General features: G+C 38.1%; 2 protein-coding genes across 3 annotated transcripts; both read right to left on the reverse strand.

The window, feature by feature from the left end:
* Nucleotides 1-26,366: 26,366 nt before the first annotated feature.
* DSC3 (desmocollin 3) lies at nucleotides 26,367-64,082 on the reverse strand (the record flags this gene model as incomplete). 2 transcript variants are annotated; one of them, XM_082667987.1, is made up of 16 exons in its annotated part: nucleotides 26,367-26,564; nucleotides 28,485-28,727; nucleotides 32,697-32,818; nucleotides 35,185-35,400; nucleotides 37,522-37,746; nucleotides 38,658-38,800; nucleotides 38,912-39,171; nucleotides 42,188-42,373; nucleotides 42,761-42,895; nucleotides 45,489-45,652; nucleotides 48,412-48,556; nucleotides 50,269-50,424; nucleotides 54,476-54,595; nucleotides 55,922-56,121; nucleotides 57,947-58,031; nucleotides 64,014-64,082. In XM_082667987.1, 16 exons carry the CDS (start codon nucleotides 64,080-64,082, stop codon nucleotides 26,367-26,369), a joined length of 2,667 nt encoding a protein of 888 aa, XP_082524113.1. The 2 variants fall into 2 exon arrangements, with proteins under 2 accessions (XP_082524113.1, XP_082524114.1); XM_082667988.1 differs by lacking the exon at nucleotides 26,367-26,564 and adding an exon at nucleotides 26,661-26,687.
* A 20,921-nt stretch (nucleotides 64,083-85,003) lies between these two features.
* On the reverse strand, nucleotides 85,004-121,617 carry DSC2 (desmocollin 2; the record flags this gene model as incomplete). Its single annotated transcript, XM_082668114.1, has 17 exons — nucleotides 85,004-85,154; nucleotides 91,621-91,842; nucleotides 92,530-92,817; nucleotides 94,063-94,187; nucleotides 94,566-94,799; nucleotides 97,124-97,351; nucleotides 102,037-102,179; nucleotides 102,308-102,558; nucleotides 103,994-104,179; nucleotides 104,431-104,565; nucleotides 108,701-108,867; nucleotides 109,857-110,001; nucleotides 111,253-111,408; nucleotides 112,694-112,813; nucleotides 113,926-114,125; nucleotides 115,016-115,100; nucleotides 121,549-121,617. The coding sequence occupies 16 exons, from the start codon at nucleotides 121,615-121,617 to the stop codon at nucleotides 91,645-91,647; spliced, it is 2,730 nt and encodes a 909-aa protein (XP_082524240.1). The 3' UTR covers nucleotides 85,004-85,154; nucleotides 91,621-91,644.
* Nucleotides 121,618-126,355: the final 4,738 nt, after the last annotated feature.

A 126,355-nucleotide genomic window follows, 5' to 3' on the forward strand; every position in this document is an offset into this window, starting at 1 on the left:
AAAAATCAAAAGTGTAGGCCCATAAGCAAAACAAACATGACGAAAAATCAAATTTCCATTATGATTAACAAAGTTATTTGAAACTTTTTTAAATGAGGAGACAAACTTCTATGGCTCAAGAAAAAACCATTCACCCAACCCACCTGCCCGCCAGCAGCTACTGTCAATACCTCTACTGAAACAGTTAAACTTTCCTTCATGTAAAGTCTGATTGTGATTTATCTGACCTGAATCCTTACAATATTAACACCATGACCACTCCTTAGAAAACATTTTCTCTTTCAGCAAATATTGATGATGCCACACACACACACAAAGAAGGTACAAAAAAAAAGGTTTCTTGGTGGCATAATGAGCCTTTCAGGAGGAACAGGCAGATCTCCCCAGCTAGTCTGAAATGGCCTGAGAGAAGAAGGAAAGTAAACTGACTTGTGGTTTTTATTGTGGTTAGGAGGTGGGGAAAGTGAGGGATCCCATATGCAGGCAGGAGCTCATGTGGTCTGAATTTTCCACCAGGCCCAAAAGGGGGAGAATCCAGGCTTTCTTAGCTTGCTCAGATGTAGAGAAGAAAAGGGAGGGGTGAATCTTAAAAGCTGTCAGCAGTCAAACATCAAAAACATGAAGTCAGGTTATTTACTGCAAAGGGATTTGTACAATTTGAGGAAGTTTACCAATGTGTGATGCAGGGAATCTGCGTAGAGATACTATGAAGATGCACATCTGAATTATTACATGCACCATATCCAGGTTTTCATTATCCACTCATCTCACACAGAAACACAAGTAATTGTGTATTTAATGTCCCTATTTATTAGCACTAGACTTTGAATAACCTGAGGACAAGAAATATATTTTATATGCCTTGGTATTTCCAGATTCTAGCATGGTGTCTGGCACATAGTGAATGTTCAATAAATGTTTATTGAATAAATGAATCCATCTACTATAAAATTTATTTTAAAATACTTGAGCATAAATGGTGTGATAGCTGGCATAATAGTTCACCCTAGGGGCAATTAGATAAAATGTGCAATACTTTCATCAGGATTACACCCTCCATAGACATTGGTTAGCATTTTAAAGACTCTTATCAGTTCTCATTCTAGAGGCAGCTTCGACAAAAGCTTTAATTGTCTTTATTTATCATAAGCACTTTTAAGGTATGAATTGGCGTAAAGGATTAAGAAGTGATATTTAATTGGTAGAAAGTGTTTTGTCCACTATATGTGGGTTGACTAAAAACACATCATAGGTCCCTCAGCCCTGGCAGGAGCGTGGTCTAAGAATCTATCATGCCCAGTAGCCCATGATGCTTATAACTTAGGGCTCTGTGAGGTCTCCTCCTCAGAAATGTACAGAGGAGTCTGAGCCTCAGGGCTCCTGGGTACAGCCCTAGGTAGCCAAAGCCCGTAGGCCGAGCATCTCTGGCTTTGATTAACCTCATCCTTTCCCCACAGTTGTATCAGAGTGTCATGATATAGAAAAGGTTGGAGGGAGCTGTTTTAGATTATTGTTGCATCTGCTTCAAGTGAACCTTTTAGAGAAGATGCTTATTGGAGGGCCTAAAAAGACAGAGGTGGGAACTCATGGGTCTTAACAAGCACAACATGAATGACTGTTTTGCGCCTGCTCTCTAGTATCTGCTTCAAAGTATGCAGAATTTGGTTTGCAACTTGCTTTATTTTAAAATACAACCATGTAGTGAGGTTGTGTGGGAAGCCTACAGCCATCACCCACCCTCAATAATTAAAAGCACTTGATATCACAAGAAGGAAATATAATAAATGGAAACCACCAAAGTGGCTTAGATAAGTTCACAACATCCCATCTCTAAAATAAACTAGTTTATTATAATATAAAGGAACATTCCTTAAGACCTTTAGATTTATAATTAAGAAATACTTCATGAGGAAGTTCTGTATTAGTTTCCTAGGGCTGTTGTAATAAAATACAACCAACTGGATGGCTTAAAACAACAGAACTTTACTGCCTCACAGGTCTGGGAGCTAGAATCCAAAATCAAGATGCTGACTCTCCTTCTGAAGCCTGTCAGGGATGCTTCCAGGCCTCTCCCTGCCTTCTAGTTAGTGGCTCACCGGCAATCTTTGGCTTTTAGATGCATCACTTGGGTCCTCTGTCATTCCATGGCTTCTCCCTATGTGTCTTTCTCTTCACACAGCTGTCTTTCTGTAAAGACACCAGTCATCTTGGTGTAGGAGTTCACCCTCCTCCAATATAACCTCATCTTAACTTAACCAATTACATCTGCAATGACATTATTTCTTTAAAAAAGGTCACATTCTGAGGTACTGGGACCCAGGACCTCATGCCTTTTTGGGGGCGGCGGAGGGGGACACAATTCAACCCATAACAGAGTCTATTTGTGAACTTGCCTATCTGAGAGTTCCAGATCCCAAAAGATAGCTGATTTTTAATTTATTAATCAAAGGATAGTTTTTTTTGAGTTTCTCTTATGTAACAGAACTAAAATCTCAATCCTTGTTCTCAGTGAGTTGTTAGTCTAATGATAAGGCAAACATATAAGCAAGTAAATGCCGTAAAGTCACTGTTCTAATGGAAGCATGTGCCTCATTATGGTGAAGCATAAAACTTAAGAGGTGAAAATAATTATAACAGATTGTGTTACCACTTTACTGAAAATTTTTTGAAAAACACACATTGCCCTGAATTCTAAAATGCTCTAAGCTCTCATTAAGTACTTTCATTTGTCCTGAAAAGAAAGCAAGACTTTTTAATATCTCAGAGAAAGTAAAGCTAATAACAGAATAAGATGATTCAGCAATTTTGAAAGCCGTTTTGGATGCAAAAAAAAACAGCATCCATTTTTCAGCTCCCACATGTCTTGTATTATAGGAAGTAATCAGTATTGTCAGCCTCAGAGAAGAAAATGTGACTATAGCATTCTTGTTTTCACTGACAGATCAAATCATGTTCCAAGCCCATCACCTAGAAAGCATTGTTCCTTTGAAATATAATTTCTCATACGTTTAATGCTTGTGTAACTCCTTTTTCCTATGTACTTAACATCAGAAAGTCAGGGCAGCACATTCATTTCCTATAAAGAAAAAGAAAGAGCAATAATAATAATAAAACCTCAATTTTGTACTTCAGTGGCACAGATGAGGAAGGTGCAGAAAGGTATTCAGAAAAGCTCTTAACTCCAGGCTGGAGCCGTGGGTTGCAACATACAGAGTCCTCCACAGACAGGGAATCTCTGTACCTCACTCACTTGCCCCTCAGCTGGTGAGCTGCCTGATTTTTATCCTTAGCGTATCCCCAGGCTCTCTCCAACACCATCCGTACTGGTCTCTGAGGCTCTTTTTTTTTTTTTACATCTTTATTGGAGTATAATTGCTTTACAATGGTGTGTTAGTTTCTGCTTCATAACAAAGGGAATCAGTTATACATAAACATATGTTCCCATATCTCTTCCCTCTTGCGTCTCCCTCCCTATCCCACCACTCCAGGTGGCCACAAAGCACGGAGCTGATCTCCCTGTGCTATGCAGCTGCTTCCCACTAGCTATCTATTTTATGTTTGGTAGTGTATACATGTCCATGCCACTCTCTCACTTTGTCACAGCTTACCCTTCCCCCTCCCCATATCCTCAAGTCCATTCTCTAGTAGGGCTGTGTCTTTATTCCTGTCTTACCCCTAGGTTCTTCATGACATTTTTTTTTCTTAAATTCCATATATATGTGTTAGCATATGGTATTTGTCTTTCTCTTTCTGACTTACTTCACTCTGTATGACAGACTCTAGGTCTATCCACCTCATTACAAATAGCTATACTACAAATCTACAGTAATCAAGACAGTATGGTACTGGCACAAAAACAGAAATATAGATCAATGGAACAGGATAGAAAGCCCAGAGATATACCCACGCACATATGGTCACCTTATTTCTGAGGCTCTTAAACCGATTATCTTTCTCCTTCCCAAGCCCCGCCCCAAGGTCCCTCCTCTTCTCCTCACTCTCTGTTCCAGAGGCCCCATGGTTTCTCTCCAGCATTCTTACTTTCTCTGATGCTGAAGACTTCAAAAACAATGCACCTAGAAGCATTTATTTTGTGCATTATGCTAAAAATGTCTGTCTCTTTCTTTGTGTTAAATTGCATTGGGGTGGGAAAGCAGTGGGCAGCGGAAGCCCCCTCATCCCTTAACCTGGGAAGTGACTGGTCACAGAATTGAAATGGCAAGGACATGCTCCAGCTACAGGGGGAGCGGAAGAAATAGTCGTCCCATATGTCATTTTGAGGAAAAATTTCATGTCATATAAAACTTGGGACAGAAGACATAAAGAGTTTCTAACCATGCCCTTTTATGGTGTAATCTTCTCTTATATTTGTCACAGGAAGAAGTACTGTGAAAGAAAGAAGGAAAGTGAGAGAAAGAGAGAGAGAAAGGAAGAAAGAAAGAGAGGGAAAGAGAGAGAGAGAGGGTAAAAGAGAGCAAGAAAGAAAGGAAGAAAGAAAGAGAAAGAGAAAAAAGGCAGGAGGGAGGGAGAAAAAGAGTAAACAGGAATTATTCTCTCAGAATGTAACAAAAAAGTGTTCCTTATATGTATTGATATTCTGAGGACTGAAATGAAGGACAGAAATCTCTACTATGACTTTAAGAATTGTAAGACTAATAATAATAATACAGATTATTTTTTCTCTTTGAGCCACTCATGGAAAAGTTAATATGTATCACTTTTAATACTAATATAGGATATATTAGAATTATTTTTAGGTAAAACAAACAAAAAAACCTTAAGTTAATGATTTTTTCAATCTCACAGTATCTTCTAATACCCTAAATGTCTCATAATATCCTAAATATTTTCTAATTATAAGAAATGTTTTTCAGGGACTTCCCTGGTGGTACAGTGGTTAAGACTTCACCTTCCAGTGCAGGGGGTGCAGGTTTGATCCCTGGTCGGGAAGCTAAGATCCCACATGCCTTGGGGCCAAAAAACCAAAAACATAAAAATAGAAGCAATATTGTAACAAATTCAATAAAGACTTTAAAAAATGTTTTTTAAAAGTAGATATTGTTTAAATTCTCTCTTACCCTCTTATTTAAATTTTTTTTTCTAAATTACTATAATTTAAGGTTGAAGTAAATGGTCTTTACACCAGGAGTATTTTATGTAGAAATTTTTAAATGGGGTGATGTAATTATCACATATGATTATAAAACAAATTCTCCAAGTCTGGTGAATATTAACTGATAAAGAGTTGCCCTAGGCAGATGGTGCTTGAATGAAAGAATTGATCTCCTAGGAGGAGTTTTGCGTAGTAACTTTTTAAAAAATTTTTATTGGAGTATAGTTGCTTTACAATGTTGTGTTAGTTTCTACTGTACAGCAAGTGAATCAGCCATACATATACATATATCCCCTCTTTTTTGGATTTCCTTCCCATTTAGGTCACCACAGAGCATTGAGTAGAGTTCCCTGTGCTATACAGTAGGTTCTCATTAGTTATCTATCTTATACACAGTATCAATAGTGTATATATGTCAATCGCTATCTCCCAATTCATCCCACCCCTGCCTTTCCCCCTTGGTACCCACACGTTTGTTCTCTACATCTGTGTTTCTATTTCTGCTTTGTAAATAAGATCGTCTATACCAATTTTTTCTGATTCCACATATATGTGTTAATATACGATATTTGTTTTTCTCTTTGTAACTTTTTACATTCCCACTGGTCAAAGCTTGCAACCTACAGACTCACAGTGAGTTTGGATGATCAAATTTATTGAATTGTATCACTCTATGAATAAGATGCTTTACGGCCATACATAGAGTTTGCAGCCATTTTCCAAGACATGTGCTAAAAAGTACTTTTTATGAATATGGCAGGTCTCCACCAAAGATGCCATATCCTAATCCTCAGAACCTGTGAATATGTTACTTTACATGGGAAAAAGGACTTTGCAGGTGTGATAACCTTAATGGTCCTGGGATGGAGAGATTTACTAGATTATCCGGGTGGGTCCAATATAATCCACAAGGATTATAAGAGGGAGGCAGAGGGTCAAATCAGAGAAGAAGAAGGGACACAGAAGCAGAGGAATGCAAGCAGCCTCTAGAAGCTGGAAAAGCCAAGGAATGAACTCTCTCCTCCAGTCTCCAGTAGGTACTCCGCTTTTGTTTTTAATCCTGTAGGACCCATTTCAGACTTCAGACTATAAAATAATGAACTCGTGCTGTTTTAATCCACTAAATTTGTAGTAGTTTGTTGCTGTAGCAATAGGAGACTAATACAATGGGTTATATCACTTGGTGTAAGAGAATCAATAAAGTATAATATTTGAGAGCTTAGGCTCTGAATTCAGACAGATCTAGTTAGAATATACTTCTCTGCCTCTTGTCATGTACTACCAAGCTAGGCAATTAACATCCTCCAGCCTAAAAATGTTTCTAATTTGTAAAATGGGTATTAAAGTAGGCTCTAAAGATTAAAGGAGATATTTGTAAAGCACTTTAAATCGGGTCTAAGTCTTTAGCAAGGCCTTGCTACGACTATTAGCCACTGTTATCACATATTATAAATATATTAAGACAAATTTTTTACCAGGCATTAAAGAGAGTTTTTTACTCTTATCAGGTGAACACTGGAACCGCCTTGTTTTAGGTAGCTATTATTATCCCTTCATTGCTGAGAAGGAAATGAAACCTCAAAAGTTGAATTGAACCAAGTTATACAGAGCCATTCTCACTATTTTATGGTTAAATATGAAGCAGAAGATAGAAGTGCCGATTCTGAGAAATATGATCCATCTGTAACATCGGAAAATGGAGGGAAAAACAGAAGATTAAATTGTAACGTGGATCACATATTTTTTCAATATTCTTTTTCAGAAACAAAAGCATAATCAAGCAATTTGTAGTCAGCTTTCTATTATAGATACCAAATCATACTCTTGGAAAACTTGAACGTAATTGACTTTTTATTCATTTTTAAATACCTGGAGCCATGGGCTTCCCTGGTGGCGCAGTGGTTGAGAGTCCGCCTGCCGATGCAGGGGACGCGGGTTCGTGCCCCGGTCCGGGAAGATCCCACATGCCGCAGAGCGGCTGGGCCCGTGAGCCATGGCCACTGAGCCTGTGCGTCCGGAGCCTGTGCTCTGCAACGGGAGATACCACAACAGTGAGAGGCCCGCGTACTGCAAATAAATAAATAAATAAATACCTGGAGCCATAATTTTTACCTACCTTATAAAACAAATGTGGCTTTTTATTTTCACATCAGGATATTTTTAAAAGATTAGTGTGAAGTGCCTATAAATATGCAAAGATTTCAACAGCTAAGACAAACATCTCAGTAAATAACTTAATTGAGCTGTGAATATTTAGTGATTGAAATCCGATTACTTTGTGGCTTAATTTGTATACTGCTTGACTGCTCTGCAGTTTCAAGCAATTTAACAATGTAGACAGTATATGAAGATAGAATGTTAAATAGTGAGTGAGGCATTCAAAGTAAAAATGTCTGAGTTGTGCTCATTTTTTAAAAGCATCTCACTGAGTGGGTTGCAGGCTCAATTTAAAGGCTCCATTTAGGCAGAACACATAAAAGTCATGGAAGGCACAGATTCTTTCCCCTCACATCTTTGGATAATTAGTTTTACCTTCTTGTTGAATTTTGGTGATCTTTAGGCTCATAAAGATTACTAGCATAGCACACAAAATCACCTTCACTACTGTAAAATACAGTTCTCTCTATGACTGCAAATGTGTCAGTAGGGTCAGTGAGTTTTTTGATGATCTAATGCTTTCAGAAGACATAGAGTACAGGCTCTTCTGAGAGATCCCTTGTTATCCTAAAATGCAGCTAAATGGGTTTCTGATATTTTACAGAGGTATATACCCAGATACGCTGAATTTTAAGTTAGGTCAATAAACAGGGCAAATTTGGAACTTGTATGCCAAACAAACTGGACTTTTCCCTCCATATGTCTTTGTCTAAGCACATTCCAGAATATTGCTTCTGTCATCAATTTATTTTATTCTACCCTCAAAATAAAGCCATCAGTCTGTCCCTCTCCCTACTCAGCACTCACACCTAAACTGCTTGGATTAGTGAAAGAATCCCAGTTTTTCTACATCAATCTCACTCCCCCACCCCAATTCCATTCTTCTCACAGAAGCCAAATTATCTATTCAAAAACCAGTCTTGGGCTTCCCTGGTGGCGCAGTGGTTGAGAGTCTGCCTGCCGACGCAGGGGACACGGGTTCGTGCCCCGGTCCGGGAAGATCGCACATGCCGCGGAGCGGCTGGGCTCGTGAGCCATGGCCGCTGAGCCTGCGCGTCCGGAGCCTGTGCTCCGCAACGGGAGAGTCCATAGCAGTGAGAGGCCCGCGTACCGCAAAAAATAAACCAAAAACAAAAAAACAGTCTTGTTACTCTCATCTCAAAACCTGTTGATGTCTTCTTAGGCAGTTAGGAAAAAATCTAAAATCCTTAGTATGAGCCTCAGGGTTCTATTGTTTTGACTGCTGCCCGCCTCTTTATTCATACTAACATATCCACATATGATTATTTCAACATGTAGCCAATATAACAATAGCAATAACATACTTTATACATATTTTGTCATACTAAATAGTCAAAATCTGAATCAGCCCTCCGCCATTCAGACTGACCACATCTCTAGACCTCAACAGCCACATGTAGTGTTTATGCTGGATGCATAGTTCTAGAAAACCAATTCGTTAATGTCGATGAGAGTATCAGATGAGGAGAAACACAGGTCACTAAATAAATTGTTTCCTTCACAAACTAGAAAATTTTTTTCTAGAGTCAAAAAGATGCCTAAGAAGTAAAATCTTTCCTCCTAATAAGTATTCATTGCTAAGCTAAATTATTTTATGTCAATATAAATTACAATTAGCAATCTAATAAATTCTAATATCTTAGATTTAATAGCTGTTCCCTTTATGAGTATTACCTTTTTGTTTTATAATGATTACATATTAATGTTGTAACAAGTTATGAAGTTTCAATACAAGTACCACATACTAAATGTGCTTTACCAGCAAAGAAGTATTTCATGAAAACCATTTTGGCATTTATAACCAAATTAACGCAACAGTAAACACAGTAGCAAGTTCATAATTACTGTGACAAATGTGGAATAATCGTAGGAGCTAATAACATCTATCCTTCAAATATTGTAACTTAGCTATTAAAGGAATTTAAAATGGATTTAAACATTTTCTAATTTTTATTTTCAATAATTTAAAAAGACAGAAAACTACTAAAATTGATTGCAGTGTGAGCAAAACTGCACTTAATTAGTTCTGCCCTAAATTAGCTTGTTGTCTGGTTGCTTATACTTTTTCGGCTTTTATATTACTGAGAACTAGGCAATTGTTCAGTCATGAAAGAAAGTTTAAATTTGGTGCTTTTAAATGGTCATTTGGACTTAACTGAATAAAATTCTCAGTGCCAAGGTCTAAATTGCAGTGATCATTTAGCAACTGACTGATGGGTCATCTATTCTCATAGCAGAAACATCTCTTCAAATTAATCAGTGGTCACAGGCACAGCCAGAAATGGGAATTTAAATATAACCCCATTTAAACCATATCTCAAATGCAGAATTAACAAGAATCATTATACTCTGAAATGAGGAGCTGTTGTTGGCCAATTACTAGGCAAGAGCCAGGTTATAAGAGTTTGCCAAACTCTTGCTTTGTTTTTCCTAACGTATTTTAGCTCCAGCCTGGAGAGGCTATTTCTTGAGTTCTTGATAAAGCAAGATTATCCTTGTCTGTAATTCAGATGCAACTTCATGTTTCAAGTAGAGACTGTTTTCCTAAAAGCCACCTGACACTCCAAGCTGCTAGTGTTCTTTCCCTCCATTGTAAACACAATCTCATGAAATCATCTGTCCCTTGTGGTCCTGTCCTAGGTACAATTTCATTGTCACTCTTCCAGCTACTTCTGGTTTGATTCTAATATCTTTCCAAGCTTCTGTTCAGCCTCATAGATTTTCAGATAATGTTTCTAGATCCTTCCCTCTCCTATCTGAATTCACACTTCTTTCCCAGGAATTATCTCAGCCCTAAACTTTCTGCCTAGGATCATTCTTTCTTCGTTCAGTAGGTTTTTGTGACATTATAAAAATAATATTCCCAAGATCAATATGTTCATCCGATATGCAGGAATTAACCTGTTAAAACAGGTATCTTGGTTTTCTTCACACTGTGCAGAAGAACTAAAAGTCCCAGTGTCTATAAAGCGATACTTCTCAACCCCAGCTGCACAGAAGAATCACATGCAGGGACCTGGGTCCTACCTCAGAGATTCTGATTTAAATGGTCTGGGGGGAGGCCCAAGCATCTGTATTCCTAAAAGTAATTCTAATATACATTCAAGGATAAAAACCCACCCTCAATTGTCAGAGAAGCCTTGAGTAAGGAAATTACTACCAGCTTAGACACCATGGAAAACAGGTGCTGAGAACAGATGTTGTGAAGTGGACTTGCCCGAGAGGAAGGACCTGAGAATAGCTGGTGAGTCTGGGAACCAGAGAATGGGGAAAGTTGTCTATGTTAGAGCTTAAAGACCCTTTGTGAGCAATTTATATTCAGAATTAAAAAGAGAATTAGAGGGCTTCCCTGGTGGCGCAGTGGTTGAGAGTCCGCCTGCCGATGCAGGGGACACGGGTTCATGTCCCGGTACGGGAGGATCCCACATGCCGCGGAGCGGCTGGGCCCGTGAGCCTTGGCCGCTGAGCCTGCGCGTCCGGAGCCTGTGCTCCGCAACGGGAGAGGCCACAGTAGTGAGAGGCCCGCGTACCGCAAAAAAAAAAAAAAAGAGAGAGAATTAGAAACAGAAAGACATTAAGGTGGTATTTAGTGACTTAAACTAGCAGCAAAGTGTAAATTAAAATACTGGATCAGGCCAAAATCAATTAAAAATGTATCTTTTTCATATGTTAAAGAGAGATAATAAACCAACTCTTTAAATGATAGATGGTCAAAATTAATGTGCAAACAAGTTAATTTTTAAAAGTCCCTTCTCTGGACCCTGTGACTGCCTCTACCTAGTTGCCTCTTCCTCTTCCCTCCACAGTCCAGCCGGCATCTCTAAGAAATATGGCACTACTTCTTTGCCTCCAATCCACTGTCCACTCACTGGCACTCTGAAGCCACCTCCACCCAGATCAACAGTGACTATTGGTAAATCCCATGGACTGCTTTCAGTTATCTTGCAGGGACTCAAGCAGGTTTTGACAGCGTTAACCACTCTCGTGAATCCCTCTCTCTTACCTTGGTTTTTGTGACACTATATTACAAGGACTAGCCTTCCATATCTTGGAAATTCTTACTATTTTTTCCGCAACTGTTAACTTGTCCCTTACAGTCCCATTCTTATAGCTCTTGGGACTCCGTCTTTGGCCACATCCACAAATCACACTTTACCCAGGCAGTTTTATCAACTCCTATGGTTTCTGCTACTCTCAAGAGGCTGATGACGTAAACATCTTTGTCTCCTGCCCAGATATTTAGTCCAAGCTCTAGAACCAGCATGTTCTCTCATAGTTTTCCCAGGCACATTACATGTTATATGCTCAAAACTGAATTCATGAACTTTCTCCCAACTTTTATTGCCAGATTTTCTTACTCATTCTAATCAGAACTAAGAAGCCAGGGACTTCCCTGGTGGCACAGTGGTTAAGAATCTGCCTGCCAGTGCCAGGGACACAGGTTCCAGCCGTGGTCCGCGAAAATCCCACATGCTGCAGAGCAACTAAGCCCGTGCGCCACAACTACTGAGCCTGCACTCTAGGGCCCACAAGCCACAACTACTGAGCCCGCGAGGCACAACTACTGAAGCCCACATGCCTAGAGCCCGTGCTCCACAACAAGAGAAGCCACCACAATGAGAAGCCTGCGCACCGCAACGAAGAGTAGACCACGTTTGGCGCAACTAGAGAAAGCCCACGTGCAGCAACGAAGACCCAGCGCAGCCAATAAATAAATAAATTTATTTTTTAAAAAAAGAAACAAGAAACCATTCATGACATATTTTCTCTCTCCCTCCACCCTATAAAGTACATCATTTTGCTCCACAAAAGATGGTCTAAAGACTAAAAGCTTTGACATCTTCTGAGAGCTTGTTAGAAATGCAGATCTCAGCCCCCTCCCTAGACCTATGGGAATCAGAATCTGAAGTTTTTGCAAGATCCTCTGTTTATTCTTATACACAGCCAAATTTTAGAAGCACTGCTCTACAATTCACACCTTAAAAACTCTCCAATTCAGCTCTCCATCTCCGCTCCTACTATCATAATCCAGGCCATGAGCTCCCCAAATTAGCTGCATATTACAACACATTGGGGATTTTTTTTAAAATACCCATGCCAGGTTCTACCCGTGGAGATGCTGATTTAATTCATCTAGAGTGGAATACAGGAATCGGTAATTTTGAAAAATTCCCCAGGTTGTTTTATTATGTAGCCGGCACTGAGAGCCACTCATTTAAACCATCATCACCCTTCAACCAGACTATTATAATAATCTCCTAACTGGTCTCTCAGTCTTCAGTCTTTCCAATTCTCCTTATTCATAATAGAGTGATCTTTCTTAAAATCTGTGTTTCAGTGGCTAATGTTGACCCCAGCACTAAGCCCATATACTGAAGCATGACAGACACAATCCTCCAGCATCCATTCCCAACTTATTTAGCCAAAGTCATTTCTCGCTATAACATCTCCTCCTCTTGCTCTCTTCTGCATCGCAAACTGAATTGTTTGCAGTTCACCAAATGGACCATGGTGTTTCGTAATTGTTTCTCCTCTTTTTACAGCTGTATTGAGTTATAGTTGATATACAAAGGACTATACATATTTAATCTGTACAATTTGGTGAATTTTGACATATGCAAACACTCATTATACTATCACCACAATGAAGGTAACAGTTATGTCCAACACCTCCCAGAGTTTCCTTGTGCCCCTGTTTTTGTGTGTACGTGTGGGTTTTTTTGGTTTCTCTGTGTGTGTGTTAAGAATACTTAACATCTACTCTCCTAACAATTTTGAAGTGTTGTTAATTATAGACACTAGACACTGTTGTATAGCAGATTTTGAGACCTTAACAACTAGCGTAACTTAAACTCTATACCCACTGAAAAACTCAATTTTTCCAGCCCCCAACTCCTAGCAACTACTTTTGTATTCTCTGCTTTTATGAATTTTACTATTTTAGATACTTCGTATATGTGGAATCATGAGTATTTGTTCCTCTGTGGCTGGCTTATGTCACTTAGTATAGTGTCCTCAAGGCTCATTCATGTTGTCACAAATGGGGATTTCCTTCTTTTTTTTAAGATTGACTAATATTCCATTATATATATATATATATATATATATATATATATATATATATGTATGTAGTTACACCTGTCTTGACCCTTCTCTTCCCTCCCTATGGTAGAATTGACCACCCCATCCTTTCAGCACTGCTAGATTTCACACATATCTACAATACTGCATTACAGTTATATTGAAATTGTATTTATTCCTGCCTCCTTCTTTCGGCCTGCAAGTTGGGGCAAGAGCCATACCTAATTCACTTCTGCATCTTCAGAGCTTCCTATGTAATAGGGACTCAATAAGTGCATATAAAATACATCTACAAAGGAATAAAATAAAATTCATACTTCTGTATCATTCTTAAACATTTTAAAAGGATATACTTCATAATGTACAATATGTGCCTTTGTCACAATAATATGGCAATACCTAAATATCAAAATTTCCAGGGTCAAAGGACTGACTGAATTTTTATCTTAAGGTAGCCTCCTGCTTGACTGTAAGATTAGAAGATTATTACACCGCCGATGGTCTGCATCACTCAGATGACATTTAACCAGCATCCCTTGATTGTGAAATTAGTAGAGGGCAGTGGTTAGAGTGGGGCCTTGGACGTTAGACAACACCTGGTTCAAATCCCACTTCTCCCCCCACCCCGACAATAGCTGGGCAAGTTTCAGCAATTTCTAAATCTCACTGTGCTTATCTGTAGTAGAAGGGCTTTTATTATAATAATAGAGAGCAAAATGATCTATTTCGACATGGTTTTAAATTTTGGTAGTAAGAAATTTCTACCTTTCTCAACTAACTTTTTTCTAAGAAATGTATCTGCTGGGAACTCCTTACCCAAACGAGACACCGCTAATCAGTTGATGGACAGTATCAGAGGTAGAGCTTGGAGGCTTTAAAAACCTAATCTACACTAAAAGGAGGCATTATATAACATAAGAAAATTTTGTTATAATATGTTTATTAAATAATTACTGAGTACTTCCTGTATGCTAGGCATACAGGATTTTAAGCCAGTTCCTGACATTAAAGACATTAATATGTGAAAAAAATAAAATATGCATGCAACAATGCTACCTAATATTTACTTAAAACTTGTGTGTGGTTACCAGTTGGGAGAAGGAAGAGGGGAGAAGCAATATAGGAGTAAGGGAGGGCTTCCCTGGTGGCGCAGTGGTTGAGAGTCCGCCTGCCGATGCAGGGGACACGGGTTCATGCCCTGGTCCGGGAGGATCCCACATGCCGCGGAGCGGCTGGGCCCGTGAGCCATGGCCGCTGAGCCTACGCGTCCGGAGCCTGTGCTCCGCAATGGGAGAGGCCACAACGGTGAGAGGCCCGCGTACCGCAAAAAAAAAAAAAAAAAAAGGAGTAAGGGATTAGGTATAAAATAAGCTATAAGGATATATTGTACAACACAAGACATATAGCCAATATTTTATAATAACTATAAGTATAACCTTTAAAATTGTGAAATCACTATATTGTATACCTGTAACATATAATACTGTACATCAACTATACTTCACTAATATAATACTGGACATCAACTATACTTCAGTAAAAAAGAGATATAGTTAAGTACTTATAGAAAAACTTCAAAATGAGCAATAAATTACTAAGTGAATACACACACACACACACACAAACTTGTGTTATGACAGTGTCTATAACCCTCATATCAACTCTAGAAGGTAGACATGATTAAAATCTTTGTACTGTAAATGAGAATAGCAAGGTTTTATGACCTGCTCGAAGGGTAGCCTGCTAACAAGAGGGAAAGGTGGGATTTGAATCTGGTACCGTCTAGCTCCCAAGGCCCCACTCTTAAGCACTGCACTCTACTAATTCTTTACAATCAAGGGATGCTGGCCAAAAGGCATCTGACTGATGCTGTCCATTAGTGGTGTTAATAATCTTCCAATCTTTCAGTCAGGCAAGAAAGCTAATTATCATAAGATTAAAAATTCACTCAGTCTTTTGATGCTGAAAATTTAGATACTTGGACACATCTGGTTAATTCACAGAACTTTTACTTTTCATCCAGATGGCTTGTCATTATAGATGTCATAACATAAATCCAGCAAAACTTGAACTACTGAAGCTTTTCTAAAAGGACCTCAAAGCACTCATTACTCTTTCAGAAGTGTAATGGTGACTTCGATACACTACCATCTTTTGTGTGAAGCTCTATAAGTAAATTAAAATGGTCTCATTGCAAAGATATAAAAGTAGAAAATAGAAAGTTGTATTGATGAGAAATCTTAAAGTTTCTTTCTTTCTGAAGAATCTAGAAAATAGAGAAGCACCTCTGGTGTTGGAGTCCCCTCTGTGGACTGAGGAACTGGTGGACAATACAAGCATCTTAATATTTTAGTGTTTCAGTGTCTTAGTGTTTCTGTTCAGACATTCCCCAAGGGTGTGGCCAGGCTTAATCCCAGCAGTAAGACCATAGGTCATGATGTCATTATATTAGGTAGTCCAATAACCAGTATTCTTTGTTTTCATATAGGCAACCATGAAATGTAAACAAGATGAGCTTTGTTGCTCTTTAGACACTTTTAATATTTATAGGCCACATCTCACATGAAAATGGAATGATAATACCTGCTTGTGTTCATATTCTTAGAGCTAACATTGGCAGAAACGTATCTGTTCTCTTACTTCTTTGGGGAAGGAACTGGCATTTTAGCTAATAGTCATTTATCTTACACTGATTAATTTTAAGCTGTTATTCACATTCATCATAATTAGAATCAGATCATGGAGTTCTGTGTGAGGCACCAGCATCCTCCTTTAGAAAATCAAACAGATTGTAATTAGGAATTGTTGTGATATTTGGCAGAGCCGTGGAGCCTTCTGGGTCACTCTCTGTTTGTTCTTTGTGCAGAGCCACCCACATGAAGCAGCTGGAGCTCCAAAAGGACATTTGACTGGTAAACTGACTTGATTGATTCAAATTTGATTACAGACTGGAAACACATTTTAGTTCAAGTTAAGCACATTAATATATATCAGTTAGAATAAAGACCCAGTTGCTCCTTTGTTATTCATTAATGAAACTTAATGACTTCAACAGAACATTAATGAAGAGAAAATATTGGCTTGCATAATTCATTTGGAAAAATTAATGAATTGTTGTATTAAGGGCAGCCTGTTCCACACAGTAATTACTGAGGCTTTGATGGAGAATTGCTTTTTGTTACTTATTTAGCAAGCTGTTGTTTACTTTTTTCATTTTATATTGATTTGTTATGCATATAGTTTTTTTCTCCTACAGAAGGAAATTAAGTATAATTTGAAATGATTATGTACTTACAATTGATAAGGTGGCTACATTTTAATATGATGTTTACTAAATTCGACATGCAGTACAAAGATAAAAGGATTATTTAGTGGTAATATCATATACAACTAGATTTTCAATATCCTTATTTAGTAGGTAACTAGAAAGCAGAATTGGGATAAAATAAACTTCAGCAAGTTAGCATCAAGGCTTTCCTTTTGACTAGGCAAAGTCATGATTTGTTACTATTTTAACAGAGGTGTCATATATAGATATTTCATAAGAAAATTCCAATTATTAATGTTTTCTAGAATGCAGTATCAAGGGCTATATGAATGAGTAATTAAACATAAAGCTGAATCAATAGTTTAGAATTCTCATTTTCTTTCAACTTCTGTGTTCTTCTATGACTTTGATGTACATACTAAACTTCATCACATCTATTTATGTAAAATAGAAACGTTAACAGAAAAATTCTTGATTAGAGTATACCGACTAATGACTAACTGGTTTGACAATACAGTGGTAAGATGATGATGATGATTATTAAGATTAATCCTTAATATAATGTTCATTAAATTATCTTTTCATAAGCTACAACTCTGAAAGAACAAGTAATTTGTTTTAAATTATAGACAAGTGATCAAGAGCTACCCTTCTTTTAGAAGATAATTCATTATCTGCAGTGAATAAATGAAAGTGTTTCTACATTGAATTGCCTCAAAGAGACATTCATTCCATTACAGGGTAGATTATTTGCCCTTAATGTCCAGATCACCTGCGTAACAGCACCATGCTTCATTAAGATAAAAAAAGATAAAACCTGAAGTATTCGCATTCCAAAGTAAATCAACCCAGCTCTCTGCTGGTGGGTTTTAGCTTTTTCATTACTATATGGATATGACGGATACTTTTCAAAACCTAGTTTAGACAAACTGTTCAGAAAGAAATGAGTTCTCCTGATCAAACGAAAATTAGGGTGAAAATTGATGTCCTTCTTTCCTCCCCCCATGGAAATATTTAAGAATAAGAGACAATTATTTCTCAGAACGGTTAAGTCCTCTCAGAATTTGTCTCCTTCACACATTATGCAGCGACTATTTTAAACTCAGCCTATCTCCGAGGGGTGAAAGATAGAGAAAATAAATGAAGGAATGCCACCCAATATCGTTATTTCTGCAGACAGGAGGCACATGCGTGCTTGAGTCCCTTATTTCTCTTATTTCACAGAAGCAGAGAGCTCAAATCATTTAGTTAAACATTAGATTTCTCCACTTTATTCATTTCTCAAGTAACCACTGGATGGCAGCATAGGATGATAAATCAAAATTGATTCCTTAATTCAAAATCATCCACCAGAGGTTATTAATCAACGTGAAACCTTTCATGCCTAACACATGGAACTGGTAACAAATTTATTCATGGAGAAAATGTGTGTGATATTTAGTCCCACTGTGTGTGGTTGCAGTGACACCTTACCAAGTAATTTCTCAATTTGGCCTGGTAGAAACCATAACAGAATCTGTCTTTCACGCTGCAGTATCTTGTAGGGTGTTACCAATGTGAACATGAATTTGTAGTGAGAAATAGTAGAGTTTTTACAAGAAAATGTAAAAGATCTGTCCATGACAACCTGAGAGTTTCCTTTTTAAAAATCAATCCCAGGTTTCCTGTCTCTGGCCCCATTTCCCTCTCTCATAAAGAAGTAAGTAAAATGTGCAAAAATCCATTCTGATTATATCAAGTGATTTGGGCTCATTAACACAAGATTTTTAATATTCCCAATATCTTCTGCGGAACAGGATGTAATTTATCTTCAGGCTGGATGATCAGCCGATGAATTTTAGGTACTTTTTTTTCCCCCCTGTGCCTTAGGATGCCTCAGAGGGCGTGTTCCTCACTCCTACACTAATTCTGCTTCTCTTTCTTTTGGGAACCATTATCTTTGCTCATCTCCTTTCTTCTACTCTCCATCTGGATGCCTTTGTTTATCAAAGAAGCTCTGGTCAGCTTTTGAGTACCACCTACCCAATTGGACCACTTGAGACTTTCTTGCCTGGCCATATTTTCTCTTGCTACCAAGTTGCTCTTTGAGAGATTACACCTTAATTTCTTATGAATTGAAATATAACTGACATATAACATTATAATAGCTTTAGATGTACAACAGAATGGTTCAAAATTTGTATCTATCATGAAATGATCGCCACATTTAACATTTTACACCACAGTAAGTCTAGTTAACATCCATCACCACACAGAATTACAAATTTTTTTTCTTGTGATGAGAACTTTTAAGGTACTTTTAGGTATTTCTTAAAAGTTTAAAAACTGCAATATTTTAAAACATTAGTTTAGATTTAGAACCCCCATATTCTATATTTCCTTACTTTACATGTATTTCCTATTTTCTCACATGCCTACAATTGCTTCACATGATATTATTTGTCATGCTTAGAAATCCTCAGAATGGCATTTTCATTGGGATATTGTGGAGTACTACTTCCTAAGGAAATGTTTCACAAAAGAACGTCCATTGGAGGAATTATACATAAGATTCCTTTTGAAAAGAAAGAATACACATTAACATATGAAGTCTGAAAAGTCTCACAAAAAAGAACTATTTTACCTTTTATAAATCCAGGTTTCTAAACTCTGCTATTAACTTGCATTAAGAAATGCAGATTTAGAACATATAACTCAAAGAACTAAGATTACAGTTCAAGATCCATAATATCTCTTACATACAAAACTGGCATTTTTGACACCACAAATACTGCGATTACAATTCACTTTGTTATCAACCCAGAATATTTGTTAACATTGAAAATACCATCAAATTCCAAAATTCCCTAGACAACAGTTTTAGACTATTTTTTAAAAATTTCTCATATATCTTAAAAGATGTAAATCATTCAGTTAATTTAAAATAAATCTTTCGTGTGAAAATTGTGCACCGTGCAACTCTGAGTTGACCTGTGAAAACTGGCTAATTTATCGATATATGTTGCCATCTAGTGGCCACTTCTTAAATCACAGTTTGAACTCTCAGAAAGGAGTGGCCCTTTGGTAGGAAGGTGTCATACAGTAATTACTTTCAGAAATAGAGTAGATTATCACTAAACTCAGATTAATTTATAATTCTATAAATTTAACTTGTGATGAGTATTTTCTTCATGAAATCTTCTATTTGATTTTCATTTCACTTATCCGCTTTTCTAAATTTACTGAGTACCTCTAAGTGTAAACAGTAGTTTACTATTTTAGGGGGTTGGACATCAGGGTGATTTTGACCTGCCCAAAATCAGGAGGCAGTGGAGAGAGAGAGAAAGAGAAAGTAGAGTTTTCACAGCTTGCTTACTTGGAAAGAAGTTCAAAATTACCGGGGAAATATAAGCATCAAATATCGCATGAGAGGGGAAAAAGTTAGATGTGTAATAAAATTAGGACAGGATACAATGTTAACACAACCTGACTAAAGTTTGAGATGACCGGCCTAAGAAAGCAGAGAAATTAGAGACAGAATGAAAGAGTGAGAAAGAGGCTGATTTTTTTCAAAGTGAATATTCTTAATGCCTAACCAATAGAGTTTCAACATTTCAAAGCTTGGCTAAAATAATAGAACTGTCTCCATCTTGTTTCAGATATTTTTAACCTTTGCAATTTTTTAAATTGTATTTTATTGTGGTAAGAACATTTAACATGAGATCTACCCTCTTAACAAATTTTTAAGTGTATAATACAGTGTTGTTGTTACAGTGTCGCACAGCAGATCTCCAGAACGTTCTCATTTTGCATAACTGAAACTCTATAACCATTGAACAGCATTTCCCCATTTTCCCTTCTCCCAGCCCCTTGCAACTACCTTTCTTACTCTTTGCTTCTATGAATTTGACTATTTTAGATTCTTCATATAAGTGAAATTATGCAATACTTGTCTTTCTGTGACTGGTTTATGTCATTTAATGTCCTCAAGGTTCATCCATGTCGTTGCATATTGAATAATTCCCTCCTTTTATAAGGGTGAATAACATTCCATTGAATGTGTATACTACATTTTCTTTATCCATCTGTCAGTGGAAACTTGGGTTGTTTCCACATCTTGACTATAGCGAATAGCAATACAATGAACGTGAGAGTGTTAAGATCTCTATAAGATCCTGACTTCAATTCTTTTGGATAAATACTCAGAAGTGGGATTGTTAGATCATATCATAGTTCTATTTTCAATTTTTGGAGGAAAAAATATACTATTTTCTATAGCAGCTGCACCATTTCCTATTCTTACTAACAGTGTAAAGGGTCCCAATTTCTCCACACCCTAGTTTGTTGTCCTTTGTTTTCTTGATAATAGCCATCCTGACTAGTGTGAGGTGATATTTCATGGTGGTTTTGACTTGCATTTCCCTGATGATTAATGATGTTGAACATTTCTTCATGTACCTATTGGCCATTTGTATGTGTGTCTTCTTTGGAGATATAGCTACTTAAGTCCTTAGCCTATTTTTTAATCAGGTTATTAGTTTTGGTTATTGAGTTGTAGGAGTTCTTCAAACATTTTGGAGATTAACCCCTTATTGGATATGTAGTCTGCAAACACTTTCTCCCATTTCGTACGTTGTCTTTTCACTCTGTTGATATTTTCCTTCGCTATGAATCTTTGGAATTTTAAACGAAGACTTTGGAAGCTATCAAACTCCTTTAATTTAAAAAATGTATAATCACATATCACACAGCTTGTATTTACGTTACGTAGTTTGAAAAAAACAATAAAATTAATTTAATAAATACGTGGGAACTTGGTAACAAATATTCAGGTTTCTTCTAGAATATTATATCTATTAGCTTGCCGCTAAGTAAAATACTAGCTTATAATATCCCCAGTGTGTATTTTCCCCGCTATTGTTGTGCTGTCCACAGGAGATAGAACAATGACAGAAGACATAGGTTGCAGGTGTTTCTGCCAATGTTTTAGCTTGTTTCAAATTGCCTTCTGAAGATACTTCTGCTTTTGAAGATACATGTGACAAAAACAGCGTGCTTCTCTGGCACTGCCCACATGTTTGTGCATCCCCAGGTGTCTTCACACTGTGCTCAAACACAGCAGATGTCTGAGTGGTACCAAGTGGCAAGTGGCACTGAGTAGGGAGACAGTCTGGTGGTTGGTCACACAAGTGGTCATTAAGGCAGCTCTTAGTCTGATCAGGGTTACCTGGATGGCTTAGACCTTGAATCTCTAGGTGTTAATTCTCTGGCACACGTACACAGAATCTAATAAAAACAGAAGGACTTAGTTGCTTAAATGGGATGTGGGTTGGGGAATAAAAACAACCTATCAGAAAGAAAAACATGCTATAGAATTGTTTTGTGTATTATGAGCACAAATTTTGGGGGGGAATAAGTGTCTCTTCCCCCCCTCCTCCTTTTCTCCTATATATCCGTAACCTTTTCTCCAAAAAGAGATCAGATATTGTTTTGTATTATATTCAACTACATAATTTTACTTCCTATATACATAACATTCATAAATCTTTTACTATGTACAGGCAATGTTCTACATGCTTTAAATATATGAATTCATTTAATCATCCCCACAACTCCGTAAAGTTGGTATTGCTTTTTTGATTTTAAAGATAAGAAAACTAAGACTTAGAAGATAAGTGGCCTTTCTTAAGTTACACACTTAGTAAGTGGCAGAGCCAGGATTCAGATTCAAACAATCTGACTCTAGATTCCATGCTTCTCAGCCACTATGACCCAAAATCTAACCAAACGAATTCTGCTGGACATGTGGAACCAAGAATGGAATATTGCTTGATTGTTTTTTTAACTCATAATGTTTTTCCTTGACTACATTGCTCCTCCAAGTAAGAATCCTGTATCACTGTATTAATTCTGGAACATTCTGCAATTACAACCTTACAATACTTCTTCACCAGTCAAAATCAGCTGATAGTTAGACAGATATATAGACAGACAGTTAGCAGACAGTTAATATTTGTAAAGCTGTGCCCCAAATGGTGACCTCCTCCCAAATAGTATAATGATGTTGACAATTTGGTAATGACCCCTTCTCTAAAGTATTTCCCTATAAATACAATGAAACTATTACTAAGGATCTGTTTCCATTCCAGTCTTAAGCACAATTTTGCAGCATGACCACCTTGGAATAATTTAATCTCTAAAAACAGCAAAGACAAGAAATCAAGTTAACATTGTTTTATTATATCCCAGATCTGTAAATATTGCGTTACACATTAAATTTTTGCTTATTTTAACCTGCCATGTTTCTCTAAAAGCAAAGTAACTTCTCTGAACAGCAAAATTAAAGCTCTGTTAAAAAACGTTGCAAAATCTCACTGCATTTTAGACAGACAGCTGCTTCCTTACAAAAATAAGAAAAAAATAATTTGTACATTTACATAAAAATTCAAGAACATTCACTGGAAGAAAAATTAAAGCTTCAAAAAGATATTTTCTTTCACACTAAAATAGCATAATTTTCACCTTACACATGTAAGGAAAGAAGAATACTATATGTTATAAACGTTTACATTAAAAATAAGAAGCCCTTAAAAGGAAAATTACTCTTTAAAATGTCTAAGTCTAAAAAGCTAGATTTCAGGAGCAAATTAGAAAACAGAAAATGGAGCATCAAAGAGAAAAATTCAGACACCTGTTTAATTGAAGACATCTATCTCAGTGACCAGAGGGCCTCATTAGGAATCCAGTATTCCCCATGAATGCCGTGTTTGTCCTGCACAACCAGTTCAGGCCCGTCCTGAAAACGCTTTCAGACTCAGCAAGGAGTCAGCTCTCTTCTTGATGCCACACTCCAAATAAGCTGAGGCAGAGAAAGGGTTGGTAACACTTCACCAAACTCAAATGGCAGCTGCCACTGGCCTGCGAAAAGAGGAAAAGGAAGGGCCTGGCCTAGGACAAATTAAGAAGCAAACAATGTTGCTTCAGTGTGTACCACTCATGTCCCTTTTGTGGCCTCTCTTTTTGCCCTTGAAGGCCTGGGCTTTCATGTTCCTCTCTGACTGTGCAAATACTCCACTTGGGCTTGCCCTCTCCTGGAGTTCTCGGTCCCCACCTGACCACGTGATCTTTTTCTTTCATGAATTCAAACTTCTTAGTTCCTCTATTATTTAAAAAATCCTCGTAAGAAAGCAAACCCAGAAAAAGTAATTTATACTGAAGGGTGATTGACAGCCCGGAGTATTTGCCAGCTAAGTGTCATTGACAAGGTTGGGAGAGAGATTAAAGAAAGGGGGCCTGATGGGAGGGCTGATTTCCTTGAATCACATCTATGCCTCTTTAAAACAGGGCAGTGATTAGGGAAATGACATTTTATAGTTTCCAGGCTTGGATTAGAACAGTGTAAAGGTGACAGATTTGAGGTCTTAGGACAGTCACGCCCCACTTTCGTAAGATTTACCCTACCCCAGCCCCCTTTAGCCTTTAAAATCTGACCCAGAGAACATGGTTGTTTGGCTCTAAATTTTTTTAAATGTCGATTGGTAGGAGAGACAATGAAAATGGTTGTAGAAGATTTATTTTTACCAGAATTAGGTTAAAGAAGTTTTTAGTGTTAGCTCCAAGAAAAACATTTCATCTCTGGAAACCCGTCACTGGAAGTCAAGGAGCCCTAGCTGTGATAGCCAGTCACCAGTTTGCTCCCAGTCTGTAGATGCAGAAGGAGACTGCAAAGCAAATCTACAGTCCCACGTGATCCCTTCTTTCCTTTCCACTGAAACCAGAAAAGTTTAATTAACTGTATACAATTTTAAACAAATTACATAAATGTACATGAACTATTTCCTGACATGCTTAGTTATCATGCAGCACCTAAGAACCAAACATAAGTTCTCTATTTTTTAAATCCCGGATATTTATTATAGAACACACCACACCCCTGCCTCATTTAAAATTAAATGTTTTTCACTTTGTTTAAAATGTTGTTTTTCACTTTGTTTTAAATGTTGCATTGATTAATGATTTAACCATTAATGACTAGTGGTTATATATTTAACCATTAATGATTAATGGTTATATATTTGACCATTAATCAATAAACATTAATATGTATGTATGTGTATATATATACATATATCCAGTTCAAACTGTATTCCTATCGAACATTGCTACTTCATGAGCTAGCTCAACAAATTCTGCCTCCAAAGTAAAATAAAGAATTTTTTTTTGCAGGGTCGGGTATGGGGAGCAGGTCCCAATTCTTCATAGCTGCAAAATCTTAAAATTAATTTAGTCTTAATTATTTTTCTTTCAAACTTTTCTTCAACTAGTGGTACCTATTATTTGTTGTCTATTTTTTAAGCTGTCATTTGAAGTGAGTATATAATAATGTGCTATTAGGTTTATCATAAGATTAGATGTTAATTATTTTAAGTTTAAACGTCATTGCTTTTGGGGAATTTTGCAAGGCCTTCCAGAGGCTGTAGCATGTGAACAAATTTGAGAAGCACAAAATTTAAGCAACACCTTGGAAGATATTAAATTGCACCTAAGGTTTAAGTTTCCCTATATTCATTTGATTCATTATAGCATTGTGTAATATTTACCTGCTTTAATAAGGAATAATGTATTTCATTTGAAAATGGTAGTGAATAGAAATGAATGTTAATGCTCATTGCTACCGTAACTACGATGGGAGTCTGTTTCTTCAGACTGATTCAATGGTGTAACTACAGTCCATCTAAGGATAAGATATTCTAATTGCAAATGACTACTGTCGAGAGAAAATAAAGAGCCATATGTGCTAAACTTGCAAATGAAAATATGAAAGGATAATTCTCAAGAGAAGAAAAGCAACTTTTTCTCAGCATAATTCTCATTACTGGCAAGTTATCAAAGGTAGTTCTGAATCTCAGGAAAAAGACTTGTGATTACAATCTCAACAGAAGATCTTTACATTAAAATACTGGCAATAACTCTGTATGGTGAATATAGTTTTCTTTCTCGAGATTAAGGAAATTTAGATATATTCCTCATAACAGGACTTTTGTAAAATATAAAACACACTTTCAAAAGTATAAAAGCAACAAATTTTTTTTTTTTTTGGTCTACACTTTCCTGGTGTAGTTTTCACATTGTGGCTCTGTGTTTTTGAGACCTTATTAGGGCAATCTAGTATCTAGAACTGCTCTTCATAATCTAATTGCTACCCAGAAGAAAAACAAAATTCTAGTAGCCTTCAGAGCAAATGACCAGGTGCTACTGATTTTTTAGAGCTAAAAAAATCCAACATAATTTACCATAACGATTAATATTCTACTTTTATCTAAAGCTGGAATAAGGATGGAATTTCTAGCCCAGAGAGCTGTTCTACTATAGTCAGTCAAATACAGCTTCTATTGTTGGACTAATATTTAGCCAATGTATTTATTGGAAAAATATATGCAAAGAAGAGGAGGTCCTTTATAGACCTTAATTCCAGTGCTATAGCATGAGATTTGCTGGTTGTCTATTTACTCAGCAGTAAAAGAGGCAAAATCTGTTTTAACATTTTAAACTTCCTGAAAAGATAAGTAACAAACTGTTTTAAAGTAGAAATTGGTATGTAGCATAATTCAAAAATTTTAGAAAAATTCATACATATTCATATTCATAGATATCTAGATATCTAGATATAAATTAAATCTTACAATATCCCTTTCCGAAACCTCCAGAATGTCTGACAAAGATATGTCTAATTGTAGCACTGTAACATTATTTCTTTGTGCATGTTTCTGCTAAGGCAGTAAATTTGGTTTCCAAATTATTTAAAAAGTCAAGGCCATCCTCTTCCTGTTTTTCACTGCAGCAACCTACAGAACCAGCTGGAGACCCTCTTCCTTCATAGTTATACGTAAGAACATAATCTTCAGATGGCATATGGTCTTCATCCTGATTACACAGATGCAGTTTCTGTAAAGTTTAAAAACAAGGGATTGTATTATTGTTTTAAACACACTGAAAGATAAACATAAAATTTATTTTTTATTTACCTTTTATGTTTAATTTTTAACCAGTGTGTCCTCTAATGGATTCCTACACACAAAAAATGCACATGGTTGGTCTATATCACAGCCATACTACAAAGTCAGTATATTTTACATTTCTGGTAATCCATACAAATCCAAAATTATGTATACACATTATATTTAAGTACATTTAAATTATTACTAAATTCTTACCCCTAAATTTTATATCTAGAGGTCAGGCTAGTCCACAAAACGGTGGCAATATGCATAGTGGTTAGGAATTTGAGCTTGGATAGTCAAGCAGTCCTGATTTGGAGTCATAGCTTGGCTTTACCAACTAGCTACATGACTTTGAGCAAGTTATAATACTGAACATCTTTAACTCTCAGTTTCCTCGTTTCTAAAATAGGAATACAGACAATGAGTATCTCACAGGATCATTATTAAGTGATGAAATAATAATGCATGAAAAATACCCTTATTATGTCCAGCACATAGTACATGTTCAATAAACTAAAATCACTATTATCTGCAGATATAATGTCAGTAATTACCACATTGTCTTCGGAATCAAGCTTCCGAGAGAGCCAAACCATGACAAAATAAAAAGATGCACCAAAAAGTTTCAGTGAAATTTAAAATGATCAAGATAACTCACACTGCAAAAACCTGGCCAGAAGAGAGGCCAAGCATTCGGCCACATTTACCCTCGCTCTTTGTCACTGGCCTGTGTGCCAACTTGTCAAACTCGTGCACCTCTCCCCTTTCTCACCTGTGTACACATCCCCTCTCAAACCCAGCGCTTATTACCTTGGCTTACGTTAGCAAGTGCCTCTCTTCGTGACCATTTTAGCCTCACGTCCCATTACCTGACATGCACATTGGAGAACACCCCTAAGAGTGTTTCTTAAGCTTCCCTCCTCCTCAGCCTGATCTTACATGGCTACTGACTGTCTAGAAACAGAAAAGGGATTAACATTTGAATTTGATGAAAAAAATAAATATGCTGTGGACCTATGATAACCTACAGCCATGTCACAGAATGTTGCCCATCTACAGTCCATCAAAGGCTTTAGGGTTTCTGGACCAGTGTTTGTATTACAACAGCACTGGTACTCTCTGATAGAAGAAGTGAAAACTTCGTACCAGAAAGAATACTTAATTCAGTGGTCCTCTACTCAGGCTGCACGTTTGAATCACCTGAGGAGCTTAAAAAAAAAAAAAAAAGCTAAACCAATTAGAATCGGAATCTTTCAAGGTGAAGCACAGGCATTAGTATTTTTTAAAAGCTTCCCAGGGAATTTTGATGTGCTGCCAGGAATGAAAATCCCTTATTGAACCCCCCTATCTTTCACATCCTTGCTTTCCTCTGAATTAGAAAACAGTTTATATATGCATGATGCTTTTTACATGAAAAAATAGTTCATATGAACCATATTATTTAATATTCACTCCAGAATTCTGTACAGACGCTTTCTTTTCACAGAGAGATGCAGATTTGATTTGGGGATTTTTGTGACTGTGGAGAATGAGATTTTTTCCCTATTCTTCTATATTAAAAGAGTTCATGAGATAAACACACACCTAAAAATGAAATGCAACTTTAGTGAGGGATAGTAGAATCCTCCAATTTTCATGAGATTTTAGAAATTAAGAGAAATGTGACACATGAAATAAAAACTTTTATATCAAATACTGTAACAAAATCAAAGAGCAGGGGCAAAAATAATCAGAGAGTGAGAGAGAAAGGATACATTGGAGAATCTAAAAAAGAAGTTTCTGAAAATATATATTAATCTCAATTTCCTAATGTCCTCCACTTGGACATTTAAATTTCAGGGTCAAAACACTCAAGAGAACTCACTTCATCAAGGCGGGGCTGAGTGAAATTGTACCACTCCGAGTGGTCCATCTCCACCGTGCCTCCTCTGCAGGAATCCAGGGTGTGATGATGCCCGGCCCCCTGGCACAATTCCAAGGTCTGGTTTCCTCCTTTTACCATTTCAATGGTTTCCTGCCTGCCATTTTGAACTTCTGATCCCATAGTGCCACAAAAGCCTTGGCTAGAGTTGTTGACTGTATGGGTCGTAAAGCCACTGGGAGAACACTGAAATAAGATAAAATAAGACAGTTCATATAGGGAGGAAATGGATTCCAAGTAAAGTCGCAAGAAGGCAAAGGAGACAGCTCGTTTACTCAACCTTTTATTCATTCATTCATTCAACAGACATTTATCACTTTCCAATTAGATGCAAAGATAGAGACAAGGTCCCTCAGTGGCTTCAAGAAGCTCTTACTCCAATGAGGCAGAAAAATAGACAGTTACTTTAAGAATGTGATTATGCTGATGTACAGGTGAACACAGAATGCTATAGGGACACAGAGGAAGAGCATGAAAATTCAAACTCGGAGAAAGTAAGTGGAGCAAACTGGGAAAACTCTGAGCTGAGGGATTCCTACTGAGAAATAGGAGGAAGAATGCATTATCTGTAAGAGGGTCTAGAGGCAAAGCCAAATGGGGTTCCTTGGGGGTTCCCAACTTCAGCCTGTCGAGAATGCCTACCACAGAAAGTTCAAAGAGAGAGAGGAAGCTAGAGAGGTTATAAAAGGCCAGAGGACATAAAGATCTATATGCCATGCTAAAATTTTTAGACTATCTTGAAGATTATGGGGACAAAAAGAATGGTTTTAATAACAGGCAAGGGACATATTTAAAAAAAATCATTTTAGGCAATAATGTGAAAGACAAATAAGAAGGAGACAAGTTTAGAGTCATGGATATCAGTCAGTGAAACATTATAGGTGAAAAATGATAAGGATCTAAGCCAAAGTCGAAGCAGCGATGATTAAAAGAAGAGGATGGACTCCATAGAGTGCTTACTGGTGGTTAGACGGATGAGGCAGCCAAGGGAAGGGTCAGGAGTTATTCCTATGTGTCCTGCTTGTGCAACTAGATAGATGGTATGATTCACTGAAACAGGGAGGAAGGATGCACTTGCGGGTGAGAGGAGGGTGAGCAATTCAGTTTTGGACGTGGTAAACGAGAAACCTGTGGATTTCCAAAATGAGTATATGAATATGTGGTCTGGAGCTCAGGTGGGAGATCTGAGCTGGAGTATAATTCTGGGAGTCACTTCCATGTAGGGGGGAGTTGAAGCCATGGGAATAAATTATATCACCCAGAGAAAACTGCAGACCAAAAGAAAAAAAGGCTAAGAATAGAACGACAAGAAACATCATGTTTTAAAGGGTGGATAAAGGAATTACAGCTGTGACAGAATTGATGTGGAATAGCCACTGAGATAATACGGAACCAAAAAGCCATGACTCTCTAGCCAAGAGAGGATTACGGTAAGGAGATCAATGGTGTAGAAAAAATCCAAGTAGGGTAAGAACTGGTTCAAATAAAGTAAGCACCCATGAGAGTCAAGTAAAAAAGTGGCCAGTGGTGATCTGTGTCAAAAGAATTTCCACGGAGTGCAGAATGAACAGGAAGTAATGTCATAGAGAAATCGAGTAAAAAATATTTCTCTCAAAAAATTCAGTTTCAAAGAAAAAGAAATATGGAGGGATCTAGGGGAGGACAAAGAGTCAAGGGAATATTTTGAAATGGAAAAGACTTGATTAAACATTAACTTAATGCTGGAACTGAACACCAACCCTCCAGGCCACAGGTGAGATGTTTAGTTACAGCAATAACCTCTGCATGTCAGTTTGAATTCTAAACCATCACTTTCATGACAAGACCTCCACTATAATCAGGTGTCATTGTGTCATCTTCTTACCAATTTACTTTTTCTATCTAATATGCAGAGTCTCTATCAAAACAAAGATTTTCAAGTTCAGATAATTTACTGAATCTGAAATATATCTATAAAAGTCAAACATATTATTTTACTGCCTTTGAAAAAAATACCAGAAAAGAGAACTGAAAAGTAGCCATTTGGTGGCACTGCTACCCTACATTTTTTGCTTAGGTCGCTGCTACAGTAAAATTCTATCACACACACACACACACAAATCCTGTTTGTCAAATCTCCTTGATGGGTATAATTTTGTCATTATAAATACATATTGAGATCATATTTCTAAGCTAATAAAGGGAGAATTGAAAATAAACTAAAATCAAAGCTGAATCCACAGTACTGTTTCACATTCTCTAATCTCTGTTCCTTCAAGTTTATTCTCATAGGGCATCAACAACTCCTTCTCCATGTCAGTGATTTTCAAATTTACTTTTCCAGTCCTGATTTTTCACACAACTCCTAACCCCATCTGAATGCCTTTGACTTAAACTCAGATTCAAAACTAAAGTTACCACCTTTACTCATTGTATTAAAATGAGTTTACACATTCACCGTGAAATTTTGTTGCATTTTGTAAAAATATGCCTAAAATTATATACTGGTATAAATTAACAATTTCAAGTCCTTTTGAGAAGTGTTCCTAATAGAGAACAGGTAAATAGGTATATGTTATGGTGAAGTGGCCAATCAATGCCACCGACTCCAGCACCAAATGGCAAAGAAAAAAAATTAAGTACAGCTCAATCATTCCATTCTCAGATATAAAATAAGAGCTTACTATGAGTCAAGGACGATCATGGGGCTAAATCTATTTCCTGAATGGAGAGATAATTACAGGGTTCCACACATAGGCATGTCAAGCATAGAGGAGTCATGATTTTGCCTGATGGTGGGAAGGAAGTGAAAGAAATAGTCGATAAGAAAGGCATCGTCACCTTGAGATACAGAAAAGGCCTGATATAAAGTCACTGTCCCGGGCTATAGCTTCTGTCACATTGACTCCACTTTTTATTTTATTACTTAAAAGAAAACAATTTTATTTATACATTTAAAATATTTCTTATCCATCCCTATTTTAATTTTCCAATAACCATTATCCTAGTAGAGTTATCTCATGCTTAAATTATCAAAAGATCCTAATCCTTTATCCTCCCCATTCCTAACGTCTTCCTGTTCTTGTTGGTCACCTACTGATTCAGTATCACACTGCTCACGTTATGCCACTTTCGTGCAGAAAGCCTTGACTGGCTCTCCCTTACCAAGAGAATAAATCCAAAATCCTTAGTGTGCCACAAAAAAGTTTCATCCCCCATCCCTCCCTTATTATATCTTCTCCCTCCAGAACCTAAGTGTCAAGCCTCTAGTCCAAAACATCATTTCTTCCATTTCAAATCAATTTATTTACTATTTGGTGAATAATCCCTAAACTTTGTCATCTCCTTTTTTATTCATTAGGCTGTTTTTCTCCATCTCTTCACTTTCAAACCCTTCGTGTTCTTTATGGTACAGAGTAATCTGTACCTCTTCCACCAGGCCTTTCTGGTTGATATCCAGACATCATGAATATACTTATGTATCATCAGTATCTTTGAACTCCACCAGTGTCCTATCATATTGGGGCTAATAGTTTACTGTCACATTCCTATTTATTTTTCAATTTCTCAAGAATGAATTGAAATCTTTTCGAGGGAAGAACATGCCTTGTAATAATTTTTTACATACTTCCCGCAGAACAAGAAGCATAGTGCCAAGCACCTCAGAGGTCCCAAGAAATATGTAAGAAAAGAAAGTGGCAGTATTGTTCCAATCTGCCCCCCCAAACACACACTTTTTTGTAAACATATATCTTTTTGATATTTTTAGTTTATCTTGAGAACTTTCAGCAAGTTCTTCCTATTATAAATGGTCAAAGAGTTAGATAAACGAACAATATCTGAAAATATACATTGTAGAGAGCAGTCAAAAAGATTCTTCTTATAATAAATTCACAACATCAAATAATAAGTTTTAAACCATAACACTAGAGAGTAGAAAAAAGATAACTAAAACAATACATCTGGTTTAATAAATGCCCTATAAAAATATTTGAATATTGACAGATAACATATTTATGTCTACAGAATCTGATCAAATGAAAAATAGAAATTAACTCCTAAATTCTGAAATAACTTCATGAGGATGAGTTAAAGAAATTGTGGGAACTACTCAGAGATAAATAGCCGTATAAAAAATTAATAAAATTCAAAAATTCAAAAGGAAAAATTACTTACCACTTTATCATCTCCAGGTGCTTCTGTGTTTGAGATGATTAAGTTTTGCTGTGCCACATCTTCAGGAAAACTTTTTTTATTTCTGGCACTAACAAATCCACATACTACAGTTAGCAATATAGCTGAGTTAAAAACAAAAACAAAAATGTTTAACATGCACACAATAAAATACTCATCTTTTATTTCTTATTACCTAAGGTGCACAGGAGGAAAACAAGTCACTGAGCATGGTGTCCCACAAATTACCCTGGCCCTTCTAAATGAACAGGCCATGATTTAGCTTAGATTTTAACATTTAAAGCGATTATATGTATATTTTGATACACATATCTTCAAGAGTTTGGATTCCACCCATCATTTAAGTATTTTGAATCATGAATTTTTAAAAAATCAATGACTTTTTTTTTTTTTTTTTTTTTTGCGGTACGCGGGCCTCTCACCGCTGCAGCCTCTCCTGTTGCAGAGCACAGGCTCCGTGGGCCATGGCTCACGGGCCCAGCCGCTCCACGGCACGTGGGATCCCCCCGGACTGGGGCACGAACCTGTGTCCCCTGCATCGGCAGGCGGACTCTCAACCACTGTGCCACCAGGGAAGCCCCAATGACATTTTTTAAGACAAAGACTTTAAAGAGATTTACTGATTCCCAAAAGAATGGTTTGCCAATATGAAAAGATAACAAAGCAGACTCTTCTTCCCAGAATAGATTTATCTCCAAGTATCTTAATTAAACTTACTTTGTATTTTGCCTATTCAGAATTTTCATTCTGCATCATAATTGTGGGAGGTTGAAATATATGATAATAAAGCTAAGAGCAACAACAACTCTTTACAATGTTCTACAAGCCCCTATACCAAGGATTGCCAACCTACGGCCCCAAATCCAGCCCACCATGTTTTGTATGACTCATGAGCTGTGGGTTTTATATGTTTAAATGACTGAAAAAAATCAAAAGAATAATAGTTTATTACACGGGAAAATTATATGAAATTCAAATTTTAGTGTCCATAAATAAAGTTCTAATGGAACACAGCCATGCCTGCGGTTTAAATGTTTTCTATGGCTGCTCTCTCGCTACAAGGGCAGATTTGATTGGTTACAAATGAAACCATATGGCCTGCAAAGTTTAAAATATATACTATCTTGCCCTTCACAGAAAAAGTGTACCAACCCTTGCCAACTGTGTGTGGCCCCTTGTTACCTTTCTGGTTCCACTTCCTACACTCCTCTTCCCTCATCCTCTCTCTACTCTCAGGCCACACTGGTCTCCCTGCCTTCCTTGATTTCTCAAGCATTCCCTCACCTTAGGGCCTTTGAACTGACTTTCTCCTCTGACTGAAAGCTCTTCCTTAAGTATTCTTGGCTGACTCTTTCACCTTTTCCAAAAACCATCAATGATAACCTTCTCAGTTAGGCTGGCCCAACCATCTATTGAGAATTACTATCACTAGCACCCATCCCCCGCACTCACCCACACACACTTTACAGCACCAGAGACCCTAATTATCTGGCTCTATTTTTTTCCTCCACAGCATTTAATTTATTTATTACTTTACTGTCACAAGGAAGACTTTGTTTTGGCTTGTTTGCTTTTGTCTGCTTTGTTCATTGATGAATCCCAAGCACCTAGACAGTTCTGGTATATAGTAGGTGTTCAATATATATATATTTTTTTGAGTTGATAAAAAATAATAAACACTTATTAGAAATGTACCATGCACTGTTTTAAGCTCTTCACATGCATTAACTCAATGAACCTCCGGTGCTACCCCATAAAATAACCTACTACAATTATCCCTTTTTACAGATGAGGAAACTGAAGCACAGTGAAGTAACTTGCCCCAGGTCACATGTCTTACAAATAATAGAGCTAGGGTCCAAACCCAGACAGTCTGGTTCCACAGTCTTACTCTTAACCACTAGTCCTATCACAGAATAAAGGAACAACAGCTAAAATAAGCTGAAGGATTGAATGGAAATGAAAAGAGAAGAAAAAATACGGCACCATTGGGAACTACATAACTGGTTAGGAGGAGGTTAATAGAATTTAATCAACCTGGTAGGATACACCCAAGAAGAGATATTGCTGTGATTTGAACACCTCCCATAAGTCTGTAGCTGAAATGAAAATGACATGACACGAAAGTGGCTTTTAATGGACTTGCATATGGCAGAAGTTTTAGATTGTTTGATTTAGCCTTAAAAGGGGTAGTATGAGGACCAAGAAATAAAAGCTATACATTGACAGGTTTGGCAAAATCTAAGGCATTTTCAACAGTTCTGTCTAAGAATGAAATCTTTGATCTCAAAAAGGATTTTGCTTCTTCTCACAGAAAATATTCACTCAGAACTCAGAAAATAATACAAAAAGAATTTGTAAAGGGGACTCACACCTGACAGATAGCTGGACAAGATTTCTTTTCAAAGACCTTTTCCTGCACTCAGATATTTATTTTATATTTCAAAGTCAGGTAAGTAAAAGGACTTACAGAAAAGCAATGCTATACCCAGAAGTATCGCAAGGATCGCCCATGTGCCAAGTATCGCTCCTGCAGCCATGCGACATTGATCTGGGTAAGTACAATCACAGAGGTTCACTCTCAAGGTTTTTGTTGCAGATTGACCTTCTACATCTTTTACGATAATGGAAATAGAATATTCTTGAAATTTGGCATTTTTCCGATATGAAAGACGGGCAGCTGTATCTGAAAGAAAAGAATGATATTTTTAATGAACATTGATTCCTCCTCTAACATCTGTTCCACCACACCTATTTTTAAAGACACTATTCTCAAGGAACCACCTTCCATGTGAAAATGGATAAAAAAAGATGACGATCTTCAACCTTTTCAGGCACTAATATCACCAGATGTATGTTGCCCACTGTAACTTTTTAGAAGAGAGGCTTAAAGAAATAATTTGGCATTGGAGTGACCCAGCAGCCTTTCAGCAATATTTAGTATTCCCTTATTTCCTCCCTTATCTACAAGCTAATGATTGGCTCTTGACATACACTCCAAGCATTTCTCTAAAGTACCAGTTTATGGTACTCATAAAAAATTAACACCAATAGTTACACACAAGAGATGTCTTAAGTTCATATTTTCTTATCCATTTATCTTCTGGTACCTGTCCACTGTCTTTATGTATAAGGTAATTTCTCAAAGGGCAACTGACCCTTGGTATTTAACACCTTCCCTGTGGAAGTAATCTCAATACCAGAAAACTAATTAACATCACCCAGGCTAGGTATAAGGCTTACATAAACACAGACATATCTATATCCTAACAATACAAGTTTTTACGAACAGCGATATTTCCCCAATGAACTTGCTACCTTATTTCAATGACTTTATTATCAACTGACCAAAAGCTCCACACACTTTCAATGGCAACTGCAATCTTTTGGGTTTTTCAATAAGTGAAATGACAAAATACCATAATGCACCTCCTGGAAGTGATCTGTAATTTCTAAGCCTTTCTTAAATGCACGGTTAGAGCTGTTGAGAACTTCAAAGATTTCTGGCTACACCTCAGACACAAAGCTCCCCAGAGGAATGTGAATTACCACTAAGGTTTATTTGGAACTTTTCAGGATTATATTGTGTTTAAAGTAAAATCCTTCAAATCTCTCTCGTCCCTCAAGACCACAGGCTTATTCATTACCTCAAGACCAAGAGCCATATTCATGTCCATTCACTCGTACTAGTGCAGCAGCCTCTGACTTTCCCTGCTACTCAACTCTGCACTCTTCAAACTGGCCTCCTAACCGTTATCAATGTCACTGTTTTTAAGACATAAACCTGGTACAGCATTGCCTTACTTGTACACTCTCAATGCGTACCTGCTGTCACCAACCATACAAAGGTCAGCCTCCTCAGCTAGTACATAAGGCCCTTCATCACCACTCCCGCCAAATCTCTCGGCATTCCTACTGAAACCTTCTAAACTCTAACAACCCTGATTTACTTATTGCCCTAGTATTTTCCTGATTTCATGCATATTTGTTTATCAATTATTGATTAAACAAACATTTATTAAGCAGTTAGTGTCTACCAAGCACTGGGCTAGGTGCTGGAAATACACAGATGGGTTACAAATGTTCTGAGAAAGTCATGTATTAGAGCAGAAAGGTAAACAAATAAGAATACAACACGTAGATTACATGTAGATACAACAGGTAGACAGTAGGTGCTCCATAAATATTATGAATTAATATCAAGCTAAGAAGTGGGAAGGAGGTAGTCTAGGCAGAAGGAACAGCATATGCAAAAGCTGAATTGCATGAAAGAGCACAGCATAGCAACAAAACAGCAGGGAACTATGGCTATAACATAGAAAACTGTACACCTCAGAAACCACTACTGTAGCAGTCTGCACTGCAGGCTTCAGTGCCAGGCCTCTGTCCACAGCCCACCATGTTTCCTTCCAGAATGTTATAGAGTGCTTATCCCACATACCCAGACCCCTCATTTCCAGAGTCTGCTTACACTAAAATTTAAGCCTCCCACCTTCTGTTCTTTCCTCATCGCACAGTAGTTACTTCAAAAACACAGCAAGAACAGTTTGTTTTAATGATAAGTTGCTCAATATTTTAACAAGGATTTTTTGTCTTTGTTGTAAATGTAAATTCTGCCTTCATAAAAATTATGATTTTGTTTCATTTTATGTACAATATAAAACACAGGTCCCACACAATGTGTGCAAAAGTTACTTCTAAAATATGTTCATGAGAATCCATTTTACATTATGCTTCACGTGAGTAAAGCAGTAAATCCATTCTCACTTATTTCAGAGCATATAAATCATTATTTTTGATGAAATACCATTAACTTTGGCAAGGGTCCATAGGCTGTTGATTTCTGGAGAAGCTTTTGCCAAGCTGAAGTAAAATGGAGCGCCGTGCATGGGCTCGTCAGGATCAACGGCTGAAATGTCAACATGTTCCATCTTTGGTTTGCAAATTACTAGATAATTTTGAAGTATTTCTGGCGGATTATCATTCTCATCTACAATTTTAACTTCAATGGTTCCAGTACATGATCTACTATCTAGGAAGAAAGGAAAAAAGTTTAGTGTAGTTCATAGACTTTTATAGTTTCTTAAGAAAAATAATCAACTAGATTCTACATAGGATGTATGGGTTTTTTTTTTTAAATAAACTCTGATCATTAGAGAAAATGGTAAATAAGAAGGTAGATGGATAAATGAAACCTGTAGATCACCTAAAATGAGTATGCTGTTGATAGTATCAGATATAACTGGCCATAAAACTTTTACCAGAATTATTACCAAAAAGTAAAACCAAATGTCTGAATTTCAAACTCTCTATTTCCTTGGGTTTCGTTTGGTCCAGATGTTAAGGAACAGTAAAGTGACTACAGAAAAGTTACTCTAATCCTGGTACACATTTAAACCACTTAGGGAGATTTTAAAAAATATACGATGCTCAGGCTCCCCAACCAGGGATTCTGATTCAGTTGGTCTGAGGTAGTGTCTACACCTTGATATTTTTTTAAATGTCCCAAATTATTTTAATACGTAGCCAGGGTTGAGAAACTCTGGGTTACTTTAAGGAACAGAATTCAAGGAAAGAATTATTTTGACTTAATAGTCAGCTGAGCTATTTAACAGCTCAATTTAAAATGATGTAAAGAGATCTAGAAGAGTCTGGTGAGACCATTTCCTCTAGTCCTAGACTTAAGTTTCATCTCTGTCCTCTGACATAGAGATCTATAGGCATTTAAGATGCTGCCATGCTAGGGATATAAAGATAAATAAGGCATGGTTTCATGTCACCAAGCAGTTTCACCTTGTTTGATGATTAAGATAAATAGAAACAATCTTTAAAGTAATTTCTAAGAATTCTATATACTTAGCACAAGGATAATTCTGCACAAGAATAAATGAAGTTTATTCTCTAATTCTTTTATAACATACCAGATGAAAGCTGGTGTCTTACCTTTATCTATTGCCAGGACTGTAACATTATACAAGGCACTTCTGGGAGTTACAGCCTCCCTGTCTAAGATTTTGGAAGTTTCGAGTGAGCCCGTAATTTCATTAATGGTGATCCACCCTTTCGGGTCATGCAATAATTTGTACCTGTTAATAAAAAGTAAAAATAGTTTTTAGCACTATAAAATGTATTAAAATATATTACTGTCTCATTATTACAAATACATAATTAGTATGTGGTTATAGATTTCTTTGTACCTTAAACCACTGCTACTTCTAGTGTCAGGGTCATATGCCTTATATCCATCGATCTTTGAACCCACTGGGGAGTTTTCTTTAATCTGTACACATTGGACTGCAGGTCTGCATTCAGGCCCTTCGTCCTGATCCTTCACATTAACTGTGACCATGGCTCTGTTCATGTTTGCCATTCTGAGTGTCACATCTCCAGTAAATGGAGCTTCATTGCTTACTCCAATTTCCAGGATCACTTGACGGATTTCTTCATAATTCAGTGGCTTTAAAAAAAGGACAAGTATATGAACATCAGTGTAAAATACATTAGCTATTTTAAATAGCAAGTGATCTTTTGTCGATATGAACAGTGCTACATAAATTCTGTGCTCTCACTTAGCCAATATTGACTTTTATCCTTTGCTAAAGAGAGAGGTGATTCTTCACTAAGCCTTTAGCAAGAGTGGTCAGAAAGTTTCTGCAGGTGGTTTTATGGAGTTGTGGGAAAGCAATTCCTAAAATATTTTTATAGCTCATTCTTACTAAGGAAAATTATTCTGAACCTGAAGATAATGCAAAAACATGACCGTGTTCTTCTGGCCTTATTTAGAAGACCGGCCTAAGGGTCATCTGACTCTCGGAGAAGGTTCAACTTACTATTTACCACCGATGAGGGCCCAGACATTTTACAGCTCTTATAAAACTAGATGTTGACTTAAAGCTGAAATGGTGCAGGGATTTTATTTTCTCTCTGATAGAAATGGTATTTCAAATGCATGTTTTAATTGTCCTCTAAGGCATATAACTAAGCAATCTTTATTTCAGCTTTTCCTTTTATCAAAATCCATACAGCTTCTCATTTCTTCTAGGAAGCTGCTTTGGCTTTTTGCTGAGTCCCTCACTGATAAGTTAAGTAAACTTTTTACCGATGCTAACTATTTTTATGAAAATTTTATTTTTGACAATTTGAGAATTATACTTTGGCATTGTTTGTAGTTTATCCAATGAAACTCTCACAGTGAAGAATGCAGAGGGGTAAGAAAAATATAATGTGCTATTGGCACTATTATTATCGTCATCCCCATTTTAGAGAGCAGGAAAGTGAAGAAAAGGAAATAAACTGGGTTTCTCAAAGCCAAAAGAAACTCATTCAAGCTGGAGTTTCAAGCCAAGTAGTCTGGTATGAGTCCATTTTCCTAACCACCACACTATAATCCTTCTGCTTAATTGACTCACCAGCCTCTAAAATCTTCTAAATCAATTCTTTGGTTACAATTGATTTTTATACAGCAAACAAGCCAAATCCATAAAACAGTATTTTACACTGTACTGAAAAGCTAACGCACTTTTTCTTTCATTCTCTTTCTGCTTATCAAAATAATCACTGGCTGAACATTGAACAAAATCAAAACTGATGAGTAAAATTTTGGGTTTAAGCCTTTCTCCACATCTCCACTTCTAGGCAGTATCAAGCTGAGATACTAATACTACAAGTCCAATAAGAAGTCAAGAAAAGTTCTGAATCTTAGAATCTACAAAATGTATGTGAAATTCTTTTTGATTCTTTTATTAATATCCCAGAAACTGGAGCGCCAAGAGAGAAAAGGATTAATATCTGTTTATTTGCCGCTAATGAACACTACCTCACAAATTGCTCGTATTGCTATGATCAGGCTGAGAGTCTGCTAGCAATGAGAAATGGATGGAAATTTAGAAAACAGCTGCTGCCCTAGAAGAGGTGCAGTTATTCAATCTAGAGTTACTTGCTAAAAGCCCTAGAGATTTTTAATGCCATCTTTTAAGGCTTAAACTGGATATTGCTGTAGTAGCTTAAAACTCTGCAGTAGCTTAGAAATCTGATGGGATGAAATCAATGATTAATGAAAAAATATGAATTCTCTTCAACCATAGGATACCTTCTTGTTTCATCAAGTGAAAAACAATTGTCCAAAAATATCCCATATCTGCACTAAGATGCTAACAATTCCCTAGAAAATGTATTGTTGTGAAGATGGATGTGAGGACTTTCTACGTTGAGAATGACCAAGAACTGTCTTCCTCACTCAAGCTCTGATGCACTGCTGCTGTTGCTGAAATGCAGAGAAAATACTAAGATGGAAAGATTACCCAGGACACCCAGCGAAAGACTGGATTAGCTCATACTCTACAGTTTCAAAAAAGTTATCTATTATGGAAAATTATAACACTATTCCCAAGAACATGATGTGACTTCTAAAAATATAATACTAATATCCTATAGTTTACCAAGTGCTCTCATTTTCATTGTCATATTTGAACAGCTACTAGGAAGGCAGAGAGAAATATTATTTATATTTTACAGATAATACAGAGGCTAATTTTCCAAGATCACAGAGCTATGCAAAGCAATTTAACACAGGGCTTACGAGCAGATAACCTGGAATCAAAGAAACATAGATTCAAATCCTCTCTCTACTACATCTGAGCTGTGTCACTTTGGGTAGGTTTCTTAATGTCTCTGAGACTAAGTTTTCTCTTCTGTACAATTGTTATAAGAATGACATTTAACATTAGCGCACACAGTAAGTGCTGCTTTACACTACAGGACCATTTTCTTTCTTTTTCTGGGTAAGGAATATAAAACCAAGAGTCCTTCCCAAAAGAGCCTTTTCTGCCCTTATAACCTGGACCCTAGAATGTAACAGTACTACCGAAAATACAACATATAAAACAAAGAATATGTTCATTCAGTGCTGTTTGATGTAATACTATATTTCATCCTCAGTATTACCTTTAAGAAGTTCAGATACAACCAGTCATATATTCAAGAGAGAGAGAGACACAGAGAGAAGAATATGAGCCTCTAAATTATATCATGTAAAGAATAGTTAGAGGAATTGGGAATATTTATCTTAGAGAAGGTAAATCTCAAATAGACATCACAGCCTTTTCAAAGGATTATACCTGTTTTGTATAACATTAGAGATAAAACCTGGTCCAAAGACACGCGTTACAAGGAGAATAATTTAGGCACAGTAAAAGTAAGGTCTTCTGAGAATTAGAGTTCTCCAGACATGGAATAAGCTGCCAATGGATATACAGAGATTCTTACGATCGAGACTGTTCAAGCATAAGCTAGATGCCTAATAGCTGGTAACAAATTATAGAAGAAAGGCAGCATTAAAGCAGAACAAGTGAACTAAATAGATTAAGTTCTCTTCCAACTTGTAAAGTCTATGATCTGAAACTACTTAGTTGATTAAACCATTAGTTGATTAAAACTTAACTTGCCAAATTGTCTATTACTCATTATTACTTTACCTTTACAACACAGAGAACACCTTCATTAGTTTCTTTGTCTGTACTGATTTTGAAATGTCCATTTTCATTGCCCTTTAAAATAGTAAAATTGGCTCTCCAACTGGCAGTGTTAATTAAATCCTTATCTTCTATAGGTATTCGTAAGATTTCCACATTGAACGTATTTTCCTCTACTGATGCTTCATACTGAAACAGAGAAAGTGCATTAAAAACTTACTTTATAAAGGAAACTTTTACAAAGAAAGTAAAATGTTTCTTCCGCTCCAAAAGTACTTGTTCTTACAGCTTTTGCCTAGATTATTTTAAAACATGAATCACAAAAGCATTGTTTTACTAAGGGTTATCTTTTAAATGAATGAAGAACTTTGTTACAAATAAAAGACTAATGCTATGGTCTTTAACAAAAGGGAGAGAATATAAATACTATTATGAATAAATAAAAGATATTTATACATCAAATATTTCATTTTATTGATAAAATAAACATGCATACTTCAAAGTATGATAAATATTTTATTAATTCAGATTAAATAAAGATAACAATAGAGATCAATTTTGATACTATCTACTTACAGCATTTTGTCTGAAAGTGGGTAAATTGTCATTTGAATCTTTTACTGTTATGATGCAAGTTGTTGTATTCATCAATCCAAAAAATTGACCATTCATGTCTTGCACTTTCATTATCATTGAGTACTTGTCTACAACCTGAAAACAAAGCAAATATTTAATTAGCTTTAAAAACCTTGTTTAGATTTATAAAGGAAACCTCAGTTGTTCACACTTCTATTGGTGTGTATCCATGCTTTTATTTGATTTCCCTATTTGTATATACCCAACGACATGGTAGACGGGAATAAAGCTGAAAAGGTAAGCAGAAATTCAATTACAAGATCCAGAGTAAGAATGTAGACTTATGCTTAAGCAGCAGGTAATGGGAAAGGTTTTATGCGAGTCATAGTGGGAGCACAAAATAGAAAGAGTTGAGTTTGAGAAAGAATATATTTAAAAGAAGGTCGAGCACAATTTGGAGTAAGCTGAGCTGAGGTTCAAAGAAACCAGTTAAAGGCTCCTGAAATAGTACAAAGCTGGGGCATTTGCAATGAGGACAAAAGGAAAGGGTGAGGAAAGTTATCTGTAAGTCAGAATGGAGTTGGACTTAAGAACAGATGGTATGCACAAGCTACGAGAGAAAGAGGGGGTGGAAGATGCTGCTCAGGTGTACTACCTGGATAACAGGCACACAGAAGTATCACCAACCAATACAGGAAGACAGCAGTTCTCTGAGGAAGTGAACACTGGCAAGGTTGGCAAGGAGAGGCGAAAAAAATGAGTTTTGTCTGGTGGATACTGACTTTTACGTTCCTATGGGAAATCTAAGGAGAAAGGTCCAGAAGACAGCTGGATAGATGGCCCTATAATTCAGGGGAGTTCAAGGCCAGAAACACCAATCTGGGAGTCAGCAGTATGTAGATAGTGGTTGAGATTATGGCAAGAATCTGATTTCCTGGGAGAGGTTAAAGGATGAGAAGAGCTGAGGATATAAGGAACAACAGCATTTCAAGCAGGAGGGAAGTAAGAAGACAAAGCAAAGGACAGACACTCAAAACAAAAGATCAGAGAAGCAGGAGGAGAACCAGAAATCCAAGAGAAGAGAGAGTTTTAATAATTGCCAGCACTAGAGAGAGTTTTAATGATTAACCTTTGGATTAGGCAATTAGGTGGTCACTGTTGACTTCTGTGAATGGAGTTTGCAAATGGTGTGTTGATGATGAAATGGAGTCCCTGGTCTGTGACACAATCACCTCTGTTGCCTTTCCTTCTATTTTACTCTTCTTTAGCCACTCTACTCCTTTTGTTCTTCTTCATTTTCTATTTCCCTCTCTCCCTTCCTTGGTCTTTATTTTACTCATCCTTCTTTCACGGCGGAAACCAACATTCCCACCCCGAAACGCTCCTTCCACAGGCTCCAGCACTCTCTGAGACCCTGCTTTTTCTTCCTTTAAATGCAGTTTCTCTAGCTCCCTTGTTCATTTCTTTACTTCCTGTATTGTCCCCTACAACACACCTCATGGTTGTTCCCCACAAAATCCCATTATATTTTTTTTGATCAAGCAAGCATATCTGGATTTGACCCCAAATCTGTATCTTACAAGCTGTGTAACCTTAACTTATTTAATTTCTCTAAGCCTCATTTGTCAATATTGAAAAATTAGGGAAAATCCTTGTTTTCACTTGATTACCGTATCATCTCTAAATATTCCACAGATTCAAAACACATTCATATTGTTCCCTTCAAACTTTCCCATTTATTATGGCCATTATGTATTTTATCACATAGCATGTCCTGACCCCACAAAAATAAAAATAATAATAAATAAAACCTTTGTACTCTTTTTTATTCTTTTTTATAGGTTCTCACCACCTCTCCCTTTTGCTCTGACATCAAATCCTGCTGATTTCTTCTTTATAATATGTCTCCCAGTCGTATCGATCCTTCCATTTATGTTACTCTAGTTTTAGTGGGAACCACTGAAGTGTTCTAATAAAGCTACTTTGTACATATGAAATTGATTGATCTGCCTCAGTCAATAATGCAAGACTCTGAGTTAAATATGGGCTGATGAAATGGACAAGAGCAAGATCAGAAGATTCAGTGCAGTAATCTGACCTGGGCAAGTCAATCAATCCTTCTGTCACCTTTCTCCCCTATAGATTGGATATAACCTCTATCTAATCAAACAAGGAAATTATAAAGATGAGATCAAATTATGCATAAAGAATTTGAACGTCAAGTGCTATACACGTAAAAATATGCTATTACTATCATCCAAATAGTGTTACAGATTTTTAATAATCAACTTTATCTCAACTAATCCTTTCCTGATTAAAAGTACATATCTATAATAACTGGATAGGGATCAGGGTATAATCTATACCCATGGAACAAGCAACACTAATTGTCCTACATGAGAATTGAGCTGGAACACTGAGCTGGAACCAACTAGCCATACACAAGGAATAAAGTATTATTCAATAATATCAACATTCATAACAATATCTTTTTTTCTCACCCCTTCTGAACACCAGTTGATCTTTATTTCTATTCCTCATGGTTTCTCTTACATAAGGAAATAGAAATAATATAAAAACAGGTAACATAGCCAGGAATTCTTATTGTCTTACGCCTAAATAAAATAAAATGAGAAACTCCTAATCCACAGGATAGCAAATTATAGTAAATTGGGGGTGGTGGGTTCAACCCCAAGTAAAATGATAATCTACAGATTGTTAAAGCTACCTCTCTGTCCAAATAATGAGATACTGTGATTACACCTGTGCTGGGATGCACAGAAAAGATCCCAGGTTTTCCTGGCGTCTGCTCCAAAATGCTATACATCAGGCGCGTATGCATCGTGTCTGGTTCATCTTTGTCTGTGGCACAAATCACTCCCACTGTAGTACCTACATGTTTAAAAAAAGAGTCTTTACTTTCCAGAATTGCAAAATATGTTTAGGCATATCTACACTTCTCAAATTCTAACAGTGATGGTGGAAACCTCATTTACGATGTATTTCTTACCAGAGATATTCCATCTTTACACAGTACTGATGAAGATGACTTCAAATTTACAATATGAAACACTTTGATGCTGAGAATCAAGGCATACTCTTACTTTGCTCACAGCTTAAACTATTTGATAGTAAATTTATTAAAAACTTATTTAAAAGGCATCCAAGAATAATTTCAACACATATTCCCACATACTGCAATAACTAACCTAGCTGGAGAGAGAAACCATGTCTCCTAAGCAATCAGATTTTTTTAAATCAAAGTTTTGATTAATAACTAAATCAAGGCTGACTTGGGTTATAACTGGATAGATGATGAAGTTGACCTTTCACATCTCAGTCTCTTTTCTATTCTATTTTTTGCTAGTTCTTGATTTGCTTCCTTCTCTTTCACCAGATTTGTATCCAAACCTCACTGCCCCCAGCCCCACTTAATCTTATTTCATACTATTTACCATTCAGGGAGAATTTAAGTTAACTGTTTCTGCAGTTAGAGCTATTAGTATTTTTCATCAGTATGGAAAGTAAGAATATTGCTCTGATAAAGGACTTCAGGTATCAAAGAGTACATACAGGTGGTATTTTTATAGTCTAAGGATAGTGTTCCAATGCCCATGAAATTATAATACATAGAACCACTTTGCCTATAGCCCTGTATGTGAGGTTGGCCTGAGGAACAATACATAGACACATAAAATCATATACATATATATATATGTATATATATATTCATTGAAATTTTATATTTGAGGGAAATAAAAGCCAAGTAAAACTATTAATGCAAGGAAGTATTAGTTTTAAATAATTTTGTCATTATATCCTTAAACTTTATATATGTGTGTATATGTGTGCTTAAGTATATATATATGTGTATACATATATATGTATACATAGATATAGATATAAATTTGTAGAGAATGTCCAAATACATACTTAAAAGTAACAAAAAGATTTCTGCAGTGGATCAATATGAAGACATGAAGTAATAATCTTATTATTATAAGAAAATAAATTATCTTTTCATAGAAAGTTGTTTATAATCTTTATAAGACATACATTTTCTTCCTGCAATTTCATTGACAGTCAGGAAGACATAAACACTATTTTAATTCTCTGGATACAGAACTCCTTTACTTATTACATAAAACCTTCCTAAAATCTTGACTTGAAAATTCTTTTCCATGAGTGCTATATTTCACTATTCATTGAGCACCCTTTGCCCAAACCCTCTGTGTGTGAGTTAAGGCAAACTCAGAGAACACCTTCAGAGTACCACAGCCTTAACAGGGCTGAACCTACTGGTGTGATATGCTTAAAGTATTCTGGGTTAATCTGGGCATCAAAGTGTTTGCCCTAGATCCTTCTCTGTTACTACCAAAGAGAACAGAATGTTCAACAAAGAGTCTAAAACCAATCATCCCTCTTTGAAAATAGAAAAATGTAACAGTCATAGACTTGTGAGGTTAAAAACATTATAAGTCATCAAACATAATTAACTCATTTTATAGATCAGAGAACTCAAAGGAACTTCCATTAGTTCCCACAGTGAAATAATAACAGACCCTGAATCAAAAACTAGGTTTCCTAAACTCCAAAGCAACAATAATTTTTTTAATTGCACCACATGAGTAATAAAGAGGTTAACATCTATGACATCAAATTATCAAACTAAAATATAAAAGGAACAAGCAGTTACAACAATCCACTGAAGATCTAAGTAACTCCTAGAAACTTTAATAAGCAGGTTAGCTAATCCTCTATGGTTGAGTTCACTTCCTTTCAACTTTATTGTGAGTGGTTTTTCTCCATATTGCAAGTCTCAGAAGACATTAAGAATGCCACATTTGGGCTTCCCTGGTGGCGCAGTGGTTGACCTGCCAATGCAGGGGACATGGGTTCGTGCCCCAGTCTGGGAAGATCCCTCATGCCGCGGAGCGGCTGAGCCCGTGAACCATGTCCGCTGAGCCTGTGCGTCCGGAGCCTGTGCTCCGCAACGGGAGAGGCCACAACAGTGAGAGGCCCGTGTACCACAAAAAAAAAAAAAAAAAAAAGAATGCCACATTTAAGGGCCTATTGAAGTGAAACACTTTGGTTTTCCACATGTGAGAGCAAGTGTTTAGGATGGAGAACACACAATGCAAGTTTCTCTAAAGTTATTCCTGTATTCACTCTAAATTGGAAGTAGTAAAGTAGTAGTTTAAAGAGAAGAGACAATATAGATAAGAGCTTAAAAAATTGTATCCTCAGTGGATATCATTCAATACCTTCCTAAATAAAACCTAATAAAACTATGTACATTGATTTTAGTTTTATCGTACATTCTACCCTGCATGTCCTCCGTTGGAGCTAGGAATAATGATAAACCCACATAATAATAAGATGAAATAAAGTATATAAGCCAAATATGGTACAAAGCTTGAATAACTGTTATCTGCCTTTATAATTCATTGGTATCATACCAACAACACTACAAACTCCTATAATACCTTGTAAATTACACATTGATTAGATTTGATAGGATTAAATGTATTCTGGTAAGTAGCTATTGGTCCAGTGTCATCTCAGGATGATCTGGCTTTGAGTAAAAACTCAACCTCTCAAAGTATATAAACATTTAACATAGCACATTTTACTCCTAAAAGTTGTCTTACCAATTCTACTGCTTTCTGGAACTTCAAAATTATAAATTGCTTCTGTGAAAATAGGGTAGTTGTCATTTTCATCCTCCACTCTGATGGGCAGTGGAAGAGGTAAGTCTGCTGTATACCCATCTGCAGTTGACGCATGGGCAATCAGCTGTAAAACAGTGAAAAGCTAGTTCAACAGTCCATTATAAAAGATTCCAGCATGAAAGAATACTATGCTTTATCTACTACCTTCTCTGCAAATCTTTTCAATAATAAATCACTTCAAAAATTCCTATTCAATGCTTCTTTAGTTATCAAAACATCAAACATAGAAAGACTTTAACTACAGTTAAAAGTATCCAATGTTTGGTAGAAGTGCCTACACTTCAAATAAAACCTAGGTCAGAGTACAGAGAATCAGAGACTACTCAGGTCATGAGACTAAGGAATTAAATGTGAATATGGAGACGTGGATTACAGTCCTTATTCTCCCCATAATCATAAAATTGTATTGGGAAGAACAGTTAACCTCCCTGCAATGGGGAAAATCCTGACTATATCATCTAAATGAGCCAATGAGTCCCAACTTTGTCACTACTGAGCCCCTTTATTGTTTAACCTCATAGATCACATATTTGTAAGAGGTTTTCTAACAAAATACATTTAACAGTTTCCACGTTACTAATTAATCAAAAGCAATGTAATGTCAAATAGAACTTATTTCTTTTTTTCATTTTTAAATGATTTTTTAATATAAACAATTTTTCCATAGTTAAAGGTGCACTATTTCAATTATAAAAGAAACATCCTTATCATGATAAATTTAAAAATTCTGTAAAGTACAAAAGAAGAAAAGAAAAATCCATGACCTACTACCCAGAGATAAGTACTGTTCACATTTGATGTATTCCTTCAGTCCCTTCTGTGTATATAGTTGTACACCAAAATTGAGATCATACTACTGTAAGCTTATATCCTTTTTTTCCAAAAAGCAAACAAACGACTTTATGCTGTAACCATTTCCCAAAGCCCTTAAACATGCTTTGAAAATGGGATTTATTGGCAGTCTAATAATCTACCACATAGACATACTGTAATTTATTTAACTAGACCCCTATCGGTGGACAAATAGAACGTATTTCTATTCAGCATGTGATTACAACACTGAGTTGAAATTTTTCCAGCCAAGAGCAAAGAAATGTCATGTGGTGAACATCAGTCAAGTTTACTTACCCAGCATCTCTTCCCTCTTCATTTAGGAAGAGAATCCCTCTTTCCTATGGGGAATCGGTCCCCCTGTACCACATGACCCCAGAGCATTGACCATATTACACTGAAAATTGTCTGAATGATTCCCCATTGATGTAAGTTCATCCGCATCAGAATGCTGGCTTATTATGCCTTGTTTGGACTTGGTCTCCCAGTTTTGCTTCCTTATATACTTCTCGGATATCATCAGATAATTAGACAGGTGGAACAAAGACCAAAAAAGGAAAAACAAAAAACACAGAGCAGAAGAGGGACACTGGAAGAGGACCCTTCCAATCAACTGTGGCCCTGTCTTGGAGAGAGGAGAAAGTACCACGACCAGAGAGAGAAAGAGAATCTCATAAGCAAAATCAACTCCTGCAAATTTGCTGGAATTTACATCCAAATACAATTAAATTTCTTGGCTTCATTTGAGGCTTACCTAATACAAGTTGAGATAAAGAGCAGACCAAGTATTCCAAAATATTACACAATCTATTTCCTTTGTCTTTCAGATCCCCTCTAAGAAGAAGTTCAGAAGACAGGAAAGAGTAGATGCGCTATCAGAAGTTTAGTTTAAACTATGATTATAGTTTAATCATTTAAAGTTATGTGTATCAATAAAAGTCCTACATCAAAAACATCATATTCTTCACGATCCACAGGCCGGGTACAATACAGATTTCCAGTGTCTCTTTCTATGAAAAACAGGTTTAGAGGTTCTTGGTCAACTCCACGCCCACTTATTGAGTAGAAGACGGTATAGTTCTGTGCCGCGTCAGATTGAACCTAAGAGGAAAAAGCATATGTAAAAAATTTTTCATGAAAATGCTATTTTTAAATACAACTTATATGTTTATATATTTTTTTATTTTAAAGAGATGACTTTAATAATATAATAATCACCTTTGTCACTTCATCAACATGCAAAATGGTAATGAACAATGGTAATTTGGCAAAAGATTTTTTTAAACTGCTCAAATTTAATGAAAACAATTTTCAACATAAATAGTAGCCAAAGACAACCTCATATTAAGGCACAGTTTCCCATCTAGTGATTTGGCAAAGGTAGAAAAAAGCAATAATACCCACTGTGGACAGGGGTGAGGTAAACAGGGATTCTCATATACTGTTGAAAGGAATGCCAGTTGTAATGTTCCTTAGGGAGGGGAATTAACAAAAATTAAAAGAATGAGAATAAATAGGGAAGACTCTTCCTGGCAGAGGAAACAGGAAGTGCAAAACAACCAGACCAGGGTCGTTGGCCACTGTAGTTGGAATAGACAGAACTATGGGAAAAGGAAGTCGGAGAGGAGGACGAATGCAGTAATAGGGCCACGGCATGTAAGAGATTCCAAGGATGCTGACTTCTGCTTGGAGTCAGATGGGGAGCCAATGGAGAATTTAGACAAGAGTAGTATCTGATTTATATTTTAGAAGGAGAATTCTTGGTGTTCTGTTAAGATTAGACTTGGGTGGGCAGGTAAAGGAAGAAGCAGGAAGGCCATTTAGAAAGTTACTGCAAGAATTCAGGGGAGAGAGAACTGTTTGTTAGACCAGCGTGGTAGCAATAGGGGTTGTGAGAAGTGGTTAGATTCTGGATATAATTTGAAGATACAGCCAACAGAATGTGCCAGTTGGTTGGCTGCATGGTGTGAAGACAGAAGTCAGGGATGACACTATGTCAGTGGGTGCAAGTATCCCCTGATGTCTATTCTGCCTATCTTCCTTAGTATTAGAATTTACAGTTGAGCACAAGGTTGCCTGGAAGAAAGACTTTTCTCAGTCTCCCTTGCAATTAGGTATGACCACACAAAAAAGTCAGGTCAATAGGGTGTGTGCAAAAATAATACATGCAGGGGCTTCCCTGGTGGCGCAGTGGTTGAGAGTCCGCCTGCCGATGCAGGGGACACGGGTTCGTGCCCTGGTGCGGGAAGATCCCACATGCCGCGGAGCGGTTAGGCCCGTGAGCCATGGCCGCTGAGCCTGCGCGTCCGGAGCCTGTGCTCCGCAACGGGAGAGGCCACAACAGTGAGAGGCCCGTGTACCGCAAAATAATAATAATAATAATAATACATGCAGGATCCAGACTGTACTCTAGAAAGTGGAGGAGTTGTGTTCCCTCAGTGGGACACAGTGATGAGCCATCTTCAACCTGGAAGGATGGCCAAGCTTAAAACGGAAAGAATCCTAGGCCCCTGGTGATTTCTCAAATTAGAATCTCTTTACCAGATCACACGTTGACATGAAAGGACTAAATCTCTGTCATGCTTTAGCCACTATGATTTGACATCTTGGTAAAATGTGGCTATATCCTTATCCTATTATAATACAGGAATTAAAATTTTAACTATAAAGAATGGATGGATATGGTAAATTGGGGCTCAACATCGATTTCACCTCCTTCTACTGTGTCCTCTCATAGTGTAGATATTAGAAAGATTCAGATAAAAACAAACCAAAAACTCTCCCTTTTCCAGGGTCTCTTGAAACAAGAGTTCTGAATTAAAATACAGACAGTCAGGTGTGCTTGCATGAAATTTGGAAGCCATAAGGGAGACAGATGCCTCCTTTTTGCTGCTTCTACTGTTTTTGCTGACTCTTTGTGGTGCAATTTTTTTTTCTTTTTTCCTGCAGCAGCAGAAGTTCTAATGGTTTTTCACAGACTTCGTGGATGCTGAGAGACAGGATATAGATCAATCATTTTGTGAACACTGATGGGAGCAGTTAAGATTGTTTTGGAGCTGCAGTTGGAGGAGCAGCTTCCTGCCTGTGGTCCTTGCCCAGTGCAGCTTCCTGACCATGGCAGTGGCACTCTGGTTCTAAAATGACTGGCTTCCCCATCATGAAGAAAGCAGTATGTCCCTTGGCTATAGATTCTGTGGGGTAGATAGGAGATTCGTTCCTGAAAATTCAACCTAAAGTTTGTTTCTTGAGCCTTCCCAACAATTCTGTAAACTGTTTAATACACTATCGTAAATCCCTCTGTTAATTCCTTAAAGAGAATTGTGCTCTCTGCAACTAAAACCTTACCGAATGGACTCCACTGCCTCAAGAACTGAAAGGATGCAGCTGCCATTAACTGAGAGGGGAGGATATTTTTTATAAGAAAACGCAAACATTTGATTTTTATACGTTAAGTTTGAAATGTCTACTGAAATTCCAAGTGGGAATATTAATTAGGCAACTTGGGCTGGAGATATGAAGTCTTAAGTTTCCAATGTATAAAAAGTACTTAGGGGCTTCCCTGATGGCGCAGTGGTTGAGAGTCTGCCTGCCGATGCAGGGGACACGGGTTCGTGCCCCGGTCCGGGAAGATCCCACATGCCGCGGAGCAGCTGGGCCCGTGAGCCATGGCCGCTGAGCCTGCACGTCCGGAGCCTGTGCTCCGCAACGGGAGACGCCACAACAGTGAGAGGCCCGCGTACCGCAAAAAAAAAAAAAAGTACTTAAAGCTATGAGGCTGGATGAGATCACCGAGAGAGTGAATATAAATAAACATTACACAAGGTTCATAGTCTGAGCCCTGGAGCTCTCCAAATTTAGAGACTGAGGGGTCAGGGTGGTGAGGGTTAGGAGGATGTGGGAATGAAGAAGAACCAGCGAAACATACTAAGAAGGAGTGGCCAGTGAGAAAAGTGGAAAACTAGGTGAATGTTGTCCTAGAAGCGACGTGAAGGAGGGACAGGTCGGCTAAATCAAATGGACACACGACAAGGAAATGAGGACTAGAAGTGGTGACTGGTTTAACAGCGCAAAGACCAAAATTACCTCTGACCAGTATAAGTTTGGTAAACAGAAGTCATTTCTTAATACGCTTTCACCAGTGCTTAAAGTACAATAATCTAAGAGAAGAAACCAGGGTCCAGAACTGGATAGAATTTTCTACAAGTGTGAAAGACACTGGAAGCATAGTTAAAAACATAAACAAGTAGGACACAGGTGGCACCACTGGTATTAAACATCAACCACAGTAATAGAAATGTAAGGGAAAAAGGCAAGCATAATGCCATAGCCTCAACTCAGTCGTTATTTCCATTGTGTATATTCCATTTGGATCTTTATGCAAAGTAAACCTGACCCTGCTTAAAAACGTCTTGTTTTTAGGAAAAAGTTAAACTATCTAGCAGAGCACACCTGGCCAGTTCTGGGTGGACCCTACCTGCCTCTTCTGCCCCATCTCCCTGCTCCACGCCCATCACACACAGGAAGACTAAGCTCTGTGAGCTCCCACGAGGAGCCATGCTTGCTTGCACCTCTGTCCCCCTCTCTTCTTCCACAGTGACTTACCTGCATGACACTCTCCCATCCTTCAGGCTTTAGCTCAGATGCCTCCCCCTCTAAGTCTTTTTTCTGTTTTTTACAGCATTTCAGCCCATGAATTCTCAAATCACCCCGACCCAGCCCCATCTCAGCACTCGTCATGCAGTATTGCAATCATTTGCCTACTTCTGTCTTCCTCACTAGACTCATAAAATACATGACAGCAAAGGCCATGACTAAATGTATTTCTAGCTTCAGTACTTAGAGCAGTGCCTTCCACAGGACAGGGTAGGTGCTCTATAGCCGGCTGCTAAGTGAATGAATAAACTAATAAAGATCATTTAGTGGCTGTAGAGTCTTTCTCATATTATTATTATTAGTTTTTTAGTGATTTTCTAGTTTTTCTCATTATTAGCTTTTTAGTGATTTTCCCATTTTATGTACTTTTATGACTCTCCATGAATATCTTCAATCAAATCTGTTGATTTTTAAATGTTTAAAGAGTTATTAAAACCTGGACAAAACAGACTCTTGGAACTAATTTAGCAATCCCAATCAGAAGGAATGGAAAACCTACCTGTTGAAGGAACAAAGGGAAAGGGCCCAAGGAATTCTCTTGCATTGAGCAGGGGATAGGCGCCCATCTCCTCTTGGAACGCCTGAGAACAGTCTCTTTAGTGTGTCTCTTCCTCAGTACCTGAATTTAGAGAAAGAAAATTAACAATAAACAAAAGCATCACAGCCTACTTCATTGTAAAACAGTGGATGGACCATAAATCTAACACCTCTCTGGAGGCTCAGTGTCAGGAATTTCCATGCTGAAACTAAAGACCAGATAATAAGGTCTTCTTTGTGTTCGAAGGATAAGAAAGAATGTATCCAGACTTTAAAGGTTTCATGAACCAAAGAATTTAATTTCACATACCTTTACAACACTGACCATACTTTCAGGTTAGGAAAATTATCACTGTACTCTCAGTTCTTCCTGTTCCATCCCAAAATGAGATGGAGAACACATCCTCTTTCAGACAATCTATAGACAGCATTTACTTGTTCTTTCTGCTAAAACCTCATGCTCTCAGGTGAACTATAGTGAGATAATGCATGTTCTTCATTGCCTGAACACTCTACCTGCACTGTCCAATATGGTAGCCACAAGCCACATGTGACTATTTAAACTAATTAGAATTAAATAAAATATAAATTCCACCCTTCAGTTGTACTAGCCACATACTAAGTAGCAGTAGCCATTAATATTGGGTGACCATATCACACAGTGCAGATTACAGAACCTTTCCATCACTGTAGAAAGTACTATTGGAGTTTTTAGTGATTTCCATCTAAGCAGTCATTTAAGCATTTAGATGACTTTTTCATTAATACACTTCACATCGATTAGTTGTAATCCAGTGAGTACTTTCACAACGGCATTCCTCATGACACGGAATTTAGAACTACAGTCAACAATCAATGAGTGGTGGCTAATACCATTCAGACGCATACATACTCCAGGATTTCCATCCTATTTTAACATCAGAATCACTGTGGCACTTGAAATCAACCTCTTATTCACTGGGAACTACTGCACTTAATATTAATTTAACATGTACCTATTGACTATGGGTCTGGTGTAAATGAGGCTATAAACACAAAAGGGATTGATTCGTGCCCTTCAGCAACGACAGGTAAATTGTTTGTGCTAATAAAAAATGCCCAATGCTACAACAGAGGGATAACCAAACTGACACTGGCACACAAAAGCAAGTAGACTTTAGAGGTGGAAGAAACCTTCACAGAGGAGGTGTCATTTAGATTTAACAAAGTAAGATCCAATGTCTAATCAGTGTTGAAAAGGGAAGGAGAAGGAGGGAAGGGAGGAGGAAGGAAGGGAAAGCAAACAGAAGGAAGAGAAAAGATAAAGAAAATAAAGCCTATTTTTTCTTTTGTCTTCTTTGCAACCTTTAATGAGAGTATTTAAATGAGAAGAAAAACATGCCTGAAAATATCAATGTACTTTGAATACCTTCTTCTGATGTTCCAGGAGCACAGGAATCTCTTTCTGTGTCTGTTTCTTTGAGTCAGAAAGCCATATGGTGAAAGATCTTTTCTCATCAGACAACACAACAGCATGGGCTGTGTATACTGACCCATCTTCTAGAACTCTGAAATCAGGATCACTGGATTGGATGTGGTCTGCAGATCCGAGGCACTCTTTCAAATTAACTGCAAGTAGGAATTTCCAAGTTGTAACGTAAGAAACACAAGCAAAAAGAAAAACAGTGTTAAAATAATTTATACAATCTTCTTCAAAATCCTGAAGTGAAATGAAATGAACTAATCACTCTGCATTTATCAAATATCTTAAGACTCTTTACATGTATTTTTTTAAGTGTTAATACTTTCTCTGTTAAAAAAATGACAATTCTGGATTGTATATTTGTATTAAATAAGGTTTTTTAAACCTTTATATGCTTCTAAGAGGCTTATGAAAATGATCTTCCTATTAAAGACGTCTGTGTGTTGCAATCATGACAAAGCTGAGCTACATGCCCGCCCACACAGCTGGATAAACAAACAGAAAAGTTTTCCTTAACAATATAGTCTGAGTCTTTTAAGATACACCTGTGTTAAGCCAGAAGTTTCACACAAAGAGTGACAGAGTGTATGAGTTTGGCAAACAGTCAAGTAAGAAAAATCTTTAAATTCTTCCCACTAGCGCTTTTCTGTCACATCTCCCCCACCCCCCACCCTGACCCTCACCAACGCCCCAGGGGCCCAGAGTTCTCTTTGTGTTCCTGTTCCTTGCTTTCCCGGGCTCCCCAGTGAAATGCTATGTGGAATCCTCTCCCCCTGGAAATTTTCCCAAGTGAAAAGTCATAAAATATAAGTATCATACAAGTGTTTTGATACTTATATCAAAAGTATCAAATCCATCCCATTCGTCCACTATCTGCTTTGACAGAGACCAAACTGATACATTAATACACACTTAAGTAATAACCTAATACTCACTTAAGTAATATCATCTCAAAAGATTCATGTTACCCATGTATAGTGTTTTCACTTTAATCCAAATCTGTCACAGATGGAAACGTTAAGTCAAAATGAAGTGAACATCTTTAGAAGTGATGACACATTTCTCTCGTGTTCACATTTTTAGCAGAGTGATAACCTCTGGTCTATTCCCCTGGAGGAACATCCCCGACTTCTCTTTACATCCTCTCCTTTCTTCCTTCCCAGAAATGGGACACTGTTGAAAATTAATGTGGCGTCTCTGGGACAAGCTATATCTCTGAAAAAAACATGATGCTTTTCCTCCAATATTCCCTGTACCACAGGGAAAGTCCACCTGGACAGAGCTTCCCAGCTGTTGGGAAAGGTTGAGGTTCCCTAACTTCTCAAGTGTGCAAATGGCTGATTAAGCGCAGTTTTGAATGGAATAGTTCACCTTGTTATATTTCTCACTGCAGCTATGGCATTGATAAAAATACCGCTCTGATTCTCTCAGGTCCTTACCTATATCTCTCCAGTGCTTAGAATCCTAGAGTAATGAAAGGGCTACATTCTACATGTAATTCTTTATGTAATTTTTACTGTTAAAACATAAGTGACTACAAAAGCACGGATTAGCACATGTTCATTAGAATCGATGACAGAATTCTATAGAGTTCTAAAGAACAGAACATATATTTTAAACTTGACTTGTATCTAATTATTGGTTCCGGCTAATTCCAAAAGGCAAAGATTGGATAACATGCTCTTTCCAGCATAAGTAAATTAAATTTCTGTTTTAAAAACACTGTTTTGGGCTTCCCTCGTGGCGCAGTGGTTGAGAGTCCGCCTGCTGATGCAGGGGACACGGGTTTGTGCCCTGGTCCAGGAAGATCCCACATGCCGCGGAGCGGCTGGGCCCGTGAGCCATGGCCGCTGAGCCTGCACCTCCGGAGCCTGTGCTCCGCAACGGGAGAGGACACAACAGTGAGGGGCCCGTGTACCGCAAAAAACAACAAAAACAAAAACAAAAAAACACTGTTTTGAAATTGCTCACCTCTGCCAACCACTTTGTCTGCCTCTAGTTTGGAAGGTATATGAAATATCACCTTTTTGCAAGCTTCACAAGCAAAACTGAAGACCTAGGAAAAAATGGTCACATTAATACAGTATAGAATAAAGAACTAAGTTTTAGATATGCAAGATATATTAAGTCCTAGAGATCTACAGCTAGCAATACTGTATTGTATACTTAAAATTTTTGCTGAGAGTAAATCTTATGCTAAGTGTTCTTACCAAAAGAAAATAATAATAATATATAAAGAAGGTGAGAGGAAACTTGGAGGTAATGGATATGTTTATGGGATAGATGGTGATGATGTTCTCATGGGTACATACTTATCTCCAAGCTCATCAATTGGTGTACATTGAATATGCACAGCTTTTTGTGTGTCCATTTCACCTCAATAACATAGTTTTTAGAAAAGAATAAAGAACAAAGCCATATGATCATCTCAATAGATGCAAGCAATTGACAAAATCCAACACCGACTTACAATTAAAAACTTTCAACAAACTAGGAATTCAAGAGATTTTGCTCAATGTGATAAAGGGCATCTATGAAAAACATCCTACTTAACAGAGAAAGACTGAATGCTTTCCTCTGACATAAAGAACAAGACAATGATGCCTACTCTCACCACCTCTATTCAACATTGTACTGGAGGTTCTAGCCAGGGTAATTACACACACACACAAATAAAATTAAAGGCATCCAGATTGGGAAAGAAGAAATAAAATAGTCTCTATTTTCAAATGATATGATCTTGTACATAGAAAATCCTAAGGAATCCACTAAAAACTATCAAAAAAATAATAAGTGGTTTCAGCAAGGTTGCAGGATACAAGATCAACATACAAAAACCGATTGTGTTCCTATATACTAGCAATAAAAAAATCTGAAAACAAAATTAAGCAAACAATTCTAGTCACAATAGATATCCCACCTTCACAGATTAAAAGACGTATTCCCAAAATTCATCTAACAAATTCAATGCACTCCCTATTGAAATCCCAAATAACTTTTTTTGCAGAAATTAAAAATCAATCCTTGAGGAAATGCAAGGGACCCAAAGACCCAAATAAACTTGAAAAAGAACAAAGTTGAAAGATTTCCCAATTTCAAAACTTACTATAAAAAACAATAATCAAGGCAGAGTAGTACTAGTGTCAGGACAAACATATAGATGAATGGAATGGAACTGAAATTCCATAAATAGGCCCTTACATATTTAAAAATATATTATTGGTTTTGTTTGCTGCCACTTATTTTAGTATTTCAAATATATGTTCGCAAGTAAGATCAGGCTACTACTTTTCAACTTCATACCATCCTCATAAAATGAGTTAGGGAGAGTTCCACTTCTTTCTGTTCTTTGAAACAATGTATATAAGGTAGAGATTATCTGTTCCATATAATTATGGAAAAATTCACCCATCTCAGGTCCGGGCTTGATGGATATGACAGTGTGTGTATGTGGAGACATTTGGCTTCCAATTCAGTGTCTTTATAAGTCTATTTACAGTTTGTATACCTCCTCGAGTCAACGTTGGTAATTTGTATCTTGTAGAAAATTGCCTATTTTGTCTCTTTTCAAATGAATTAGAATAATATATTAATATTATTATCTACTTTTTAAAACATCTGTCCTCTCCACAACTGTGCCTCTTTTTATTCCTAATATTGTCTTATCTGTGCCTTCTCTATTTTTCACTTGTTCAGTCATAGCAGGTTGGTCTATACTTTCAAATGATAGCATTGGTTTTGCTAATCCTCTATATTGCTTGTTTCTTTTTCCTTTTTTAACTGTTCTTCATAAGATATATTCTAAGTACACGTGTATTTTAAGAAATAATAAAAGAAACACTAGGGCACTTACCTTCAAAGTTAAGAAATAAAACATTACTATTATTTTCAAAGTCCCTATATAACTCTCCCTAACTGCATTTTCTTCTTGACTTCAACCTCTCCAAATATCAATAATGAATGATATTTTTTTGTAAATCATTTATTTCCCTATTTCTGCTTAATTTTATCCCATGAGTATGTATCCCTAAAGAAAATTGGTTTGTTTTGCCAACTTTAGGCTTTAAATATATGTAGTCATATGCCAATTATATGCAACTTGATTTCTTTCCTCAAATTATGTTTGTGAAATAGATCCATGCTGAATATATAGCAGCAGCCCATTCATCTTTGTCGCTGTATAGTACATCACTGGAAAGCAGGTACAATTAATTCATTAATATAAGGGATATTGGAAAGGATGATATTCATATATAGATTTCAGTTATGCCATGTTTCCTGAATTATAAAGAAATTTGATACTATGTTTGTGGGGACTGCATATATTACTGAAAATAAAGTAAAAACATAAAATAAAATAAAACCACCATTAATTAGCAATGATGAGCTAATGACTTTTAAAGGTATTTTAAAAGTAACTTTTGTACAAATTAGTGCCCAACAACAAAAAAATACAACATACAAAAAAAATTTTAAAGATTAATGAATTATGGATTGACTATTTGAGCTATAAAAGAATTTATTTTAATGAAGAACCCTCCAGGACAACTTTAAATATCTGACATAAAACTTAGAGTTGCGAGCAACTTTAAATTAAAATGTAACAAATTAAGTTTTAAAAAATGATAATATAAAGTATTATCTACTCTAGTCTGGGAAAAATGAATTGCTTTGTTTCACTTTACAGTACTGTCCAAATTGTATTAATTGTATCATAGAAAGCTTATCATACAAATCATTAAATCCTGATAGAACTATCTAATGCCAAAGGGAGAGTGAAAACACAGGCATACGTGTCAGTGTTTCATTTTTGTGCTGTTGTTCAATTTTAGAGTGAATAGGCAAGGTAGGCTTTCTAAAATAACACCTTTTTCAATAGAGGAAAAAGAAGCCAAAGAACAGAAATTTATAGAGTATCTGAAACATAAAGGAGATCTTGACTGAGCATATCGGTTACAGAATTTTCAATTCGTCGTTTCTCCTGTGGACACTTGCCATCTTAGAGACGGAAATCTTACTTTCAAGTTCTTACCACCCTGAATTGTAGGATTTACCTTTCTGTATTCTCAGTGCTTTGATGATTCTACTAAATTTCTTTCTAACCAAACTCTGTATGATGGGATTCTAGTTAAATGGAAAGTATGATTAGCTGCAGGTCACCAGAGATGCCATATATGGGATGGCAACTGCCACAAGGATTACAACAGGGCCCAAAAATGTGCACAGCTTACATGTATTTAGTGACTCAGAGAGTGCTGCACCATTTAGCTGTATCTCAATATGAGCACCAATAATCTCCATTAAAGAAGGTAGGTGATAATGAACTGATATAAATATATACTACAGCTCTGACTTCCTTAAGATGGTGGTTTTGAAATAAACTAGTTCGCATTTACTTATTTTATTTGTCCTAAGCTTTTTTCCCCACTAATGCAAAAGATAATAGAAAGTATTATACTCACTTTTATTTTAAAAATTGAATATGTCAAATGTTATCAAGAACAATAATAACAAAAAAGTCTGTTAAAGGAGTCACATTATTCTCAAATGCTATAAAGTCTGAAAAGACAGAATGCCCGTTTGTCAACATAGGTTGCAGGCAGAATTTCACATACTCCAAGGGGAAAAGCATGTTATGTTATAAAGAAAAATACTATTTTAATTCATTTTGAAGAGCCCTTTTAGCAAGTGATAGATTAACCATGTCCAAGTACATACCATTTATAATATATAATAGTAAATATAATTCCCAAAGTGGATTTGATATGGCAAACAATATTCAACACACATATAAAAGGATCTCATTATTTATAACAGGGCAGAAGACATCTGAGCAACTGAGCTAATGTGAATTAGTTTTCACCATTCCTAACAATTTTGCTACTTTAAAAGGAGAAACATTTTAAGAGATACTCAGTGCTTTCAACAATAATGGGATGATCTGACACGTTTCTTTTCTAGTTTCCCCCTCTCCTTTCTTCCTTTTCTTTGTATATGTGTATGGAAGGATGATTAGGAATTGTAGTTAATTGTAGCAGTTTGGAGTATACTGAGGATAGAAAGGTGGGAAAGGGATGCAGATTCAGGAGAAAAGTGCAGAAGGGAAGATTCCACAACCTATGGGGCAGCTCAGTGGGAAAGCTAACACCTTAAAAGTCTCAGTTTTCTGTTGAAGAGCTCACTTCAAACAAGGAATTGTCTTTGAGAAATCCATTAAGGGGTCCATAAAATGAAAACTGCGTTTCTAAAATGTTATGCCTTTAATATTATACCGAAGAGTCCTAGGAGTCAAAAGGAAATACAGATATAGGATGGTCAACAGAAGTCTTAGTTTATCCGTCTGGACAGAAATTGAAGTTGTCTGTAAACTGGGGATTGCAGGTGAAAGAAATTATTCTATATACACTCTCTAGTATACAAGTCTCCAGACAGACCATTTAATCTAAACTTTAGGAAATTCTTTTAAAAAATAATCCTAAAGGAAGTCATACACTAAAGCTGATGCTATCCCTGTTTAGATGTACAGGCACTTTCCTGCCTTGCCGCGCCCCAGTACTCCCACCACCACACCCCGCCACCCGGACAGATACTCGCATTCCACGCCCTCCCCTCCAGCGAATACACGAGAAATCTTGAGAACACAGCACCTCCGCTGTTTTCTTCTCCCCATTCCGGGATTCCTTTCGCAGGGAAAACACAAAACACTAAATTCATGCTTTTAAACATATTAGCTGGAAACACTTTCAAAGATATCACAAAAGAGCGCACTTTGAGAGCAGTTCCCACTTGTAAAGAGTCATTTCATCAGCTCATTTTGTTGGAACAGCTGCCTGACAGGTCGACGCCCTCATCTGTACAATTTCTTGTCCATAAATATATCTTAGGTCATAACTACTAAACCATTATTCATAACTCGATGATTCAAAGAGAGGTCAAAGCTGGCACCCACACGCCCTGCTTGGGGGCTGAGAGCAGCAAGAATCCAAGTAGCCAGAGTCGACCTGCTCCCGAGCCAGGCTGGTCCTCTCGCCACCGGACCAAGCGCGGGGCAGTCGGGAGTTCGCAGCTTCTTTCCAGAGCACGTCTTGAGCGCAGCCGTGGTCTCGCCCGCAGCTCCGCGTAATCGCACAGAATTCCCGATTTTTCGTTTTGTGTATCGCGAGTTCTCCGAGACTTGTCCGTACCTTCCTCTCGGGGTGTATCTCATCTTGGGTCTCAGGTTTCCTGGGCATAGAAGACCCCCAGGCTGGGCTCTGGGCTTGCGCAGTCCTTCCTGGAGCCGGACAAAGAACCACCCAATCCCACGCCTCTCCCAACACTCCTCTCAGCCTGATTCTATCCCCTCAGCCCCACCCAACTCCCCCATCACACCGCCGACCCAATCCCCATCCCTAATGGAGCCGCGCACGCCTCGCGCCCCAGGTATACTCCGGGTGGCCAGCGCTGGTGGACCGCTCAGGTGAGTTGCTTCAACGGAGGCAAAACCTGGAAGCCATTTTTCAGAGGTAACTCAACGCCGGCACCCAGGGGCACCGCTCCAACCCCTCCTCTCACCAGCGTCCCCATCCCAGGGGACCCTGGGGTAGGGGGTCAGCCCCTGTAACTCACTCAGGGCTCCTCCAAAACCTAACCCAACACTCTTCTTCGCTCTCGACCCAAACCCACCCCAACCATCATCACCAGCCCTAGGAGCCAGGAAAGGAGCGCGAACCCCAAGCCGGCCCACTCGCCACGGCGCACGAGAGAGCTCAGCGAAGCGGGAGCCCATCCCGTAATTCAAACAATCGAACAAGTCCGAAACAAAACCCTCAGTCCGGAACTGACTGAGGACTCGTTTCCCATCCTCATCCCTCAGACCCCGAATCTGGCTCGTCTGTGCCCCGCCCGCCCCCACCCCCATGGAGCTGAGCCGCGGATGTCACCTTTCGGTCGGCTTCCCCCCACCGCTCCCCCTGCAGGACCAGGGCCCATTCGACCCCCTGCCGCCTCCCGGCTCCGGGTAGGTGGTCGCGCCCCACCCCGCCCGGGCTCCACTCACCACAAGGGTCAGCAGTAGCTGCCTGCAGAGAGCTCCGCGCAGGGAGCTCTGGGGCCCGGCGGCAGCCATCGGGGTGCGGGGCCGGAGAGGAGGACGCAGGCACCGGGCGGGACGTAAGAGACCAGAGCCCGCCGAGGTGCGGCGGAGCGGAGGTGCACTTCTTTCAGCTGCTCGTTACGTCGCCCGGGACTTTTTCAGGTTTGCGTGCCGGAGGGCGTTTTCACTCCTGAGACAGGATTGGACTCGGGAGACGCGGAGACGCCCCTCCTCGTTTTTTCTCAAGTTTTATCACCGCGAGAAGCTCTGGGGAGCTGCCCAAGACTGCCCTTAGGCTTCTCGGAGGCCGCGCCGGGTGCTCGCTCGCGGGAAAGCTGTCCAGGCCACCCCCTCTCTGCCAGCTCTCCCACGCCCCTCCTCCGCCCCCGGCTGCCACGCCTTTCGCGCAAAGCTCAGTAGGGTCTTCCTCGCAGACAATGCTTGGCGCGTTCCTACTGCGGAAGCCAAAACCGCCTGCAGGGATCCCTGCCCCAACACGGGCGCTCCTGGGTGCCAGCAACACCCTTGTCACTGGACCAGCGGATCCTCCCTTCAACATCTGATCAAATGCTGGGCAAAGTCTCCTGGTTAATGCAAAATATATGTATTCTACCCAAATTTGCCTCACACGATAAGATAAAGGACGGGAGGGGAAATTATCCCAAGAGGCATGAATAAGCTGACACTTGTACCAGAAATTAAAAGCAAATAAAGGAAATTCTGATATCTTACCATTTTCACGCACCCAAAATATGAGGGATTACACTCAAAGCTTTCATTTCCTGCCAATCTCGTGGCCTTATCTGAGTCTTCTAAGAATTTGTTCTTCTTATATGAAATTATTGATTTGAGTAATTACCTGGTAATTATACTAAGATGCAATTTTTCGGTTTGTGGTAAAAGAAAAATCTACCACACAAAAGCTTCTAGTCTAAAATGAGGCTTACAGATTCAATATCATTCGACAAATGTTTATCACTGCCCAGAGTTGCACAGGCACTGGGGCTGGAGGAAAGAAAATGCACAAAACCCAGTTCCTGCCCAAAGCAATTCAAAGTCTATGAGGGAATAAAGGCATTCATCATAGCCCAGTATGCTAAACCTTTTAATAGAAAGGAAGCTTACAACACTAGGGCACATTCCTTTGTTTCTCTCTAGACTGAGTTTTGTGTCCTCTAAGGCCCCACCTAGTAGACTCAGGATGAACTCCCTCTTACATATGTGCTGTTGCTTCTTAAAGTCCGTGCACAAGTTCCAAGGTCAGGACCCTCAGACACTGCAGATTAATCAGAGAAGGCACTAAGGCCTTCATTCATCCCACCCTAGTCACCCCAATAGGCTGCTTGTCTAAGCCACGTGTTTCCCTAAAACTCACAGGCCTAAGCTCTCAGGTCTCAAACCCTAAGCTGAGCTTCCCAGTCCCACCTCTGAGGCATGCAAGGCTCCTATGCACCCATCAGAGACCCTGTTTCACCTCTGGAGGCCTCGTATGGAAGAGCTCTTCCAACCTCAGAGAACGCTCTCCATACTTCACTCCAACCATTTTCACCTCCCATCCTCCAGACCCTCACCTTGACCCATGACCTCAAGACCAAGCCTCTCAAAGTATCCTCTGGCCCCAGGCCAACTTTAGAAAGAAGCCAGGATGATAGCTCTCATCAGAAGGCAAATTGGCTAGCACTTGATTTTGGACCCTCAGCCTCCAGAACTAAATAATGTTTGAGATAAGAACCAAGGAGAAGGGTAGGAACATGTTTTGGGCAAAGACCATACTAATAGCCCTAGCAGAGCTCTCAGGAGTCTTGTAAGGGTTTCCCACATCAAGGAAGTAGGAAAGAGTTTCTTCAGAACCACTGGATGGAAGACCTGTGCTGAGAATCAGGTTAGAAAGGTAGTCTTCTAACAAACCAGGCTGAGGAGTTGAATTTCATCCTAGAGGAGATGGAGAATCATCCACTCAATCTGTAAGAAAGATGATCACTTTGGGTGAGTTAATGCGCTCATTAACTTCATTAATGAACCTGTTTCTGCCATGATATAGCTTTTCCTTAATATTTAGGAAATAAAAGATTTGAAATGTTTTTCTTTATGCTCAGTAGCCCTAGTTTTCAGTGATTTCAACTTTGTCTAATAGAGTCTGACCTGATTACTACTGTCTTGCATGTGACTAAAACCATAAGATAGCTATCATTTGCTGTATAATTAAGGCGATTGTTAAACCTACTGACTATATATGACAGTTACTCTGAGCTTCTATGTTTAGCTTCTACAAAATAAAAATTATAGGAATCTATTCCAGAAATAGTGTAAGAAAGCATATTGGTGATATTTTCTATTTGTATTGTAAAATTCTAGGTGCAATATGAATACTGAATAATAACATTATGGAGTATAACTATCTTGGAATTTCCTGTTTTGCTAAGACATGTATTTGTCCACCATGAGTATATTAAAGTCCTAATAAAAAGCAATGTGTTTTTATAATTTAGAAAAGAATCTTCATAGGCAGTTATAATTATAAATATGACTTGAAGACAAATTTAAGAATTGCTTTTATTTCTGCTGTGGAGATTATAATTTTAAATGAAATTGTTGAAAATTTATTTAAAACCTGAGCTTTAGTTTGAATATAGTTAGAACTGGATGCCTTCTATAATAAAATTAATTTTAAATCATCATGAGACATCATAAGGCATAAAGAGTTATTCTGAAATGTCTTTATTTTAATACCCTGTACCCCAAACTGGAAGTCAGTTGGAAGTCACGACTAAAAGAATAATGTACAAAAATGGGAAAGAAATATGATTTTTCCTTGTTATCTTCTTAGTTTGAGGGTAAGAGCAGCAATAAATAGAAGATCAAAAATGGAAGATGATCTTAAGCTAACGTCTAAAACTTCAGGGATCCAGGTGAATTGTCAAATTTTCAGTAGAAAGCAAACTTAAGGTCATCAGGAAGAGTTCTCTGTAGCTAGGAGGGATCTCTGGCCACAGAAAGGGTAAAGACCCTAGGAGCTGGGAGCCGACTCCTAGCCCGCTGAGAAGGCTGCCTTGCACAACTCCGCGCCCACAGGTGCTGGTCTCACACACCCACTCACCTCAGTGGTTTATATGGGCGGTGACACCACAAATGTGGGTCCCCTCACACACGCCTATAAAACACAACCAGTACAACTGTATGATGTTTGGAACAAATTTGCTGGTAAGGGAAGAGATATTTATGAAAAGCTTAAATTAAAAGCAAGTAAAAGTTTCATGTTGAATAGTCCTACTAGTGACACAGAATGATTTCTGCCCTGAGACGTTAGCTCCGAAGCATTTGTAGAATATTATTTAGGGTAAATAGTCACGGTAATGAACAGTATTCAAACAAATTGCTTGCTGGAACAAGAGTGGGAAATACTGTACAAACATGTAGTCAAATGCCAGGAGCGTTCTCAGACTTAATTTTTAGAAATTAGCTCCCCTTAGTGTATCCACTTGCTCTTTTAGAGAAGGCTCTTCCCTGGTGCTTGGCAACTGGGTGGTCGGATTCTCTCATCTCCACTACTGTTTTCCTCTAAGAGTACTAAATTCTGCTACTGCCCTTCCAGCCTCCAGGAGAGGATGCTGCTTTTCCTGTAGCACCTTTCCCAAAGTGTGGCGGTAGGTCCTCCACAAATTTCCCACAGCGCCGCTAAGAACGGCCTTGATTTTTTTGTGTGTGTGTCATTTAAAAAGACTGCTGGAGACAGTTGACGTCAAGAGTAACCTATAATATTGCATTGATGCTCAGGACGAGAGCCATCCACGATCTCCATCAACCTCACGGCAAGCACCCCTCCCAGCGCTATTTCCACCCCCATGGAAATGCTCCGGGAAACATACAGAACCTCGAGCCTAGACCAGAATGAGCCCTGGCCTCCCAGGGAACAGAAGTTTACCTTTCCTCCTCTTCTGTGCTGTGTCCTTACTCCTGAGGATTAATTTCTACCCAGAGTGATTGACAGTAGGATTACCCATTTCTTTCCGGAGAAAACACTCCCAGCCACAGAGGTGTGACCTTTCACTCTAACCTTGCAACAAACATTCAAAAATTGAACATTTGTACATCTCTCAAACTCAGAAATATCCAGTTTAAGAAACACCATGATAATAGTCCAATCCAGATAGGGTGTGCCAGGCTCAGAAAGGCTCCCTTTCAGTCTCTCCTTATTAATAAATGACTCAAGGACTATTACAATAGTTTTACTCTTTCTCCACGGAAATCTTCAGACGCCCTGACAAATAGCCTCTCTTCTGCAAACAGGCCTTTCAAGGAGAGAGGAATGTTCTCCTGGTGACTTCTCACCAGGCTGGAAGGAAGACGGATTTCCACACAGAAAACAACTCCATTGTGTGAGTGATAACTTCTTACATTAACTACACAAACCCAGGGTAACAAAGTCCTCCTACAGGGTCAATTTAGTCCTTCCTATCTTGGAATCATCCCATAATCCTTCACTTCATGTCAGCATGAAAATCTCTTCCCACCGGGTGAGGCTTTAGTTTCTCCTATATGTTCTCATGTCGCCAGGAGAGCACATTGTGTGCATCTGTTGTTCAAAGAGCATTACTCACGGATGAAGGCTACAGGTGTGAATGGGCCAACTTCCAGATGCCATGTGTCATTCATCTGATTCATTGGCCCGTCAGCCTTCTTTTTTCCCAGAAGTTTAGGAGGACCATCCCTCAAAATCAGCTTGGGGAAGTGGCAGACCCCCAGCTCAGATGCCTATCAGCTAGCTCAGGAGTGGAGAAACAGATTTTCCCACCAGTTCTCTATGGGCAGTAAATTATTAAATTCAGCAGTTATTATTTATTGTTCTTAATTGTTGATTTTATTTTAAATTATCTACTCATTAATTTTATCTACTTAAGATTTATTCAACTTGATTTGTTTTTTTCTTTTCCGCCTGCCCATTTTCCCAAGCCCTCTGTCACTAGATAAGGAGTAGCTTTCTACCAATTAGCTACTTAGTGTTCACTGAACAAGCCAAACACCAAGGTTCTCTCCTTGCACTGCTTTCAAGCATCATACTTGTGTTTGCCTTTCAACATTATGATAAGCTGCACTTTTCCCTAATTGATAAGTTCTAGTCTTAACTTACACACATCTATGTAAGGTTATCCCAGATCCCTATTCCTCTAAACAACCCTAATGCAGGGATCTTACCTGAATGTTAAAAGAAAAAGAGAGAAAGAAGCTAGAAATATTCCTATTAGGCATGTAGGCATGTCCCAGAAAGCCTATTTTGTTGTCCCTTTCTCCTAAGGTTGCAGTGTTCTTGACATGTGCAATAAAATTGGCTGCTTCTCCCAGATTCCAAGTTCTGTTTGGATGGTGGTCCAAGAAAGACTTGATCTTAACTATAATATTTCACTTTAAAAATGAGAATCTGTTACCAAAATCACCCTTTCAGGCCCCCAAAGTAATAAATAGTACTTTTAGACATCTCAAAATAAATTATTCCAAACTCACAGAGACATCCTTAAGAACTTTATTTCCTACTCAAAACAATGTTAAGTAGAGCCCTGAACCAAGATGGTGGAGTAGAAGGATATGCTCTCACTCCCTCTTGCGAGAACACCAGAATCACAACTAGCTGCTGGACAATCATCGACAGGAGGACACTGGAACTCACCAAAAAAAGATACCCCACATCCAAAGACAAAGGAGAAGCCACAATGAGATGGTAGGAGTGGCACAATCACAGTAAAAGCAAATCCCATAACTGCTGGCTGAGTGACTCACAGACTGGAGAACACTTATACCACAGAAGTCCACCCACTGGAGTGAAGGTTCTGAGCCCCATGTCAGGCTTCCCAACCTGGGGGTCCAGCAACAGGAGGAGGAATCCTAGAGAATCAGACTTTGAAGGCTAGTGGGATTTGATTGCAGGACTTCAACAGGACTGGGGGAAACAGAGACTCCACTCTTGGAGGGCACACACAAAGTAGAGTGTGCATCGGGACCCAGGGGAAGGAGCAGTGACCCCAGGGGAGACTGAACCAGATCTACCTGCTAGTGTTGGAGGGTCTCCTGCAGAGGTTGGGGGTGGCTGTAACACTGGTAGCAGAACTTCCAGGAAGTAGTCCTTGGCGTGAGCCCTCCCAGAGTCCACCATTAACCCCACCAAAGAGCCCAGGTAGGCTCCGGTGTTGGGTTGCCTCAGGCCAAACAACCAACAGGGAAGGGGAAGGAACCCAGCCCCACCCATCAGCAGTCAAGTGGATTAAAGTTTTACCGAGCTCTGCTCACCAGAGGAACAGTCAGCTCTACCCACCACCAGGCCCTCCCATCAGGAAACTTGCCCAAGCTTCTTAGATCGCCGCATTCACCAGAGGGCAGACAGCAGAAGCAAGAAGAACTACAGTCCTGCAGCCTGTGGAACAAAAACCATATTCACAGAAAGATAGACAAGATGAAAAGGCAGAGGGCTATGAACCAGATGAAGGAACAAGATAAAACCCCAGAAAAACAACTAAATAAAGTGGAGATAGGCAACCTTCCAGAAAAAGAATTCAGAATAATGAGAGTGAAGATGATCCAGGACCTCGGAAAAAGAATGAAGGCAAAGGTCGAGAAGATGGAAGAAATGTTTAACAAAGACCTAGAAGAATTAAAGAACAAACAAACAGAGATGGAAAATACAATAACTGAAATGAAAGCTACACTAGAAGGAATCAATAGCATAATAACCAAGGCAGAAGAATGGATAAGTGACCTGGAAGACAGAATGGTGGAATTCACTGCTGTGGAACAGAATAAAGAAAAAAGAACGAAAAGAAATGAAGTCAGCCTAAGAGACCTCTGGGACAACATTAAATGCAACAACATTCGCATTATAGGGGTCCCAGAAGGAGAAGAGAGAGAGAAAGGGCCAGAGAAAATATTTGACGAGATTATAGTTGAAAACTTCCCAAACATGTGAAGGAAATAGCCACCCAAGTCCAGGAAGCACAGAGAGTCCCATACAGGATAAACCCAAGGAGAAACATGCCAAGACACAGTAATCAAATTGGCAAAAATTAAAGACAAAGAAAAATTATTGAAAGCAGCAAGGGACAAATGACATATAACATACAAGGGAGATCCCATAAGGTTAACAGCTGATTTCTCAGCAGAAACTCTACAGGACAGAAGGGACTGGAATGATATACTTAAAATGATGAAAGGGAAGAAGCTACAACCAAGAGTACTCTACCCAGCAAGGATCTCATTCAGATTCGATGGAGGAATCAAAAGCTTTACAGACAAGCAAAAGCTAAGAGAATTCAGCACCACCAAACCAGCTTTACAACAAATGCTAAAGGAACTTCTCTTAGTGGGAAACACAAGAGAAGAAAATGACCTAAAAAAACAAACCCAAAACAATTAAGAAAATGTTCATAGGAACATACATATCGATAATTACCTTAAATGTAAATGGATTAAATGCTCCAACCAAAAGACACAGGCTTGCTGAGTGGATACAAAAACAAGACCCATATATATGCTGTCTACAAGAGACCCACTTCAGACCTAGGGACACATACAGACTGAAAGTGAGGGGATGGAAAAAAGATATTCCATGCAAATGGAAATCAAGAGAAAGCTGGAGTAGCAACACTCATATCTGATAAAACAGATTTTAAAATAAAGAATGTTACAAGAGACAAGGAAGGACACTGCATAATGATCAAGGGATCAATCCAAGAAGAAGATATAACAATTAAAAATATATATGCACACAATATAGGCGCACCTCAATACATAGGGCATCTGCTAACAGCTATAAAACAGGAAATCTTCTTTAACACCTCACTTACACCAATGGACAGATCATCCAAAATGAAAATAAATAAGGATGCAGAAGCTTTAAATGACACAATAGACGAGATAGATTTAACTGATATTTATAGGACATTCCATCCAGAAACAGCAGATTACACTTTCTTCTCAAGTGCACACGGAATATTCCCTGGGATAGATCACATCTTGGGTCACAAATCAAGCCTCAGTAAATTTAAGAAAATTGGAATCACATCAAGCTTCTTTTCTGACCAAAACGCTATGAGATTAGAAATCAATTACAGGGGAAAAAACCATAAAAAACACAAAGACATGGAGGCTAAACAATACGTTACTAAATAACCAAGAGATCAATCACTGAAGAAATCAAAGAGGAAATCAAAACATGCCTAGAGACAAATGACAATAAAAACACGACGATCCAAAACCTATGGGATGCAGCAAAAGCAGTTCTAAGAGGGAAGTTTATAGCTATACAACCCTACCTCAAGACACAAGAAAAATCTCAAATAAACAATTGAACCTTACACCTAAAAGAACTAGAGAAAGAAGAACAAACAAAACCCAGAGTTAGCAGAAGGAAAGAAATAATGAAGATCATGGCAGAAATAAATGAAATAGAAACAAAGAAAACAATAGCAAAGATCAATAAAACTAAAAGCTGGTTCTTTGAGAAGATAAACAAAATTGATAAACCATTAGTCAGACTCATCAAGAAAAAGAGGGAGAGGACTCAAATCATTAAAATTAGAAATGAAAAAGGAGAAGTTACAACAGACACCGCAGAAATACAAAGCATCCTAAGAGACTACTACAAGCAACTCTATGCCAATGAAATGGACAACCTGGAAGGAATGGACAAATTCTTAGAAAGGTAGAAACTTCCAAGACTGAACCAGGAATAAACAGAAAATATGAACAGACCAATCACAAGTAATGAAATTGAAACTGTGATTAAAACTCTTCCAACAATCAAAAGTCCAGGACCAGATGGCTTCACAGGTGAATTCTATCAAACATTTAGAAAAGAGATAACACCCATCCTTCTCAAACTCTTCCAAAAAATTGCAGAGGAAGGATTACTCCCAAGCTCATTCTATGAGGCCACCATCACCCTGATACCAAAACCAGACAAAGATACTACAAAAAAAGAAAATTACAGACCAAATCTCTGATGAATATAGATGCAAAAATCCTCAACAAAATACTAGCAAACAGAATCCAACAACACATTAAAAGGATCATACACCATGATCAAGTGAGATTTATCCCAGGGTTGCAAGGATTCTTCAATATATGCAGATCAATCAATGTGATACACCATATTAACAAACTGAAGAATAAAAACCATATGATCATCTGAATAGATGCAGAAAAAGCTTTTGACAAAATTCAACACCCATTTATGATAAAAACACTCCAGAAAGTGGGCATAGAGGGAACCTACCTCAACATAATAAAGGTCATATATGACAAACCTTCAGCAAACATCATTCTCAATGGTGAAAAACTGAAAGCATTTCCTCTAGGATCAGGAATGAGACAAGGATATCCACTCTCACCACTATTATTCAACATAGTTTTGGAAGTCCTAGCCACAGCAATCAGAGAAGAAAAAGAAATAAAAGGAATCCAAACTGGAAAAGAAGAAGTAAAACTGTCACTGTTTGCAGATGACATGATAGTATACATAGAGAATCCTCAAGATGCTACCAGAAAACTACTAGAGCTAATCAATGAATTTGGTAAAGCTGCAGGATACAAAATTAATGCACAGAAATCTCTTGCATTCCTATACACTAATGATGAAAAAACCTGAAAGAGAAATTAAGGAAACACTCCCACTTACCACTGCAACAAAAAGAATAAAATACTTAGGAATAAACTTACCTAGGGAGGCAAAAGAGCTCTATGCAGAAAACTATAAGACACTGATGAAAGAAATTAAAGATGATACCAACAGATGGAGAGATATACCATGTTTTTGGATTGGAAGAATCAATATTGTGAAAATGACTATATTACCCAAAGCAATCTACAGATTCAATGCAATCCCTATCAAATTGCCAATGACATTTTTTATGGAACTAGAACAAAACATCTTCAAATTTGTATGGAGACACAAAAGACCCCGAATAGCCAAAGCAGTCTTGTGGGATAAAAACGGAGCTGGAGGAATCAGACTCCCTGACTTCAGACTATACTACAAAGCTACAGTAATCAAGACAATGTGGTACTGTCACAAAAACAGAAACATAGATCAATGGAACAAGATAGAAAGCCCAAAGATAAACCCACGTACCTATGGTCAACTAATCTATGACAAAGGAGAAAAGGATATACAATGGAGAAAAGACAGTCTCTTCAATAAGTGGTGCTGGGAAAACTGGACAGCTACATGTAAAAGACCTAAATGTAAGTCCAGACACTATAAAACTCTTAGAGGAAAACATAGGAAGAACACTCTTTGACATAAATCACAGCAAGATCTTTTTTGATCCACCTCCTAGAGTAATGGAAATCAAAACAAAAATAAACAAATGGGACCTAAGAAAACTTCAGAGCTTTTGCACAGCAAAGGAAATCATAAACAAGACAAGAAGACAACCCTCAGAATGGGAGGAAATATTTGCAAATGAATCAACGGACAAAGGATTATTCTCCAAAATATACAGACAGCTCATGCAGCTCAATATTAAAAAAACAAACAACCCAATCCAAAAATGGGCAGAAGACCTAAATAGACATTTCTCCAAAGAAGACATACAGATGGCCAAGAAGCACGTGAAAAGCTGCTCACCATCACTAATTATTATAGAAATGCAAATCAAAACTACAGTGAGGTATCACCTCATATCAGTTAGAATGGGCATCGTCAGAAAATCTACAAGCAACAAATGCTGGAGAGGGTCTGGAGAAAAGGGAACCCTCTTGCACTATTGGTGGGAATGTTACTTGATATAGCCACTATGGAGAACAGTATGGAGGTTCCTTAAAAAACTAAAAATAAAATTACCATATGATCCTGAAATCCCACTACTGGGCATATACTCAGAGAAAACCATAACTCCAAAAGACACATGCTCCCCAATGTTCATTGCAACACTATTTTCAATAGCCAGGTCATGGAAGCAATCTAAATGCCCATCGACAGACGAATGGGTAAAGAAGATGTGGTACATATATAGAATGGAATATTACTCAGCCATAAAAAGGAACGAAATTCGGTCATTTGTTGAGACGTGGATGGACCTAGAGACTGTCATGCAGAGTGAAGTAAGTCAGAAAGAGAAAAACAAATATCGTATATTAACGCACACATGTGGAACCTAGAAAAATGGTACAGATGAACTGGTTTGCAGGGCAGAAATTGAGACACACATGTAGAGAACAAACGTATGGACACCAAGGGGGGAAAGCAGTGGGAGAGTGGGGTGGTGGTGTGATGAATTGAGTGATTGGGATTGACATGTATACACTGATGTGTATAAAATTGATGACTAATAAGAACCTGCTCTATAAAAAATAATTTAAAGAAAAGAAAAGAAAAAAAACACAAAACAATGTTAAGTAGTGATCAGATATTATCTGGAACAGCTTCTCAACCATCTAATGATGAGTTATCTGATCTCAACTGCTGTACTGTTCCAAAGGTCCAAGCAAAGACTGGAGCCCACTGCCTCTCCCCATTTGTCTTATCCTAGGAAGGGTGGACAAAATGAAATTGGAATGGACAAGCGCTGTGGATGTAACTATGACATCTTTCCCCTTATGGGACCTGCCTTTCTGTAATAGTCCCAAGATAATTGACACCAATGTCATCCAATATCAACTTTTCCTTTCTCATTTGGCACACCGAGAATAAGGTTTCCTCTCTTCAGAGAGATACTGAAAAGTGATAAGGACACACATGTTCTCATGACATAATGTAACATAAAGACATCTTATTTTCTGCCACATTCATTTATCATAGTATACAAAGTATTCCCTGAGAATAGGTGGCCTGAGCCTTGCTCTATTGGGCTCTCTCAGCAATAGTTTTCCAGACTCATCTGTTCAAAGGAGAAGGGCATACTCTATTATGGCATTTAGCAAGGAATATGCCAGGTTTTTTTATTTTTCCCAAGTTTGTCCAAGGCCCTCTAGCTTTTTCCTTCCCTTCCCCTCCAAATGTAACAGGGATCCCAGTCAGCCTGACCTGGGTACTCTAACCCCATCTGTCTAGAGATTCTAACTGAATTTTTAAATTGCCTGTTAACTTGTTTGACATAATTGCCCTGGGGTAGGTAGTTTTTAAATCTCTGGCCTCTCCATCTTGTAAAAATGTAAAATTTTAGAAAAGATTTTTCCTTTTACATCTGGATTACATAGAGTAAATTTCATAGACCTTAAGCATACACTTCAATAAGCTTTTTTTTCCTTCCATAAGTTTTGACAAATATATACATAAATATATATATGGTTGGCCAAAACGTTCGTTAGGGCTTTTCAGTAACATCTTACGAAAAACCCGAACGAACTTTTTGGCCGACCCAATTATTTATCTATATATAAATACATAGTGTTACCTTCATTCAAATCAAGATAGAGAACATTTCCTTCACCCTAGTCAATACCCCCACCCTGAGGCAACCACTGTTCTGCTTTCTGTCACTAAGGAGTAGTTTTGGCTTCCTTAGAATTTCACATAAATGGAATTGCACACTAACTTAGTTATCTATTACAGCATCACTTTTTATCTATTGGACATCACTTTTGCATTATTCCACAGCTTAGTGGGTTAAAACAACTAGGACTTGTTATCTCACAGTTTCTGTGGAATTCAGGCTTAGCTGGCTGTCTCTAGCTCAGGTTGCAGTCAAGGTGTGAAGCTGAGGCTACAGTCATATCAAGGTTCCACTGGATCTGTTTTTAAGTTCCTGTACATGACTTTCGGCAGGCTTTCCTTGATAAATGTTGGCTGAGACGTCAGTTCCTTGCCACATGGGCCTCTCTAGGGCAGCCCACACCATGGCTACTTGGCTTCCCTCAGAACAAACCAGAAAGATAAGGTGCCCAGAATGGAAGCCACAGTGTTCTTGTAACACAACATCAGAAGTGAGATTCTGTCACCTCTGCCTAATTCTGTTGGCTAGAAGTAAGTCACTAGAAACACTCCAAAGTCAAGGGATGGCGATTACACAAGGGCACGAACAGCAAAAGGCAGAGATCATTGGACACCATCTTAGGGGCTGACAGCCCCCTAGAATGTATGCTTTTGTGTCGATGTCTTTCATTCAACATTGTTGTTGAGTGTGTCAGTACCTTGTCCCTTTTATTACTGAGTACTATTGCATTGTCTGTACACCACTGTGTGTTTAATTCTTCCCTTTTGTGTTGTTTCCACATTTTAGCTGTTATGAATAAAGCTGCTATGAACATGTGCAAGTCTTTTTGTGCGCATAGAGTTTCATTTCTCCCCCATATATCCCTAGTAGTAGAATAACTAGGACATAGGGCATAGGATAAGGCTATACTTCACTTTCATTCAAACTGCCTGACCGATTCCCCACCAGCATATATCAATATATATGAGTTCCAGTTGTTCTACATCCTTGCCAACACATTTTTTGTTTGTTTGCGGTACACGGGCCTCTCACTGTTGTGGCCTCTCCCGCTGCAGAGCACAGGCTCCGGACGCGCAGGCTCAGCGCCCATGGCTCACGGGCCCAGCCGCTCCGCGGCATGTGGGATCCTCCCGGACCGGGGCACGAACCCGTGTCCCCTGCATCGGCAGGCTGACTCTCAACCACTGCGCCACCAGGGAAGCCCCCTTGCCAACACATTTTTGTCAGTCTTATAATTTTACCACTATGGGTGTCTCATTGTGGCTTTCATTTGCATTTCACTGATGACGTGATATCTTATGTTTTAAATTTGCTTTCCCCTGATGACTAATGATGTTGAGCAAATTTTCAAGTGCTTATTGGCCATGTTAAGTACAATTGCATCGTCTGTCTCCTCATTACTGTTTTGTGACAATATTTACTACATATTTTTAAAATTAAATTATTTATGTGTAATAAATATACAAATTATTTAAATATAAATTCAAATTTCGTACATTTTAAATAGAATTTTATTTGTTGAAAATGTAATTCAAGTCCTCCTCCTTCCTCTTCCTCCTCTTCCTTTTCATCTTTATATTGGCTAATTCATTACAAAAGTGGTTCCAGAGTCACAGGAGCTGTTAAAATCTTGTGTTTCACAGGTTGGATTTACAAGTAGGAAGATGGAGGCAAGGGTATCTTCTAGAAAACGTTATTGTCTAAGCTTTTGGACCACAAAACATTTTTTAAATTTCTCTTTGGATGCCAAGGTAAAATTTATAGTTATGGAGGAGAATGTCCCAGTTCTGTAATTGACTCAAAAGTTTGGGAAGGGCGCTTCCCTGGTGGCGCAGTGGTTGAGAGTCCGCCTGTCGATGCAGGGGACACGGGTTCATGCCCTGGTCCGGGAAGATCCCACATGCCGCGGAGCGGCTGGGCCCGTGAGCCATGGGCGCTGAGCCTGCGCGTCCGGAGCCTGTGCTCCGCAACGGGAGAGGCCACACAGTGAGAGGTCCGCGTACCGCAACAAAACAAAACAAAACAAAACAAAAAAAGTTTGGGAAGGCTGCAGTGGGTCCAGGACTGACTACAAATTTAGGAATATCACCACCAGGAGCAGTAGTTCGTAACTCTCACTGCGTATTGATATCTCCCGGGGAGCTTTTAATAAACACCAACATTCAGGCCCCCCCTCAGATCAATTACATCGGATTCTCCGAAGGAGGGGCTCTCTTAAGTGTTTTATTTAAAAGCTTCCCAGAGTATTCTACTGTACAGATCAGAAATGAGATTCTTGCTCTAGATGAGCAGTTCTCAAAATGTGGTTGTTTAACCAGTAGCACAAGCACCACTAGGAATGTGGAAGTTCTTTACTCACTCTGAAATATGACAGATACAAAACCCAGGAAATGATGAAATTGACGTTGGAAGAATTCAGGCCTTTGGGTTTTTCTAAGATGCAGATTCTTAAATTTTTTTTAAATGTTTCATTTTGATTTAGATGTAAATCTCCTTTTCCCATTTTTTAGCCCTCTTTGTAGCATTTATATAATCTATTTAATCACTACTTTACAAGAAAGGCTTAGGTCTGCTTTTGTGTACTTCATCAAGTCCTTTCATGGTGGGCATGATGAAATGTACTGTGGTTTCCAGTTCGTTTATTACCTGGACTGTTGTTACCTGTATTCGTTTATTCTTACTTTCAAAGTCTTTCCCTAGATTTCAGTAAATTACAGGAGAAATATATATCAAGGAAGTATTTCTTCCACACACCCATTTAGGTCTAGATGTTTCCTATCCTCGGTGAAATATTAATGGTTAAAAAGATTCTAATGGTTCTACTTTCCTATCTCAAGTGCAAGAATATTTATTGTAACTCTTGGGTCTGGGTCTTTTAAATGGTTTCCAGATAAACTGTCTATATTATTAAGACTTCCCTCTGCTTACAATTGACACAATTCTCACGATTTATTTTGATGTCCACAGCTATTTGCAAAAAGGAAAAAAAAATCAGGTATTGTTTTGGTGTTCTTTCCACTTAGATAACCAAAGCTATCATGTAAGACTTTTAGCATCATGACACAGTAAACACAGGACAGAGATTGGTGTTTCCATTGCCTTCATACTAAGTACTGAAATACAATATCTTATTTCTCAGGGACTAATGCCAGTCTTGAAACAAAATCACGCTTCCCTTTGAGATAGCTCTATTCATCTCTACCTAGATGTTATGGGTCTTGTTTTTCATTTTGGTTTTTAAAAATCTCTTCCTTTAGCTCATGCTTTACCTACTTTTTCATCTTTCCATTCCACACTCTCAACTGGGACAATAAAAATGTTCTCAAGACACATATAATTGACAGTGGTGAAGGCATGCTTCCTGAAACCACAAGTTTTCTGCCACACCTCTTTTAGGAAAACCAAACAGTCCTGACACCCAAGCTAGTTTAAATATCCTGAGAAATGGGTATTTTATAGGGGTCATCTGGAAAGATGTACTGAGGTGTGAACTTGGAGATCTGAATGATAGAGGAGACAAATGATCTGGAGGGAAAGCATCCCAGCCTGAGAGAATACCAAGTATAAAAGCCCTGGAAATCAAGAACAAGCTTGTCTGTTCAGAGAACAGAGAGAAGCCAACAAGTGTTGGAGTGGAGTGAAGGCTACTAGCATATAAAGCAATAAAAAGAAGCAACAGAGATTTAAAAAAACTCATGGGCCCCGTTAATGAGTTTAGGTTTTATTTTAATTTCATCTGCTCATAAAAAGGCATAGAAAGGCTTTTGGGTGGTGGTGGGGGAGGAAGGCGTGATCTGATGTATATATTTTATTAATCACTTATGGCTGCTGCAAGAAAAGAGATTATAGAGGACAACACTGGCAGATGTAGCAGTTCAGGCCGAAGGTGATGATGGTTTGACCTATGAAAGTCAGTGACGCAACTAGTGATGGAGTTTGGATTTGTGGTATAACTTGAAGTTAAACCTCATAGGACTGGTTGATAGATTGGAGATGGGATGTGAGAGAAAGAGAAGATTCAAGGGTGCCTACCAAGGGCTTTGTACTAAGCAGCAGTGTGAACACAATGACTGAATGAAGGAAGGAAATTGGGAGAGGAACTGGTTTGGCTTAAGACATGAAGGGTTTTATTTGGACATGTAAAGTTTGAGATATCTATTACATACCCAAGCTAAGATGTATTATTTAAAACTTTGAGAGTGAAAGAAAATCTAGGGAATGAGTGAAGATAAATCCCTTAGTTACTCCAAGAGTCAGGAAGGAAAAAGGAAACAGCTTCTCCTAGACTAAGGAGGAGTGGCCAGAGACTAAGGAGGAATGGAATAATCTGTGAACATGGTGTTCCATAAGCCAAGGGAAGACAGTTTGTCACCAAGAAGGAAGTAATTAACTGTGACATAAGCTTTTGAAAAGTCAAGTAAGATTAAGGCTAAAAACAAGTCATTGGATTGGACATGACTAAGCCATTGGTGATGACAGGAAAGTGAGTTTCCTTGGAGTGGTGGTGATGAAGGTACGATTGCAGAGCTGCACATGGACTAGGCGAGGTGATGAGGAAATAGAGACAAAAGCGACTCTCAGATCTTCCCTTCCTTGCACCTGTCACACTTTGGTCCACCTGGAAACAAAGCCTGAAACACAGATGTGAGAGAAGCCAGTCTACTGGGAGATAATCCTGGAGGCAGAATCAGAGACTGGGAAAATATAAAAGTCACTAAAAGTTGTGTTATTGACTTGATTAATGCTGTGGGCTCAGTCCCATCTGTCGCACTCTGAGAAAGGAGGTCTACTGCACTTCAGAGTTGTATTCTGGAAAGAGAGTACGTGACCAGGCAATTCTAAGCTACCACAAACTTAGAGGCTTAAAACAACACACATGTATTATCCGTAGTTTTTGTGTGTCAAATATTTGGACATGCCTTAGCTGGGTGCTCTGCTTTATTCTCACCAGGCTGCAACCGAGGTGTCGGCTGGGCTGCATTTTCATCCAGAGGCTCAGGTGGGGAAGGATCCACTTTCAAGCTCATGCTGATTCTCGGCAGGTTTCTTTATGGCTGTGTAACAAATGGCCTGCTTTTTGTGGCTGTTGGATGGATGGTGGGCAGCATTAAGTCCTACAAGCCACCAGCAGTTTCTAGAGGTCACGCCAGTTCTTTGTCACATAGGCTTGCTTAATACGGCTGCTTATTGCAAGTCAGCAAGAAGAAGCTCTTTCCCCGGTCCACTAAAATGGGATGTTATATAGCGTAATCATACGCTATGTGGGTGAAGTCTCATCCCATTACCTTTGACATGTTCTATTGACTAGAAGCAAGTCTAGTCAATAGACTTGCTTCTAGTCAATAGAAGTCCTGCCCTGCCTTCTAGTCAATGAGGCCCGGCCCTCATTCCAGAGGAGGAGATTACTCAAAATCATGGACACCAAAAGGCAAGGAACCGTTGGAGGGTCACCTTAACAAACAGGAATCTGGAGCACATGTCCACTGACTTCTCTTCCCTTTACGGTGAGGGTGGGCCCTGAGGAGCAGTCACTCCTCTGACTTTCTGGGCTCCATCTACACACAAGACTGAGAGATGCTGAAGCAGGTGCTCCAGGTGGACACTGGCAGGTGTGTGGAGCTGTCAGCCTCAGCTATGTTAAAATTGGGTGGGGTGTTGAAGGGTTGTCCTATGGGACTCAAAGCCTTCTGCAACAGCATCATTTGGGTCTCTGTTATGTAGGTTTTTCTATGAAAAGGGACGGAGAAAATGAGGCAAACGCTGAAGGACAACTTGAGGTAAACAAGTTTTATGCACATGACAGAAGCAAATTGCAGGGTGGCTAAGAGCGTAGATTCTGGAGTCAGATTGCCTAGTCAGATACTGATTCTATCATATCCTAGTACCACTACCCTGAGCTAGTCATTTAACATTTCTGTGTCTCAGTTTCCTCATCTATAAAGTGGGAATAATAATAGTTCTTAACTTGAATGAGCATAAAAATAATTAACATATGCAAAGTTTTTACAATATGGCACAAGAAAACTACTATATCCGTGTTAACTATTATTTCTATTAAGCATTTCTGTTTATTATTGGAGATGATCCAGGCAAGAGCAGATTATGGACGATGTAGGAGAGGTTAATTTCATGAACAAAGATCTTGAGGAAGGAAAAGGTCATGGGAACCAGTGTATTAATGGAGAGGTTGCCTTAAATACGAGCAGAGCAAGTCATCCATTATAAAGGATGGAGGTCAAAGTACATGGTATAGTTGTTGGTAGTCTGGTAGAGTTGGTGGTGGAAAGATGAGAGAGTTCTGTTTCTATATTGTCATTAAAATCAGTTGCAAAGTTATGTTAAGCAAGGAAGGTAGTCTAGAGACTTAAACAGAGAGTAGGTGTAAAACAGGAAATTGACTAGACCAGTCTTTTGAATTGTTGACTCTAATTCATAGTAAGAAATATTTTTTATGTTGTGAACTGGTACATAGCTCATACATGTAATCTGGAACTTAAATTTCATGAATAACACTTACTGTTCCCATGTGTAACACACACTGACCATTTCTGTTCATTGCCTTCTAATTTATTAATAATGCAGGTGGCCATCCCTCGAGTTAATTGGCTGTGTTTCAACCAATTGGCTGTATCTCACTGTTTGAAAAACCCTGAACTTAGGTAACAGGGCAGAATTGTGGGTCAGCACTGACAACATGGTTAAATGTTTTTTCTTGAGCCATGTTCCAGGGTTCATGTAAAATTCATGAAAGAGCTGGCAAATCCAGTGATAGGGTTTTGCTGAGTAATTACTCAGCAAGAGAAGAGAAAGGAAAAGAAGTTAAAGTTATAGTGGAATAGATTAAAGCAATGAATAAATTGAAGTTGAGAAAGGAAGGAAATGATGAGATCAATGAAACAATGAAAAAGTGGTAGGGTTTTGCAAGAGACTGAAAATTGCCAAAGATGTTATTGGAAGATTTCCTAAAGAAACGCAGCCAAAAAAAAAGAAAAAGGGAACTTCCCTACGTAATTGAGTTTCAGGCACATATCCAGACAAACTATATAAATCAAAGCATCAGAAGAGTTCTGGGATAGACGTGTGCATTTATCTGTTAAAGACATTTTATCAGGGCTGCTTACCAGCTTCGTGTTGGCATGGAGCTAACATCAAACTAATCCAACTATCTTTGCCCTGTCCTTGACATACATCCCCACACACCACAGCCATTGCAATACAATCTCTTTGACTTGGAGGACGTTTGGAAATCAATGATATACTAAGACTGAATTACCACTTCACTTATATTTGATTAACATGGAATCATAGAAAATTATAACAAAGTGACTAGATATTTAACCTGGTTTAACTCCTCAGTTTATTGAAGAAACATACACCCAAAGAAGGAGTTATGTGATTTTCCTAAAGATGCAGATGAGTTTTTAGAATGTTGAGATAAAAATTCAGAATTTTGGACCCATATACCCTCTCTTAAAAAATCTTTATGGAGATAAATTAATCTGTTAAAACCAAAAATGGTTGAAACCCATAATGTTGTTTTTTTCTTTCCTGCTTAAACCTAAGATGTATTGGCAGGTTTTAAATTATTATTATTGTTGGAAGAAACAGCACCCAATTATAACCATAAGAAACAAAACTGTGTCTGCAAGTTAAATCCTGTTCTAGGAAACTATCCAAATTCTTTTACTGTGAACAATCAATGAACCATATAAAGAGTTTTAGAAATAATTTTATTAATTAGAAGTTTTTAAATGATATTTATTCTCTAAGATTTCTATATGCATTATGCAAAAAGGAAGAATTTAAATTACTGATGTTTATATGAAAATTTTGCATAAAGGAGACATTAAAATAATTAGAAAATGACTCCTATTTTTCAATTAAAAAAAGAAAGTACAGATTCCAGGGACTTCCCTGGTGGCTTAGTGGTTAAGAATCTGCCTGCCATTGCAGGGAACACGGGTTCAATCCCTGGTCGTGGAAGATCCCACATGCCCTGGAGCAACTAAGCCAGTGCACCACAGCTACTAAGCCTGCACTCTGGAGCCCGCGAGCCACAACTACTGAGCCCACGCGCCACAACAACTGAAACCTGCGTGCTTAGAGCCCATGCTCCGCAAGGAGAGAAGCCACCGCAATGAGAAGCCCACACACTGCAACAAAGAGTAGCCCCCGTTGGCTGCAACCAGAGAAAAGCCCGCTCCCAGCAACGAAGACCCAACGCAGCCAGAAATAAATTTATATATATATAAAAAGTACAGACTCCAGACCAGACCACAATGTTACAATGTTTAAAAGGTAATGAAGACTCAGCAATCTTTTTAAATTTTATTTTATTTATTTATTTTTGCTGCGTTGAGTCTTCGCTGCTGCGCGTGGATTTTCTCTAGTTGTGGCGAGCGGGGGCTACTCTTTGTTGTGGAACACGGGCTTCTCCTTGTGGTGGCTTCTCTTGTTGCGAAGCTTGGGTTCTAGGCACGCGGACTTCAGTAGCTGTGGCTCGTGGACTCTAGAGCACAGGCTCAGTAGTTCTGGCACACTGGCTTAGATGCTCCACAGCATGTGGAATCTTCGTGGACCAGGGCTCGAACCGGCGTCTCCTACATTGGCAGGCGGATTCTTAACCACTGTGCCACCAGGGAAGTCCTCACCATAGGTCTTCTTTGTGCAGAGATTAACTTTGTGTCTATGGGAGGAGGAAGAGGGAAAGCTAGGCTTGCTACAAAATGAACAATTTATTTGGTTCACCCTTGCACTCATGAAAATACTGTTTGAAATATTTCATTTGGTACGTCTAGTAAATTGTTTACTTTTTCTTAGTCTAGCCAGCACATGAAAATTTACTGATCATAAAATTTGTGTGCTAATGCAAAATTTTTAGACGAAAAACACGAGTGCACTCAATTCTTATGAGATGATAAAATATTGTTTTTGCTTCAATTCAGTCATTTACTGTGAATGTAACATGTTCCTTGTAGCCTTGATGTTGTAAGGCTAAGATTTAAAGGTTTTTTTCTCACAGGTCTATAAATCTCCAAAAATCTAAAACCTATGAACTTTTCTTGTTATTTCATTTATTATTTTCCCCCAATTTTATAATAAATGCTCATTGTAAAATGGAAACACAAAAACACAATAAAGAAATATTTCATCTGCAGATTACCACTCTATTTTAGTATATTACATAGAATCTTACATTTATATGAATTTGGAATTATACTAGAGAATTGTCCTACTTTTTCATTAATACTGTATTTTGTCTTTTCTTCATTAAATAGCCTTCAAAATAAAATAATTGCATGATATTCCATTATCATCATAACAATAGTAGCAATAGCTATCTTTATTAATTCATTGATGAGTCAAGAACTAAGATAGGATCCTTGGGACGTCCCTCGTGGTCCAGTGGTAAAGAATCCGCCTTCCAACGCAAGGGACACGGGTTCGAGCCCTGGTCCGGGAACTAAGATCCCACATGCCACAGGGCAACTAAGCCCGCATGTCACAACTAGAGAGAAGCCCACGTGCCACAACGACGAGTCCACACAGCAATGAAAAGATCCCGCATGCCTCAATGAAGACCCCGTGTGCTGCAACTAAGACCCGAGGCAACCAAAAACAAATAAACAAATTTTTTAAAAAGATAGGATCTTTACATGTATTACATCATTTATTCCTATTTTGTCCCCATTTTATATGTAACAAATCTGATGCTCCCATGATTTACCAAGGTTCCTCAGTTAGTGATAACAAAGTTGCAATTTGGATTCATGTCTTTCAGACTACAAAGTCAGTGCCCATGGTCACTACATCCGTTATCCTCATTTATGGTAACTTGTATCACAGTAATGTATTATAAACCATTTACTTTCCTATCATGGGACGTTTAGCTTATTTCCAATTATCCACATATTTCATACTACTGAGATAAACATCTTTGCATGTGTGTGGAATCTTTGCACCATTATCCTACCTTTTCAGGATAAATTCCTTTTACCTGATTTACTGGTAATTTTGCATCAGAATTCTGTAGGTTGACCCCGCCCCTCTCCTTTCAACGATGGCTTTCAGAACATCTCATTCCCTGTAGGTTCACCTCATGTCCTTGGTTCTTAGAAAATTTCCAATTGGACCACTTCCCATGGGAACACTCTTTAAGCTGCAAGTCTTAACTCTTCCACCACATCCCTTCCCTGTTTCATAAAACCCTCTGAAGCTCCTAGCCATCATGGTTACCCAGTGAGCACTGCCTGTCACCCTGCCCGACACGGCTTCCACATGACAGCATAGCACTGCCAAGTATCTGCCACTTCATGGACAGAGTCACCTGTTGCACCTGGTGCTGACCCTCCTTGCCCCATTTGTCTCTGGAGATTTGACAACCTGATTTGTTTGGGGAAGAGATGCAACATAATTTGCATACATGTTATTGGTTAGCAGCATTTATGTGGCAAAATTAGCTCATTTTTTTTAGTGTTTACTGATTGTCTTCATCCCATGATTCTACCTTAAGACCATGCCTCCACTTCCCTTCCATGTGGTTGGCAGGAATCACGGAGCAGAGTTCATTCTGAAATGGTTAATCAACTGAAATTGTGGAATTTTACAAACTAATGTGTTTCAACTCTTTGGTACATTTCTAGCATTTTGTATAATGTATCTGATATGAAGAAGCAAACTTTAAATACTTCAGTTTCATAAACTTCCAAATAATCACCTAAATCAAGATACTAATCCCTATTCATGGTTCTCAAAATTTAAAGGGTGTAAAAGTGACCTAGCAAACTTATTAAAAAGTGTGGCCTTCCATACTTCTTCCCAATAACCTGTCATCCCTGTAATTCTGATTCAAGGGATTTTTTTTTTTTTTTTTGGGCCACTTTGCCTGTGGGATCTTATTTCCCTGACCAGGGATCAAACCTGCACCCCCTGCAGTGGAAGCACGGAGTCTTAACCTCTGACCACCAGAGAAGTCCCAAAGGGATCTTTATTTTAACAAACACAATGGGTGATTCTGAGGTAGATGATCGGTGAACCACACTCTAAAAAATAGTGCAAGCAAATATTTCAGCAAGGTCACCCTACTATTTGTCTACTGTGAAAGAACCAGCATTTTGCTCCATCCTCCTTCCTGTATCCTAACATAAATAAAAGCAAACAGGCAACTAGCAGAAATTCCACAGCTCTAACCTCTTAGCTCTGCGCAGGTTTCCTGTAGGGATGTAAGGGACAACTACACCATGCCTTGTCCTATGCAAGAGGAGCTGATTCAGCTTGTTCCTTCTCATATGAGCACAAACAGTCTGTATTAGGAAGGCCTTACATGGCTGTAAATGGGAGCGCATTAAATGACTGTATGCAAAAAAATGAATGAATGAAATTGTGTTTAAAATTCTCAGAAAATTTGGCAGTTTGGGGCAACGAATTGGATGTGCTATGCAGACAAGAAAGAGAAGCTAAGGCTTCTCAGCTTCAAGCCTAAGTAATAAGAAGGAGGACACTATTTATACAGGAAACTCAGGAAGGCCTGATTGGATGGGGCAACATGCTGTTTGTCTTTATGCATAATGAGTTAAAAGTACTAGCCTAACAGAGGTCTTGACCTAAAAGTAAATAATAGGATAAAAGAGGTCTTAAAGAAGAACTGGATAAGAGCTGTAGCTCTACACAGATACCATGTAACCTCTTACAGCTTCATTATTCAAGGAGGTAAAAAAAAGGATGGTTCTAGGTACATAGAAGGAAAAGCATTTTGTCCTCAGGACGTTACTGCCTAAGGGGTCGACCAGGGCAAAATCTGGGGTCGAGATTTCAATCTTGAGCCCAGGAAAAGGCTGGAGGTAGAGACTAAAGGGAAAGTTTGTGGTCAAAGTCAGATTTTGCACTTAAAAAAAAAAAGAAAGAAAAGGAACGAAGATAAAGCCCTGTCTTAAAACAGGGAATCCAATAAAGCAGAAAATGATTATACAGAGATCGCAAAAGCAGATTGCACTGAACTAACGGCAGATCCCCGTTGGCTTCCTCTGTTGAAGCAACATTTTGTAGGGGAAATCTCTACGAGTTTTGCCTCCTTTTTGCTTCCTGAGGCAATGTATGGCTTATTAGGAATTTTATCTGCTTTTCATTTAAGTCTTAAGACTGATCACACACTGATCTGTGGGCTATGGGTATGATGTAGCTTCCTGACTACCAAGAATCAGAGACCTGGAAACTATTATTAGCCATGAAGTTCCTAAAGGCCATCACAGGTAAAAACACTGATCGAGCTTCTGGGGAAAATGAACGGGAACATGATGGCAAGTTGTCAGCTGTAGAGAAGTGGATACAGGAGCTATGATTCTTCCCAGCTATGGCATCCTCTGCTCCTATGATAATAGCAGCAGCTGACACATATATTGAGGGCTAACCCAGTACCAAGTCTTTTCATGAATTAACTCTTTTAACTGACAACAAAACTATTAAGTAGACTCCTCCAACCCCCTCAATAGGTGTCATACAAGTGAGGAAACCAGACTCAAAGCTTGAGTGACTTCTCAAAACCCACAGCTAATAAGGGTGGAGCTGGGAGTTTGCATCAAGGTAGTCTCTCTGGAGTTTTTGAGTTTTTGCATTTAGATTACCATGGTGACTACCAAGAGTCTTAAACTCCCAGGCAAGCAACTGCTTGCCTCGGAGGCAAACCATTCTTTAGCAGAACAAGCTAGCAGAGCAGCTAAGGATGGGCTTGACAGGAGGAATCTTAAGCACAAGTAATTTTCAAAGAGCTTTAGAATTAGTGCCCTTTTTAAGAAGCGGATGTTCCTCTTTCCAGCCAATTTGAATAGAGTAGTTTCACAGTATTTCAAACAAAGCAATCCTTTGCAGATACTTCAGCAATCTTTGCAATGTATGTTCTGAACCACTGGAAATATAAGACCCAGTCATCAGATGATCATTATGGAGAAACATATGCTCAATTGACAAACATTCAAAAATGAAAAACAAAAATAAAAATAATCCCCCCCCAAACCCAACCTTTTCATTATCCTGTTTTCTTAATTGATTTTTGTTAATATGAAATGGGTTGTATATGTGACTTATTTAAAATTATTTGGTTTTATTAGGAGTGCCTTTTAGGTGGACCACTCTGACTTTCATGTTTAAAAACCATTTTTTATTCAAATGTCTTACAGCCACCCTAATAGAACCCTAGGAAAGGAGTTCTATTATTATTCCCCATTTTAGATGAAGAAAACCAGACACAGCGAAATTGTGCAACTTAACCAACATCCCATAGCATCATAGTCTTTAGAATAGTAAAATTAGATAAATGTAACAATGGACCAATTTCCTCACCAAATCAAACTCTAAAATTCTAAAAAATGTAGAACAGGATTCTAAAAAAGAGACTCACTTCTCTAAGTAAGAAAAATACAATCCCATAAGCTCATGTCAGACACATGATTAACAAACACACTGATTTTTAAAAATTACTTGATTTACTTTATCATAACTAGTAATATACAAGAATTTTATACATAATGTATTAAAAATAACTTTGAGAAATAGTATTTTTGACTGAGTAGTGATGAAACTATTGAAAAGATAAACTGATTATTGAATAAATTACCCAGTGTTAATTTTTAAAAATAATTGTTATAAGCCAATCCTGTGAATTCAAAATAGGCATATTATTAACAATCCTAAATATCAGAAATACTTTAAAAATGTCCATATGGTTAGCACGGATAGAAAATTCATTGACTGAAATCAGCTGTGATATGTAGCCTGGAATTTGTTTGGCTATTAAGTTTAATTTTGTCTTATTATTTCAAAATTTAAATAGTTTGAACCAGTTCGACATTTGTTAAAAAACTGTAATCTCAAAATATTTAAAAAAAAAAACTTTACAAACACATAGCTATAACTAGCCACCTCATCTAAAAAGCTATAAAAGTTATTCCTAGAGATTTCACAATCCCTGTATTGCAAAGCTTATTTCAAAAAAATCACTATTTTGCATTTATAAACTGTATCCTTGCAATAATGAACTGTAAATATACTATCTTATACTAAACCAATTTTAATTACACTATTCCTTTTGTTAACATAGAATTTTGCATCAAATAAAAGCATGACATACTTCTACAGTTGAATGGCAAAAGTAAAGGGTCTTTGTTGAGGAGATAATGAAGCAATCACCAAAATAGTTGAAACAAAAAAATCGACATTACATTGATTTTAAGAAAAGCCAAGAATACAGGTGCTTACGTAAAACAGAAACACAGAATAAGTCACTTTATAAGCGAGGAAAAAAGAGGCGGCTTTTAAACATATTTAGATTCTCCAACCCAAATCGGAATTTTAAGAACAAAAAAGAAGAGAAAGAGAGAGATAGAGGGAAAAAGAGAGGGAGAGGGGGAAAGAGGGAAGAGAGAGGGTGAGAGGCAGACAGAAGGGGTGGCGGGGAGTGGCGGGGACCAAAGACCAAAACCTTGCAGGAGTAAAAAATACATTCTTCAGCATTTTTTTTATTTAAATTTTGCGGAGAAGGTGGGTAACAGAGGAAATGTAGATTCAGTGCCGGATTTCACAGAGAATACAACACAAAAACTGAAGTCCACCAAAGTGGAATTATAGTAACAGTCAACGCTTAGTTGGGAATCTCCCTTTGCTTTATGAGGCAAGGTCATGTTACAAGACTAAAACAATAGCAAGAATGCAGTGTATACACTTTAGAATGTTTAGGAGAACAACAGTCTTCAAGCACCACACAAACAATTAATTTAGGTAACTGAAGATAATGTTAGAGCAAGACCTCTTCAACTTTCCATTCGGTTATACTCCAAGTAGTCTATGATATAGACTTGAGTTAATTACATACTATTGCACTATAAATTGGCTGCTGTCACTATACCCAAATGTAAACAGTAACGCAGACTTTCTCAACTTGTCTATCTGCAGGTGTCCTTAGGTGGAAGACAAGTATTTAAAAACTACGGAAAAATCAGGAAATTTGTGTAGTTGTTCACAGCATCCCTCTGTAAAAGCACATTTGGCTAAAGAGATCTCAACAAAATAAAGGGGAAAAGCCCCCCAAAACAGCATCTTCTATTTTTAAAAAAATCCTGGCTTGTAATAATAATTTAAAAGAGACAATTAAAGCCACTGACTTTTGTAGACTAAATAGAACACACTCATCTCTTCATGCATGCTTCTGCTAGTGTCCTAAATTTGGGTTCCAAATGATCCAAAAATTCAAGCCCATCTTCTTCTTGTCGTTCACTGCAACAACCCACAGAACCAGCCGCCGATCCTTTTCCTTCATAGTTATACGTCCGGACGTAGTCTTGTGCATGCGTATGACTGTTATCCTGATTACACTGCTGGACCTTCTGACAAGAGGAAAAACACAGCATATTTTATTACTATTTTAAACACCGAAACTTACTAGCATAAAAATAATTGCTTTGATTTACCTTTCATTGTTTAATTTTTAATCAGATTGTGTCCTCTAATGGATTTCCACATATAAAAAACACCCACAATTGGTCTATATCATCAATCATACCATCAATTCACTACATAGCATGTTTCTAAAAGTCACACATGTGGCAGCAAGTATACAAGTGTTCGTTTTAAGTAATCACTGCTTTCTCTTTCAAGATTATGGCTAATGTGAAATGCATCCCTTACACTGAACCTGAATGAATGTGGGCTCAGAGCTTTCCAGATAGGCATAGTGGCTGTGCAGGCTGGAATTGCCTTGGACCCCACTTTTGGCCTTTAAGACATGACTTGTCTGATGACAATGGCATCAGAGAACTGGCAACACAAAGTCATGAGAAAAAGAATTTGAATATCATATGATTTCAGAAGCAATTAAAAAGCAAACAAAATATGAGGAAAAGTCAATATCCACTTAACATCTGATCATAACTAAATCAAAATTAAGGAAAATCAAATTTCTTATTAGTAGGTTAATCATTAATTGAAAATAAAGATCAGGCCACTAAACTGTAATCATTTAGAAAGTTGCAAAGGAAGCAAAATAGATTTGTAGGTCACTTAGAGAAACCCACTTCACCAAGGCGGGGCTGAGTGTAGGTGTACCAATCGGAGTACGCGTATCTGCAGTTGTCTGCCTCTACTTGTCCTCCTCTGCAGGAATCCAGGGTGTGCTGTCCACCTCCCTTACACGATCCCAGGGTGTGATGATGCCCGGCCTCCTGGCAGGACTCAATGGTCTGCCCTCCTTTCACCATTTCAATGGTCTCCTGCCCTCCGTTTTTCACTCCGGATCCCGGGGTGCTGCAAATTCCCTGAGTGAAGCCTCCCGCAGTATGGGTTGTGAAGCCGTTGGTGGAATACTGAAACAAAACAGTTGGCATTGGGGAAATACGGAGGAGAACAAAAAATGAGAAAAAGAGCAAATCATGCAGATAATGCTGTGACTTTTCATGCTATAAGGTAAGCATTCTGAGGGCAGGAACTCCATCTGTCCTGGCAATCCCAAGTACCTAACTACCGTAACCCCAGTACTTCACGTAGCGTCCAATACAAGAAGCAAACTATAGATGCCAAGTGGTCTGAGCCTTGAGACAAGTCAGAAAGCTTGATGTATACTCCTTCAAAAACATCTTAGACTACTGTACAACTTCATTTGTGAAATCCTTCCAGCATCTCACATCTCAAGATCAGGATTGTACACTATTGTCTCACATGGATTGACCCTTGATTCCCTTCACCTGACTAGAACAGAAACAGAAATAATAATCAGTATTTTTATTTAGTGTCTAACTGAGTTCCCTTCAACTGAAACAAAATCAGTAGAAATAAAAGTTGCTGTAAAAATCTTAGCAGCAATACTAAATCCGTGTGATCTTATTAAATACAAATAAATCAGCAGAGAAAATAAGAACACCAAAGCTCTGGCCACTAATTTTCCATGTTACGTTTCTGTAGGAAACTCTAAGTTTTATTTTTTCAAATACCTTCCTAGATGTCAGCATCCTTTTGTTTTCTAAATCCTTCCTGCTCTAATCACCAATTATGCTTTTTGTAGGGAATTTACTTGTTCCTCAACCACATATTAGGCTGGAAAACAAAGCGGAAGCAGTGTAATCACCTGTTAGCATTACTGCTTCATATAGTTGACTTCAGGCTCCTTTCTAACCTATTAGAGCCTGAAAGCCTCCATTAAAGTTCTTCCCACGATGATCAAAGCCTGTAGTCATTTTATCGCTATTGCCAGAAAAAAAATTAAAACCATATGCTGATGATCTGTGAATAACTAAATGAAACATTTTTACACACAACCAGCAGCTTCAACATATAAAAAAGACTGGGTCTGAAGTTGAAGCCATGACACCCTTGAAATAGAAAATAATAATGACATGCCGAAGGATTTTTACTATTAAGTGACACTATATGGCCGAATTGAAATGCCATATATCACCATAGGATCAATGTCATTTTATCTGTCTCCTGGGACTGATGACATTTTATATATTGTAAGTTACCAGATTTGAAAAGAACTTTGCCCAGAAAAGGTCATTATTGTTGGTTAGGCCAATTTATCGTCTGTATGTATTTTGAAAGGACAAACAATTTACCACTTTGTCATCGCCGGGAGCTTCAGTGTTTGATACAATGAGGTTCTGCTGGGCTAAATCCTCGGGAAATACTTTTGGCTTTTTGGCTGCCCCAGTAGCCCCACAGACTAAGGTAAATAGGACACCTGGAGGATGAGAGAGATGTTCAGTTTATCGTAAAACAATGTTATGAATTTATGATGACAAATATGAAAACAACTTTCCAGAAAACATAAACATTATTGCTTGTGTCAAAGTAGCATCCAGTAGAAAAGTCTGCCCTAACCAGATATGCCACACACAATGCTAAGTGCTGTATTTGTGTTGAATTTTATGTCTATGCTAATTAGGATAGCACTAAAATGATACCTAAATGCACTTTCAATAAATAAATTAAATATGTGTGTGTTAAATAGAAATGTAGCTATATACAAATGAGCAGCCATAGATAACAGTGCTGATCCTAAGAATGTGTCCTGAAAGTTATTTTAAAAGCTATCATTTGAATTCATGAAAGGACTTACAAAATAGCAATGCTATGCCCAACAATATTGCAAGGATGGCCCACTTTCCAAGCATCATTCCTTTGGCAGTCCTCACAGGTGAGGGAATCTTGCAGTCACTTCGGGTAACACAGTCACATAACATCACGTCTAACTGAGTGACACGTGATTGGCCAAGCCTATCTGCAACTCTGACAGGTACTGTATATCGTCCAAACTGGGGGTCATTCAGATAGGAAAGACGTGCTGCTGTATCTGAAAGGAAATAAAACCAAGCATTATAGAATGTCATTGATTTCTCCTGAGCATAAATAAGTAACTAGTGACAGAATATTCATATTTCCCTACAACTGGATATTCCTGATGGGAATGGCACAAGTGCTACACGATTAGTAAGCGTGAATGGACGAAGTCTTTCTAATCATATAAAAGCTTGTCTACACTGCCTCTTTTTAGAAAGGTCTTTCTTTTGGCTTTTGTAATAATATATTTTATCTGTGGATAAACAAATCCTTCCTATCACAAATAACAGACTTGTTTAGAGACTGATTTTTATCACATCTTTAAAATTTAAAAATTTTTAAAATACCAGTCAGTGTATATTTTCTTTTACGCATGATTCATCAGAGAATTTCATAGACTAAAATTCTGGATGTTTCCCCTTACTTTGTTTTCTATACATTGTGCCACACCTTGAAGATATTTTCAAGGCATGAGTCATGCTGCTGGAACTTCTTCTCATGGTCCTACAAGACACTGGGACCAACTGTATTCTTTTTGGTTTCGATGTATGTTATCTTAGGTCAATAGTAGAAAATATCCACGTCAAAATCCTAGTCTTGGGAACGCCAAAAATATACTACTCTACATGTAGATGACACATGCCCATGCCCAAGAATAATCCTCCCCACTTAACTGGCTCAGTGTGACATTTTCATTATTTCATAATTTGAAGCTCTAAATATAAACTTGGATATTTGGGTAAAAAAAAAAAAATCACTGAATCAAGTCAATTTTAAGAGAAAGCATGGTTAACCCAGTGAGTCTATGTATGTGTAAGAAATCATAAGACTAACAAAACCACAATTTATGATTCAAAACATGCCATGGTCTATTGCATTGACTATCTTGTTTACTTCCCCCAAGAATCCCATTTTACACATGAGTAAATTGATGCCCAAGAAGAATAAATAGCATGGCGAGACCTAAAGCCTCTTTAGGATACGTTCTTCTTAACTTGGCATTTCCCAGGCTTTTGGGCTCTTTCACAGCCCAGTAAAACTTTAAACTAACAAAGTTTTGACCAACAGAATCCTGACAACGTTTCATTGTATTAAGTAGGAATATTTTTTAAAATTACCACCTCCTTTAACATTATGTAAAAAGAAATATTATGACACCAAATAAGTAGAAAGGACATCTAAATATAAGGTTAGTTCTCAAGCACGCACACGTTAGAATGCTGTTACAGACACTGAAAATGTTGTCAGTTCACAGAGCAACTTGTCATAATAGGAAGTCAAGGAATACTCATCGAAAGCATGGGAATGAAAACCTTTCAAGGGCATCCACTCAGCTTACAGTGGATCTTGAGTCGTGAAAGCTGGAGTGACATGACATCATGATGCACAGGTACTGTAGTGCGGTCAGGAGACGCAGAATGTGCTGGAAAGTTAAAGAGCTGACGTAGAGAATGAGGCCATGGTGGGACAAAGGGAGGTTCCCTTTGTCTTTGCCATTCTTGTCACCATAGATTCTAACACGGGTAAAGTCAGAAGTACAGACTGGTACCAAGTCGGGGAAGAATCCCACATAGAAAACAGTAGACAAGAAATGGTCAGAAGTCAATGCAGTGCAGAAAGAAGGGATGCTACGGTGGACACTGTGATGCATACCCAGATCCCCTGTAATCAGGGATGTATTGTCCCAGCTGCTTGGGAGGCTATCAGCACCATCAGTGACTGTGCCTTCCTGCCAAAGGTCACATCCCTGCGGGCAGCGCAACCCACTGATGAAGCAATGTGAGAGCACAGAACAGAATGGCCACTCTGAAGGGCCATTTAGTTCAGACTCCCCGTGAGTCAGCCGAGGCTGTCCTTTGGCCTGAGCTACAGCTTGATTTCTCTTTTTGCTAAATCCTGCTTCCCTTCCTTTCACACATATTAATGCCAAGGAAACTCCTTGATAAACATTCAGCCTGGAAAGACTGTCTCAGAGTCTGCTTCCTGGGTAGCATACCCGCAAGGGATGGGGATTCCCTTATGACTTAGGAGACCACTGTCATACGAAGACTCTGTGTAGGTGGGAGGTACACAAGTCAGGAAGTGGTTACATCAGACCTAGTCTGGGGTGGGGGGGGGGGGTGGTGGAGTACGAATGAGAATTCACCCAACACCAAAGGGAATCCCGGCACAGGACTGATCAGAGCCCGGCACTTCCCACCACATCAACACTGAGAAACTCATGTTCTTTTGTTGGCGGTTACCATTCAGTGAATTATTCCTCTACTCCAACAAGAAAAAAAATATTTTAGATATCCTGATGCTGAGAAGGACAAAGTAATGTTTAAAAACACATACCGTTCATTTTTGTCAGTCTCCACATTCTAAGTACTTCTGAATCAGAAACACCTTCCAACCTGAAGTCAAAGGGTGGGCCGTGTATGGGTTCATCGGGATCCACGGCCACGATCTCCGCCGATGACATGACAGTTTTACAGATTATCACTGTCCTTTCAGGTATGAATGGGCCGTTATCATTCACGTCTTCAAGTATAATCCCTAGTGTCCCAGTACATGTTCTCTTACCTAGAAAATTGGATATGAAAATACAATTTTTTACTGTTTTGAGTTTTCACTGGGACATTACACATTGCAAAAAATTTATTACTTATTAGGCACTTGTACCATATAAATGAGAGTGACAAGCACAGTCCCAGGCTATGTCCTTAAGGTAAGTTAAGAGAAAGACATTATCAATTTCAAATGGGTTGTACAGAAAATAACTGCTGTTTAGATTTGTCATTCATTCACTAAAGAGCTGCAATAGACATGGGAACTTTTATGGAGGTGTGCTTTGACAGATTTTTAAAAAGAGGAAGGAAGAGGGGACCAACAAGCATATTTCTGGTATATTTAAAAGCACAGAGAGATTTAAGGAGGTGGGAAAGCACATACTCACACCTATGTTCTGGACATAATGAAGGGGAAGGCACACTGGTGGGAGCTAACGCTGGAAAGAAGAACCAAGGGTCCTTGAAAGCCAACGTAGGGAGCTTGGAGTTTAATATGCATTTAGAAAACACTTAAGATTTGGGGGCAGGAAAAGTGAAAGACAGAAGGCATGTATTTGGGAGATTAGAAGAAAACTAGTACACGGAATTGTTCAAAGCATGAAAGACTCCAGAAGTGGAAAAACACTTTCAAACCAGAATAATCACTCTGAGGTGTAGCCTAAGGAAGTCATCTATCTACATATTCAATAAAAACTTACTGAATAGCTACTTTGTACAGGGCACTGCAGTGGAAAATCTGGAGATTCAAAAATGAAGTGGTCATGGGTCCCGGCCACAAATTAGTAACACGGTTGTGAAGTCTGGAGTTGAACATAAATCCAGGACTTGTGTCTCTAAATGGTTTATTCTTTCCGTTTAATAAGAAGGCCTTGAACATCAGGGGTGGAGAAGAGGATGAAAAAAACCTGTGCCACCCGCGATCTGGGGCTATGCCTTATACGAATCTGCCCACGTAGGAAAGCGGGAAGACCGGGCACTGGCGTGCAGTCACAGCCTCGACCCAGCAAAAGAACCTGTGATATTCCCAGGGTCATCATGGGCCAGGAGCCATAGCCCACCAAGTTAAGAAGGGGTTCTGAAATGTGGGCCACAGAAAAGAACATGGTGGAGGCAACTACAAGACCACTATGAGGTAAAGTGGAAGAAAGAAAAGAGTCAAAAGCAGAGGCAAACCAATACCTCCCATTTAATGTAAGCTTGCAAATTAAATTCCTGAATGAGCAAGATTAATGCTTAAAGGAAAACCAACAAAATCAACAATCAGAAGATTAATTCACTCTATGCAAGATATCTTCGAAACACGTATATTTACTATCTTCAAAAGCATAAAGAAGGTTAACTGTTTAAATAAGCATGAAAATGACACTGAAATTCCAGTAGAAATAACATTCATCTAACAGGGACTCTAGAAAAAAAGGATAAATAGAATGGTAGGGAAGTAATACTCAAAGAAATACTTGCTGAGACTATCCCAGAATTAAAGGAAAAAAATGGATCTTCTAAAATATATTCTGACTGTAGTGCTGGGTAAATAAAAATAAATTCTCAGCATAAGACTGAATTAAAACTATATATAGAACACAACCTAGAGAACTATAAAAGTTATCTGGATGTATTACCTATAAAGAGACAATAATTAAACAGACAGTAGAATATGCGTGAGCAACAAGTAATGCCAAAAGATGATGGAGTACCACTTGCAGGGTACTGAGGGAAAGAAGGGGTTAACTCAAAATTCTAAACCAAGTCAAATGATCAAATCAAGCATGAGAACAATATTAAAATATTTTTCAGAACAATAAAACTGACAGGGTTTATCACCCACAATGCACCATTGAAGGAACTAGTAAAGGATATAGTTGAGCAGGAAGAAAAGGGAACTAGGAGAGAAGAAATGAGATACAAGAAACAATGCAACTATCTCTCACTTTGGATAACTTTTATTTATTTATTTATTAATTTTTTGCGGTACGCGGGCCTTTCACTGCCGTGGCCTCTCCCGTTGCAGAGCACAGGCTCCGGATGCGCAGGCTCAGCGGCTATGGCTCACGGGCCTAACCGCTCCGCGGCATGTGGGATCTTCCCAGACCGGGGCACGAACCCGTGTCCCCTGCATCGGCAGGCGGACTCTCAACCACTGTACCACCAGGGAAGCCCTGGACAACTTTTAAAGAAAAGACAGAGACACAAAGGAAGCAGGGAGACATGTATACACGTATTTTATCCATCTGACAAACTTTTCTATTAGGACAGAATAATCTCGTCTCTCAAATTCTCTCGTTCTTATGCCATGTGGTATTTTCTTGCTCTGACAATTGGATTGCAAGATGTCTTGACCATTTCTTTCCATTTGAGGCCACACACGGTGTTGAAAACACATGTCTTACTGATTAAATCTGGTTAATTATAAAGTCTTTAAAAACTGACCTCGGGACTTCCCTGGTGGCACAGTGGTTAAGAATCCACCTGCCAACGCAGGGAACACGGGTTCGATCCCTGGTCTGGGAAGATTCCACATGCTGCGCAGCAACTAAGCCTGTGCACCACAACTACTGAGCCTGTGCCCTAGAGCCCGCTCTCTGCAACAAAGACAAGCCACTGCAATGAGAAGCCCGCGCACTACAACAAAGAGTAGCCCCCACCCACCACAACTAGAGAAAGCCCGCGCGCAGCAACGGAGACCCAACGCAGCCAAAAATAAATTAATTAATTAAAAAAAAAATTGACCTCTACAGTGTTTGCTGTGCTACCACGGTGCTAAATGCTTGAATTTCCCTTCCATGAAATATTTAGAGTTGTTCAATAAACTCCATTGTTTTTGCACATTGTGATGAGTAGTGGACAATATTTCAACCAAAGATTTTAGACATCTAACTCAGTGTTTCACAGCTCTGCTTTTCATCTGTTAATAAATAATATTCTTTTATTCACTAGAACGTATGCATGCAATGCTCACCTTCTAATATTAATATAATTCTGTACGCGTAAATATCAATTCCTAAAATGAAGTCTTGGAAGGTGAGTTACCTATGGGTCCATGATTTATGTGCATGGCACTCTTCTGATAAATGTTTTTTAAAAGTTTGAAAGCACACTCCTCCTCCCCAAAGTTAGAATCTTACAACAAAAGTAGAAACCTAAAACTCAGCTATACAGAGGAAACACCTGGGCGAAACTGCCAACTGAGGTTAGATTGAGAAGAGAAGAGAAATTGAACTTGAAGCTTAAGAGCGAGCTCTGTTTAGAAGAGGAGAAGGAAGTAAAACTAGAATGCATGTAGATAAGAGAGAAATGTGTGGAAAAGTTGAGACATAGAATCCTTGAGGGAGAGTTTTAAAAAGAGGAAACAAGCGCTGTAGGAAAGTAGGAGAGGGAGTGAGCACAGGCTCAGAGGTCAGTGCTCACAGGAGAGAACATTTCTTGTACGGAAGCAGCAGCTGGGAGGGCTCAAAGGGAATGAGCCAGGATAGATTTTAAAAAAGGTGAAAGACAAAAACAAATAAAAAATATACTTTAGTATGATCTCAGTTCAGAAAATAAAAAGATGTGGAGTTATTTATCCCCCACCAGCTTCAAAAGAAATTAATGGAAAAGGCCCTGTTACACATTTATTCTCGACCACAATGATGATTAACCGTGCGTCTCTTCTAAAGGCCATAAAAACATTTGTTCAACAGAGGAAAATGTAGAATAAAATTACATCCAAAATCTCTCATTCCAGACAGTAATTTTTATCTCATTGATAAAAACGATTTGCCAAGTGCAATTAAAAATGTAAAAATAATGGATTTGATTTTCATATTATTTCTCTTCTTTTCACTTGCTTTGACCAAAAAGCATGTTTTGACAAAGGGACAAAGGAAGTTGAGGCCTTAAAGGGCAGTCTTTAATTGGTTGAAGTTAAATTAACAATGATTACAACTTTACCAATTCAATCAATGGATATGAGCCATTTCTCTTTAATTTAGAAAAAGTTGAAATATCTAAAACATCTTCCAAAATCACTTCTAAATTCTAATTTTGCAAGCTATAGTATAATAATTTATGTTTACTGTAGTTAACATTTTTATTTTACAGAGGCAAAAAGTTCAAATGTATATTACGGTAAAATTATATTTTATGCAGTAAAAGGATCTCATTCCTAATCATTGTGCTCACATTCCAATTTTACAGGGCTCATAGAAAATGATTTTCCATTTTATGTGATTTTGTGGATTCACAGAATTCTTCTAATTTTATAATATCAGAATACTAACCCCCAAGTATATTGTCAGTTTCCTGTAGAAAGATATAACTTTTTGAGTACTGACCTATGAGGCAGTAAGTATGTTCTCTCTGTAATAAATTTTCCTGTCAAAGTGAATATTTTAAGAGATATGACTAAGTAAATTGAAGCTAATTTTTCTGAAGTAATTTTCTCAATTTTTAATGATTATTTAATTTTAATAAATTATAGTCTCAAGTATTTTCTATGACTAAATTATGTTATACCGTAATTACATACAAAACTGAGGGTACTATTAGAAAGCAGACATGAGTTAATAAATTATAGCAAACCTCTCAATTACTCTATTTGTCATCTGGGGTGAAATAAATTTTGAGAATGTATGCAGCTGACTTAAAAATGTATGTTGTTTAAAAACTGAGGATGTCTGGAGTTGGGGGTGTATACAGCTGGCTTAAACACAAAGTTCTTACCTTCGTCTGAGGCAAGGATTGTGATATTATATATACCATTTCTGATGGTCTTTGCCTCTCTATCCAGGCTTCTTAAAATTGTGATTGATCCTGAGTTTTCATCAACACTGACCCATCCTTCTGGATCACTTAATTTCTCATACCTGTAAGTAATGATGAATTAAAATAGCAAAATGGATCATAAGCCAAATTACAATACTGGTATCACAATAAGTTATACATTTTAAAAACATGGTAAATTTGAAATCAACTAAAACAGAATTACAAGTACCTTATGCCACTGCTACTATTTGTTTCCGGGTCATGTGCTTTATATCCAATGTCCTTTGTGCTCACTGGTACATTTTCTTTAATACGAACAATTTGCACTGCAGGGCGACACTCAGGGCCTTCATCCTGATTTTTTACACGAACAGTGACTGTCGCCATGCTCCCGGTTGATCTCGAACTAGCAAAATTTGGAGCTTCATTAACTACACTGATTTGTAGGGTCATCTCTTGTTTTTCTTCGTAATTCAGTGGCTACAAAAGCAAGCGTGTTGGAAATCAGATCAAGAAATAGTACTTGGCAATGTGAACTAGTGTGTAACTAGTTAGCTGTGGAAATATGTAAGTGCTGTGTCGGGAACAGTCATGAAAATATTAAACATATACCCACAAATATGATGGTGGTGGAAGGAGGGAAATCCTTCAACTGATTGAGCATTTGGGTGGAGCCAGCAAAAAAAAAAAAAAAAAAAAAAAAAAAAAAATTCCTCAACTGCAAATTTAACAAAAGTAATATTATAGGTCCCGATGGCGATTTCAGATAGTATTTAATGAAATACTATTTGAAATATTACTTTAGGGACTCCGTACCCTAATCAACAGTAATTTACTAGTCCATTAATTTTGGAACCACTTTTCCTACCCTTCTGAGATGAGTACAATTATTCGTACCTGGTTTGGGGTAGAAAACGTGGGTCAAATTTTATGAAATGTATTCAAGATAAGAGAGACGAGAAAATAGAAAGCTTATGGGCTTTACACTTTCCTTTTTAATCTCTTTTATCCCAGTTACTCTCTAAAACATGGGTAGTACCAAGTTTAATGGAAGGTTTTCATTTTATTTTGCCTGATATCTAAAGAAAGAGATAAGATTTAAGGGACAATCCCTTTGCTGTTTTGAAACAGAAATTAACCCACAAACTGCAGCTAATTTACATCATTGTAAGAAAAAAAGAATTCGTCATGTTTGATCCATTCTCCTTGTGAATATGTACAGCAGGGAAGCTACAGAGACCCAGGATAGAATCATGTTTTAGTTAGAGGCAGCAGAAATAAGCCCATGGTTTTGTCCAAAGCCAGAGCTCAGATCACTTTATGGGCTAACTCTGCCTCCTGAATTCGCAGTGATGTCTTCTGAGATAATTGTAGAATATTATTAGAAAGAGGTTTTAGAAGTATTTACATCTTCAAATGGGTGAGGATTCCCATTTTGAACCAGGAAGCTAAGAATGTAATGTACACTGGATACAGATGAACAGATCTATAAACAGCTTCCCTATGGGTCTGACCAGGAATAACTCATCATCTGGGAAATTCAGTAATTAAGTAGAGGCTCCTGGACACAGCTATAGATAGAATGGACTAGGAAAGTTTGGCAGTGTCCCACTGGTGTCAAAGCTGTGCTAGTTTTTTAATTGTTAAGAGATACTGGTTACAAAGTGGGTACTATATCGTATTCATTGAACATGCATATATAATCATTTTAAACTATCATGCCTTTATAAAAAAAATGTTCTCCAAAATTTGTATATTCATCCCACTATATATATGAAAAACATAGTGTTTACATTTACCTAAATATCTATTTTATTCCTACATTTACCATAATTCCTTTCTTTTCATTAAGCTCTAGTATGCTAATCTGTGACATTATAAGCTACAAATAACTAATTTCCTAAGTTATTCTTACCTTAACCACACACAGAACTCCTTCATTGGTTTTGGGATCTGTTACAATTTTAAAATTTCCATTTTCATTGCCCTTTAAAATGGTATAATTAGCTCTCCAATTAGCAGTATTAATTAAATCCTTATCTGTAACGGCAACACGTAAGATTTCCACATCAACTCTATTTTCCTCCACTGATACCTCATACTAAAATAATAAAAAACAACAAAAAAAAGTTTAATTAGTAACTCTCACAAAAACAAAACACCAGGTAAAGCCAGCCCAGTTCTTCTAATTTCTAAAGTACTATGTTAACATGACTTTAAACCCCAAGTCCAAACTACTGACACGTGGCTGGGAATACTTCCTTTGAAATCATGGGGCATGGGTGGAGGTGCACATATGTAGCAACTAACACTACATTGTACATTTTTCTTTTATTAATATCACACACTTACAGATAAACGGTTGAATGTTGGCAAGTTGTCATTCACATCTCCAATATTAATGATGCAAGTTGCAGTTGTCTGCAAACCAAAATATTGACCATCCATGTCTTGTACTTTTATTTTCAATTGGTATTTATCAGTTACCTGAAAAGTAAGTATTAATTACTGAGTGAAAGCAACATTGTAAATGAAATCTTAATTTACACTCTATAATTTCCCTTTGCATTCAAAATTTAAGAGGTACACTATTAGATTTCATAGTTTTCATGTACTGGCAGAAGAACAATTTCCTCACACTAGTAATTTTCAATTAATTTACAAAAATAGAGTAGTTTCTCAAATTGAAAGTGCTACTCATGGAAGTAACTGGTTTTAGCATTACTTAACAGAAAGAGAAGATATAGTCATAGTACATTTTAAATTGCCTAGTAATTAATCAAAATCGTTATCTCCTATGCAAAGTACATTCTTATATTCAAAAATACACAACAGTGACTCTATACCAGTCTCGTAATGAAGCAATAAAGGCATCCTCCTGTAAAAAAAGGTGGATTTTAAATATTTACTTTACATTTACTAAAAGATCATTAAATTAGCATGAAAACAAAGTTCTGGAACTATGTAATTTTTTCTTCTTCATGGAAAATAGATTCTGGTTCTTAAGCGTTTTCCGTTCTTCAGAGATTGCAGAATGCTCATCACTGGTTTTAAAAAATGTGTATCTCCGGGCTTCCCTGGTGGCGCAGTGGTTGAGAGTCCGCCTGCCGATGCAGGGGACACGGGTTCGTGCCCCAGTCTGGGAAGATCTCACATGCCGCGGAGCGGCTGGGCCCGTGAGCCATGGCCGCTAAGCCTGCGCGTCCAGAGCCTGTGCTCCGCAGCGGGAGAGGCCACAACAGTGAGAGCCCTGCGTACCGCAAAAAAAAAAAAAAAGTGTATCTCCTCATAATGGTTTCATTTGTCACAAGTGTTGAGATATGGAAGGATTAACAACAACACTAATAATAATGTCTCTGGACTGAACATTAGGAGGCTTGGGTTCTACTTCCAAGTTCAAAAATAACAAATGTACGCTTGGGCAGTTGGAAACGTATTTTTCCCTAGCTTTCCTCTTCTATAAAATTATAACAACACCTTCCTTTATAATTCACCTCTTTTCATAAGATTAAATTATATGTAAAAAACTATCCTAACTGTCCACCTAGAATATTCACCCTTCTCTTAAAAAGCCACCTTCTTTGGGCTTCCCTGATGGCGCAGTGGTTAAGAATCTACCTGCCAATGCAGGGGACACGGTTCGAGCCCTTGTCCGGGAAGATCCCACATGCCGCGGAGCAACTAAGCCCGTGTGCCACAGCTACTGAGCCTGCGCTCTAGAGCCCGCGAGCCACAACTACTGAGCCTGCATGCCGCAACTACTGAAGCTCGCGTGCCTAGAGCCCGTGCTCCGCAACAAAAGAAACCACTGCAATGAGAAGCCCGCGCACCGCAACGGAGTAGCTCCCACTTACCGCAACTAGAGAAAGCCCTCGTGCAGCTATGAAGACCCAAAGTAGCCAAAAATAAAATTAATTAATTAATTTTTAAAAAAAGCCACCTTCTTCCCTTTAGATCTCTTAAACTTTCTAGCCCTCATGTATTACCCAAAATAAAACTAATATTTCTCTCGATCACTATGCTTTTTACAAACCCAATTTTTCCCAATTTATTCTTCTCTCATAATCAGTCACATGAGAGTTAAAAATTCATGGCCTTATTTCATTAAAAAAATTTTAAAAGCTCATACTAGTATTACGTATGGGAGGGAATATGTATTCTGTTTGTAATAAACTATGATTTATTGGGAATGATCAACTGGCTGATAAAACAAAGAAAGAAATCAAGTTTGGGACCTAAATATTAACTTGTGATATCTTCAGATGGAAGAAAAATTCTGATGTTTAAAGAGCTTAAAGGGCTGAAGGCCAACAATAAAAAAAATTGGAAACCTGGGATCAGAAAGTGAGTCCAGAGCTCTCTTGGGTAAAAGCACTCCAAGACTCCTTCATTAGTCAAATGTTTTCCACTGATTTATCAGAAGGATCTATTCAAGGCTTGATGATAAAAGAGAATTTGGTCTATAATCTGCTCTTTCTGAGCACATAAATTCCATGAAGAATCTGTATAATTCGTAGAGCTGTGACAGCAATTCATTCATTCAACAAACGAAATTGCATTCTTCACTGGCACGTACTCATGGTAAAAATAAATAAATTATAAAATTGAATTAAAATTAAAATTTACCTAGGAATGTCCTTGTAAATGCAGTAAAAATGATTAATTTTAATAAATTTTATTAGATTTCAACCCATAGTCTATCTAAAGAAATGGGAGGTATATATAAAGCACTTCTGCATAACATAGTATGATGTTCTTTTCATGGAAAAGTACTTGTGTGATTGATTTATAAGCTGAACTAGCTATCGGGTTTTTTTTCATAGAATACCATTTTTACATGAAAGACACCTATGGTTATTCAGACTGGTATATTTGGAAGACATTTTGTCATAGGTAAGGTGAATATGTCATTTCAAGGAAAACAGCTATTTGTTGCCAATGGTCAATTGGAGTTTTCAAGCCAAAATGAGGATTCCGGAAAACTTTTATGATATTAATCGTGATATTAATGGAGATGAGGAGGTGATTTTTTCCAATATTGTTTAATTAGATGTGTCAATATTTGGAGGATCTACATAACTCAGTGAGTCAATATTTCCCATATGACTAATGCACGATGTTACAAAATCACACATAGTAAACTATCCACTCATAGCAGAAGAAAGACCAATGTATTTTGATGTAACAAAGTAGGAAAGTTCATGGACAAGGCTTCTTCAGAGTGCACATTGCAAAACCCATTTATGACACTACCACTTGTCAAGATTTGGTGTATCAAAGAAGACTATCCACGATGATCTGAAATCACTGTTAACATACTCTTTTCTAACTTCATATCATGTTGGATTTTCTTTACATACTTCGACTAAAACTATATAACAGACTGAATGCAGGAGATGTGAGAATCCATTGGTCTTATACTAAGTCAGGTATTGAAGAGATTTAGAAAATGCATAATAATGCCACTCTTCTCACTAAATTACTTATTGTTTTAGAAATGTAATCATTTCTTATAAAAATATTATTTACATTAACATGTAATATATTATTTTAATTGGGTAAATAAATACATAGTTTAAACTTTTATAGTTTTAAACACTTACAGATTAAATAGTGATAAATATAACCCACATAAACAAAAGATCTTTGGAATTTCCAATAATATTTAAGACTGTAAAGGGGTCTGAGACCAGAAAAGTTGCAGACCACTTCTCTAATCCATGCAAGAGGGAGAGGAAATGAATCTATATGAGATTTAGGAATCAAAGAAAAACGTGACAAACACATATTACTATATTTTAATATTAAGGATTATAAACGTAGGAAGTAGGCCAGAATAAAGGTTTGGTGGAGGAGGTAATAGTTTAATAACAAAATGAACAATTACTAAACTGGGGTAGTTGCAGTAGAAATGGACAGAATGTGAATGTTACGATCACTTTGGAGTCAATATCAAATGCTTTGGAAAGTAATTTGATCTGCAAGAGAGGAGACATCAAATACAATTTTGAGAACATGAATCCAAGGTGACATTAGAAAAAATGTGTAAAGGAAAAGAAGGTACTAATGGCATTTTAACTAGAGAACATAGGAAGGAGAGCATTTTTAGAAGGAAAGAAGAATTCATTTCTAGATGTACTGAATCTTAGGTACTTGTGAAATGTTCAAATAAGGATTTCTAGCAGTCAACTGAAAATGTTAAACCAGAGATCAGAGACAGATAAACTTTCATTTAATCTATGTAAGGGGAAAGAGTGTAGATGAGATTGTTGATGAAGAAATGACACAGATAGAAAAAGAAGCATTGTTATCTGTAGATAAGAAAATTCTGAAAGTTTTACTTTTCATATATGACATTTCTTGTTTTTTACAACTATAAATATGTTTATATTAGGAAATTTGATTTTATAAAACATACAATTCAGGAGAGAATGAATTAGCGGTTCAAATTCAGAGCACTGCAAGGTCAATGACCTCCATCAACCTACCTAAAATAATTTTTGTTAAATTAGATTCACAACATGCTTTTCAAAAGCACATCTGCAGGTGGTATACAGAGATATGCAGGTACTGCTAAGTAGCCATGTGATAATCAGGCTTTATTTGTTAATATTTATGTTACCTCTCTGTCTAGCCGAGATGATGTTGTGGTGATCACACCTGTAGCTGGCTGCATAAAAAAGAGGGTGGGTGATGCTGGTAACTGCTCGATGATGGAGTACATTAGACGCGTGTGCAGTGTGTCAGGCTCATCTTTGTCAGTTGCACAAACCTGTCCAACGGTAGTACCTACATATAGAAAAATCCTCTTTAATTTCAAAAACTTTTACAGTTTCAACTTTCCCTTTATTTGACTCCTCTCCATCTACCACAAAAAAGTTTTGAACCACATAATTGATAATAGTAATAGGTTTTATACATTTTCAGACTTCTATATAAAATAGCACTTACTTTTAAATATCCCAGCGTTCCAACATTTTGGAATTTGGTAACCATATTTGTATTTACTGTATTTATTGTATAAATTTATAAATGTTGATAATATCCCTCCATGGCCTTTGTATTCCTAGACTAAAGAATTCCAATTATTCTTTAACCTTTTTCTATTTGTAAGCCTACACTTAAATTGATCATATGGGTCAGTTTGCTCTGAAAATTCTTGGTTTAGTTAGATTTTTCTAAGGGAAGACTCAAAATCTGCATTCTGACTCCTAGTTGAAATGGTCAATTTTCAAAAGATTGAGAAAATATATTATTCTCCATGACCTTTATGATAATGCTCAGAATACTATCATTTAATCACTATAGAACATCAGCCAGCTCTCTTCAAGGCCAAGACATCCGTTGCTCAAAGACTTACTCTTTTTTAGAAAAGAATATTCTAAAAATATTCTTAGAATATTTAGAAAATATGGTCTCTTAAAAGTATTTATTTTACCTCACACAGGAAGGCAAAGTAACATTGAGTCACTCCTATTTTTCAGGCACTGTGCTTGGCCTTCAAGGTATATTGTGCTTCATTTAACCTTCAAAACAACCTTGTATATTAATATCCCATTTTACAGATGAGGAAACCAAGGCTTGTCAAGATTAGGAAACTTGCCCAGGGTCATGTCAGACAGCTAGCAAAAGGCAGAGTAAAATGCCACCTACAGACGCCCGTCTGGCAAGTCCCTTGTTCTTGGCAGCAGGATGTGCCACCTCCCAGTGGCCAGAGTGAAACTCAGCTAATGAATTTAAACATTAAGTTGCCGTGTATTGCCACGGTGGGTACTCACCAACTCTGCAGTTTTCAGTAACATTAAAAATGTAAGTTGTTTCTGTAAAAATTGGGAAGTTATCATTCTCATCCTCGATTCTGATTAGTAGCGTCAGTGGATATTCTGGAGTATATCCATCCTTAGTTGTTGCAAAGGCAACTAGCTGTGAAGAGAGTAAAATGGAAAAAAAAAAAGCTACGGTTCAAACTTGCTTTCGCTTTGGCTTTCATTTGGAGACTGTTCAGCATCACAGTGTGGATTTCACCATTTGTTACTGTTTTGGGATGTGAACATAACCTTAATGCCAGAAGAGATGGTTAATTTCATGGTGCACTATAGCATTTTATGTTTAAATTTATCTAATATAATAACATAGCTAAATTTGGTTACCTCACCATTGCTGTATTGTTGTTCATGAGTGTAAGGGTTTTTATTATTATTTTTCCGAAAGTGTCTTGAGAACTATTTTGCTTTGTTTGAAAGTTTCAGGTGCATGAATTTTAAATACAATTTTCTGGATCTTTTATAACTTTGAATTCTTAGGATTCCAAATTCCCCAGGTGCAGTTAACTGAGATATTATTTTATTTTCTAATTAGAATTTTAGGCATATTGATGATTGTATTTAGATAACTTTCTTCATAAGAATTTTTTAATTTAAAAAGGGGGGAGTCAGGAATGGACCAAATGAGTGGTTATAAATTGGGTCTAGAATGCGATTTATTCTTTTGATTTTATAATATGAATTTCAATTCCAATTTTTCTCATAACAGCTATCATAGAAAGAACAGACCATCACAGGTACTTAGAAGGTCATGTTGTAGTAATTCTAAAGCTAAGTAATTACATCATCCAAAATAGATATAAAATAATTAAAACTAAGTTAAGCAAAATGACCAGCTCCTGTTGGAAAATCAACACAACATTAGGTTAAATTCTTATATATTAACGCTCATCCCACCACAGGAGGTTGCTTAGATGATGAAAAGACCTAGTTATCCTAGTTAAGCACTGTCCACACTCCTTACTTGCTCACCACAAGTTAACTTTCTCTCATTGCAAAGGTACCAAGGCTTAACTTCTGAACTTGACTTACCTCCTATGGTATCACTCTCAGTACCATAAAGAGGTTCACAGATCTTTTCTGCCAAATAAATAACTACTGTTCAAAGTGGTACTCTTTTTTTCTTTTGAAAAGAAAAATAGTAAACTGTAATTCCCAGAACAATCTATAGAATCGAAGGCTATTTATTCTATAAAATTCTTTTTGCTGCCAGTCAGGTCTGTACTATCAGATGTACCCAGAGCACGGATGCCAAAAGTCAGAAAACAGTCAAGAGTAAATGAATTGAGGAAGGGAGACGAAATAGCCATGTTTAATTTTACTAATACAATATGTAAACTTTAGACTTTACCTCAAAAGATGGATACATTTCACGATCTACAGGACGAGTACAAAACAGGTTTCCAGTATCTCTCTCTACATAAAATAAATTTAGAGGTTCTTTGTCAACTCCAGGCCCACTTATGGAATAGTAAATAGTGTAGTTTTGTGCTGTATCAGATTGAATCTAGAAAGTAGACATCATATACATAAAAGACAAATTTGTATTTCAGCAAAACTTTCATTTATATACTTATGCAATCATACTGACATTTTACAATAAGTAATTGCCCTCTTTAATTTATTATTATGTCTGAATAAAAAGCAGCAATAGAATAAGGAAGACTAATAATTGTGAAATTCAAGAGCAAGGCATGAGGAAAATAATGTAATAGCATCTTAGCTTTCCAGAATAACTAAGAAGTACTTTAAAGGCTATGTGTAACTACATGGATCAAGCATTTTGGACTTTCCCTGTCTTAGATAACAAAGTATTCTGAGCATGAAAAGTTATCCTTCTGTCAAAGTTTTACACCTCAAGTTTTATTATATATAACATAATATTTGAGACACTGGGTTTAGAGTATACTGTCGGCAGGCAAACATCTGGAAAGTGGTTTCCTTAATTAGTTTTTGTTATTTCTCAGCATCTTCTCTATTATAGGGGCTAAATGGGAGGATGAAAATGAGTGAGAATGGAAATGACATAATATCCTGGCAAGTGTGCTACTTTGGTATTTGATTCAAAAAGAAAATTTTTTTCCAAATTGTTTTCATCCTCTTAGTAGGATCCTTATCTATTAGGATGACTAACAATTATTTTCTAACAATTTCTTTCTCAACTTTAAAATGCTCTTTTCTCAGCTGCATTGAATTTGTTGATGGGATATAAACAAGGATTCTCTCTCACCATTTCAAGAACTGGGGGAAAAGAAACCTAAGAGCTAGACTGAATGGTAGTGACCACTGATAAGGGAGGAAGGAAAGAAGATTTGCTGGGGTTTCCACTAAAAATGAAACAGGGGAGAGAAAATGTGGATCCAGTATGATTTAAGCAGTGGACCTGGGAAGAAACCATGGAAAGGTGTATGTGTCTTTCCCCTTCATGGCATTTGACCTGTTATCAATAATTTCATCCTTTGTTATGGAAGATGTTTTGGGATTTTCTAGACTATGCCCAGGCTCTGAGATACCCTTGATGATATGAAAATTCATTAAGGAAGCATGCGTTTGACAGTGCTATATGGGTTTTACAGTTTTATAAATGGCTTTTGCATGACTAAAACTGCAAAAAAAAAAGTATACATAGTTATAGAGAGATGCATTTATACCATATATTGAAACATATGATAGACATACTCACCCATACATTCATACACACATACTTTTTAAATAACTGCATACACATTGTCTAAATTTTTTACAAAAATGGAAACCATAGACTCTCACAGTGGAAGGAAAGTAAATTATACCTGTTGAAGAAAGAGTGGGAAAGGACCCAAGGAATTCTCAGACACTGAACAAGGAATAGGAGCCCATCTTCTCTTGGCACGTATTAGAACTTTTTCTTGAGAACGCCTTTTCCTCAGTACCTCAATTTAGAAGACAAAAAAATATTAATACTAAATATTATTTATTTAAAAGCCAACGACTACTTTATTTTCAAACTTTAAAACTCTGATACATCTTTCTCCTCTCATGAGGATTAGCTGGGGAGGCGTAAGACCATGGTAGTGCTTGAAAACCAAACGAAATGTCAATACTAGAAAAAAAATAACCAAGAAATCCCTGCCCTAACTGTTATCACAGCAATCCTATTGAGAAAATAACTTGGTGGGAACATGGAAGAGAGAGAGATGAAATTGGAAGCCTAGAAGCAAAACTGAAAAAATAAAAACACTGTACTGTTGCCACACTGCCATGCAAAAACATGGGAGGAGAAATATGCAAAGAATGTAAGCAGACAGGTGCCCTTCTAAATTTAGCATAAGCATCTTCCACTCACCGGCAACTAGGAAGAGCCAGGGGACCAACAGAGAGATCTGTGTCAGAACGAGGAGAGAAACATGGTGACAACTCTCAAACAGCTGTCATGAGTAATGGCCAGTGGTTGAATGAAGTCATTTTGATCTTGGATGTCAAAAAGTCATAAGTATGTGTGAAGTCCAAACCTTAACCTAAAATAGTCCTCCATTTTCTAAGACTAAAAATTATGCTAAGATACATGAGACCTATCTCTGGATGCCTCATGTATCTCAGAGTAATTAACCATGTCATGACCCTATACTGCTGCCCAGAGTAGGACACCATCCTAAGTCATTAACATGCCATATGAGTTCTTGAATAATTAAAAGCTACAAAGTCCAAGTTATATACAAATATCTTAAACAATAATGTTTCTTGTTTTGGAAACCTATTCCACAGTGAAGATCAAGAAATGCTTCTCTGTGTCTAATCTCAAGTTCTCATGCTGTCCCATATCCCAATTTCTCCTTTTATGTCCCAAATAAAAAGAAATTATAATCTGTGATAACATATGTTGAACAACCCTTTTCCATTTCAAAAATGTTAACTTGAGTCATGGCTTTTATTCTTCTTCAAGCTAAATTATCTCGTATCTTTTTTGATTCACATCTTCCCTGGTCATGTTAGTTCCACCTGAAGAAAACAGTTCGTCATACTTCATTTTTATACTTTGGTATACCTTTGTTTGTTGCTCTAAAAGGACAAGTATTTTCTTCTCTTCTTGGGTCTCTGTGTTGGAAAGTAATACGGTAAAAGATCTCTTCGCTGAGGACAAAAGAATGGCATTTGTTGTATAGACTGAACCATCTTCTAAAATTTGGAAATCAGGATCACTTGAATGAATTAGATTTGCAGATTTAAAGCACTCCTTCAGGTTAACTGTAGAAAATGTACACAGCAATCATTTGTAAGGTAAAACAAAGCAATATACAGCTTTAACAGTAAGCTATGCATTTGAGGTGGGGCAGTCAAAGACTTTAATTACACTGACACTTGTAAGTTTTGCATTTTTAAAAGGATATATGAAACTATACGGTTAATTCAGTTGTGCTTAACTAAACGTATCCATCACTTCTGATACCTACTTCACAGCCTTTTAAAGAAGAGACATTTGTTCTGAAATCAAAGCATGTGAACTCTACAGTCTGAATATTAAACTCACACCAAAAAAGTTTTTCTTTATTAACTGAAACTAGCCACAGAGCAATACATGAGAACACTTAAAACAAGTTAAACAGAATCTAGAGATTAAAACTGGTAGTTATTACATTAAATTATTACTGAACTCTTTGCATCTGTTGTTAAATAGTCATCGTATTCTGTGTCTTCATTGGTCTGATCTTTTGGTATACATTTGAGTTATACGAAAAAAAATAATTGAAAAAAAATATGTGGAAGTAAATGTTGTAAGATGCCAAAATATTTTAGGATAAAAATCCAAAAACAACACCTTTAAACTCAAGAAATAGTTTCAATACTATTTCTCAATTTCATAGACGTGTTATAACATATACCATATCCTTCGTCTAACGTAAATATTAGTAATTACTCAAACTAAACAATCTTAACTACTTTATATAATCATGTTTTTCAATAAAGTACAATATTCCATTCATTGGATTGACACCATATATATTTTTAAAAAAGTATTGGAATGTACTATATTAGTTTTAACTATTAGTTCCAATAGAGTTATCCTCCTGAAGATTACACTAATTTTACAAGATCAACCAAATTAGGATTTATTACATATTCTGGCAGTTTCTTACCTCTACCAATATATTTTACAGCATCTAGTTTGGAGGGAACATGTAGTGTCACTGTTTTGCAGGCATCACAGGCAAATGTTAAGATCTAAAAAAATCAGTATTATACATTAAAAAGAGCCTTTTCATGTGTACATAGTTTATACAAATTTGTATAATTATAAATCTGTTTATATAATTAGCAAAATAAAATAAAAAGCATACACTGGATTAAGAATTCAGAAAAAAACTGCATAGAAGAGAAGAATAAAAACAACAGACTAAGAGCCATGGATCCCTCCCTCACAAAGCATGTAAACTCAGAGAATTGCTTATCCTCTTGGGCTTTGTTTCCTAGTCTGTAAAATGAAGTTAATAATAATTTCACTAACTTAGTGGATATACTGAGAAACCAATGACACCCTTTTGTGGGAAAGCACTGGAAACTATTAGGAAGGCAGCACAGGTATGTAAAAGGAAAGAGAAACAAAAACAAATTTAATGAGCCAGCAAGTTGTTTCAATTAACTGTCAACTGTCTATGAGTTTTGTTACCAAATCAAAAATATCCTAAAGAAAATTCCAATGCTTTTAAAGAGAAGCACTGACTCATTGCCATGGAGTGACTTAAAAAGTATTTACATATGACCCCACGCATATAAGCACACGACTTTGAAATATGAACTTATTTTGAAGTTCTCAATAATGAGAATTAAGGTCAGTGTTAACAGTATTTCACTTAAAAAATTTAAATGATTTAGTGATTTATGCTGAACCAATTCCAATACAATACATATTTGAGCACACTGAAAATAAATTCTGTTCTCTCTAAAACTTTATAATGGATGCTTCTGAAAGTTTCACAGTTTTTTGCAAAGGTTTTTGACAAAAAGCAAAACAGCCAACCAGCATTTACACTGTTATTTAAACTTTTATTTTTTGGGGCCGTACCGCACGGCCTGCAGGATCTTAGTTCCCCCACCAGGGATCGAACCCATACTCCCTGCAGTGGAAGCTCAGAGTCTTAACCGCTGGACCGCCAGGGAAGTCCCTACACTGTTACTTAAAAGTCTATAAACATAAATTAAAATCATCAAAATTTGGATGAAAATTTTTATTTCCAAAATACACTAAAGACCCTTTAAGTATCTAACTTAAATTATGTATGAAGGACCAAGCATGGCAGAGATTACATTTCATTTGGAACTCAGAGATGGACATGACAAAGAGACTGTACTTGAATTAGAAATAAAAAGATGAAAAGAATCTTCATTGGTTGCATAGCCCAGAGAGAATAGGAGTAGAATCAGACATGTGAAGAGTCCAGCTCAAGGTGACAGAAGGCATACACCCACTGATTCATTCAACCAACATTTCTTGGTTTCTGCCTAGGTGCCAAGAAGTGTTCAAAGGCTACTACGGTGAACAAAGAGAACTCGGCCTCACAGAGATTATTTTACACTAAAAGACAAAAAGTAAATACACAAATGCACAAAGGTCACACAATGCCAAGAGTAAGTGTTACGAGAAAAATAAAACAGGAAGAGAGGGTGATAAAGACCAGAAACTTGAGTGAAAGCAGGATGCAAACCAGTTCACTAACTGGGGAAGAGTCTTCCAGGTGGAGCGAAAAGCCAGGCCAAAGGCCCTGGGAGAGGACTTCACCTGGTGCGTTGAAGGAACAAAAAGAAGGGTGTAGCAGTAAACACAGTGAGGGAAGAGTGAGAGGACATGATATTGAAGAGACAATCATAGGCATATCATGTAGGGTCTAAAAGGCCACAGTAAGGAGTGCAGATTTTATTCTGAGGGCAAAGAGAAGCACAGTAGGTTTAGACACTGTGGAGTGGTGTCACGTGGTGACCATTTACACAGACTCATTCTGGTGGCCATGTGAGAACAGACTATGGGGAAGACAGAGTGGAAGCAAGGAGACCCATTGGGAGGAATCTATCTGAGAGGAGAGGTGGTGACTTGGACTAAGGTAAAAACGATGGAAAAGGTGAGAAGTGGCCGAATTAAGACAATATTTCAGATAACAGTATCCTGGACATCCAGTCATTCATGCATTCAACAAATACTTACTGAATGTTCTAATATGTACTAGACACAGAGCAGTAAAAGGGATTCTCATGAAACATTCAATTCAAGGATAAGACTTATTTGAAATTTCAATAATGGAGGATAAAAGCTATGACAGGGAAGTACAGGATGCTTTGGGAGAGCACTAGCAACCAGCCTCCTCTAAGAGCCAGGTGAAGAGGGGCAACAAGTTAGCCATGTCACAGTGAGGCAGAGCTTGTATGCTTCAGACATAGGAACTGCATATGCAAAGGCCCAGAGATGACACAGACTTGAAAATGCAATTTGCGATGGTTGATGCATATAGCACAAGAGGGACAGGAGTTTAAAATGGATTCACAGAAGTAGGTGTGGGACAGGTCCTGAACAGCCTTAACAAAGTACACATATAGATTTTTCTTCCTAAAGATAATAAGAAACCAAAGATTTGTTTTAAGCAGATAAATTACATAGCAGCTTTCTATTTGAATAAGGTTAACTCTGACCAGTGTGACGAATGAAGTAGGGGAACAATTTTCATTTCCAATAATGGGACTTAGGGCATTCAGTCCAACCCCCAGGCCAAAACTAACAATGATGGATACATGTTTTTAAACCATCCTAAAACCATCCAGCTAGGCAAAAACTGAGGATAAAGCTGGAACACAGTAGTAACCAGAAACAACTTCTAATCTGAAAAGATTAGATTCTGGCTTTTTGGCCTCAAGAGAGGGGAGTGAAATCAAAGCACAGACCTGCCTAAGATCTAAGAGAAGATCTGTCCACATTAATCTGGATCCCCAAATGCGAAACCTTCATTGTAAGAGTAAGCTAGTAGTAAACTGGTCCTCACATGGATTTGTGATCCACATTCACATCACTCATTTGTTCTAGGAAACACAAGCCGCTAATTAGTTTAAAGAAGCCCTGGCATGTGACCAGCACCATAGGTGATGAAAACCATTTGACCAAGTCAATAACCATTCTTAAATTTTAAAAAAAGTGCCCCCAATAAGAATTGATAAGTGCTACTTCAATAGAATTATATTATAATGACATCATCAATGGAAAAGCATTAGCAGTAGCCTCACTAAACTCAGAAACAAGGTAGACTTCCCAAGGGTCATCATCTACAGCTAACATTACATTAAAGTATATTAGGCAAGAGAATGATATTAGATGGCATATGAATTGAAAAGAAAGAGGTTAAAAAGAACCACTATTTGCATTTGATATGACTATTTATCTGGAAAACCCAAGGAAATTAACCACAAAACAATAAGAAATTCATAAGGGAGCAGAAACAGCTATTAAAATACAGAAATCATTAGTCATCATACACATAAACAAAATCTGTTAAACAATATAATGGAAAAGAAGAAATCATTTTCAAAAGTGATAAAAAGTTAGAATACCAAAAAGTAAACTTAACAAGAAACATGTAAAGTTTATTTGAGAAAAACCTGAAACTATTTCTGAAGGACACAAAAGCAGACTTGAACAAAAGAAATATATATTATTGTTTTGGATAGTAAAAAATCAACAACGTAAGTATATCAATTTACACTAAGTTAAATTATAAAGTTTATGATCCCAAAAAAAATCCCATTGGGCTTCCCAGGTGGCACAGTGGTTAAGAGTCCGCCTGCCGATGCAGGGGACACAGGTTCGTGCCCCGGTCCCGGAAGATCCCACATGCCGCGGAGCGGCTGGGCCCGTGAGCCATGGCCGCTGAGCCTGCGCATCTGGAGGCTGTGCTCCGCAATGGGAGAGGCCACAACAGCGAGAGGCCCGCGTACCGCAAAAAAAAAAAAAAAAAAAATCCCATCAATATTTTTTCTGGAACTAGACAAGCTGATATAAAATGTAATAAGGAAAAATAAACAAAGATAGAAACATTATGAAAAAGAAAAGCAATGAAAGGATATTAGCTTTAGCAGATACTGAAAGGTCTTATGAAGTCTCAATAATTAAAACAATGCAGTATTTGGTATATGAATAGACAGAAAGAGAGTAGATGCATATAAATTGGAAAGGAAGAAGTAAAAGTTTCTATTTACATTTGTTACAATTGTATATAGACCATAGGGGTTGTAACTTTTTGTTAACACTCACTAGCCATTTATGAGTTTCTATTTCTCCACATTCTTGCCTACAGAGCCTGTTGTCAAACTTCTGGATGTTTGCCAAATGAGAAATGATATTTCAATGTATTTCTTTCTCTTTTTTTTGTAATACCATTTTTAAATTATTTATTTGTTTGTTTTTTTAAAGATTTTTTTGATATAGACCATTTTTTTTCTTTTTTCCTTTAACATCTTTATTAGAGTATAATTGCTTTACAACCAATGTAGTTTTAAATTCATCTTTCCTCACTATAAGTAAGGCTGAAATATTTTGTGGGACATTTTTATTACTTTATGGTTTTTCAGGTCCATGTTCATGCTGGACTTCTTGATTTAGAAGAGCTCCAACCACAAGATGGAATTGTATAAGGAATGATTTCAATTTAGCAGTGGAGATCCCTGATGACCTTAGAGAGACAGAAACTTCATTAGGTGTTTAGGTAGAGGCAGCGTTCAAGTGGTTACTAAATGTGTGAGGTGAGGCAAGATGAGGAAGTTGGGAGAAGCTGATTCACAGAAGGGTGATGGAAGGGAAATGTAAGGGGTGTCCCCCAAGCCATTTTTATTTAGTAATGTTCCTACTTTTCTTTAACACGTCTATCACACATGAGGCTCACAACCACAACAAGCATCTGAGGCTAGCAGGACTTTGCAGAGACATGCACATGAGCATCAGAACAGCTTAAGACCCACCAAGCCTTCCAGCCAGAATGCAGTAGGATGAGGGGGGTAGCCACAGCCACCCCACTTCTGGCCTATCCAGCTTTGAAGCTAAGGAAGGCCAAAGAATGAGGATTATTCAACTTTATTCAACTTTATTATTATTCCCTTATATGTGCTTTCTTCTAAAAAGGAAGTGAGAACACACGGAAAGTTGTGTGTGTCAGTATATAAGATCCAAGCTATTTATGGCCTGCGCCTTTTAGTACCCGTGCCTAATCATGCCTTTTCCTTCAAGGGCAATGTTTAAAAAGAAGTGTCAAAAAAAAAAAAGTGTCAACTTTATTAAGAATCTAAGCAAAATCCGTTCCTCTTGTCATCAAAGACATATCTTACGACCGTTATTTACTCCCTTCTTGATTTCCTCAGCTGTGAACTATTACTTGCTGTGCACCCGGCCCTGTGTATGTTATTAATGTGCCCCGGTAATTTAGTTAAGAGTTTGAAGTCCCTGGAGTTCCATGGGAAAGGCATTCTAATAATAGTAACAACTACAATTTCATTAGTTAAAAACTTCAGGACTTCGTTGTAAAACGAGAGCGGTAGAGTAAGGGAAATTACACGGATATTTCCCGCCGCCAGTTGCACCCCTCCCAGAAGGAATCCTCCCTCTGTCTGTTCTCCAGGTTCGTCCCCTTGTCCTTCAGGGTTAGGGACTGGAGCCCTAACGCCTGCGGCTCAACGTGAAAGGACACTATGCGCTTTGACCTCTGTACTTGGTCTATGTTAATTTTGTCCTTCCAGGGGACCCAGGAAGCCCTGACTGGGGAACCTCTGATCCCAGTCTCCCAGGGGCTGCTCTCCCCGCACTGGATTCCTATGCCTTGAGGTCCCCCAAAGAGACCTCGGTCTTTCCTGCCAGGGAGGGGGGCTATCCCTTCCGAATAAGGCCACCTCCTTTTTCCCGCCCAGCTTTGGGGTCTTTGCTATTGGGTTCTTTAAAGCGGGAAGGAAACTAGAGCTGGAGGGCTTGGCGGGGGATGGGGGAGCGGGGAGAATCTGTATGCCTCCGAGGCGAGAGATCGGGAAAGCCACTTCCCCGAAGTTCAAGGGGGATGAAATCTCACGTGCTGACAAACAATGGAAACCGTACCAAGGACCACCGAGGGCCGGCCCATCTACTATCTTTAGGCGCAGAGGGTGGAGACCGCCCCAGCCCCAGCTCTTCCCTCCCCCCTTCACTCACACACTAAGATCAAAAGGCGCCTAGTTCTTTCACCCAAGGACCTGCGATTTCGATCCCCAGCGGCTCCCCTCGTCTGCGGCCGGAGCCCGGCACTGAGGTCGGATGGACTGCCCCGCCCGGGGAGGTGCGCGAGGCGCAGAGGCGCAGCGCGGGGCGCGCAGCGCTCGCCGGCTTGTACACAGAGGCCACGGTTTGGGACGGGCGTTTGCAGCCGCTCATCTGCCTGCGCTGATCACATCTACCGGAGACACCCTTCTCCTCCCCTGCGGGATCGCTGCGCCCAGCTCGCTCTCCTCTGTCTGTCCTCCCCCCTCCCCCAGCCTACGGCACTTTTTTCAGTCAGCCCCAGGCCCAAGAACCCCCGCATGGGCCGCCGCCACCACCGACCCCCGCCCCCAAAGTTTCCCCTCCCTCCCCCATGGGTCCGTGCGCCCACTCGGGACCGGGGTCCGGGCAGCCACTCACCGCGAGGGTCAGCAGGAGTTGCCAGCAAAGGGCTCCGCTCGCGGAGCCTGTGGGTCGCGCTGCCGCCATGGGAGGACTCGGAGGCAGGTCGCCGGCCGAGGCACCCGGAAGGCCGGGGTGGGAAGGCGCAGCCGGGCGAAGGGCCGCGGGCCAGGCGCAGGCTGGGCCGGCCGCGCAGGAGTGCGAGGCAGAGAACGTGGCGCGCGGAGGGAGCTGCTTTTCTTCTCGGTTTTTCTGAAGCTTCTGCGTCTCACCCCAGGAGCTTTTCCTCTGACCGAGGGTGGGGTTCCAGGCACGTCCGAAACACACCGATCGGCCCCTCCTTGGTATTTTCTCAAGTCTTTATTTCTGGAAGAACGCCAACAGGTGGGAACTCCCTCTCGCCGCCACCCTTTTTCTGTGCTAGGTGTTTCTCACCGACGGACACCACCCATATGCCCCATCTCCCCACCGCCCCGGTATCCGCCTTGAGGATTAACAGCTGGCCCTGCCCAGCAGAAGTCCTGACTGTACAGAGACTCGGTCCCCGAGCGCGTCCTGCCGCAGGAGGGGGCGCGCTCGCGGCCCCGACTCCGCCCCGTGCGCAGCGGCCAGTTTCAGACCCGCAAAGGCCGCCTGGGAGCTGGAGAGGTCGCGTTTTGTGTCACAGCTAACTAAGGCCCGCCTATTAGAGGGTTGACCCCAGGTAGACTGTTTTATACACTCTTTGCTGGAGTTAATTTACTGCAGACATCCAAGTGCAATTCAGACAGGTTTCATCTGTGGCACACCTTTCTTGGGGTCTTGTTTGGTTGTTGTTGGTCTTTTTTTTTTTTTTAACAGAAATGTCCTGGCCAGTATAGCAATGATACAAGGAAATTACAATAATTAATCAATTAAAATAAGGGAATCCAGGCATCAAGGGTGAGTTACTACTGAAAATACATCTTGTAGACGTTGGTTAAATGTGGGCCTACTGATTTCATCCAAGACCTTCCTTTGTCACAGTTAAAGCCAACCACTGACCTTCTTGTAACTTACCTCCTAAATTGGACTCCTGGACGTCTGAGATTTCTCTCTTCCCTTCCCACCATAAAAACCAGAGTTCGTGGTAAGAAAAGAAAAAGAATAGGATAAAATGTATGTTTTGGTTTGAAGTATACTTAAACTAGATGAATTATAGGAGTACTTAACCTGGAAGATTAAAATATAAAAGAGGTATGCTTGCAGCTCTTCAGAAAGCAATGACAGGGCATTCTGAATCTCCTGCACCTCTTTTCAATTATGGCTTAAACCAGGGAATTCTGACCACAAAGGAGAAACTTGTCCGTTCCATTTCATTTGGTTTGTCTCCACAGGGATGTGTGGAGAAAACTTGTTTGAAAAGCCAGCCGTGATACATTTCAGCTCTTGAAAACATGTACAGTCCTAATACCATTATACACAGAGCCAAAATTATTATAATATTGACCATATACTTAAATTCAAAAGTATTGTCAAACAGTACCCACGTTACATTCTATGTATTAGTCCCATGCTCTATTTTATTACTGAATGACACATAAGGAGCTGTTCTGTTATCTCCATGTATATAAAATTTATCATTGAATCTTTGCTTGTAAAATAAGCCTGGGTCATCAGCATGAGACTATGGTTGACATCGTTCTGTTTCCATAATTTTTTAACCCTCATGTTTTTTCCAGCAATGCTTTCATAAACACACCTCATCCTATTAATGAAGATATCATGATCTCTAGCGTGAAGCTTTCCAGAGGAAGAGAAGCAAGCTAGTTTCAGGTTTAAGAAATCTACTCAGGCTGTCATCATACCCCTTGACAATAGGACATTTCCAAACTCTTGCCTACCCCTCAACCTTTAATGCCTAAGGGTAGCTCATGTTTTTCCACATTCCAGAAAAGGGGAGAAGAGCAATTTGAAAAGAATTCACCTTAGATATTTATTTTCATCGTTCACATTACGTAACTGATTGAGGCTACTAAGATGGTGACTTGTTTGTTTCATTGTGATTCTTTAAACAAAGAAATGAATTATAAACTCTAAACAAGGGGCCCAATTAATTTAATAGATTTAAATTAGACTATATGGCTTCTGAAATAGATTCTTCTATACTACAGTCTTGAAACAACAGGTATAAATTTGAAGAGACAATGAAATATGGGAAGATGAAATTTTTAAGTATGTCTTTTGGCTGTGAAGATGATTTGGCTGACTTGAACTGGGTTTCCATTCTGCTATAGTAAAGAGTGCACCGGACCAAAAGTCAGGACCAAGTTCCTTTGTGTCTTGGGCCACTCATGTAACCTTAGCGCTCAGCACGCCTGTTTGTTAAGTAAGATAATTAAAGTAATACTAGATGCTGTCTATGGCACCTTCCACATCTAAAATTAAACTACTTAGACTCCTTGTGGCTTATTTTTGAGAAGTTGGCTGGAAATAGGTGTTCCTTTCCAAGTAGAAAGTCAGAACCAGAATTGTCCTTAAAAAACTGAACAAACAGCAAGGCACTTGGGGCACATCACTGCAACCTAGCTTCACAGTTTTCTAATTTCAGAAACCGGAAACTGAACATATTAATGGCAACAAAAAAATACCACTTACTGATATGCACACAGGGACAGCTCTCTTTGAGCTGCGTGATTCCACTGTTGAAGCCTGGGGAGAAGGGTCCATGTGGACACGTGATCTTTAGGGTGCCTCTATCTTGTCATGGCCAATGACACAGAATGGAACCTCAAAGCAAAGGAAACAGACCTAAGGGGGGAAAAATGAGGTTGAAGAACATTGTCTAGTTACTTTACAGGTGAAAGTGAAGAGGAAAACATCAGATAACCATAATAAAATGAGCACAATTAGCCTATTTACCTCTCAGAGTTGTTACAAGATTAAATGATGCAGAATAAAACCTAGCATATTCTAAGCGCTCCATGAATGTTGGTTAATATGGGTATCCCTCTCCTGCCCACTGCTACCATACCTTTACAACCCACTCATCGCCCACCAGGCTTCATGCTCATGACAGTTCCCTAGTTCCTGTTCTTCCTCTTTGCTCAGGTACTGGTCTAGGTCTGAACCCCAGTGTTAATTCACTCACCACTCCCAAATCCTTCAGGCTCTGTCCCCCCAACACGACCCCCAGACCTCATCTGATTCAGAAGGATTAACTATGCAATACCAAAATGAGATGCCGCAGCTCGCGCTGGTTTTGTACTTACTGAAAATTGGGACCAATTTGTTTTCAACATTTAACAAACATTTATTGAATGTCTACCCTGTATTCCCATAGCCCTCTTGGCATGCATTCCTAGTATTGCAGTTAACATACTGAATAGAAATTCGGTTCACTTTTTCTATTTCTCATTTTACACTGTGAGCTTCTTAGGGCAAGGACCATCAGAATTCTTATATGATGGGAGAAAAGCTTTTTAAGCTGCCTTGTTCGATAAATAAAATATTTATTTTTTAATGCTGCCATATTTCTTTGAAGTTCTCTTCAAAATTGTCCTCAATAAAAGAGTGTACTAATCAAATTCAACTTCCATTACCTTTCAAAATATATTTTTGAAATAAATAAGGGGTAGAGTGTGAAATAAACAATCAGTCCGTTCTTATCGAAGTACTTTCACTTAAAAGACCCTCAATTAAAAAACAAGCCAATGAATGAATTCTGAGGCAGTTGTGTTGAACATGACCGTGTCTGCTCTTGCCTTTAATAGAATGCCATTGACATGTGCCACTCTGGAGTGCTGTGAGCAAATATATCCTTAAAACCACGGAATTTTCAATTATTTGCTTTACTAACTAACTAGTTTGACAAGTATTTATTCAGTATCAACTATGTCTCAGGCACTTTCTCAGCCCTGGGAATGCTGTGGTGAGCAAAACAGAAAGGGCATGTGCTGGAAGGAAACGCCTAAGGAAGTACAATTGGGCTGAACAAGTACTCTCCACCTGCTATTCACCTCATGCGGACTCTTTTGTGAAAGAAAAGACTAATCTCAAGTTAAGTGCAAAATGATATATAAAGAGTGTTCTATAAGGATGAAAAATCACCAACTAAAATTCATGTGTTAAATTCTGAAACGGACCTAGGGACAGGAAACTCACTGTTTTGTGAGATCACTTCACTTAGAACATATTTGCTCTTGGCTTCTTTGACAGTCATGTCTCCTGTTTTTCCTGCTTTCTTCTTCCCTTGCTGGCTGGGTCTGTGCATTCTCCTCGCCTGGATTCCTCTGCTTGACCTGACTTCTAAATATTGCCACACACAGACACGTTTGCACTTTTTCAGATCTGTACTCGAGAGGCTCCTACCATGGGTGTTTTGTATATGCTCTTCCCTTACCTGGAACTTTCTTCTGTCTCTGGCCTGGCCCATCCAATAAATAGCAACTTTTATTTTCTCTCCCACCAGGTCAAATCCCTCTCTGATCAGGTCAAATCTTCCTCATTAAAAAACTGCCTGGGGCTTCCCTGGTGGCGCAGTGGTTGAGAGTCCGCCTGCCCATGCAGGGGACACGGGTTCGTGCACCGGTCCGGGAAGAACCCACATGCCGCGGAGCGGCTAGGCCCATGAGCCATGGCTGCTGAGCCTGTGTGTCTGGAGCCTGTGCTCTGCAACGGGAGAGGCCACAACAGTGAGAGGCCCACGTACTGCAAAAAAAACAAAAAAAAAACCCAACTGCCTGTTCTTTAGAGCACTTGTCACAATTACAATGTTAAATTTGAGTAATTATTTGATTAATATTTGTTTTTCACCAAAGACCATACATTTTCATGACTGCACTTGACCTTTTTTGGTTCTCCCTGT

Source organism: Grampus griseus (genome assembly GCF_964374135.1).
Source record: "Grampus griseus genome assembly, chromosome: 12".
In the NCBI taxonomy this organism is placed as follows: Eukaryota; Metazoa; Chordata; class Mammalia; order Artiodactyla; family Delphinidae; genus Grampus; species Grampus griseus.